We start from the raw sequence: 144,179 nt of genomic DNA on the forward strand, positions 1-144,179 counted from the left end.
CCATTTACGGACCTACCTTGTGGCGTTGAGAGTGGCCAAGCGTCAGTATTGTGCCACTCTTATTGCATCCGCAGATAACCGCCCTGCCAGCCTGTTTGGGGTAACCCGCTCCCTCCTTCAACAAAGGCCACGGGAAGCCCCTTTGCAGGGTAGAGCAGAGGAATTTGGGGACTATCTGCAGGACAAAATCGCTCAGATTCGAAGCGAGTTGGTCCCCACTAGTGCTCTGGAGGGGACGTCGGAGGCGGGTCTTGAGGTTCCATTCTGGGAGGAGTTTGACTCTGTTACTTCCGACAATATGGACAGGTTGCGTAGGCGACTCTGAGCTAACACATGTTTACTGGACCCGTGTCCCTCCTGGCTTGTACTGGCATCCTGGGAGGTCACACGAGGCTGGCTCCAGGAGTTAGTCAACGCTTCTTTGAGTGAGGGGTTCCTGCCGGCCGCCCTGAAAGAGGCGGTGGTGAGGCCCCTGCTCAAGAAGCCTTCCCTGGATGCAGCTTTGTTAGTCAACTACCGTCCCGTCTCCAACCTTTGCTTCCTGGCGAAGCTTGTAGAGAGTGTGGTGGCACAACAGTTTCCACATCAGGTTTCTGGCCCGGCCACAGCACGGATATGGCATTGGTCGCGTTGGTGGATGATCTCTGGAGGGCCAGAGATGCGGGTGTTTCCTCCATCCTGGTCCTATTAGACCTCTCGGCGGCTTTGAATACCATTGACCATGGTATCATATTGCGTCGACTGGAGTGGTTGGGGGTGAGGGGCACCATTTTGCAATGGTTCTCTTCCTACCTCTCTGGTCGAGCGCAATTTGTATTGGCAGGGGGGCAGAGGTCTACCTCGAGGCAGCTCACTTGTGGGGTGCCACAAGGGTCGCTCCTCTCGCCTCTCCTGTTCAATGCATATATGAAGCCGCTGGGCGAGATCATACATGGGTATGGGGTAGATTACCATCTGTACGCGGATGACACCCAGTTGTACATCTCTACCCCAAACCACCCCAATGATGCCGTCGAAGTGATGTCCCGGTGTCTGGAAGCCGTACGGATCTGGATGGGAAGTAACAGACTCAAGCTCAACCCGTCCAAGACTGAGTGGCTGTGGCTACCGGCGCCCCGGTTCAACCAGCTGATTCCATCACTGGCCATTGGGGGCGAACATCTCGCCCCCGTGGATCGGGTACACAATTTGGGCGTCCTTCTATATGCCAGGCTGTCAATGGATGACCATGTGACAGCCGTGGCAAGGGGGGCGTTTCACCAGGTTCACCTGGTGCGCCAGTTGCGTCCCCTATTGGACCGGGACGCCCTTTGCACAGTCACTTATGCGCTTGTGACGTCCCGGCTAGACTACTGCAACGCTCTCTACATGGGGCTCCCCTCGAGATGCGCCCGAAGGCTGCAGTTGGTTCAGAATGCGGCCGCGTGGGCGGTTCTGGGAGTCTCTAGATACTCCCATGTAACACCTCTCCTGCAAAGGCTGCACTGGCTGCCTGTGGCTTTTCGGGTGTGTTTCAAGGTGTTGATTATCATCTTCAAAGCGCTCCATGGCACAGGACCTAGTTATTTGTGAGATCGTATCCTGTCCCTCACATCCCTTCGGCCGACACGCTCACACAGAGAGGTACTTCTCCGGGTGTCATCCACTAGACTGTGTCAGCGGGCTGCGCCCAGGGGAAGGGCCTTCTCTGTGGTGGGCCCGACCCTCTGGAATGACCTTCCCCCTGACATTAGAATGACCACGGACCTCCGCTCCTTCCGCCAGAAACTCAAAACCCACTTGTTTCAACTAGCAGGCCTGGCCTAATTCCAGCTTTCCCACCTCAGTTTGTATTTTTAAATTTTATGATTTGGTTTTAAGGTTAATGTTTTAGGTTAATGTTAATGTACCCCCCGCCGCGGGGAGGCGGAACCAGATTGTCCTAGATGGTTCCGCCCCAGGCGTCTGATGGAACCAGATAGGTTCCAAGCGGAGCTTGGGCCACCTCCTGCAGACCTGTCCCGCTCCCGGGCAGAGAACCTGGTAGCTGCATGGAATAGTGCGGCTGCCGGAGCCTTAGACCGGGTTGCGCCTTTGCGGCCTCTTTGGTGGCAATGATCGACCCGGGTTCCCTGGTTTAACAGGGAACTAAGGGCGATGAAACGCCACAGAAGACGCCTAGAGAGCAAGTGGAGATCCTCCTGCTCCGAATCTGACCGAACACAGGTAAGAGCCTACTTAAGGACCTACCTTGTGGCAATAAGAGTGGCCAAACGTCGATATTGTGCCACCCTTATTGCGTCCGCAGAGAACCACCCTACCACCCAGTTTCGGGTGACCCGCTCCATTCTGTCACAGGGGCAGCGGGATCCCCCTTTGCAGGGCAGGGGAGAGGAATTCGGGGAATACCTGCAGGATAAAATCGATCAGATCCGGAGGGAATGGACCCCCTTCAGTGCTCCAGGGGGGGCGTCCGAGGCGAGTCTTGAGAGACCAATCTGGGAGGAGTTTGACCCTGTGGTCACCGAAGATTTGGACAGGTTGCGCGGGCGACTGCAAGCCACCACATGTTTATTGGACCCATGTCCCTCCTGGCTTGTACTGGCATCCTGGGAGGGCTCACGAGGCTGGCTACTGGGACTGGTGAATGCTTTGTTCAGTGAGGGCCTTCTACCATCCACCTTGAAAGAGGCGGTGGTGAGGCCCCTGCTCAAGAAGCCTTCTCTGGACCCAACGGAGCTAGCAAATTATTGTCCTGTCTCCAACCTTCCTTTCTTAGCGAAGGTTGTTGAGAGTGTGGTGGCTCAGCAGTTCCCGCGTCACCTGGAGGAATCTGATTATCTAGACCCGTGCCAGTCCGGATTCCATCCCGGACACAGCACGGAGACGGCCTTGGTCGCGTATGTGGATGATCTCTGGAGGGCAAAGGATAGGGGTTGCTCCTCTGTCCTTGCCTATTAGACCTCTCAACGGCTTTCGATACCATCGACCATGGTATCCTATTGCGCCATCTGGAGGGGTTGGGGGTAGGAGGCACTGTGCTGCGGTGGTTCCGCTCCTACCTCTCTGGCCAGACGCAATGCATGTTGGCAGGGGAGCAGAGGTCGACCCTGAGGCCCCTCACTTGTGGGGTCCCGCAGGGGTCGGTCCTCTCGCCTCTCCTGTTCAACACATATATGAAGCCGCTGGGCGAGATCATCTGTGGTTTTGGGGTGGGATACCATCTGTACGCTGATGACACGCAGCTGTACATTTCCACCCCAAACCACCCCAACGAGGCCGTCGAAATGATGTCTGGGTGTCTGGAAGCCCTGCGGGTCTGGATGGGGGACAACAGGCTCAAGCTCAACCCCTCCAAGACAGAGTGGCTGTGGCTTCCGGCTTCCCGGTTCAACCAGTATATTCCATCTCTGGCCATCGGGGACGAGCAATTAGCCCCGGTGGAACGGGCGCACAATTTGGGCGTCCTCCTAGATGCCCGGCTGGCTATGGATGACCATGTGGCAGCCGTGGCGAGGGGGGCGTTCCACCAGGTTTGCCTGGTGCGCCAATTGCGACCCCTTTTGGACCGGGATGCCCTGCGCACAGTCACTCACCGCTGGTGACGTCCCGCCTGGACTACTGCAATTCTCTCTACATGGGGCTCCCCTTGAGGTGTGCCCGGAGATTGCAGTTGGTCCAGAATGCAGCCGCATGGGCAATTATGGGGAGAACGAGGTTCTCCCATATAACACCTCTCATGTGCGAGCTGCACTGGCTTCCTGTGGCCTACCGGGTGCGCTTCAAGGTGTTAGTTACCATCTTTAAAGCGCTCCATGGCACAGGGCCTAATTACCTGCGGGATCGCGTTCTGCCCCACACATCCCTGCGACCTATTCGCTCGCACAGAGAGGGACTCCTCCGGATGCCGTCCTCCAGAGAGTGTCAGAGGGCGGCGCCCAGGAGTAGGGCCTTCTCTGTGATGGACCCTACCCTTTGGAATGACCTCCCCCCAGACATTAGGAAAACAACTGACCTCCGCTCCTTCCGCACGAAACTTAAGACCCACCTGTTCCGACTAGCCGGCCTGGCTTAATTTAGAGCTTCTCCACCTCCTGAGCATGTTTATTTGTTAATTTTAATTTTTAAACTTTAACTATCATTGGGGTTTTTAATTGTTTTAAATTATTGTAATTTATTTATTTATTTCCACCTCCTCCATATTGTACTGTTGTGACCGCTGCTAGTGTACGTCGCCCCGAGTCCCTTGGGGGAGAGGGGGCGACTAAGAAGTCAAATTAATAAATAATAAATAAAGAAATAATTTTTTTTATAAATTTGTACATGGGTGTATTTAATTCGATTTTAGTTATTTGTATTATTGACTGTATGGTTTTAATTTGTACCTGTACACCGCCCTGAGTCCCCGTGGGAAAAGGGGGCGGTCTAGAAGTCTAATAAAATAAATAAATAAATAAATAAATAAATAAATAAATAAACTGCAATTTCAACTCTTTTCTGGAAATGAATTCATGATGGCAATGAGACATTAAACAGCAAGAATACAATATTGATTACCTGTAAAATGAACTATAGGTTCACATTAACTATACTGGCTAGGAAGAAAATATACTGCAACTCTGCCAAATCAGAAGTACCAGGTATCATTCTTTTTTATAATTTTTGGGTCATTACCTGCCAGAGTTGCTGATTTAGATGTTTCCTTTTTTCCCTTTCATCCATTGCCTTGTGCCTGGATATTGATGCATAGATTACATGTAAGGCATGAGCCGCAGCATAAACAGCATTGTAGTTACTGTAGCTTTGGCCTGTGATTCTCATGGGAAAGACATGCTCAGGAAGGTTTCCCAGTCTTTCCATCCCTGTGCAGGGATCCCTATTTTTAGGATGGAACCCAGAATCCTGGAATGGACAGTCAAATATCCGAGCCCAGAAATTTCTGATGAAACCATCCCCTTCTGAATTTAAAGGGTTTCTGTTCTGGAGAAATTGCTGGAATCCCTGGATTTCATTAGAATGGGCTGTAAAGGAAAATGAACCATCGAATTCGTGTATTGGCCTCTGAGTGGGTGCAATGATGTTTTTCAGCTCCATCCCAATAATTAGAAGCCAAACATGGCCTTTAGATTTTTCTGTAATTTGCCCAAATTTAAAAGATAGCAACCATCTCAAAAAAATCATGGAACGCAGGTCTCCACTGAAAACCAAAACCTTGGCTTTACTATTCATGACATCATAATAAGATTTTTCTATACATTTCATGCGGTTTTCACCATGACACAAAACGAATGTATATACCTTTGCAGTACAGATACCATTTTTTGCAAATTCTGGAATGATGACATTCATAACAGTCTCTAAATGCATCCCATTGGCAATGAAGAATGTGATCCAATTCCAGTTGAAATGCTGCAATAATTTCCTAACCCCTCTATATTGATGAAGAAGACTTGGAGTCATCTGATAGTAGTAAAGAAGATGGTCCTTTTCTGTCAGCACCATTCCAGAGCCATAGATGAACTGAAAAGATATTCAGATAAGAAATAATGTTTTTTGAATGATCATGAATGTCCACTGTTTCAATAAGGTATAGAAAGTTGTTGGAGGTGGACCAGATCTTGTGGTTATTTGACATATCTCCTGGGGTTCCATGGAATTTGAGTTGCGAGGTTCCAAGGTGTTAGGTACTGGTGCGATTAAGCACTAGCAATGAACCCCAGGTCGAGGTTATAACAGAGCAACCCTGTAAAGTATACGCAGCGTGCGATAGATAAAGCAACCACACTGAATAATGGATAGTAAAGTAACAAAATAAACTTTACTTTTTGAAGAATATAGCAAAATCCATAAACACAGCCAAAAAGTCATACACAGAAAAAACAGTCCAATACTACCAAGATAACTTGGATACAAGTAGCAAATAACTTACACACAGTAAGTAGTAGCAACAGTAGTAACAGTTAGACAGCAGTTATCATACATCAATCAAGAGAGAGAGAGAGAGAGACAAAATCAGCTGCAATTTAAATGCTGTAATCTACTAATTAGCAGATCTCCTCTCTTAAAGATACATAACATGCCTGGTGCAATATATTGTCTACCCAACTTGTTGGTTACACCCTAACACAAGGGACCCAAGTCACACTGTAGGAATGATGAATTCAGAGAGAACACTCTGTTGATCACAAGGAGACCACAAACTCCTTGTTTGATCTGGAGGAAGCTCTCAATTGGCGGGAAGAAAAAAGATGGCCATTGTGTGCCTGACGGAAGCTGCGACAAGCTTGCAATGAAGCAAGCATAAAAACTGAGGAACAGTGTGTTTGATCTTAGTGTGACTTTTCCAAATTCTGTTGAGGAATTTGCGTCCTAAGAACAAACATGGGTGCTATTGGGCCTCAAAGAGAAGGAGGTGGAATTGTTTGTTTTCCACTACTGAAGAATAGTGGTGAGCAATCTTGAGAGGTATCTATAGAAGTTGAAATAGTGAAAAGAGAACCTTTCAGGGAAGAGAAATATATTTGAAGCTTGAAAAATTGGACTGCAGTTTTTAAGTACAATATTGCCTAAGTAGTAAATTTTTTGAAATATGAAATTCTGACTCTTGTGACTTTTAAAAAGCTTTGGATCAGTTAATACAAAGCAAGTTAAAGAGAGAGGAAAAGGAAAGAAACAGAACAAAAGTGACATCTACAGGGGGAGAAAAACACAAAGAAGTAAAAGTGAGTGAAAGAATGACCTTGAATATCTCTTGAAGATTAGCTTTTTTTTGCTACAAATAACATCTACACTGGCAAATTGTTTATATTGGACAGCAGAGACTAAGAGTGAAACATTGTAAGATTTTAAACACTGTAGCTCTTTGAACTTATGTGGAAGCTTAATACACAGAGTAAACAGAAACCGGAAAATAGCAGGGAATTACTATTTTCCTTTTTTTCCCCTGAACTCTCCTTTTGGTTATTTATGAGCTTTTGTTTTTGAACTCTGGGGCTTGGTGGGCATGTTGCAATAGGAAAAAATGAACGTGATGCAAGTAGAATTGAAATCAATGCTCCAACTACTTCAGGAAGCTACAACAAAAAAATTTGAAGATATGAAAGAAATAATGGAATGGAGGGATGATAAATGGAGAATATTCAACAAATAATAACTAAAAATGAGTAACGGATCCTGAAAATAGAAGAGAAATCAGAACAAATGGACAAAAAAATGGAAGACATAGACAATAGACTTAAACAGGAAGATAAAAATATTGAGAGAACAGTAATTACATTGGAGATGGATAAAACTTAATATTTCTTGAGGTTCCAGAACATTGAGGAAGAAAAAGGAAAAGATGAACAAGTTTATTATCTCACCGAGCTAATGGCAGAATTCTTGGCACATATCCTGGAGGTGGATAAATAGATGTTTGCTGCGATAGATGAAATATTTAGAGTATATTCAAGATACATGTCAAGGAACAAACTTCCCAGAAAGGTACATATGAGATTTACTAAAAGGGCAATAAGAGCAGAGATACTTCAAGGAGTAAGAGATGATCCACTGAAATATAAAGGAAGAGAATAGTAGTTCTGAAACAGATCCCTAGAAAAGTAAGAGATACAAGAAGATCATACCAATTTTTCACAAGGCAAGTAATTAAACATTAAGCAAATTTCAGGTGGCTGATACCTGAGAGAAACAAAGCCATAGACTAGATTCTATAGAGAAAGCAGAGCAATTTTGTGACCAGCTCTTTGGGTCATATGAGGAAAAAGAGAGAGACAAAATACTGTAGATGATAAAACACAAGAGCAAGCATCAGGAGAGGGAAATGCACAGCAACAACAAAAGACAAAAAATAACTAAATGAGAGAGAAGAATAAGAAGGTGCAAGGCTAAATGAACCGAGAGAAATAAGAGCAATTCGAACAACACCTATCTACATGTAAAACTATGGAAGAAGAAATAAAATTGCTGTTAATTAACACAAATGGACTGAATTTTCCTATGAAAAGGAAATGGACTTTTAATAAATTAGGAAAATTAAAGTTAGATTTAATTTGTCTTCAAGAGGTCTACATCAGAAAACAACATAATAAATTATTGGCATATCCTAAAATTGGGAAATTATACTTTTCGCTAGCACAACAAGAAAAAGAAGAAGAAGAGCGGATTTATATATTAAAGTAACGATAAATGTTTGTAGATGAAGAGGGGAAAAGTTTGATGGTGGAGCGAACAATGAACTATATGCAGATACTTTTGGTAGCAATATTTGTAGCACAAATCCCATTGAACTTGTGTTGATTGTTGATACCGATAGCTGCCAGTATCCTAGGTATCAACCAAGTATCTTCTTAAAATATAGGATGTTGTAAATATTTTTATTACTATTTGCTAAAACTATTTGTACCCAGACAGCACACTGTTTAATTGAAAATGAAATTTTTATGTTATAAAATAAAATAAAAAACTTGAAGGAAAAAAAGAAAGTAGGATTTATTCACTTATATATTTTTTTCATTGATTTTTTTGCATTTATTACAATCAAAGAACTTTAAAAATATATGAGTCCCTAAATCAAACCTAATGCACTTAAGAGATCTTTACCTTTCCAATAAATTCTTCTCCAATTTCCAGTTTTTTAAACAAAAGTATTATTACATTTTTCTTTAACATATTATAGTATTTTGTAAATAGTGCAGGTTTTTTAAAACATATATCTAAAATATTAAAAGTAATAATATTCTTTTCTTGTACATAATTATATTCTTCCTACTTCTAATTTCTACCTTTATTATCTAACCATTGATAAAACAAATCCCAAATTAAAACTTTTGTGTCTTCCTTGTCCTTTATCTTTAATGTTAACCTGCCCATTTCCTCACAATCTAATATATATTTTATTTATATATTCATCTGTAGGAGTTTCCTCATTTTCCAGTGTTATGCAAATATAATTCTCGCTGTGGTCAAAACATGTAATATTAAATATACCTTCACTTTGTCATATTTTTTTCTGGCAATATACCTAAAAAAATATTTCTGGCTTTAAATCTATGTGCTCCTTTGTCGCTTCAGATTTCTTTTTGCTTTTGAGCATGTCCACCACTTATGGGAATATGAACCTGATATCTGCTTGCATTTGCAACATTTGGTGGACATGGTTTTAAACATCTTTGCTAGCCTTGCTGGAGTCAAATGCCACGTACACAATTTTTATACAGATTGTATATTTATTTTCTTTAATTGTTGCACGTCAGCTGTTAAGTAAATTTCCAAATATTTCACTTTCTTAACTATCTGAAGGTCTATTTTCTTTGCCCCTTCATTTTTCCGTTTACCTGTAAGATTTTTAACTATGTTTTTATTTTATTTTTCTTTCTTTATTTATTTTCTGTCCTGCCACATTTCCATATTCCTCTATTTATTCCATTAGCTTGGAGCCAGTTTCCAATGGTTCTTCTAGAATGAATAGCAGGTAATCTGCAAATCCCTGTAATTTATATTTTGCTCTTTTGATTTTCAAATTCTTTATTTCTGAATCTTGTCTAATATTTCTATTTAACAATCCCAGTTAATATTACTATTCATATCCAATTTCCATATTTTAACAAATTACTTTTTAAATGGAAAAAATGAAATTCATTCCTATTTTGTAAAAAAAAATAGCAGAGATTTTGAGCAAAATATCTTTCTACTAGGATAGAAGTATCCTAGATATAGAAAAGCAAAGCAAAGTAAAACAATTATTTCTGGGATTAGAAATCACTGCAATTTGCCACTTTAAAGGGTTTATGAATCAGGAATGCAATTTCAAATCATTAAAATACATTTCAGTTCGCATATTATTTCACCTCTTCCAAACATTGATGATCATCAATGCAATGTCACATAGTTGTCCTGTAACTGGTAATGAAATTAAATAAAAATCAAGAACTATCTTTTTGAACATTCCTCAAATGATGAGAATTTGGCTTTGATGGGCCATACACAATATACAGTTAGAACTGTAATAGACTTTAAACTCTTAGAGATAACATTGATTGTGCAAGAATACAACCATTTCCCCATCCTCCTCTATGACATCTTCCTCTTCTTTAGTCTTCTGTCAATAGCATCTAGGGGGAATGTGTGTAGGCATATAAAACTTCTCTTACATTTTCTGTCTCCTTCTCTACCTATAAATATCCCACCTGTGGAATCTTGTAGATGCCCAAAATATTGGGTTTCTGATAGGAGCGTTCAGAAGTCAGATCTTCAGTTACTGCCAAGAGAGTATCCTGGATGCCACATTTGTAGTTGGGCACAAGGTTGTTTTTCAAAGAGAGAAATTGTATTGCAGCATGATAGGTCCATTTGGAACTTAAATAGCTGTCATAAATATTGAATCCCAGTGTAATATTTAGTAACATGCTAGGGTTTTCATTGATTTCCTTTACAGCAAAGGCCGAAGCTAAGATTTGCTGGTAATTCTCTGTCACCATTCTGAAAAAAAATCATTAAATGTTTTCAGCATTTGAGAGTTCATTATTGTATTTTCTGTTTTTTTATTAGTATTTTTCATTATAACATTTTCTGGTTCATTAAAAAATTATTGGACATAGATTAAAAAGAAAATTGTTCTTCAATATGCGGTAGATTTGAGAATAACATTTCCAAATGTGTTGGCATTTGAACTTTCTGAGCTTGCTTCCTTTTTTGTAGATATTTCATTACCTGGACTAGATAACATCATCAATGCTAGGGTAATAAAATGTCTGCAAGAAAACAAACAAGTTTAGAGAGCACCAAGCAACCCACATTTCAAATATGAGCTACAAATATTCTCTTTTATTTCCTAATGTTTGACCAACTATCTCTCCTAATAAATGTAGTGGGGTTAGCCCAGGTTTGCTTAAATGTTGTTTTTTTCTTTATTATCACTCTTCAAATTATAAGGGTAAAAAAGATGCAAAGGTATAATCTTGGGAACATAAGTGAGAATCTCACAGACTGCCTTGCTAAACTAAGGTATTTGGGGAGGGATTTTTTCTTTGTGTTGAATAGATCACTTATTAGTGATGGTAGGTAGAAGCTTTCACTCTTTATAATAAGAAAATACTAAAACAGTAAAAACTATTTGAGAGATAGCTATAAAGTAATGGAAATATTAAATGAAAATAATGTAAGCAGTCAATTTCTCACAATATTGTCCAAATGTATTTATAAAATACAGGATGTTCATCTACTCTACACACATTGAGGCATCTCATCTCATTTGAAATTATGTGAAGGGCAGTAGAATCATGAAAATAATATACATCTAAATATTTTTCTTACAAGTCCACAATTTAAAACAATTTCATACAAAGTGAATCATTTAATTTCAAAACAGAAGTTATAAAAATCATTGGCATCAATGGGGAAATCAGGAGGGGGACAGAGTATATATTCACTTCCTTCAGAAGGTAAATAAATAGACGGTAATCTCAATCAGATATATTCATGGAGCCAGTTTGGTGTGGTGTTTGAAACAGGGAGATCATGATTTTAGTCAATCATTGGTATAAATCAAGTAGTTGACTTTGAGTTAGTGATACTCTTTTGGCACTAGCAAGAATACAGTGGGAAGCAACTAGTGGAAATCTTGCTAAGGATTCAGGGATCTTTACCTTTCCATTAAATTGTTCTCCAATTTCCAGTTTTTTTAAAAAATATATATTATTACATTTTTCTTTAACATATAAGTATTTAGTGAACAATGCATTGTCTGGTTTTTTAAAACATATATGTAAAATATGAAAAGTAATAATATTCTTTACTTGTACATAATAATATTCTTCCTACTTCTAATTTCTACCTTTATTATCTAACCATTGATAAAACAAATCCCAAGTTAAAAAAATTGTGTCTTCTTTGTCCTTTATCTTTAATGTTAACCTACCCATTTCCCCACAATCTAATATATATTTTAATTATATGTTCATCTGTAGGAGTTTCCTCATTTTCCAGTGTTATGCAAATACAATTCTCACTGTGGTCAAAACATGTAATATTAAATATACATTCACTTTGTCATATTTTTCTGGAAATATACCTAAAAAATATTTCTGGCTTTAAATCTATGTGTTGCTTTGTCATTTTCCCTAACCATATTTGTATTTTAATTCAGATTTTTTTTTTTTTTTTTGCTTCTGAGCATGTTTACCACTTATGGGAATATGAACCTGATATCTGCCTGCATTTGCAACCGTTGGTGGATATGGTTTTAAACATCTTTGCTAGCCTTGCTGGAGGCAAATGCCACCTATAAAATTTTTATACAGATTTCCCTTGTAGGTGGTTGCCACTGTCAATTTATAATTTCTATCCCAAAGTTTTTGCCATTCATCTAGTTCTATACTATATCCATTTTTTTGCCTATGCTAGCATTGTTTCTTTCACTTGTTCATCTTCCATTTTAAGGCTTAATAAATAGCTATAGATTTTCTTTATTAACTTTTCATCTGTTGCTAGTACTATCTTATCAGGTTTTGTTGGCACTTTAAAGTAACAATACATCTTTACATCTTTCCATATCTTGATTGTATTGTGGCCACCATGCAAAGTCCACCCATTAATTTTGTAATTCCTGTTTGGTTTTAAGTTCCCCTTTCTCATTTAAGTTACAATTTTAAGTTCCCCTTTTTCATTTAAGTTGCAATTTTTTCCAAATTTACAACATTTGGATGTATCAGTACTTCCCTTGTGAAAAGACAGACTGGTATTTTCATATAACTTTTTCTTCAATTTTTTTCCTCATATTAGAAGTAGCACATTCCTTACATAATGTCTTTAAAAGTATCTATGCATTTTTTTTTCCATACCACTAAATGGCATGCCATCCCATTGAAGATCACATCCTTCCAACAGTAGCCATTTTCTATTTCTGAGATTTATCGATTATTCATCCAAGTCAGTGCCTGGTAGTAAAGCTCCCAATCCATTGTTTTGGATTCTTGGAATGCATCATCTAGTTTTACAACAATCGTTTGAAGCAAAAACAATAGCTTTGGCAGGACATTTATTTTTATAGTTTCTATTCTTCTTACCCTTGACAGCTTCAAGTTTTTTTAATTCTCCAAGTCCACTTCCATTTCTCGTATTAACCTTGTATATTTATTTTCTTTAATTGTTGCACCTCAGGCTGTTAAGTTAGTTCCCAAATATTTTACTTTCTTAACTACCTGAAGATTTTAAACTATGTTTTCATTTTTTCTTCATTTATTTATTTTCAGTCCTGCCACTTTTCCATATTCCTCTATTTATTCTATTAGCTTGGAGCCAGTTTCCAATGGTTCTTCTAGAATGAATAGAAGGTAATCTGCAAATCCCTGTAATTTGTATTTTTCTCTTTTGATTTCCAAATTCTTTATTTCTGAATCTTGTCTAATATTTCTATTTAACACTTCCAATGTTAATATTACTATTCCTATCCAATTTCCATATTTTAACAAATTACTTTTTAAATGGAAAAAATGAAATTCATTCCCATTTTGTAAAAAAATAGCAGACAGAGATTTTGAGCAAAATATCTTTCTACTAGGATAGAAGTATCCTATATATAGAAAAGCAAAGCAAAGAAAACAAAGCAAAGGAAAACATCTATTTCTGGGATTAGAAATCACTGCAATTTACCATTTTAAAGTGTTTTGAATAAGGAATGCCATTTCAAATCATTAAAATATATTTCAGTCTGTATATTATTTCACCTCTTCCAAACATTGATGATCATCAATGCAATGTCACAGAGTTCTCCTATAACTGGTAATGAAATTAAATAAAAATCAAAAACTACCTTTTTTAACATTCTTCAAATGCTGAGTATTTGGTTTTGATGGGCCATACACAATATACAGTTAGAACTGTAATAGACTTTAAACTCTTAGAGATCACTTTGATTATGCAAGAATACAACCATTTCCCTATCCTCCTCTGTGACATCTTCTTCTTCTTTAGTCTTCTGCCAATAGCATCTATGGGGAATATCTGTAGGCATGAAAAACCGCTCATGCATTTTCTGTCTCCTTCTCTACATATATAGTTGACTTTGAGTTAGTCATAATCTTTTGGCACTAGCAAGAATACAGTGGGAAGCAACTAGTGAAAATCTTGCTAAGGATTCAGGGAGTTATGTAGGCAGTCAACTAGACTCACAATTCACTTCAGCAAAACAATAAGTCACTGCTTAGATTCACTAACTACTTCTCACAGAAGACAACTATTCCAGACTGTTCGCCTTTGCCTGGCTGAATGGAATTATTGAGTAAGAAGTTTGTTTTACCAAGTATGAAATATAAATAGGGAAGAGAAAATATAAGGAAGGAATACCAACGTCTCAGATAAGGCAGGTTCGAGTGGAAGTTGGTTGAAGTCCAATTTATTGTCACGGATGACAGACATGGAAATGATACCACCATAGATGAAATCTCCTGACTGTGAATATCTGTGAACTCTTGGTGGGGAATCCCATACCTTACATTTAGCAACCTGAGTTTGGCTTACTGAGTGAGGAAACAGAAGCAACAGAAATATTAATGTCAATATTGTGAATTCAAATATATCCTGCAAAGATTGATTCATGTGTTCTACCATTCCTTGAATTATTGTGAGAGTTTCTTACAGCAGTTTTGTTATACTATAGCTAGAAAGGATTTTGCATGCAGATTTATTCTGATCATTTTGGAATTAAAACCTGTATTCCATGTGGAATAACTAAATAGCATGTATCAGTAATAACAGCACCAAAACCTTACATCAATTTCATTTCATCATCCCAACTTCCCTTTTCTACTTTATTTATTTTGATATATAATTAATGGTGAGGAAAAGTACCATATTTGTGTCAGTGTGGTATAGGGATTTCAGTGTCCTATGAGAGAGAACTTTTGAGTGCCCTAGAATTCCCCGGTCCAATGTCCCCAGCACCTTTTCAAATCATTAACCTTCCTGTCTGCTGGGCTGTCAGCTCTGGATCCTCCCTGACCTTCCTTGCTACTTCCTTGCCTCCCTCCCTGCTGCCTGCTTCCTCACAGCCTCCTATAGTAAAACAAAACATATATTTTATGACCTCCCATGTGACTGGTGGATATGACTAGGTGGCCATGTGATTGGGTGAGTATGGCTAGGTGGTCACGATCCTAGCCCCCCTATGAGGATTCTACCATTTGGACCTTTGGCAATCCCCCAAAGAGTCAAAGGAAATCAGATTCCATACAGCTCTGAACCCTTAAGGCAAACCAAATACAGATGGTCCTTGCTTAATGGCCGGTTGCTTGAAATTTACAACTGACCTCCCCAGAGCTACTTGACCTGTTTTTGGAGTTTTGAGAGCCATGCGCGCGCGCACACACACACACACACACACACACACACACACTCAAAGACACATTTTTGATCAGTAACAACATCCCACACAGTCATGTGACTGAGGTTTTCTATTCTTTCTAGTTTCTGGTTAAAAATGCCCATTGGGGAAAATGGACTTCTTTAACAACCACAGTGTTCACTTAATGACTACAAGGTTCACTTAATGACATTGGTGTTTGCTTAACCCAATGGTTTACAACCTTAAACACTGAAAGAACCATTTTTCTATTTTCTTTTAAACAGGGATATCTCTCTCTATGTCTTTATTCTCTCTCTCTCTCATCTCACTTTTTCTCCTTTTCTCTCTCATTTTGTTGTCCCTCTCTCTACCTCTCTCATCTCATCTCTTTTTCTCTCATTTCTCTCTTGTTTCGTTTTCTTTCTTCCTCCCTATTTATCTCTCTCTTTCTCATCTCTCTCGTGTCCTTCTGTTTCATTTTCCCTCTCAGTTTCTATCTCTCATCTTATCCCACTCCTCTCCCTCTCTCTCATCTCTCTCTCATATATCTCTCTTTTTTTCTCTCTCTCTCTCTTTCTTCTCTTTTTATCCCCAGTCTCTGTGTCTCTTCTCTTTTCCTTTCCTTTCCATGCTCTCTCTTTTCTCTCTCTTCCCCCCCCACTCTCTCTCTGTGTCTCTTGTCTCTCTCTCTTTCTCTCCTTCCCTATCTCTCCCTCCCTCCCTCCTTTTATCTCTCTCTCTGTCCATCCTGGGGGATGGAAAGGAACCTTAGAACAGGGGCTGGGTGGTGGGAACCTAATGTCCAGTGGCTTATGAGCCACATACTTAAGACCAGATGAGGGCAATCTCGTAGTTTCCCCAAAAATAACATATCTCTTGTCACTTGCGAGCACCTCTCGCAAGGAGGAGAAGTGTGGTGGGAGGAGACTTGGTGGATGTCAAAGAGATTTGTGGCTCCTAAGGGGGAAACAAGCCTCCCCGCTCACAACATCTTTGCCTGAGGGCATCGCTGGCAGCTCCTTCCTGAGGTTCAGGAGGTCTATGCTCTTGCCGCTGCTGCTTGACCTCCTCGATTCCAGCTGTCTCTAATCTGCAGTTTAATCATGAGCACCATTGGCCTTTCTCCCTTCCTCTCCTGGCCATTGGTGCTCATAAGTGAACTGCAGTTAGGATCTCCTTTGTTCTTCCCTTGATGGCCAGGCTGGCTTGGGGAAATACATGTTAAGGGCCTCAGTGCCACAATCTCCTGTGTGCTTCCCTCACAGGCCAGGCCAGCTTGGGAAAACACATGGGAAGTTGTCCATTGCTGCAATCTCCTGGATACTTCCCACCCTCCCTGTGCACATCAGTCCAACTGCTGTGGGTATCACCCCTTTGCCAGTTTGCCCTCCCCTGTCAATGCCTGGCCTGTTTCCTTCGGACTTACCTTTGTGATCAGCGGTGAGCAGAAGTATGAAGAAGTGCATCTAGATAATTAGTGGTGGAGTGGGCAAGGTGAACAAGTAGCAACTGGGAGTAGGACAGGACCAGCCAGAGGTCACTACCAGTTTGGCAGACCAGGCCAAATGTCCCCTAACGATTTTCCCAAACCAGTGCGAACTAACTGAATACCACTTCTGAAGAGAATGCCTTTGTCTTGAAGAGTCAATCCTGTTTCTTGAAATTAATAGAACAATGATATGGGAATGGTTTTATATTCTTAATCCATTTATATCTCCAGGGCCAGGTAACGGCAATAGCACAGCAGTTAGACTTGAACACCCCTTTACAGTGCTTTACACCACTTTCTAAGCAGTTTACAGAGTCAGCATATTGCCACAACAATTTAGAAGGATAGAAGTCTGAGATAACCTTGAGCCTGGTAAGATTTGAATGGCCAAATTGCAGGCAGCAGGCAGGAAGCAGAAGAAGCCTGAAGTACCGCACTCTAAGTAGGCTTAGTAGTTAAGGTATCAGGTTAAATTATGAATTGCAGTCCTGTCTTATGCATTAAACCAACACAATTATTATATTTGAAGAACCACTTTGGTGTAATTTCTAAGGCATAAGTTTAAAAACTGGGAGATGGTGAGTTCTAGTCCTCCTTTAGGCAGAAAACCTCTGACTGACCTTGGTCATTCACCTTTTCTCAGTTTTTCTATTCAAAAGTGAAAAAAGTAAACAATAAATAAAAAGTGAGTAAACATAAATTCCAATATTGCAAATACTAGATCTTTAGCATAAAGTTTTAGAGGTCAATTCCTGGAACATTATATTATCAGGAATTAAAACATTAATAATATGGGGATTTTTTGCATTATATCAAAAAGATAACCCTATCCCCTTCAATGTAGTGTATAGATTGAATCATTAAAATTGGGAAATATGGAAAAATAAATTAAAATAAAGACATGTACATCCAGATAAATACAATAAAACCATGAAGAACTTTACACACAGTACACGTAGGGCTGGAATTGTACATTGAAGGGGGAGGGAGAGAATGCTCTTTTGTTTGGCAGCAGTTGTTGCAATATAGCAGCATTTCTAGGTTGGATGACATTTTTTAATTGAAAAGTATTTATACAATTTTAGCCACCCATTCTTGCATTCAAGCTGAAGTTATTAGAGCAATCATATAAATTACATAGATAAAGACAAAAACAGCATCTTTAATTAAATTTGGGAGGGCAATGAGAATTGGCATAGTGAAGCAAGTGACACGTTGAAATGATATGACCATAATTCTTTCCAGACAACTTCCTATGATTTTTCAGGATGCTTGTAATAAAAGCCCTACCCTCAAAAATAAACCCCAACTAAGATCATCTGCCAAGAATGATGCATTTCCGTACCGTATTTCCCACAAAGTAAAAACCTAACCAAAAAAATAAGACCTAATGCATCTTTCGGAGCAAAAATTAATATAAGACCAGGTTTTGTTTTTGGGGAAACGTGGTATCAGGTCATATTATGTTCCTTCATCAAAGAGAAAAATTGAGAAGACATTTTTAATTATTCTGAGATGCCTTGGACATCCCATATTGGATTATTGCAAAACACTCTTTATACATTCACCCTGAAGCCCATGTCTGTGAATTCTGGCTCTGCATTTTCCCAGGGATGCTCCACTTTAATGAACATGCTGTATAATGTGTGCTCTATAAACTGTAATGAAACTATGTTACATTTTCAAAGGAATTTGGACTATGGCCACTATATGTGGATTCCAGAAAATGAGCATTGAGTATAAAATATAAAAGGTTCATAACAGGAAGGGAGGGAGGGAGAAGGGGAGGGAGGGAGGAAAAAGCAGAGAGAGATAGAGAAAAGAGAGAACAAGAGAAAGAGAGAGAGAGCTTAGCTGATGAATATACAAATCTATATCACTTAAATGTCACACCAAATCTTTTCTAGTAATATTGATGTAAAACTGACATCTTCAGGTTCGTTGACTCATTAAATGCTCTCTTTTGATAAGTTCAGGTCGCAATAGAATAATGTAGCATTTGGGACCAAAGATACAACCAGCAATCCAGCACTGGAGGTTAAGATGGAGAAGATCTCCACAGTGACCATATATTTTCCTTTGGTGCTCAGATAAGTTGGAACAAAAGTCAGCCACACACTGCAAAACACCAACATGCTGAAAGAGATGAATTTGGCTTCATTAAAAGTGTCTTGGCAACTTGCGAGCAAAGAAAGCGACAGTGAAGATGGCAATGGCCAGTAATCCCAGGTAGCTCAAAACAAGATAGAACATGATGGGTGATGTCTATTTACACTGAAGGACAACATCTTCAGGCATTGAAAGTATATCACGATCTATGAAATGTTGCAAGCCACACAACACAGATGTCTACTTGAGGAAATGTGCAAGAAACAGCAATGACACTCTCCAATCTTTTCCCTGTCCACTTCTTCATCTTGGATCCTGGGTTTGTGGCCATGAAAGCCAAAACTACAATAAGGGTTTTTGACAACACACAAGAAACAGCCTTGATGAAAATGACCCCAAAAGTAGTTTGGCGGAGGGGACATGTTGTTAGTGGTTTGCCAAGGAAGAGCAATGAGCAAAGAAAACAGAGCAGAAGTGAGATGAGAAGAAGGTAAGAAAGGTCACGGTAGTTTGCTTTCACTATGTGAGTATTGTGATGCTTCCAAAATTTCTTCAAAATCTGAACAGTAATAGCAGACAACAAGATTGTACAAGTAACTATGATGATAACCAGAGGTTCTTCATAGGAAAAATAGCTAATGACCTTTGGAATGTATCCATTCTGTTGCTTGTTTGCATGTTGATTTTGTGGGCATCTGAAACAATTGTCCATATCTACAAAAGTTCTCAAAATTAAAAGGGAAAAAAGTAATAACGTATCAATTTTTAATGTTTTGCATTAGATGTATAGTACCAGCAGTGGAATTTTAATGAGATTTTTAAAAATATAGGCAAATTGGAAAGAATGTAACAGATGACCTGTCATTGGATAAATGGCACCTTAGAATGAACAAAGAACATCCCTTTTTATGTGACAATTGGGTTGATCTGATGTAACATAAAAGCCTATAAATTGTGGTATGCAACGAAATGACAAATTTAGGCACTCTTTTATGCATCGTCCAGTAATTTTTTGTGTGTTTACATTATTTTGGATATGCATGGATATGTAACTGTAAATAATGTTTTTCTTAAAAAAAGAAACTATTCTAAAGTACATGGACAACAAAGCAAATCATGTTATTTATGAATAATACTGTGAAAGACATCCATTGACCAAGCAGAATGAAGGAAGGGGTGATACATCCTGGGCAGTATGGTTCCAGTAGACCCAAAATTGGTATACAAGTTGAAAGTCTTCATTGGCTATGTGGCTCTTCATTGGCTAAAGAAAACTGGTCTTCATGGGAGGACTGGTAAAAGGGGAAAGCATATATTCTTTCATAAGGAAAATATAGTTCTAGACTGACTTTTCTGCAACCAGCAACCTTTTGTAAAGGAACGGAGTCAAGAGACTTTCATTCCTAAGGGACGTGACAGGAGAGGTCTGACAGGTTTTATATCTCATTTTCTCAACACACATTTTGGACACTGTATAGACAAATACGTGGTGGTTATTCATATTATAAGAAAGGTAGGAAACAGTTGCAGAAAAACAAGTAACAGCCATTTGTTGTAGTTCTGTTGTTCAATCTTTTGTTTTAGTTACTCACCTGTTTTGTTAGATATCCACCCTTTCGGACAAGGCACACAATCGTAACAACAAAATGGCTCTCCCTCCTTTGTTTCTTTCTGATAGCCAGGCTGACAATTGGCATTACACATAGAGATAGGTTGTGTCTGTTGACAAGATCTGAATAATCAAGAGAGAACTCTTGGTGCTGTATAACATAGCACATTGTTTATGGCCAATACTGACCAAGGAAAAACTTAAGGAAACTTTATTAAATTTGTGAAGGCTCTTCTTGGGTTCCCTCAACAGGCTGCACATTGAAGGAAATCCAGAGAACTCTGATTAGGAATACATGACATTCTCTGGAAGAACTCGTATTGGAACCCTACGAGGAAGGGAATGTATTTCAGACTAAGTTCATTGGTATTAATGGCATGAAGATCAGTGGGGGGGAAATCAAGTAGCTGAAGTCCTTCCACTCATGATAATAAGATATTATTTACCTGGTTAAATCCATGATGTCATACAATCCATTCTTCCTTAATGATAAGTTGTTTGTGTGCAGGTTCCCCTTGGATCCATCCTTCCAACTTTCAGTCCAATAAAAGATTCATTTTGGAATATAATCCGATTAACAATGTCAATTCCTGCAAGGAGAGAGCCCTCCTGATCAAAGGAATTTTTTTTCTCCAGCACTGTTATTAAATGATAATGTTTTTAGCAGATTAGAAAGCTGAAATGGGAAATAAAAAGGCAAAAGTGATTGAGGTTTTGCTGGATCCAGTTCTAGATTCAAAGGCAATGTAAAGGAAGGTCACCTGACATCAAAATGGTCACTTCAGCATCACATAGGATCCCTTTATTTGTTAAACTTTCTTTCATTGCTATTTTTCTGATCAAATTTTAAATTTCTTTATCTTGAGATTCATTAACTTTGTGTTTGAAACCAAAACATCAGAATTTTCAGAAAACATCAAATAAGAGCGAAATACTATGGTGTTTAAATTCATGGTCATCATATAACTTTTATGATTATTATGACTATTGCATTGCACAGATTTGTGTTCTTCATTCTTTCTTAACTGCAATTTCAACAATTTTATGGAAATGAATTCATGATGGCAATGAAGCATTAACCAACAAGAATACAATATTAATTACCTGTAAAACGAACTATAGGTTCTCAATGACTATACTGACTGGGAGGAAAAGGTACCGCAACTCTCCCAAATTAAAAGTACCACATATCATTCTTTTTTTTAGAATTGTTGTGTCATTACCTGCCAGACCTGTTGATTTAGATGTTTCCTTCTCTCCCTTTCACCCATTGCCTTGTGTCTGGGTATTGATGCATAGATGACATGTAAGGTATTCCTATTATTTGGATGGAACCCAGAGTTCTGGAATGGACAGTCAAATTCCGAGCCCAGAAATCTCCGATGAAACCATCCCCTTCTGTATTCAAAGAGTTTCTGTTCTGGATAAATTGCTGGAATCCCTGGATTTCATCAGAATGGACTGTAAAGGAAAATGAACCATGGAATTTGAGTATTGACTTCTCAGCGGGTGCAATGATGCTTTTCAGCTCCATCCCAATGGTCAGAAGCCAAACATGATCTTTAGTTTTTTTTTTCTACAATTTGCCCAAATTTAAAAGATAGCAACCATTTCAACAGCATCATGGAACTCAGGTCCCCACTGAAAATCAACATCTTGGGATTGGGGTGGGGAAGAGAGGGGATAAAATTCCCAAAAATAGACCGCTGGAGGATTTAGAATGTGGAAGTCAAAAAAATTGAAGCATTCCACTGTGCAGCCTGGAGGCAATGCCTGTGCTTATAAACCGGAGGACAAGTGGGGGAGGGAGACAACTACAGGAAGGAAAGAGTGTGAGATAGGAAAAAATGTAGGTGGAAGTGCTGAAATGTGCAAACAGGGCAGGAGGGAGGGAGGAAGGTTCACCGAATTCTGGCTTGGGACAAGTGGGGGAGAGAAGGAACTGGCTGCAACCCCCCAAAACACCTCCAGGTGCAGAAGGGGCCATGGGAAATGAAAGACCGTGGATTACATGCATGTCCTTGTGCTCTGTGGTTGTAATACTGTGGACCAAAGGAACATAGAAAGACAATTCTGGATTGTATCAACAGATCCTGTTCCAACCCAAACAACCCAAAGTAATAAATATTTCTTTATTAGATTTGTATTATGCCTTTCCTCCAGAAGTTCAAGCTAGACTCCACTATGCCCCAGCCAATTCAATCACCACTTCTCCATTTCGGTCAGGTACCTCTTTCTATTGTTCACCTTGACCTGGCTGAGCTCTTGCTGGCTTTTGCTGCTGTTCATTGTCTCTGCTTTTGGCTTGAAATGCTCTCTTTGCTTCTCCTCACCTCGCCTCACCTCTCCACAGTGCGTCTAAATTGAGGGGTCACAAATGGGAAGATGCAGCATGGCGAGGGAGGGGGAAAGCTGTGGGGCTCATACCCTGGCTTCCAACAGCTCTCCTGAGTTGCATGCAGAGGGTTCTGGCACCCCCAGTCCTCCCCAGGTTCCCCCATTTGCATTCTGTTTTTGTGCCGTCAGGTGAAGCAGAGGAGCCATTTGGCTTCATCAAATTCCTGCAGTGGGTAAGTTGAGTATTGGGAGGTGCCCAGCCAAGCAAAGCCCGGGCAGGCTGTGGAGCCCAGAGCCAGGATCATGCACAGGGCTGGCTTCCCTCCACCGGAAGGCATGAAAATGGAACACAAAAGGGGTGTTGTTGTGGTTTCAGCTAGTTCCTCCTCCCACCCTGTTCTGAGCCAGAATTGGTTGAACTTTCCTCCCTCCCTCCTACCCTGCTTGCACAATCCAGTGCCCTCACCTGCATTTTTTCCTATCTCCCACCCTTTCCTTCCCGTTGTTCTCTCTCCCACCCCACTGGCCCACCTGATTTATAAACACAGGCATGGCTTCTGGGCTGCAAAGTTGAATGCTTCAATTCCTTCTAGGAAACATATGGCTTTTTCTAGCTCTGTACTTTACAGTCTGCCTAGGCCCTACTGGCTGGTCAACTCCCATTGCCACCACTCAACTTACCCATTGCAGGAATTTGAAGAAGCTGAGCGGCTCCTTGGCAGGTCCTAGCTCCAAACTAAACCTGGACATTTCCCATTGCCACTGCCGTCTCCTACTGCCACCCTCTCCTGCTGCCACAACTGCCCTCTCCTGGCACTACCACCATCTCCATCATGCTGCCCTTGTCCCCGCTGTGGCTGCAATAGTGGAAGGTTTCAGAGACACTGGCAGGGGGGATAGGCTAGCACAAATGCTTACCTGTGTATAGGCAGGAGGAGACAGTTCTATGGATGCATGTGGCAAAGGTGAGGCAGGGGGAGCAACTACTCGTTTGCCCAAACCAGTTTGAACTGAGAGCAACCCATGTCTGGCTGAGGGTGGAGCTGAAATTGATTGATCTTTTAAGTTGTACTATTTGTACTTTTTAATATTGTAGTTATTTGGCCAGAAATATTAAAGCTCTATATACATATCAACCAAGAAATAAAAAATAAATATTCACTTCCATACCTCTGTGATTTACATTCCCACACAAAAGAATATTAATTTCCAGTTTTGTCTTTGTAAGAAAATATTCCTAACAAACTGAAAAGATTTGATGTTGCAACTAGAAAAAAATAAAACAGAAACCTGTGGTCCAATAAACCAGATTACTTTTGTCAGTTGAGTATATCTCAATTACAGCACAACTAGAAATGTTGACCTAGTAGAAAGCAATAAATAATAAATACTAAAGGATTTCAACATCACACTGTAGTTTCCAATTCATCTTTATTTTTTTTTATTTTCTAGCACTAAACATACATAGTTTGTGCACATTGCATTGACTGGGTCAAATCATTTTAGACAATAGCAACAATAATAATACAAATAGTATGATAAATTCTTATTTTCTAACTTGAACAATATTTATCTCATTTCATATTCCTTTTATATTTCCCCATTAATTTATTTAAACATAAATAAGATATCTTTGTGCCCGATATTTATTATCCCTTCCTAGGTATTGTCCTTCAATATTATGAAAATCGTTCATTATTCCACCATAGTTTCAATGTTCCATATGTGGGGAATTACTAATATCACCAATTATTAACAATATTCAACCCATCATGGGATTACAATATATTTTAACACACCATTAAAATGAATTACAGTTACTTTACCTAATCTTAGATTACCATCTACTAATCTGCATTTATTGGGATTATGATATTCTCCCATTAATTAATATATTTTCTCATTATCCATCATCCTTTAATCTTTCTAGAATTCAATCATTTATTGATTTTTTGTCAACCTTATATATCTCTGTTGAGTTCTTATAGCTCTTTTAATTTTCTTTGTATCTACTAATCTTTCCCTCCTGAGTGCCTTTTATCTCTTTTGTTGCATTATTTAAACACCCATCTCCTTTTGTTGTTTGTTTAGCAAGGTTTGTTATCTTTTATCTTTGTACTGTAATAAACAGGGGGGCTTCTTGCTTCTCATTTCTATTCTCACTGTTTTCAAATGAATTATTTTATAACTCTTAAAAGGGAAAAAGAAAGACCATTAAATGTTCTCAGATTTTCCCAGTCTTCTTCTCAAAATAGAGTCAAGATCAGGCCATTCTCCAGATGTTGCTGCTTCTATTCTGTGTATTAATCTTTGTATATATTAGGTTAACTTCCTTCTAATATTTCTAGGGTAGCGTGGCAATACTTCTGTTTCACCCATAGATGGCACTCTTATTTTCAAACCCAACATTAAACAGTCTGTTTAAGACAGCTGATTGTCTGTAAGTCTAAAATAATTAAAAATTTAAAAATGCAAAGAAGCAAATAACAAATAATTTGTCCTTGAAGTCACTTTCAAAATGCATGAGTTTTCCCACCAATTTTTCTGTATTTTATTGTTTCCTTTGGGATTTTTCGACTTTTTCTCTTCTGGTTCTTTTTTCTTTTTCTCTGGGTGTTTGGTATGAAGCCAATTTAAGCTTAGGACTGTTCTTTTCATATTCGTTTTGTTACTGCAAGCCATTAGGGTAAAAGTTCATAATTATCTCATCCAGTTTCAATGCTCTATCATTACACTGCTTTCTGCACAATCTTGGTTCCCCGTTGTCTCGGCTTTCTGACTGCCACCAATGTTGGATGTGCCTGCTGCCATTCTGGTAACCTTGCTTCAGACCAAATGAGGAATTTGCAGATTTCTCATGGTCAGCAAAGTGTTTCACTTTCCTTTATCTCCCCTGCTGGGAGGCTATGACCATGAAGGGTTTCCTGGTGGCAGTTACCAGCTGAATTTTGTGGGGCTCACTCGAGACTGCCATTTTCAAGCTGTTCTTGCCAAAGCTGTAATTAGAAGCTTTTATATCTTTATTTTTAATTATCATTTATTTTTTGAGTTCTTGTCTTTCATATGTAGCAGGCCAAATGTACATGTACTGTGCCTCTTGTTTTTCCAAGGAATGCTCCAGTATATTGTAATAAAATTATGTTACATTTTGAAAGGGATTTGGTTGACTTAGATGTCATATTATGGCCACGGTATGTGTGTCCCAGAAAATGAGCACTGCATATAAAATACAAAACATATAAAATGGAAGGAAGGAAGGAAGGAAGGAAGGAAGGAAGGAAGGAAGGAAGGAAGAAGGAAGGAAGGAAGGAAGGAAGGAAGGAAGGAAGGAAGGAAGGAAGGATGGATGGAAGAAAGGAAGGAAGGAAGGAATAGGCAGAGAGAAAGACAGATAGAGAAACACAGAGAGAGAGGGATAGGTTGAGAGTGAGAGAGAGAGAGAGAGAGAGAGAGAGAGAGAGAAAGAGAAAGAAAGAAAGAAAGAAAGAAAGAAAGAAAGAAAGAAAGAAAGAAAGAAAGAAAGAAAGGAAGGAAGAAAGATCATGAATATACAAAGCTATGTCACTAAAATGTCATTCAAACCCTCTTCTGGTACGATTGAGGATGCTGCCACTGCAAAATTGATATCTTTAGGTTTTTTTGCTAATAAAATGCTCTCTTTTGTTCAGCTCAGGTCTCAACAGAATAATGTAGCATTTGGGAGCAAAGATGCAGCCCAGCAATCCGGCACTAGAGGTTAAGATGGAGAAGATCTCCACAGTGACCATATATTTTCCTTTGGTGCTCAGGTAAGTTGGAACAAAAGTCAGCCACACACTGCAAAACACCAACATGCTAAAAGTGATGAATTTGGCTTCATTAAAAGTGTCGGGCAACTTCCGGGCAAAGAAAGCGACCGTAAAGCTGGCAATGGCCAATAATCCCAAGTAGCTCAAAACAAGATAGAACATGATGGGTGATGACTCATTACACTGAAGGACAACTTTTTCACCTATTGAAAGCATATCACTATCTGGGAAAGGGGGGAATGTTGCAAGCCACACAACACAGATGCCTACTTGAGGAAAAGTGCAAGAAACAACAATGAAGCTTGCCAGTCTTTTCCCTGTCCACTTCTTCATCTTGGATCCTGGTTTTGTGGCCATGAAAGCCAGAACTACAATAAGTGTTTTACCCAACACACAAGAAATTGCCATGGTGAAAATGACCCCAAAGGTAGTTTGGCGGAGGAGACATGTTATTGTTAGTGGTCTGCCAAGGAAGAGCAATGAGCAAAGAAAACAGAGCAGAAGTGAGATGAGAAGAATGTAGGAAAGATCACGATTGTTTGCTTTCACTATGTAACTATTATGATGCTTCCTAAATGTCTTCAAAATCTGAACAGTAGTGGCAGACAACAAGACTGTACAAGTAGCTATGCTCATAACCAGTGGTTCTTCATAAGACAAATAGCTAATGACCTTTGGAATGCATCCATTCTGTTGCTTGTTCGCATACTGATCTTGTGGTCATTTGAAACAATTGTCCATATCTGCAAAAGTTCACAAAATTAAAAGGGAAAAATTGTGTAAGTTTTTCATTCTTTCTGTTAGTTGTCTAGTAGCAGTGGAATCTTTAATGACATTTTTAAAAATATAGGCAAATTGGAAAAGATGTAATGGTTCATTTGTTACTGAATGAATTACCTTAGAATAACAAAGAATAACAAAGAACTTTTTCTGCGACAAGTTGGCTCTGGTTGCTCTGACTTAATATTAAAGCCTATAAGTTGTGGCATACACTGCTGAGTCACTTTTTCTTTATTTAAAAGAAACTATTCTAAAGTACACGGACAACAAAGCAAATCATAATATTCATGAATAATATTGTGAACGATATCAAGTGGTCAAGCAGAATGAAAAAATGAGTGTTGCATCCTGGGCAGTATGGTTCCAGTAGATGCAAACCTGGGATACAAAGTGAAGGTGGATGAAAGTTTGCTTACCAAAGCTCCCCCATTTTGCTTCAATGTAGGTGGAGAAAACGTCTCTGGAACTAATAGTACCAGTTAATATAAATCAACCTCCAGTATTCATAATTTAGAAATGGGCCAAACATGTTAAACAACTCTTTGGCATTGTCATTTCTGCCATATTTGGCTTCATACCTTGTGGGCATCCTGGGTAGAGGAGTCACTGGGGGGGGGGGGGATGAACAATAAACATATGCAGTGATGACACGGGAAATGTGGAGGGATGATGACAACTTGACGAAGGCCAGGGAAGGATGGAACCACACTTTGTGCCAATACTCAAAAGCCATGCAACCTGAGAATGGAAGGTGGATTGCCCCAAACATCTCACTGATTCTCAAAAAGAGACGCTGTGGCTTTTCATTGGCTGAAGGCAAACTGGTCTTGGTGAGAGGACTGGAATAAGGGGGAAAGCATATAATCTTTCATGTGGAAAACTTAATTCTAGCCTGACTTTTCTGCAATCAGCAACCCTTAGTAAAATAATGGAGTCAAGGATTTTTCTTTCCCAAGTGACCTTACAGGAACAAGTCTGACAGGTTTTACATCTCATTTCCTCAACAAACATGTAGGACTCTTTATAGACAGTGGTTATTCATATGATAAGAAAGGTAGAAAACAACTATAGAATCTTTACCGTCTTTAAAGCGCTCCATGGCACAGGACCTAGTTATCTGCGGGATCGCATCCTACCCCATACTTCCCTGTGACCAATTCATTCTCACAGAGAGGGACTCCTCCGGGTAGCGTCCACTAAGCAGTGCCAGCGGGCGGCGCCCAGGAGTAGGGCCTTCTCTGTGATGGGCCCAGTCCTCTGGAATGACTCCCCCCCCCGACATTAGGACTATCACTGATCTCCGCTCCTTCTGCAAGAAACTCAAGACCCACCTGTTCCAACTAGCTGGCCTGGCTTAACTACAACTCTATTCTCTAATCCTCCTGGCAATTTTTTAATTTTGGGGTAGTTTTTAAGGTTATTTTAATCCTATTATTATTGTATTATTTTATGAAATGTAATATTGTTCTTATGAGTTTTTATACCTCCTTCACGGACATGTAATATATAACTTTGATTGTACGCCGCCCCGAGTCCCTTCGAGGAGAGGGAGCAGCTTATAAATCTAATAAAATGAAATGAAATGAAATGAGAAAAACATGTTACAGCCATTTGTTGTAGTTGTTGTTTGATCTTTTATTTAAGCTACCATCTCACCTGGCTTGTTCGATATCCACCCTTTCGGACAGGGCACACAATTGTAACAACAAAATGGTTCTCCCTCCTTTGTTTCTTTCTGATAGCCAGGCTGACATTTGGCATTACACACAGAGATAGGTAGTGTCTGTTGGCAAGATGAGATGACGAGAATCATCCTCAAAGATTTGGTCTCAGAAATATTAATGCTTGAGTTTAGAATAGTGACATTTTCAAGTTGTTAGTAGAATGAATCTTACTAAACATTATTTCACGTAAAATAACAAAATATCCCTTAACATTTAAAATTGATTTAGTTTTGATTACTACAACTTAGGAAGAAGTGTTAATTTTGTGAGAGAAAGATAATATTCTTTCAGAACACCCAGTACAATATTATTAGCATTTTCAACTTGTCTTAGTATTGTATAATATATCACATTATTTATGGCCAATATTGACCAAGGAAAAACTTAAGGAAACTTGATTAAATTTTCTGAAGCCTCTTCTTGGGTTTCCTCAAGAGGCTACACATTGAGGGAAATCCATGGAACTGTGATCAAGAACACAAGATATTATCTGGAACAACTGATATTGGAACCCTGCAAGGAAGGAAATGCATTTCAAACTAAGTTCATTGATATTAATGGCATAAGGATCAGTGAAAAAAAATCAAATAGGTGAAGTCATTCCATATGTGATAATAAGATGTTATTTACATGGTTAAATCCATGATGCCATACAATATCCTCTTCCTTAATGATAAGTTGTTTGTGTGGAGGTGCCCATGGATCCACCATTCCAACCTTCAGACCAATAAAAGATTCATTTGGGAATGTAATCCAATTAATGATGTCAATTCCTGCAAGGAGAGAGCCCTCCTGATCAAAGGAAATTTTATTTCCTGCACTGTTATTAAATGATAATGTTTTTAGCAGATTAGAAAGCTGAAATGGAAAATAAAAAGGCAAAAGTTAATGAGGTTTTGCTGGATTCAGTTCTAGATTCAGAGGCAATGTAAAGGAAGCTCACCTGACATCAAAATTGTCATTTCAGCATCACATATGATCCCTTTATCTGTTAAACTTTATTTCATTATTATCTTTTTGATCAAATTTTAAATTGCTTTATCTTGAGATTCATTAACTTTGGGTTTGAAACCAAAACATCAGAATTTTCAGAAAACATCAATTTAGAGTAAAATACTATGGTTTTTAAATTCATCATCATCATATAACTTCTAAACTCTAGTAGTCTCTATATATGATTATTGTGTTGCACAGTTTGGGGTTTTTCATTCTTTGTTAACTGCAATTTCAACTCTTTTGTGGAAATAAATTCATGATGGCAATGAAACATTAACCAATTAGACTACAATATTGATTACCTGTAAAATGAACTATAGGTTCTCATTAACTAAACTGTCTGGGAAGAAAATATACAGCAACTCTGCCAAATCAGAAGTACCAGGTATCATTCTTTTTAATAATTTTTGGGTCATTACCTGCCAGAGCTGCTGATTTAGATGTTTCCTTTTTTCCCTTTCATCCATTGCCTTGTGTCTGGATATTGAGGCATAGATGACATGTAAGGCATGAGCTGCAGCATAAACAGCATTGTAGTTGCTATAGCTTTGGCCTGTGATTCTCATGGGAAAGACATGCTCAGGAAGGTTTTCCAGTCTTTCCATCCCTGTGCAGGCATCCCTATTCTTAGGATGGAACCCAGAGTCCTGGAATGGACAGTCAAATGCCCGAGCCCAGAAATTTCTGATAAAACCATCCCCTTCTGAATTCAAAGGGTTTCTGTTCTGGAGAAATTGCTGGAATCCCTGGATTTCATTAGAATCGGCTGTAAAGGAAAATGAACCATCAAATTCGAGTATTGGCCTCTGAGCGGGTGCATTGATGTTTTTCAGCTCCATGCCAATGGTTAAAAGCCAAACATGGCCTTTAGTTTTTTCTATAATTTGCCCAAATTTAAAAGATAGCAACCATCTCAAAAACATCATGGAACGCAGGTCTCCACTGAAAACCAAAACCTTGGCTTTACTATTCATGACATCATAATAAGATTTTTCTATACATTTCATGCGGTTTTCACCATGACACAAAACGAATGTATATACCTTTGCAGTACAAATACCATTTTTTGCAAATTCTGGAATGATGACATTCATAACAGTCTCTAAATGCATCCCGTTGGCAATAAAGAATGTGATCCAATTCCAGTTGAAATGCTGCAGTAATTTCCTCATCCCTCTATATTGATGAAGTGGATTTGGAGTCATCTGATAGTAGTAAAGAAGATGGTCTTTTTCTGTCACCACCATTCCAGAGCCATAGATGAACTGAAAAGATATTCAGATAAGAAATAATGTTTTTTGAATGATCATGAATGTCCACTGTTTCAATAAGGTGTAGAAAGTTGTTGGAGGTGGACCAGATCTTGTGGTGATTTGACATATCTCCTGGGGTTCCATGGAATTTGAGTTGCGGGGTTCCAAGGGACCCAAGTCACACTGTAGGAGTGATGAATTCAGAGAGAACACTCTGTTGATTACAAGGAGACCACAAACTCCTTGTTTGATCTGGAGGAAGCTCTCAATTGGCGGGAAGAAAAAAGATGGACATTGTGTGCCTGACGGAAGCTGCGACAAGCTTGCAATGAAGCAAGCATAAAAACTGAGGAACAGTGTGGTTGATCTTAGTGTGACTTTTCCAAATTCTGTTGAGGAATTTGCTTCCTAAGAACAAACATGGGTGCTATTGGGCCTCAAAGAGAAGGAGGTGGAATTGTTTGTTTTCCACTACTGAAGAATAGTGGTGAGCAATCTTGAGAGGTATCTATAGAAGTTGAAATAGTGAAAAGAGGACCTTTCAGGGAAGAAAAATATATTTAAAGCTTGAAAAATTGGATAGTAGTAAAGAAGATGGTCTTTTTCTGTCACCACCATTCCAGAGCCATAGATGAAAAGACATTCAGATAAGAAATAGTGTTTTTGAAACGGTCATGAAGGTGCACTATTTTAATAAGGCATAGAAAGTAGTTGGAGGGGAACCTGATCTTGTGGTGATAATACACATCTCATGGGGTTTTCATGGAATTGCGTGGAAGTTGATTAGCCATGAGGTTCCAAGGCACCAAAGTCACCCTGGAGGAGTGATGAATTCAGAGAGAACACTCTGTTATACAATACAATAGTAGAGTTGGAAGGGACCTTGGAGGTCTTCTAGTCCAACCCCCTGCCTAGGCAGGAAACCCTATACCATTTCAGGCAAATGGCTATCCAACATCTTCTTAAAGATTCCAGTGTTGGGGCATTCACAACTTCTGGAGGCAAGCTGTTCCACTGATTAATTGTTCTAACTGTCAGGAAATTTCTCCTCAGTTCTAAGTTGCTTCTCTCCTTGATTAGTTTCCACCCATTGCTTCTTGTTCTACCCTCAGGTGCCTTGGAAAATAGTTTGACTCCCTCTTCTTTGTGGCAACCTCTGAGATATTGGAACAATGCTATCATGTCTCCCCTAGTCCTTCTTTCTCTTAAGCTAAACATACCCAGTTCCTGCAACCGTTCCTCATATGTTTTAGTCTCCGGTCCCCTAATCATTTTTGTTGCTCTTCTCTGCACTCTTTCTAGAGTCTCCACATCTTTTTTACATCGTGGCGACCAGAACTGAATGCAGTATTCCAAGTGTGGCCTCACCAAGGCATTATAAAGCGGCATCAACACTTCACGTGATCTTGATTCTATCCCTCTGTTGATGCAGCCTAGGACTGTGTTGGCTTTTTTGGCAGCTGCTGCACACTGCTGGCTCAAATTTAAATGCTTGTCTGTAGGACTCCAAGATCCCTTTCACAGTTACTACTACTGAGCAAGGTAGCACCTATACTGTACCTGTGCATTCCATTTTTGTTGCCTAAATGTAGAACCTTACTCTTTTCACCATTGAATTTCATTTTATTAGATAGTGCCCAATGTTCAAGTTTGTCTAGATCCTTCTGTATCTTAAGCCTATCTTCTGGAGTGTTGGCTATTCCTGCCAGCTTGGTGTCATCTGCAAATTTGATGAGTTCCCCATTTATTCCCTCATCCAAATCATTGATGAAGATGTTGAAGAGTACCGGGCCTAAAACAGAGCCTTGGGGTACTCCACTGCATACTTCCTTCCATGCAGATGCAATTCCATTCAGAACTACACGCTGAGTGCGGTTGGTCAGCCAGTTACGAATCCTTCTGGTGGTGATGCAGTCTAACCCACTTTTTTCTACTTTATCTAGTAGTAGGTTATGGTCTACCTTATCAAAAGCCTTACTGAAGTCCAAGTAAGCTATGTCAACGGCATTCCTCTGGTCCACTAATTTTGTCACATTATCAAAGAATGCAATAAGATTAGTCTGGCATGATCTGTTTTTCACAAATCCATGTTGGCTTTTGGTTATTACTTTGTTTGTTGATCACAAGGAGACCACAAATTCCTTGTTTGATCTGGGGAAGCTCCCAATCTGGTGGGAAGAAAAATGATGGCCATTGTGTGCCTGATGGAAGCTGTGACAGCCAACCAATGAAGCAAGCATAAAAACTGAGGAACAGTGTGGTTGATCTTAGTGAGACTTTTCCAAATTATGTTGAGGAACTTTCCTCCTAAAAACAAACCTGGGTGCTCTTGGGACTCAAAGAGAAGGTTGTGGAATCGTTTGTTTTCCACTACCTAAGAATAGTGGCGAGCAATTTTGAGAGGTATCTATAGAAGTTGAAATAGTGAAAAGAGAACCTTTCAGGGAAGAAAAATATGTTTAAATCTAGAAAGGCAGACTGCAATTTTTAACTACAATATTGTCTAAGTTGTAATTTTTTTTGAAATGTGAAATTCTGACTCTTGGGACTTTTAAAAAGCTTTGGATCATTTAATACAATACAAGTTAATGAGAGAGGTAAAGGAAAGAAACAGAGCAACAGTGACATCTACAGTTGGAGAAAAACACAAAGAAGTAAACGGGAGTGAAAGAATGATCTTGTTTTTTTGCTACAAATAACACCTACATTGGCAAATTGTTTATATGGGACAGCACAGACTAAGAGTGAAACATTGTAAGTTTTTAAACACTGTAGCTCTTTGAACTTATGTGGAAACTTAATAGGCAGAGTAAACAGAAACCAGGAAATAGCAGGGAATTACTATTTTCCTCCCCCCCCCCCATCTCTCCTTTTGGTGATTTATGAGCTTTTTTTTTTTTAAGTCTGGGGCTTGGTGAGCCTATGCGAATTACAAATTTAATAAGAGAAGAGTACTGTGTTAGAAGAAGTTGGGGACTAACAAATAATTTTTGGGGGGATTACAATAAAAAGAAAGTGTGAAATTACGTGGAGACTGAGAATTAGAAGAGAGTGAAAAAGAAAAAGTGATCTGGTGGTGGGTTGACTTGTAAAATTATTTTTTTAAAGTGGGAAGTTGGTTTAGGATTGAGGAAACATTAGTATAATATTTGAGTTATTGTTGATAATCTCTTTTAAATTCCTTAAGGTTTTTAAAATTATCTAAAATGATAATTTTTCAAACTAGGTAAATTAAAGGGGGAAATACATCTGCACTATCATCATCATCATCATCATCATCATCATCATCATCATCATCATCATCATCATTATCATTATCATTAGCAGCATCTAGTCCAGCAACTCAAACATATTTGGATAGCATGTTGCAATAGGAAAAAATGAACACGATGCAAGTAGAATTGAAATCAATGCTCCAACTATTTCAAGAAGTTACAACAAAAATTTTTGAAGACATGAAAGAAATAATGGAAAGGAGGGATGATAAAATGGAGAATATTCAACAAATAATAACTAAAAATGAATAATGGATCCAGAAAATAGAAGAGAAATCAGAACAAATACACAAAAAATTGGAAGACATAGACAATAGACTTAATCAGGAAGATAAAAATATTGAGAGAACAGTAATTACATTGGAGATGGATAAAGGTGAATATTTCTTGAGGTTCCAGAACATTGAGGAAGAAAAAGGAAAAGATGAACAAGTTTATTATTTCACAGAGCTAATTGCAGAATTGTTGGTGTATATCCTGGAGGTGAATAAATAGAAGATGTGCCCTGCGATAAATGAAATGTTTAGAGTATATTCAAGATACATGTCAAGGAACAAACTTCCCAGAAAGGTACATATGAGATTTACTAAAAGGGCAATAAGAGCAGAGATACTTCAAAGAGTAAGAGATGATCCACTGAAATATAAAGGAAGAGAATAGTAATTCTGAAACAGATCCCTAGAAGAGTAAGAGATGCAAGAAATCAATACCAATTTTTGACAAGAGCAAGTAATTAAACATTAAGTACTTTTCAGATGGCTGATAACTGAGAGAAACCTGGATGGAACAAAGCCATAGACTAGATTCTATAGAGAAAGCAGAGCAATTTTATGACCAGCTGTTTGGGTCATATGAGGAAAAAAAGAGAGACAAAATACTGTAGATGATAAAACACAAGAGGAAGCATCAGGAGAGGGAAACACAGAACATAAAGAAGATGAAACAAATGAGAGAGAAGAATAAGAAGGTGCAAGGATAAAAGAACAGAGAGAAATAAGAGCAATTAGAACAACAAGACCTATCTACATGTAAACTATGGAAGAAGAAATAAAATTGCTGTTAATTAACACATATGGACTGAATTTTCCTATGAAAAGAAAAAGGACTTTTAATAAATTAGGAAATTTAAAGTTAGATTTAATTTGTCTTCAAGAGAAAACAACATAATAAATTATTGGAATATCCAAAAATTGGGAAATTATACTCTTCACTAGGACAGCAACAAAAAAAAAGCTGGGGGAGGAATTATATATTACAGAAACAATAAATGATAGTCAAATGTTTGTAGATGAAGAAGGAAGAAGTTTGATAGTGGAGATAACAATGAAGTATAAGCAGATACTTTTGGTAGAAATACATGTATCACAATTACCATTGAACTGGTGTTGATGGTTGATACATATCACTGCCAGCATCTTAGGTATTAACCAAGTATCATCTTAACATATAGGATGTTCTGAGCTGTTGTTGTTGTTACTAATGAAATGAACACTGTTGTAAATACTTTTATTACTATTTTCTAAAACTATTTGTACCATGACAGCACACTGTTTAATTGAAAATGATTTTTTAAAGTTATAAAATAAAATAAAAAACCCGAAGAAAAAGAAAGAAAGTGGAACTTATTCAGTTATATAATTTTTCATTGATTTTTTGGCATTTATTACAATTATAGAACTTTAACAATATATAAAACCCCTTAATTAAACCTAATTAAGATATCTTTACCTTTCCATTAAATTGTTCTCCAATTTCCATTTTTTTTAAAAAAATATTGTTACATTTTTCTTTTACATATTTAAGTATTTAGTAAATAGTGCAGTTTTTAAAAAAAACATATATGTAAAATATCAAAAGTAATAATATTCTTTACTTGTACATAATAATATTCTTCCTACTTCTAATTTCTACCTTTATTATCTAACCATTGATAAAACAAATCCCAAGTTAAAAAAATTGTGTCTTCTTTGTCCTTTATCTTTAAAGTTAACCTACCCATTTCCGCACAATCTAATATATATTTCAATTATATTTTCAACTGTAGGAGTTTCCTCATTTTCCAATTTTATGCTAATATAATTCTCGCTGTGGTCAAAACATGTAATATTAAATATACATTCACTTTGCCATATTTTTCTGGAAATATACCTAAAAAATATTTCTGGCTTTAAATCAATTTGTGCTTTGTCATTTTCCCTAACCATATTTGTATTTTAATTCAGAATTTTTTTGCCTCTGAGCATGTCCATCACTTATGGGAATATGAACCTGATATCTGATTGCATTTCCAACATTTGGTGGACATGGGTTTAAACATCTTTGCAAGCCTTGCTAGAGGCAAATGCCACCTATAAATTTTTTATACAGATTTCCCTTGTAGGTGGTTGCCATTGTCAATTTATAATTTCTATCCCAAAGTTTTTGCCATTTATCTAGTTCTCTACTATATCCATTTTTTGCCTATGCTAGCATTGTTTCTTTCACTTGTTCATCTTCCATTTTAAGGCTTAATAAATAGCTGTAGATTTTCTTTATTAACTTTTCATCTGTTCCTAATAGTATCTGATCACGCTTTGTTGGCACTTTATAGTAACAATATATCTTTACATCTTTCCATATCCCGATTGTATTGTGGCCACCATGCAAGGTGCACCACTTAGTTTCATAATTCCTGTTTGGTTTTAAGTTCCCCTTTCTCATTTAAAATATTTTTATGCGTTACAATTTTTTCCAAATTTAGAACATTTGGATGTATCAGTGCTTCCATTGTGGAAAACCAGACTGGTATTTTCATGTAATTTTTTGCTTTAACTTTTTCTTATATTAGAAGTAGAGCATTCCTTACATAATGTCTTTGAAAGTATCTATGCATTTTATTTTTTCCATACCACAAAAAGACATGCCATCCTTATTGAAGATCATCTCCCTCCAACAGTAGCCATCTTCTATTTCTAAGATTTATCAATTATTCACCCAAGTCAGTGCCGAGCCTTTTAATAAAACTCCCAATCCCTTGTTTTGGATTCTTGGAACATTTTCAGTCTTATTCTTGCTCTTTTTCCTTGCCAGACGTATTTCAAAATTATTGCTTTTAGTTCATCAAAGTATTTTTTCTCTAGTTTTACAGGAATAGTTTGAAGCAAAAACAGTAGCTTTGGTAGGACATTTATTTTTATAGTTGCTTTCTTCTTACCCTTGACAGCTGCAAGTTTTTTTCAGTTCTCCAAGTCCACTTCCATTTCTTGTATTAACCTTGTATATTTGTTTTCTTTAATAGTTGCACATCAGCTGTTAAGTAAATTCCCAAATATTTTACTTTCTTAACTACCTGAAGTCTATTTTCTTTGTCACTTCATTTTTCTATTTATCTGTAAGATTTTTAACTATGTTTTCATTTTTTTCTCTCCTTCCACTTTTTCATATTTCTCTATTTTTTCCATTAGTTTGGAGCCAGTTTCCAATGGTTCTTCTAGAATGAATAGAAGGTCATCTGCAAATCCCTGTAATTTGTTTTTTTCTCTTTTGATTTCCAAATCTTTTATTTCTGAATCTTGTCTAATACTTCTATTTAACACTTCCAATGTTAATATTACTATTCATATCCAATTTCCATATTTTAACAAATTACTTTTTAAAAGGAAAAATTGAAATTCATTCCTATTTTGAAATAAAATAGCAGACAGAGATTTTGAGCAAAATATCATTCTACTTGGGTAGAAGTATCCTAGATATAGGAAAACAAAGCAAAGTGAAACAATTATTTCTGGGATTAGATATCACTGCAATTTGCCACTTTAAAGTGTTTATGAATTACTAATGCAATTTCAAATCATTAAAATATGTTTCAGTCCGTATGTTATTTCACCTCTTCAAAACATTGATGATCATCAATGCAATTTATTTATTTATTTAAACTTTATTTATTTAAACTTATTAGTCACCCCCTCTCCCCACAGGGACTCGGGGCGACGTACACAAGCAACAGTTAGCACAGTGTCAGAGGAGGTAAAAAATAAATAAATAATTACAATAAATAACATTAATAGTTTAAAAACTAAAATTGACAATTAAAAATGACCTAGGGGTGGAAAAGTTGTCGAATTATGCCAGGCCGGCTAGCCGAAACAGGTGGGTCTTCAGTTTACTGCGGAAGGAGCGGAGATCAGTTGTTGTTCTAATGTCTGGTGGGAGGTCGTTCCAAAGGGTAGGGCCCGCCACAGAGAAGGACCTACTCCTGGGCACCACCTTCTGACAATCTCTAGAGGACGGCACCCGGAGGAGACCCTCTCTGTGTGAGCGAATGGGTCGCAGGGATGTATGGGGCAGGACACGATCCCGCAGGTAACTAGGCCCTATGCCATGGAGCGCTTTGAAGATGGTAACTAACACCTTGAAGCGCACCCGATAGGCCACAGGAAGCCAGTGCAGCTCGCGCAGGAGCGGTGTTATATGGGAGAACCTCGATCTCCCCAATGTCACATAGTTGTCCTGTAACTGGTAATGAAATTAAATAAGCATCAAGAACTACTTTTTTGAACATTCCTCAAATTTTCCTCAAATTTTCCCCAAATTTTTGAACATTCCTTAAAATAACAGCTCCCAAAAGGAACCAGCATGGCTGCATAAAGAACTCTCTGACAAATTGAAAGACAAAAAAATATAAGTATAAAAAGTGGAAAGGGAGAGATATAACTAAGGCAGAATACCAGCAAATAGCCCGAGCATGTAAAGATGAAGTGAGGAAAGCTAAGGCTCACAATGAAGAAAGGCTTGCCACAAAAGTAAAAAATAATAAAAAAGCTTATTCCAACATGTTAAAACCAAGAAAAAAGTTAAGGAAACAATTGGTCCATTGCTGGGAGAAAGTGGCAAGAAGGTGACAAGCAACCAGAAGAATGCAGAACTATTTAATTCATGTTTTGCATCAGTCTTTACACAAAGGGATAAAACAGTCCAACCTTTCAAAAACAGCACCACAAAAATCATATTAGGATCACAAGTTGAAATAGGGAAGAAAATGGTAAGTGAGCACCTGTCTACCCTAGACAAGTTCAAATCACTAGGACCGGATGGATTACACCCCAGGGTTCTAAAGGAACTAGCAGATGAGATCTCAGAACCACTGAACTATATCTTTCAGAAATCTTGTAGCACCGGGAACAACCAGAGGACTGGAAAAGAGCTGATGTGGTTCCCATCTTCAAAAATGGGAAAAAAACAGATCCAGGAAACTACAGTCCTATCAGCCTGACCTCAATACCAGGAAAGATTCTGGAAAAGATAATCAAGCAACGAATTAGCAAACACCTAGAAGCAAACAAAGTAATAGCCAAAAGCCAACATGGGTTTGTCAAAAACAGATCATGCCAGACTAATCTTATTGCATTCTTTGACAAAGTGACAAAATTTGTGGACCAGAGGAATGCCGTCAATATAGATTACTTGGACTCCAGTAAGGCATTTGATAAGGTAGACTATAACCTACTAGTAGTTAAAGTAGAAGAATGTGGGTTAGACAGCATCACCACCAGATGGATTTGTAACTGACTGACCAACTGCACTCAACGTGTAGTCCTCAATGGAACTGCATCTACATGGAGGGAGGTATGCAGTGGAGTACCCCAAGGCTCTGTTTTGGGCCCAGTACTCTTCAACAACTTCATCAATGATTTGGATGAGGGAATAAATGGGGAACTCATCAAATTTGCAGATGACACCATGTTGGCAGGAATAGCCAACATTCCAGAAGATAGGATAAAGATACAGAAGGATCTTGACAAACTTGAACATCAGGCACTATCTAATAAAATGAAATTCAATGGTGAAAAGAGTAAGGTTCTACATTTAGGCAACAAAAACGAAATGCAGAGGTACAATATAGGTGGTACCTTGCTCAAAAGTAGTAACTGTGAAAAGAATCTTGGAGTACTAGTGGACAAACATTTAAATATGAGCCAGCAGTGTGCAGCAGCTGCCAAAAAAGCCAATGCAGTTCTAGGCTGCATCAACAGACGGATAGAATCAAGATCACGTGAAGTGTTAATGCCACTTTATAATGCCTTGGTAAGGCCACACTTGGAATACTGCATTCACTTTTGGTCATCACGATGTAGAAAAGATGTGGAGACTCTAGAAAGAATGCAGAGAAGAGCAACAAAGATGATTAGGGGACTGGAGACCAAAACATATGAAGAATAGTTGCAGGAACTGTGTATGTCTAGTTTAATAGAAAAAAGGAGTAAGCGAGACATGATAGCAGTGTTCCATTATCTCAGGAGTTGCCACAAAGAAGAGGGAGTCAAACTATTCTCTAAACCACCTGAGTTTAGAACAAGAAGTAATGGGTGGAAAATAATCAAGGAGGGAAGCAACTTAGAACTGAGGAGAAACCTCCTGACAGTAAGAGCAATTAATCAGTGGAATAGCTTGCCTCCAGAAGTTGTAAATGCCACAATCCTGGAAGTCTTGGAGAAGATGTTGGATAGTCATTTGTCTGTAACAGTACAGGGTTTCCTGCCTAGGCAGGGGGTTGGACTAGAAGACCTCCAAGGTCCCTCCAACTCTGCTATTGTATTGTATTGTATTTCAAATGCTGAGAATTTAGCTTTGATGGGCCATACACAATGTACAGTTAGAACTGTAATAGACTTTAAACTCTTAGAGATAACTTTGGTTGTGCAAGAATACAACTATTTCCCCATCCTCCTCCTCTATGACATCTTCCTCTTCTTTAGTCTTCTGTCAATAGCATTTATGGGGAATATCTGTAGGCATATAAAATTTCTCATGCATTTTCTGTCTCCTTCTCTACATATAAATATCCCACCTGTGGAATCTTGTAGATGCCCAAAATGTTGGGTTTCTGAATGGAGCGTTCAGAAGTCAAATCTTCAGTAACTGCCAAGAGAGTGTCCTGGATGCCACATTTGTAGTTGGGCACAAGGTTGTTTTACAAAGAGAGAAATTGTATTGCAGCATGATAGGTCCATTTGGAACTTAAATAACTGTCATAAATATTGAATCCCAGTGTAATATTTAGTAACATGCTAGGGTTTTCATTGATTTCCTTTACAGCAAAGGCCAAAGCTAAGATTTGCTGGTAATTCTCTGTCACTATTCTGGAAAAAAAATCATTAAATTTTTTCAGCATTTGAGAGTTCATTATTGTATTTTCTGTTTTTTTATTAGTATTTTTCATTGTAACATTTTCTGGTTCATTAAAAATTATTGGACATAGATTAAAAAGAAAATTGTTCTTCAATGTGCAGTAGATTTGAGAATAACATTTCCAAATCTGTTGGCATTTGAACATTCTGCGCTTGCTTTCTTTTTTGTAGATATTTCATTACTTGGACTAGATAACTTCGTCAATGCTAGGGTAATAAAATGTCTGCAAGAAAATAAGCAAATTTAGAGAGCACCAAGCAACCCACATTTCAAATATGAGCTACAAATATTCTCTTTTATTTCCTAATGTTTGACCAACTATCTCTCCTAGTAAATGTAGTGGGGTTAGCCCAGGTTTGCTTAAATGACGTTTTTTTCTTTATTATCACTCTTCAAATTATAAGGGTAAACGATGCAAAGGTATAATCTTGGGAACATAACTGAGATTCTCACAGACTGCCTTGCTAAGCTAAGGTATTTGGGGAGGGATTTGTTCTTTCTGTTGAATAGATCACTTTTTAGTGATGGTAGGCAGATGCTTTCACTCTTTATAATAAGAAAAAACTAAAACAGGAAAAAGTGTTTGAGAGATAGCTATAAAGTAATGGAAATTTTAAATGAAAATAATTTAAGCAGTCAATTTCTCACAATATTATCCAAATGTATTTATAAAATACAGGATGTTCATCTACACACATTGAGGGATCTCATCTCATTGGAAATCATGTGAAGAGCAATAGAATCATGAAAAAATCTACATCTAAATATTTTTGTTACATGTCCACAATTTAAAACAATTTCATACAAAATGAATCATTTAATTTCAAAACAGAAGTTATAAAAATCATTGGCATCAATGGGGAAAACAGGAGGGGGACAGAGTATATATTCACTTCCTTCAGAAGGTAAATAAATAGACAGTAATCTCAAACAGATATATTCATAGAGCCAGTTTGGTGTGGTGTTTGAAACAGGGAGATAATGATTTTAGTCAATCATTGGTATGAATCAAGTAGTTGACTTTGAGTTAGTGATACTCTTTTGGCACTAGCAAGAATACAGTGGGAAGCAACTAGTGAAAATCTAGCTAAGGATTCAGGGAGTTATGTAGGCAGTCAACTAGACTCACAATTCACTTCAGGAAAACAATAAGTCACTGCTTGGATTCACTAACTAATTCTCACAGAAGACAACTATTCCAGACTGTTCCCATTTGCCTGGCTGAATGGAATTATTGAGTAAGAAGTTTGTTTTACCAAATATGAAATATAAGTGGGGAAGAGAAAATATAAGGAAGAAATACCAACGTCTCAGATAAGGAAGGTTCGAGTGGAAGTTGGTTGAAGTCCAGTTTATTGCCACTGACGGTAGACAAGGAAATGATACCTCCATAGATGAAATCTCCTGACTGTGAATATCTGTGAACTCTTGGTGGGGAATGCCATACCTTACATTTAGCAACCTGAGTTTGGCTTACTGAGTGAGGAAACAGAAGCAACAGAAATATTAATGTCAATATTGTGAATTCAAATATATCCTTCAAAGATTGATTCATGTGTTCTACCATTCCTTGAATTATTGTAAGAGTTTCTTACAGCAGTTTTGTTATACTATTCCTAGAAAGGATTTTGCATTCAGATTTATTCTGATCATTTTGGAATTAAAACCTGTATTCCATGTGGAATGACTAAATGGCAGGTATCAATAATAACAGCACCAAAACCTTACATCAATTTCATTTCTTCATAACATCCCAATTTCCCTTTTCGACTTTATTTATTTTGATATATAATTAATGGAGAGAAAAAACACCATAGTTGTGTCAATGTGGTATAGGGATTTCAGTGTCCTATGAGGGAGAACTTTTGAGTGCCCTAGACTTCCAGGGTCCAATGTCCCCAGCATCCTTTAAAATCATTAACCTCCCTCCCTGCTGTGTTGTCAGCTCTGGATCCCCCCTGACCTTTCTTCCTACTTCCTTGCCTCCCTCCCTGCTGCCTGCTTCGTCACTGCCTCCTATAACAAAACAAAACATATACTTTATGACCTCCCATGTGACTGGTGGAGATGACTAGGTGGCCATGTGATTTGGTGGATATGGCTAGGTAGTCACGATCCTAGCCTCCCTATGAGGATTCCACCATCTGGATCTTTGGCAACCCCCCAAGGAGTCAAAAGAAATCAGATTCCATACAGCTCTGAACCCTTAACGCAAACCAAATACAAGTGGTCCTCGCTTAATGGCCGGTTGCTTAGCAAGTGTTCCAATTTACTATTGACCTCCCCAGAGCTACTTGACCTTTTTTTGGAGTTTTGAGAGCCAAGCACACAAACACAGCCACACTCAAAGACACATTTTTGACCAGTAACAACGTCCCACACAGTCATGTGACTGAGGTTTTCTATACATTCTAGTTTCTGGTTTAAAAAGCCCATTGGGGAAAATGGGCTTCTTTAACAACCACAGTGTTCACTTAATGACCACAAGGTTTCCTTAATGACCATGGTGTTTGCCTAACCCAGTGGTCTACAACCTTGAACACTCAAAGAGCCATTTTTCTATTTTCTTTTAATACAATAATACAATAATACAATAGCAGAGTTGGAAGGGACCTTGGAGGTCTTCTAGTCCAAACCCCTGCCTAGGCAGGAAACCCTATACCATTTCAGACAAATGGCTTCTTAAAGACTTCCAGTGTTGGGGCATTCACAACTTCTGGAGGCAAGATGTTCCACTGATTAATTGTTCTAACTGTCAGGAAGTTTCTCCTCAGTTCTAAGTTGCTTCTCTCCTTGATTAGTTTCCATCCATTGCTTCTTGTTCTACCCTCAGGTCCCTTGGAACATAGTTTGACTCCCTCTTCTTTGTGGCAACCCATGAGATATTGGAATACTGCTATCATATCTCCCCTAGTCCTTCTTTCTATTAAACTAGACATACCCAGTTCCTGCAACCGTTCTTCATATGTTTTAGTCTCCGGTCCCCTAATCATCTTTGTTGCTCTTCTCTGCACTCTTTCTAGAGTCTCCACATCTTTTCTACATCGTGGTGACCAAAACTGAATGCAGTATACCATGTGTGGCGTGATCTTGATTCTATCCCTCTGTTGATGCAGCCTAGAACTGTGTTGGCTTTTTTGGCAGCTGCTGCACACTGCTGGCTCATATTTAAATGGTTGTCCACTAGGACTCCAAGATCCCTTTCACAGTTACTACTGTTCACCAAGGTACCACCTATACTGTACCTGTGCATTTCGTTTTTGTTGCCTTACTCTTTTCACCATTGAATTTCATTTTATTAGATAGTGCCCAATGTTCAAGTTTGTCAAGATCCTTCTGTATCTTTAGCCTATCTTCTGGAGTGATGGCTATTCCTGCCAGCTTGGTGTCATCTGCAAATTTGATGAGTTTCCCATTTATTCCCTCATCCAAATCATTGATGAAGATGTTGAACAGTACTGGGCCCAAAACAGAGCCTTGGGGTACTCCACTGCATACCTCCCTCCATGTAGATGCAGTTCCATTGAGGACTACACATTGAGTGCAGTTGGTCAGCCATTCACAAATCCATCTGGTGGTGATGTTGTCCAACCGACATTCTTCTACTTTATCTAGTAGTAGGTTATAGTCTACCTTATCAAATGCCATACTGAAGTCCAAGTAAACTATATCGACGGCATTCCTCTGGTCCACTAATTTTGTCACATTATCAAAGAATGCAATAAGATTAGTCTGGCATGATCTGTTTTTGACAAACCCATGTTGGCTTTTGGCTATTACTTTGTTTGCTTCTAGGTGTTCGTTAATTCGTTGCTTAATTATCTTTTCCAGAATCTTTCCTGGTATTGACGTCAGGCTGATAGGTCTGTAGTTTCCTGGATCTGTTTTTTCCCCTTTTTTTGAAGATGGGAACCACATCAGCTCTTTTCCAGTCCTCTGGTACTTCCCTGGTGTTCCAGGATCTCTGAAAGATATAGTTCAGTGGTTCTGAGATCTTGTCTGCCAGTTCCTTCAGAATCCTGGGGTGTAATCCATCCAGTCCTGGTGATTTGAACTCATCTAGGGTAGACAGGTGCTCACTTACCATTTTCTTTCCTTTTTTAATTTTTTTATTGTTTTAATTAGACAGAAAACACACACACAAAACACTCTTCAATAGATCTTCCAGCAAGCATGTTGATTGGTTACAATTAAATTTCATGCATTACTACCATCATTCTTTATATTTCATTCAAATTGAATTGTACATTTTAAATCAAAAATCTTTATACCGACAATATACCAACATTCTCATTTAACTGTATTTGTTTGAAAGTACTTTTATCTAGAATCATTCATATTTATATTATCGAACAAATAAACATTTTAAAACCAACAACAATCTGTAAGAGCTACCACATTCTACTTATTTATCGCCTAGGATTCTTATTTCTTTCCTCCATCCACCTATAGCATTTATCCCATATCTGATAGAATTCTGATTCTTCTTTTCCCTGGATTTCTTTAGTTAGTTTATCCATTTCAGCACAGTCCATCACCTTTCTTATTATTTCATCTTCACTTGGAGTTATCTTGTTTTTCCATTTCTGGGCATAGGCAATCCTTGCCGCCATTATTATATGCAGTATTAAATACTGGGTTTCTTTTTTGTATTTTGCAGGCAGTAATCCTAATAAGAAGATTTCCGGTTTCCATTCTATTTTAACTCCCGTTATTGCCTCCAGCCAGTTTTTGATCTTTTTCCAAAACTTTTTAGCCTCCTCACAGGTCCACCATAGGTGGTAATACGTTCCGTGTATCAATTCGCATTTCCAACATTTTGGGGAGATATTTGACGCTATTTTAGCTAACCTTGTTGGTGCCAGGTGCCATCTATAAAACATTTTATACTGGTTTTCCTTATATGCGACTTTCTTTCCTATTTCAACTTGTGTTCCTAATCTGATTTTTATGTTCCTAATCTGCATTCCTAACACAAGTTCCTAAATTGTTTTCCTAATCTGATTTTTTTAAACAGGGATATATCTATCTCTTTCTTCCCTCCCTCATCTCATCTCTTTTTCTTTCATTTCTCTCTTCTCTCTTTCTCTTTCTTCCTCCCTATCTCTCTCTTTCTCATCTCTCTCGTCTCTTTCTGTTTCATTTCCCCTCTCTTGGTTTCTATCTCTCGTCTCCTCCCAGTCCTCTCTCCCTCTCTCTCTCTCTCTCCCTCTCTCCCTCCCTCCCTCCCTCCCTCTCTCTCTCTCTCTCTCTCTGTTCTCTCTCTCTTTACCCCCTGTCTCTGTGTCTCTTCTCTTTTTCTTTCCCTTCCCTACTCTGTCTTCTCTTTATCTCCCTTCCCCCCCCACTCTCTCTGTGTGTCTCTTGTTTCTCTCTCTTTCCCTCTCTCTCTCTCTCTCTCTCTTTCCATCCTGGGGAATGGGAAGGAACCTCTGAACTGGTGCTGGGTGGTGGAAATCTAATGTCCAGTGGCTTATGAGCCACGTACTGAAGACCATATGACGGCAATCTCGTAGTTTCCCCAAAATAACATATCTCTTGTCACTTGTGAGCACTTCTCGTGAGGAGGAGGAGAAGTGTGGTGGGAGGTGCCTTGGTGGATATCAGAGAGGTTTGTGGCTCCTAAGGGGGGATTAAGCCTCGCTTCTCACAGCATCTTTGCCTGAGGTTCAGGAGGTCTATGCTCTTGCTGCTGCTGCTTAGCCTCCTTGATGTGCAGTTTTGTTTGCTGCCTAAAAACTCTAGGTGGTGAGCAGTTGAGTAAGCAAGCCAGGAATCTGCCAGCTGTCTCTAATCTGCAGTTTACTCATGAGCACCATTGGCCTTTCTCCCTGCCTCTCCTGGCCATTGGTGCTCATGAGTAAACTGCAGCTAGGATCTCCTGTGTTCTTCCCTTGATGGCCAGGCTGGGTAGGGGAAATACATGGGAAGGGCCTAAGTGCCACAATCTCCTGTGTTCTTCCCTCACAGACCAGGCCGGCTTGGGAAAACACATGGGAAGGTCTCTGTTGCTGCAATCTCCCGTATGCTTCCCACCCTCCCTGTGCACATCAGTCCATCTGCCATAGATATCACTCCTTTGCAGCTTGCCCTACCCTGTCCATGCCTGGCCCGTTACCTTCGGACTTACCTTTGTGATCAGTGGTGAGCAGAAGTATGCAGAAGTGCAGCTAGATAAGTAGTGGTGGAGCGGGCAAGGGGAGCAAGTAGCAACTGGGAGTGGGACAGGGCCAGCCAGAGGTCACTACCAGTTTGGCAGACCAGGCCAAATTTCGGTTGACCCAAACCAGTGAGAACTAACTGAATACCACCTCTGAAGAGAATGCTTGTGTCTTGAGGAGTCAATCCTGTTTCTTGAAATTAATAGAACAATGATATGGGAATAGTTTTATATTCTTAATCCATTTAAATCTCCAGGGCCAGGTAATAGCAATAACACAGCAGTTAGACTTATACAGCACTTTACAGTGCTTTACAGCACTCTATAAACAGTTTACAGAGTCAGCATATTGCCACAACAATTTGGGTCCTCATTTTACTCAGTTCAGAAGGATAGAAGTCTGAGATAACCTTGAGCCTGGTAAGATTTGAATTGCCAAATTGCAGCAGAAGAAGCCTGAAGTACTGCACTCTAACCACTGTGCCACCGTGATGCCCTTTAAGCATTATTTTTGAGAAATGTTGGGAGATGAATAAGAGAAAAAATAACTGAAAGAGAGAATATGTTGTCCCTTTGAAGAGAAATCAAAGAAATGGAAAGGTTTAGCTGATAAAGACAGCTGGAGAGCTATTTAGGCTTAATAGTTAAGGTATCAGGTTAAATTATGAATTGCAATCCTGTCTTATGCATTAAACCAGTGCTTCTCAAATAGTGGGGCGCCCCCCCCAGGGAGGGAGCGAGGCTCTGTAAAGGGGGGCGCGAAGGCTCCCTTTCCATCTGGGTGGAAACGAGGAGCCAGGAGCAACAGGCGGGCCTCGCTCGCGTCTCCTCTGGGCTAACTGGCGGCGAAGGCGGCAACGGCGGTGGTGAAGGCGGCGGACTGGAGTTTCCCGACGAGGTTGCCTGTCAGACCAGCCCCCGCTGGCTCCTGGCTGAGGGAGGAGCTGCCGCTCCACCTTCTCCGAGCGGGATCCACGCCCTGCAACTGGCCGCGGCGTGCGAGGGGAAGCGGGAGCTGAGCCCACCTGGTGGGCGTGGACGTCCCTTCACGCTGACCAGCCTCTTGCTCGGGCTACCCTGCAGCCCACCGGCCGACCAAATGACTGACCTGCAGTCCCAAAGCGAAAGGAAAGCGGTCGGGTGGAGGGGGCGCAAATGATACTATTTACACTCGCGCAGGGGGGCGCAAAATGTTTTCTTCTTCCTAGGGGGGGCATGACAGAAAATAATTGAGAAGCACTGCATTAAACCAACACAATTATTATATTTGAAGAGCCACTTTGCTGTAATTTCTAAGGCATAAGTTTAAAAACTGGGAGATGGTGAGCACTAGTCCTCCTTTAGGCACAAAACCACTCACTGACCTTGGTCATTCAGCTTTTCTTAGTTTTTCTACTCAAAGGTAGAAAAAATAAACAATAAATAAAAAATGAATAAACATACAAGGGTATAAATTACAAAATTGCAAATACTGGATCTTCAGCATAAAGTTTTAGAGGTCAATTCCTGGAAGATTATATTATCAGGAATTACATTAATAATATGGTGATTTTTTGCATTACATCAAAAAGACATTAAAGATAACCCCATCCCCTTCAACTTAGTGTATAGATTGTATCATTAAAATTGGGAAATATGGAAAAATAAATTAAAATAAAGACATGTACATCCAGATAAATACAATAAAGCCATGAAGAACTTTACACACAGTACACATAGGGCTGGAATTGTACATTGAAGGGGGGAGGGAGAGAATGCTCTTTCGTTTGGTATTTCATTGGATAACATTTTTTAATTGAAAAGCATTTATACAATTTTAGCCAACACATTCTTGCATTCAAGTTTATTAGAGCAATCATATAAATTACATAGATAAAGACAAAACAGCATCTTTAATTAAATTTGGGAGGGCAATGAGAATTGGCATAGTGAAGCAAGTGACACGTTGAAATGATATGACCATAATTCTTTCCAGACAACTTCCTATGATTTTTCATGATGCTTGTAATAAAAGCCCTACCCTCAAAAATAAGCCCCAGTTAAGATCGTCTGCCAAGACTGATGCATTTCCGTACCGTATTTCCCACAAAGTAAAACCCAACCAGAAAATAAGACCTAATGCATCTTTCGGAGCAAAAATTAATATATGACCAGGTTTTATTTTTGGGGAAACGTGGTATCAGGTCATATTGTGTTCTTTCATCAAAGAGAGAAGTTGAGAAGACATTTTTAATTATTCTGAGATGCCTTGGACAATCCCATATTGGATTATTGCAAAACACTCTTTATACATTCACCCTGAAGCCCATGTCTGTGAATTCTGGCTCTGCTTTTTCCCAGGGATGCTCCACTTTAATGAACATGCTGTATAATGTGTGCTCTATAAACTGTAATGAAACTATGTTACATTTTCAAAGGAATTTGGACTATGGCCACTATATGTGTATTCCAGAAAATGAGCACTGAGTATAAAATATAAAAGATACATAACAGGAAAGGAGGGAGGGAGAAGGGGACGGAGGGAGGAAAAAGCAGAGAGAGATAGAGAAAAGAGAGAACAAGAGAAAGAGAGAGAGAGCTTAGCTGATGAATATACAAATCTATCACTTAAATGTCACTCCAAAACTCTTCTAGTAATATTGATGTAAAACTGACATCTTCAGGTTCATTGGCTCATTAAGTGCTCTCTTTTGTTAAGTTCAAGTCGCAATAGAATAATGTAGCATTTGGGAGCAAAGATGCACCCCAGCAATCCAGCCACACACTGCAAAACACCAACATGCTGAAAGTGATGAATTTGGCTTCATTAAAAGTGTCTGGCAACTTCTGGGCAAAGAAAGCTACAGTGAAGATGGCAATGGCCTGTAATCCTATGTAGCTCAAAACAAGATAGAACATGATGGGTGATGTCTCACTACACTGAAGGACAACTTCTTCAGTCATCGAAAGCATATCACGATCTGGGAAAGGGGGGAATGTTGCAAGCCACACAACACAGATGTCTACTTGAGGAAATGTGCAAGAAACAACAATGACACTTGCCAATCTTTTCCCTGTCCACTTCTTCATCTTGGATCCTGGGTTTGTGGCAGTGACGTGCGGTGAGCTTTATGGCTGGTGAGGCTGGTGACGTCATCAGGAAGGCGGGGAATGGGACCTCAGCCTCCTGCACACATGGTCCCATTCCCCGCTTTCCTGAGTCAACATGAAGGGGACCGCAGAGCGTGAGACGTGGGACTGCGGAGCGTGAGACGTGGGACCGCGGAGCGCGAGCCGCGGTCCCCTTCATGTTGACTCAGGAAGGCGGGGTCCCCTTCATGTTGACTCAGGAAGGCGGGGAATGGGATCACGTGTACCTTTTCCCTTTTCCCTTTTTTTTCTTTTCATGATGAGAGCGGTGAGGCTCTGCCTCCCCTGCCTCCCCTGACCGTACGTCCCTGGTTTGTGGCCATGAAAGCCAAAATTACAATAAGGGTTTTTGACAACACACAAGAAACAGCCATGATGATAATGACCCCAAAAGTAGTTTCACAGAGGGGACATGTTGTTGTTAGTGGTTTGTCAAGGAAGAGCAATGAGCAAAGAAAACAGAGCAGAAGTGAGATGAGAAGAAAGTAAGAAAGGTCACGATTGTTTGCTTTCACTATGTGAGTATTGTGATGTTTCCAAAATATCTTCAAAATCTGAACAGTAATAGCAGACAACAAGATTGTACAAGTAACTATGATCATAACCAGAGGTTCTTCATAGGAAAAATAGCTAATGACCTTTGGAATGCATCTATTTTGTTGCTTGTTCGCATGCTGATCTTGTAGGCATTTGAAACAATTGTCCATATCTACAAAAGTTCGCAAAATTAAAAGGGGAAAAAGTAATAATGTATCAGTATTTAATTATTTGCTTTAGATGTATAGTACCAGCAATGGAATTTTTAATGACATTTTTAAAAATATACGCAAATTGGAAAGAATGTAACAGATGACCTGTTGTTGGATGAATGACACCTTAGAATGAACAGAGAACATCCCTTTTTATGTGACAATTTGGTTGCTCTGACGTAACATAAAAGCCTATAAATTGTGACATGCAGCAAAATGACAAATTTAGGCACTCTTTTATTCATTGTATAGCAATTTTTTGTGTGTTTACATTATTTTGGATATGCATGGATATGTAACTGTAAAGAATGTTTATCTTAAAAAAAGAAACTATTCTAAAGTACATGGACAACAAAGCAAATCATGATATTTCGAATAATACTGTGAAAGATATCCTTTGACCAAGCAGAATGAAGGAAGGGGTGATACATCCTGGGCACTATGGTTCCAGTAGATGCAAAACTAGTATACAAGCTGAAAGTCTTCATTGGCTATGTGGCTCTTCATTGGCTAACGAAAACTGGTCTTGGTAGGAGGGCTGGTAAGAATGGAAAGAATATAATCTTTCATAAGAAAAATATAGTAGGGGAGTCGACTTCTGGTCCCTGCAGGCGACAGATATTTTGTCTGCCGCTTGTCTTCTCGGTGGTCTCCGTTCAGGAGCACAGGGGGCCTTGGAGGGGTCCCCTGCCACAGGACAGCTTGCTGGAGCCCCCCAGACTCGGCTGCAGCTGGTGGGTTTTTTTCCAGCTTTGCCCCAGGAGCCGGGGATCAGAAAGGTGGCATGCTTGCCTCTTCACCTAATGGATTCCAGAGGAAACAGGTTATTCAAAGGAAATGTGGCTGAAATGTTGGCTGTGGAAGATCCTTCCTAATCTCTTTAATTATTGGTAACAGATAAGCAGCAGGCTATAGATTTTTTTTCAATCTATTTTAAACCAAAGATTGGAGGGGGAAATTTTTCTTTTCTAACCCCCCCCCTCAGACAAAGTGGCATTCAAACTCTCTCTCTCCACTCCGGATTGGAGAGAGAACAAAGGCTGACCTGCCACTTGAACTAACTATGCAAGAGAGACTGAAATCACAGTTGCAAGAGTCCTTGCTGAGCTGTTTTTAAAAATCAAAACTTTTGCTCTTCTCCCTGCGAAAAGGAGGAGTCAAGATGGCTCCCCTCCATTCTTGTTTTTGTACTTATAAATGAAGTCTGCCTTTTGAAACCACTCTGGGGAAAAAATGATAATTTCTGGCATCTTTTAATACCTCCCTTGTGGGTGCTCTCGATCTCTTCTGCTACGTCAACTTTTTGGATTTTGATTATTTGGTTTCTCTCTTTCTGGTGTACTCTGTGTCTTGGAACAGTGAAGGAGAATTAATTTTTTACTTTCAGATTCACCTGCTACCTTGGACCAGCCTGGCTGCGCGCTCCAGTGATGCCATCTCTGAACTTAGACAATGGGACCTAAGAAACCACCAACAGGCAAGTCACTATCAGCTCCCGCCTCAGCAACTTCTAGTCCAAGTACCCAGCAGCCAAAAATTGCTTCATTGCTACAAAAAGAAGTGGCTGGAGAGAGCTCAAAAGAATTATCTGTCAACCAAATGTTTCAGGAAATTATGAGAGGTCAAAACGAACTGAGGAAGGAATTGGCAGATCCCAAAGACCAACTCAGAGGGGTAGAACATAACACAACAGAAAATAGACAAAGAATTGCAGTGCTCGAGGAGGGGGCAGCTGGGATGGGGGAAAAGGTCAAGGACGTCCGAAAGGGAAATTTAGAGCTGGAAAATTTTATGGCCAAAATAGAATTTGAAAGAATGTCTTTTTTTCTCAGGTTCCAGAACCTACCAGAGACAGAAAATGAAGATCTTAAAGATATTATGAGCACAATTTTAGCAGAATTCCTTAAGAGAAACAAAGAGCAGATGTGGTGGGATATGGACCTGGTCTATAGAATTAATTCAGCATATGCCAGAACCCATAATGTTCCAAGAGAGGTACATGTTAAATTCCTCAGGAGGACCACAAGAGATGAGGTGCTAGGGACCCAAAGGGAGGGACCTTTAAAATACCAAGATAAATAAATTACCATTCTAAAGCAAATTCAGAAAAAGATAAGAGAAAAAAGGAGGAAGTATTCTTCCTTATCAAAGAAACTATACAATAGAGGAATTTGGTTTAGATGGTTATTGCCAGAAGGAATGCTGATCTTCTGGGAGGGAAGCCGAATTAGAATTAAGACAATGGATGAGGCCGAAGCCTTTATTAAAAAACATTTTTCTCTCCCAGAGGACGAAGATAGCGGAGGTGGGGAAAAAGGCAGCAATGTACAAGACATGGGCAAGGGGGGGGGGGGTATGGCTCCACTTGGGGACAGGGAAGATGGAGCAATATAGAAAAGGCTCAGGTCACAAAAATAAATATATCCGAAATATTACTGTAATTGTTGATATACTAGAAAGTGACAAAGAAAGAGATGATTGAACACATGGTTGAAATAAAGTAAGAATTCTGTTTATGCTTATCTTTTATATGTTATTTTTAAAATTGTAGAAGCGTAAGATTTGGAGGGATTTCTACTTCTAACATGGGAGCTACCAAAATTTTCTATGCACCCTATTACCTTTTCCCCATAAATGCTTTAAAACCAATAAAAAATTTTACAAAAAAAGAAAAAGAAAAATATAGTTCTAGACTGATTTTTCTGCAACCAGCAACCTTTAGTAAAGGAACTGAGTCAAGAGACTTTCATTCTTAAGGGACGTGACAGGAGAGGTCTGACAAGTTTTATATCTCATTTTCTCAACACACATTTTGGACACTGTATAGACAAATAGGTGATGGTTATTCATATTATAAGAAAGGTAGGAAACAGTTGCAGAAAAACAAGAAACAGCCATTTGTTGTAGTTGTGTTGTTTAATCTTTTGTTTTAGTTACTCACCTGTTTTGTTAGATATCTACTGTTTCAGACAAGGCACACAATCGTAACAACAAAATGGCTCTCCCTCCTTTGTTTCTTTCTGATAACCAGGCTGACAATTGGCATTACACATAGAGATAGGTTGTGTCTGTTGACAAGACAAGATGAAGAGGATCAGCCTTAAAGATTTTGTCTCAGAAATATTAATGCTTGAGTACAGAATGCCATGCACTGACATTTTCAAGATTCTGTATACAAGGACTCTTACTGAAACTTTATTTCAGATAAAATAACAAAATATTCCTTAATAACTTAATAATTGCTTAGTTGTAATTGCTACAGTTTCAGAAAAAGTGTCAATCCCATGAGAGGGAGATAATCTTGTTTCAGAATGCTGAATAAATTATTATCAGCATTGCAAAATTGTGTTTTCACAAAATAGAGAATTGAATAATCTGAATAGAGATCTGAATAATCAAGAGAGCACTCTTAGTGTTGTATAACATAGCACATTGTTTATGGCCAATACTGACCAACGAAAAACTTAAAGAAACTTGATTAAATTTGTGAAGGCTCTTCTTGGGTTCCCTCAACAGGCTGCACATTGAAGGAAATCCAGAGAACTCTGATCAGGAATACATGACATTCTCTGGAAGAACTCGTATTGGAACCCTACGAGGAAGGTAATGTATTTTAGACTCAGTTCATTGGTATTAATGGCATGAAGATCTGTGGGGGGAAAATCAAGTACCCAAAGTTCTTAAATCCATGATGTCATACAATCCCCTCTTCCTTAATGATAAGTTGTTTGTGTGAAGTTTCCCATGGATCCATCCTTCCAACTTTCAGTCCAATGAAAGATTCACTTGGGAATGTAATCCAATTAATGATGTCAATTCCTAACAGGAGAGAGCACTCCTGTTCAAAGGATTTTTTTTCTCCAGCACTGTTATTAAATGATAATGTTTTTAGCAGATTAGAAAACTGAAATGGGAAATAAAAAGGCAAAAGTGATTGAAGTTTTACTGGATCCAATTCCAGTTTCAGAGGCAATGTAAAGGAAGGACACCTGACATCAAAATGGTCATTTCAGCATAACATAGGATCCCTTTATCTGTTAAACTTTCTTTCATTATTATTTTTCTGATCAAATTTTAAATTTCTTTATCTTGAGATTCATTAACTTTGTGTTTGAAACCAAAACAACAGGATTTTCAGAAAACATCAAATAAGAGCGAAATACTATGGTGTTTAAATTCATGGTCATCATATAACTTTTAAACTCCAGTAGTCTTTATATCTTATCTGATTATTGCGTTGGACAGATTTGTGTTCTTCATTCTTTCTTAAGTGCAATTTCAACTTTTGTGGAAATGAATTCATGATGGCAATGAGCCATTAACCAACAAGAATACAATATTAATTACCTGTAAAACGAACTATAGGTTCTTATTGACTATACTGGCTGGGAGGAAAAGATACTGCAACTCTGCCAAATTAAAAGTACCACATATCATTCTTTTTATAATGTTGGGTCATTACCTGCCAGACCTGTTGATTTAGATGTTTCCTTCTCTCCCTTTCACCCATTGCCTTGTGTCTGGATATTGATGCATAGATGACATGTAAGGCCTATTCTTAGGATGGAACCCAGAGTTCTGGAATGGACAGTCAAATGTCCGAGACCAGAATGATGAAACCATCCCCTTCTGAATTCAAAGGGTTTCTGTTCTGGAGAAATTGCTGTAATCCCTGGGTTTCATCAGAATGGACTGTAAAGGAAAATGAACCATGGAATTCGTGTAATGGCTTCTGAATGGGTGAAATGATGTTTTTCAGCTCCATCCCAATAATTAGAAGCCAAACATGGCCTTTAGATTTTTCTGTAATTTGTCCCAATTTAAAAGATAACAACCATCTCAACACCATCATGGAACTCAGGTCTCCACTGAAAATCAACACCTTGGTTTTGCTCTTCATGAATTAATAGTAACATTTTTCAATACATTTCATAGGGTTTTCACCATGACACAAAATGAATGTATATATCTTTGCAGTACAGATACCATTTTCTGCAAATTCTGCAATGATGACATTCATAACAGTCTCTAAATGCATCCCATTGGCAATAAAGAATGTGATCCAATTCCATTTGAAATGCTCCAACGAAGGGATTGGGGTGGGGAAGAGAAGGGGGAAACTCCCAAAAATAGACCGCCGGAGAATTTAGGATGTGAAAGTCAAAAGAATTGAAGCATTCAACTTTGCAGCCTGGAGGCCATGCCTGTGCTTATAAATCGGAAGGCAAGTGGGGGAGGGAGACAGCTACAGGAAGGAAAGAGTGTGAGATAGGAAAAATGTAGGTGGAGGTGCTGAAATGTGCAAACAGGGCAGGAGGGAGGGAGTAAAGTTCAGCCAATTCTGGCTTGGGACAAGTGGGGGAGAGGAAGAACTGGCTGCAACCCCCCAAAACACCTCCAGTTGCAGAAGAGGCCATGGGAAATGACAGACCATGGATTACATATGTGTGCTTGTGCTCTGTGGTTGTAATACTGTGGACCATAAGAACATAGAAATACAATTCTGGATTGTATCAAAAGATCCTGTACCAACCCAAACAACCCAAAGTACTAAATATTTCTTTATTAGATTTGTATTATGCCTTCCCTCCAGAAGTTCAAGCTAGACTCTGTCAGGGTGGAATGTCAGCCCTGTTCCCCTCTTGGGTAATTGTATTTAATGAGGGATGAAATTTGAAAAACAGGAGAGTCCCTCTTATCTGTCTCAAGCATAGATAAGGCCATTTTTGCCTGGGATAGCTCACATTCAAAAATTTGTATTTGATCATGATAGTCTTTTATATCTTGCTTAGAGCTTTGAGGAGAATGATAAGTTTCTCTCTCTATGTGGGAGTAAAAATGCTCTTCCGGTTTTGAAAACTTTGGCCTTGCACCAAGTGTTTTAAATTCTAAAGGTTCTTGAAGAACTGTTTGGGAGCATGCATAATTAGAAGTGGGCGTCACTGATCTCAGTCGTAGCACATTGCCTTCAAGGGCAGCTTTTCTGTATTCTTCTTCTTCTTGAAACCTGTGTAAGAACATTTCCTCCTGTTCTTCTCCCACAGCAGTTTCTCCATCCAGTCTTGTTGCTGAAGCAAGAGGCATTTGAAGGATTTACAACCTGTACAAAATACTTTTTGCTTCTTCATCAGAGAGATCAGAGACATTTATATCTTTTGAAGAATGTTTTCTTAGTTTTTTCTTCTTTTTCGGCATTTTAGAAGTGATTAAAATTAGCGTTCCACAGTCGCGAAAATAATCATCTGCCTAATTAGCCTAGATGCTTATCATCACAGTAACAAGCAAGGAAAAACCATAAATCAATCCAAAATAGCTATAATTCCAACCATCCTCTGCTACCTTGTTTCAGGGTGGAATTTCAGCCCTGTTCCCCTCCTGGGGTAATTGTATTTAATAAGGGATGAACCGTGGTTTTTCCTTGAACTATACTTCAAAATTAAGAAAAATAAACCCGAGATATATTCTAAGAAACACGTTTTATTGTCATTTTATTTTATTCGTCTACCATATGTCTTAGAGTTTAAGCACAGCTGGCAAACAAAAAACACAGTGACAGACACTACTATGCCACAGCGAATTCCACCACCACTTCTCCATTTTAGTCAGGTACTTCTTTCCATTGTTCACCTTGACCAGCTGAGCTCTTGCTGGCTTTTGCTGCTGTTCATTGTCTCTGCTTTTGGCTTGAAAAGCCCTCTTTGCTTCTCCTCACCTCGCCTCATCTCTCCATGGTGCGTCAAGGCTGAGGGGTCACAAATGGGCAGGTGCAGCATAGCGAGGGAGGAGGAAAGCTGTGGGGCTCATACCCTGGCTTCCATCAGCTCCCCTGAGTTACATGCAGAGGGTACTGACACCCCCAGTCCAGGCCGGGTTCCCCCTTTTGCATTCTGTTTTTGTGCCTTCAGGTGAAGCAGAGGAGCCACTTGGCTTCATCAAATTCCTGCAATGGGTAAGTTGAGTATTGGGAGGTGCCCAGCCAAGCAGAGCCCAGGCAGACTGTGGAGCCCAGAGCCAGGATGACGCAAAGGGCTGGCTTCCCACCACCCAAAGGCATGAAAATGGAATACAAAAGGGGTGTTGTTGTGGTGGCAGCTACTTCCTCCTCTCCCCCCCTGTCCCGAGCCAGAATTGGGTGAACTTTCCTCCCTCCCTCCCACCCTGCTTGCACAGTCCAGTGCCCTCACCTGCATTTTTTCCTATCTCCCACCCTTTCCTTCCCGTTGTTCTCTCTCCCACCCCACTGGCCCAACTGATTTATAAACACAGGAATGGCTTCTGGGCTGCAAAGTTGAATGCTTCAATTCCTTCTAGGAAACATATGGCTTTTTCTAGCTCTGCACTCCACAGCCTTTCTGAAAAGATTCGATGTTGCAACAAGAAAAAATAAAACAGAAATCTGTGGCCCAATAAACCAGATTACTTTTTTCAGTTGAGTATATCTCAATTACAGCACAACTAGAATGCTGACCTACTAGAAAGCAATAAATACTAAATACTAAATGATTTCAACATCACACTGTAGTTTCCAATTCATCTTTATTTTTTTTTTTATTTTTTTTATTTTCTTGCAATAAAAGTACATAGTTTGTGGACATTACATTGACTTGGTCAAATCTTTTTTAGACAACATCAACAATAATAATACAAATAGTATGTAAAATTCTTATCTTCGAACTTGAACAATATTTATCTCATTTCATATTCCTTTTATATTTCCGCATTAATTCATGTAAACATAAATAACATATCTTTGTGCCCGATATTTATTATCCCTTCCTAGGTATTGTCCTTCAATATTATGAAAATCACTCATTATTCCACCATAGTTTCAATGTTCCAAATGTGTGGAATTACTAACATCACCAATTATTAACAATATTCAATCCATCAGGTGATTACAATATATTTTAACACACTATTAAAATTAATTACAGTTACTTTACCTAATCTTAGATTACCATCTACTAATCTGCATTTATTGGGATTATATTTTCCCATTTGATTAATATATTTTCTCATTATACATCACCCCTTAATCTTTCTAGAATTCAATCATTTATTGTTTTTTTTTGTCAACCATATATATATATATATATATATATATATATATATATATATATATATATATATATATATATATATATATATATATATATATATATATATATATATATATATATATATATATATATATGTTGAGTTCTTATAGCTCTTTTTAATTTTCTTTGTATCTATTAATCTTTCCCTCCAGAGTGCCTTTTATCTCTTTTTGTTGCATTATTTATGCAACAAAAACACCCATCTCCTTTTGTTGTTGTTTTTTCGCAAGGTTTTTATCTTTTGTCTCGGTACAGTAATAAACTGGGGGGCTTCTTGCTTCTCATTTCTATTTTCACTATTTTCAAATTAATTATTGTATAACTCTTAAAAGGGTAAAAGAAAGACCATTAAATGTTCTCAGATTTTCCTAGTCATCTTCTCACAATAGAGTCAAGGTCATTCTCCAGATTTTGCTGCTTCTATTCTTTGTATATATTAGCTAAATTTCCTTTGAATATTTCTACGATAGTGTGCTTCTCTTTCACACATAGATGGTTCTTATTCTCAAACCCAATATTAAACAGTCTGTTTAAGACAGCTGATTGTCTGTAAGTCTAAAAAAAAATTTAAAAATGCAAATAAGCAAATAACAAATAATTTCTCCTTAAAGTCATTTTCAAAATATATTGCTCATTATTCCATCATAGTTTCAATGTTCCAATTGTGTGGAATTACTAATATCATCAATTATTAACAATATTCAATCCATCATGGGATTACAATATATTTTAACACACTATTAAAATTAATTACAGTTACTTTACCTAATCTTAGATTACCATCTACTACTCTGCATTTAGTGGGATTATGGTATTTTTCCATTTTATTAGTATATTTTGTCATTATCCATCCCTCAATTATCCATCCCTTAATCTTTCTAAAATTCAATCATTTATTGATTTTTTGGTCAACCTTATATATCTCTCTATGAATTCTTATATCTCTTTTTAATTTTCTTTGTGTCTACTAATCTTTCCCTCCTGAGTGCCTTTTATCTCTTTTTGTTGTATTATTTAAACACCCATCTCCTTTTGTTGTTTGTTTAGCAAGGTTTTTATCTTTTCTCTCAGTACGGAATTAAACTGGGGGGGGGCTTCTTGCTTCTCATTTCTATTTTAGCTGTTTTCAAATTAATTATTTTATAACTCTTAAAAGGGAAAAAGAAAGACCATTAAATGTTCTCAGGTTTTCCTCATCTTCTTCTCACAATAGAGTCAAGATCAAGCCATTCTCCAGATGTGGCTATTTCTATTCTGTGTATTAATCTTTGCATATATTAGGTTAACTTCCTTTGAATATTTCTGGGGTAGTGTGGCAATACTTCTCTTTCACCCATAGATGGTCCTCTTATTTTCAAACCCAATATTAAACATTCTGTTTAAGGCAGCTGGTTGTCTGTAAGTCTAAAAAAATTAGAAATTTAAAAATGCAAATTAGCAAATAACAAATAATTTCTCCTTGAAGTCAGTTTCAAATATATGAGTTTTCCACCCATTTTTTCTGTATTTTATCGTTTCCTTTGGGATTTTTCCACTTTTTCTCTTCTGGTTCTTTTTTCTTTTTCTCTGGGTGTTTGGTATGAAGCTAATTTAAGTTTAGGAGTGTTCTTTTCATATGTTTTTTGTTACTGCAAGCCATTAGGGTAAAAGTTGGTAATTATCTCACCCAGTTTCAATGCTCTGTCCTTACACTGCTTCTGCACAATCTTGGTTCCCCGTTGTCTCGGCTTTCTGATTGCCAGCAATGACGGTTGTTCCTGCTGCCATTCTGGTAACCTTGCTTCAGACCAAATGAGGAATTTGCAGATTTCTCATGGTCAGCAAAGTGTTTCACTTTCCTTTACCTCCCTTGCTGGGAGGCTATGACCATGAAGGATTTCCTGGTGGCAGTTACCAGCTGAATTTTGTGGGGCTCACTCGAGACTGCCATTTTCAAGCTGTTCTCGCAGAGGCTGTAACTGGAAATCTTTATATCTTTATTTTTAATTATTATTTATTTTTTGAGCTCATGTCTTTCAAATGAAGCAGGCCAAATGTATATGGACTATGCCTAAGCTTTTTCCCAGGTATGCTCCACTTTGTTGGACATCCAGTATATTGTAACAAAATTATGTTACATATTGAAAGGGATTTGGTTGACTTAGATGTCATATTATGGCCACTATATGTGTGTTCCAGAAAATGAGCACTGTGTATAAAATACAAAACATATAAAATGGAAAGAATGAAGGAATGAAGGAAGGAATAGGCAGACAGAGAGAAAGACAAATGAACACACACAGAGAGAGGGAGAGAGATAGGAGGAGAGAGAGAGAGAGAAAGGAAGAAAGAAAGAAAGAAAGAAAGAAAGAAAGAAAGAAAGAAAGAAAGAAAGAAAGAAAGAAAAAAGAATTTAACTCATGAATATACAAAGCTTTGAAACTAAAATATCATTCCAACCCATTTCTGATTCTATTGAGTATGCTGCCACTCCAAAATTGACAACTTCATATATATTTTTTGCTAATTAAATGCTCTCTTTTGTTCAGCTCAGGTCTCAACAGAATAATGTAGCATTTGGGAGCAAAGATGCACCCCAGCAATCCAGCACTAGAGGTTAAGATGGAGAAGATCTCCACAGTGACCATATATTTTCCTTTGGTGCTCAGGTAAGTTGGCACAAAAGTCAGCCACACACTGCAAAACACCAACATGCTAAAAGTGATGAATTTGGCTTCATTAAAAGTGTCGGGCAACTTCCGAGCAAAAAAAGCTACAGTGAAGCTGGCAATGGCCAGTAATCCCAGGTAGCTCAAAACAAGATAGAACATGATGGGTGATGACTCATTACACTGAAGGACAACTTCTTCACTTATCGAAAGCATATCAATATCTGGGAAAGGGGGGAATGTTGCAAGCCACACAACAGAGACGCTTACTTGAGGAAAAGTGCAAGAAACAACAATGAAGCTCGCCAGTTTTTTCCCTGTCCACTTCTTCATCTTGGATCCTGGCTTTGTGGCCATGAAAGCCAAAACTACAATAAGGGTTTTTGCCAAGACACAAGAAATTGCCATGGTGAAAATGACCCCAAAGGTAGTTTGGCGGAGGAGACATGTTATTATTTGTGGTCTGCCAAGGAAGAGCAATGAGCAAAGAAAACAGAGCAGAAGTGAGATGAGAAGAACGTAGGAAAGATCACGATTGTTTGCTTTCACTATGTAAGTATTATGATGCTTCCAAAATGTCTTCAACATTTGAATAGTAATGGCAGACAACAACACTGTACAAGTAGCTATGCTCATAACCAGTGGTTCTTCATAAGACAAATAGCTAATGACCTTTGGAATGCATCCATTCTGTTGCTTGTTCGCATACTGATCTTGTGGGCATTTGAAACAATTGTCCATATCTGCAAAAATTCACAATGTTAAAAGGGAAAAATTGTGTGAGTTTTAAATTCTTTCTCTTAGTTGTCTAGTATAGTTGTCCAGTTAATATAAATCATCCTCCAGTAATCGTAATTTAGAAATAGCACAAACATGTTAAACAACTCTTTGGCATTGGCATTTCTGCCATATTTGGATTCACACCTTGTGGGCATCCTGTGTGGAGGGAGCACTGTGGTGGGGCAAATGGACAATAAACATATGCAGTGATGTGTGGAAGGGTGATGACAACTTGACGAAGGCCACCGAAGGATGGAACCACACTTTGCACCAATATTCAAAGGCCATGCAATCTGAGAATGGAAGGTGGATTGCCCCAAACATCTCACTGATTCTCAAAAAGAGCCTGTGTGGCTCTTCATTGGCTGAAGACAATCTGGTCTTGATGAGAGGACAGGAATAAGGGGGAAATCATATAATCTTTCATGTGGAAAAAATAATTCTAGCCTGACTTTTCTGCAATCAGCAACCATTAGTAAAATAATGGAGTAGATGTTATTTCTTTCCAAAGTGACCTTACAGGAACAAGCTGACAGGTTTTACATCTCATTTCCTCAACAAACATGTAGGACTCTTTATAGACAGTGGTTATTCATATGATAAGAAAGGTAGGAAACAGCTATAGAAAAACATGTTACAGCCATTTGTTGAAGTTATTGTTTGATCTTTGATTTTAGCTAAAATCTCACCTGTTTTGTTAGATATCCACCCGTTCGGACAAGGTACACAATTGTAACAACAAAATGGTTCTCCCTCCTTTGTTTCTTTCTGATAGCCAGGCTGACATTTGGCATTACAAAGAGAGATAGGTTGTTTCTGTTGGCAAGATAAGATGAAGAGAATCATCCTCAAAGATTTGGTCTCAGAAATGTTAATGCTTGAGTGATGAATCTTACTAAAACATTTTTTCAGATAAAATAACAAAATATTCCTTAATATTTAATAATTGATTTAGCTGTGATTACTACAACTTAGGAAAAAGTGTCAATCTTGTGATAGAAAGTTTGTTTTCAGAACACCTAGTCCAATATTATTAGCATTTCCAACTTGTGTTAGTATTGTATAATATATAATATTATTTACGGCCAATATTGACCAAGGAAAAACATAAGGAAACTTGATTAAATTTTCTGAAGCCTTTTCTAGGGTTTTCTCAACAGGCAGCACATTGAGGGAAATCCAGAGAACTCTGATAAAGAACACTGATATTGAAACTCTGAAAAGAAGAGAATGTATTTCAAACTACATTCATTGATTTTAATGACATGAGGATCAGTGAAAAAAATAATTAAGTAGCTGAAGTCATTCCATGCGTGATAATAAGATGTTATTTACATGGTTAAATCCAGGATGCCATACAATATCCTCTTCTTTAATGATAAGTTGTTTGTGTGAAGGTGCCCATGGATCCACCCTTCCAACCTTCAGACCAATAAAAGATTCATTTGGGAATGTAATCCAATTAATGATGTCAATTCCTGCAAGGAGAGAGCCCTCCCGATCAAAAGAAATTTTATCTCCAGCACTGTTATTAAACGATAATGTTTTTAGCAGATTAGAAAGCTGAAATGGGAAATGAAAAGGCAAAAGTTAATGAGGTTTTGCTGGATCCAGTTCTAGATTCAGAGGCAATGTAAAGGAAGGTCATCTGACATCAAAATGGTCAGATCAGCAAGAAAAAGGATCCCTATATTTGTTAAACTTTCTTTCATTATTATCTTTTTGATCAAATTTTAAATTGCTTTATCTTGAGATTCATTAACTTTGGGTTTGAAACCGAAACATTTAGAAAACTTCAAATAAGAGAGAAATACTGTGTTTTTTGAACTCATGGTCATCATATAACTTTTAAACTCTAGTAGTCTTTACATCTTATATGACTATTGCATTGCACAGATTGGTGTTCTTCATTCTTTGTTAACTGCAATTTCAACTCTTTTCTGGAAATGAATTCATGATGGCAATGAGACATTAAACAACGAGAATACAATATTGATTACCTGAAAAATGAACTATAGGTTCTCATTAGCTATACTGGCTAGGAAGAAAATATACTGCAACTCTGCCAAATCAGAAGTACCAGGTATCATTCTTTTTTATAATTTTTGGGTCATTACCTGCCAGAGCTGCTGATTTAGATGTTTCCTTTTTTCCCTTTCATCCATTGCCCTGTGTCTGGATATTGATGCATAGATGACATGTAAGGCATGAGCTGCAGCATAAACAGCATTGTAGTTGCTATAGCTTTGGCCTGTGATTCTCATGGGAAAGACATGCTCAGGAAGGTTGTCCAGTCTTTCCTTCCCTGTGCAGGTATCCCTATTCTTAGGATGGAACCCAGAGTCCTGGAATGGACAGTCAAATATCCGAGCCCAGAAATTTCTGATAAAACCATCCCCTTCTGAATTCAAAGGGTTTCTGTTCTGGAGAAATTGCTGGAATCCCTGGATTTCATTAGAATGGGCTGTAAAGGAAAATGAACCATGGAATTCGTGTAATGGCTTCTGAATGGGTGAAATGATGTTTTTCAGCTCCATCCCAATAATTAGAAGCCAAACATGGCCTTTAGATTTTTCTGTAATTTGCCCAAATTTAAAGGATAGCAACCATCTCAAAAAAATCATGGAACGCAGGTCTCCACTGAAAACCAAAACCTTGGCTTTACTATTCATGACATCATAATAAGATTTTTCTATACATTTCATGCTGTTTTCACCATGACACAAAACGAATGTATATACCTTTGCAGTACAGATACCATTTTTTGCAAATTCTGGAATGATGACATTCATAACAGTCTCTAAATGCAACCCATTGGCAATAAAGAATGTGATCCAATTCCAGTTGAAATGCTGCAGTAATTTCCTCATCCCTCTATATTGATGAAGCAGACTTGGAGTCATCTGATAGTAGTAAAGAAGATCGTCCTTTTCTGTCAGCACCATTACAGAGCCATAGATGAACTGAAAAGATATTCAGATAAGAAATACTGTTTTTAATGATCATGAATGTCCCCTACTTCAATAAGGTATAGAAAGTAGTTGGAGGTGGACCAGATCTTGTGGTGACACCTACACTGGCAAATTGTTTATGTGGGAAAGCAGAGACTAAGAGTGAAACATTGTAGGATTTTAAACACTGTAGCTCTTTGAACTTATGTGAAAGCTTAATAGACAGAGTAAACAGAAACCAGAAAATAGCAGGGAATTACTATTTTCCTTTGTTTTCCCCTGAACTCTCCTTTTGGTTATTTATGAGCATTTGTTTTTGAACTCTGGGGCTTGATGGGCATGTTGCAAGAGGAAAAAATGAACACGATGCAAGTAGAATTAAAATCAATGGTCCGACTACTTCAGGAAGCTACAACAAAAAAATTTGAAGACACAAAAGAAATAATGGAATGGATGGATGATAAAATGGATAATATTCAACAAATAATAACTAAGAATGAGTAACGGATCCAGAAAATAGAAGAGAAATCAGAACAAACAGACAAGAAAGTGGAAGACATAGACAATAGACTTAAATAGGAAGATAAAATATTGAGAGAACAGTAATTACATTGGAGATGGATAAAACTGAATATTTCTTGAGGTTCCAGAACATTGAGGAAGAAAAAGGAAAAGATGAACAAGTTTATTATCTCACCGAGCTAATGGCAGAATTGTTTGCGGATATCCTGCAGATGGATAACCAGGAGATGTGTGCTGCGATAGATGAAATATTTAGAGCATATTCAAGGTACGTGTCAAGGAACAAATTTCCCAGAAAGGTACATATGAGATTTACTAAAAAGGCAATAAGAGCAGAGATACCTCAAAGAGTAAGAGATGATCCACTGAAATATAAAGGAAGAGAATAGCAGTTCTGAAACAGATCCCTAGAAAAGTAAGAGATACAAGAAGACAATACCAATTTTTGACAAGGTAAGTAATTAAACAATAAGTAAATTTCAGATGGCTGATACCTGAGAGAAACCTGGATGGAACAAAGCCATAGACTAGATTCTATAGAGAAAGCAGAGCAATTTTATGACCAGTTGTTTGGGTCATATGAGGAAAAAAAGAGAGAGAAAATACTGTAGATGATAGAACACAAGAGGAAGCATCAGGAGAGAGAAATGCACAACAAAAAGAAGAAGAAACAGAACCAAATGAGAGAGAAGAATAAGAAGGTGCAAGGATAAAAGAACAGAGAGAAATAAGAGCAATTAGAACAACAAGACCTGTCTACATGTAAAACTATGGAAGAAGAAATTAAATTGCTCTTAATTAACACAAATGGACTGAATTTTTCTATGAAAAGGAAATGGACTTTTAATAAATTTGGAAAATTAAAGTTAGATTTAATTTGTCTTCATGAGGTCTACATCAGAAACATAATAAATTATTGGCATATCCTAAAATTGGGAAATTATACTCTTCACTAGCACAGGAAAAAAAAGAAGGGCGGACTTATATATTAACAAAATGATAAATGCTAGATAAATGTTTGTAGATGAAAAGGGGAAAAGTTTGATGGTGGAGCGAACAATGAACTATATGCAGATACTTTTGGTAGCAATACATGTATCACAAATACCATTGAACTTGTGTTGATTGTTGATACAGATTGCTGCCAGCATCCTAGGTATCAACCAAGTATCTTCTTAAAATATAGGATGTTGTGAGCTGTTGTTGTTGTTACTAATGCAATGAACACTGTTGTAAATATTTTTATTACTATTTTCTAAAACTATTTTTACCCAGACAGCACACTGTTTAATTGAAAATGATTTTTTTAAGTTATAAATTAAAATAAAAAACTTGAAGGAAAAAAAGAAAGTGGGACTTATTCCGTTATATAATTTTCATTGATTTTTTTGCATTTATTACAATCATAGAACTTTAACAATATATGAGTTCCTAAATCAAACCTAATGCACTTAAGAGATCTTTACCTTTCCATTAAAATCTTCTCCAATTTCAAGTTTTTTTAAAAAAAATATTATTATATTTTTCTTTAACATACTTAAGTATTTAGTAAACAGTGCAAGTTTTTAAAACATATATGTAAAATATTAAAAGTGATAATATTCTTTACTTTTTTTTTTTTTTTGCTTCTGAGCATGTCCACCACTTATGGGAATATGAACCTGATATCTACTTGCATTTCCACCATTTGGTGGACATGGTTTTAAACATCTTTGCAAGCCTTGCTGGAGGCAAATGCCACCTATAAAATTTTTATACAGATTTCCCTTGTAGGTGGTTGCCATTGTCAATTTATAATTTCTATCGCAAAGTTTTTGCCATTTATCTAGTTCTATACTATATCCCAAAAAATTTGCCCATACTAGCATTGTTTCTTTCACTTGTTCATCTTCCATTTTAAGGCTTAATAAATAGCTATATATTTTCTTTATTAACTTTTCATCTGTTCCTAATAGAATCTGATCAAGTTTTGTTGGCACTTTATAGTAACAATATATCTTTACATCTTTCCATATCTCGATTGTATTGTGGCCATCATGCAAGGTCCAACCCTTAGTTTTGTAATTCCTGTTTGGTTTTAAGTTCCCCTTTCTCATTTAAAATATTTTAATGCGTTAATATTTTTTTCCAAATTTACAACATTTGGATGTATCAGTGCTTCTCTTGTGGAAAGCCAGACTGGAATGTGTTGCTTTGTCATTTTCCCTAACCATATTTGTATTTTAATTCAGAATTTTTTTGCCTCTGAGCATGTCCACCACTTATGGGAATATGAACCCGATACCTGCTTGCATTTCCAACATTTGGTGGATATGGTTTTAAACATCTTTGCTAGCCTTGCAGGAGGCAAATGCCACCTATAAAATGTTTATACAGATTTCCCTTGCAGGTGCTTGCCACTGTCAATTTATAATTTCTATCCCAAAGTTTTTGCCATTTATCTAGTTCTATACTATATCCATTTTTTTTTTGCCTATGCTAGCATTGTGGCCACCATGCAAAGTCCACCCATAAGTTTTGTAATTCCTGTTTCATTTAAGTTCCCCTTTCTCATTTAAGTTACATTTTTTTCCAAATTTGCAATATATCAATGCTTCCCTTCTGAAAAGCCAGACTGGTATTTTCATACAACTTTTTGCTTTAATTTTTTCTCATATTAGAAGTAGAGCATTCCTTACATAATGTCTTTGAAAGTATCTATGCATTTTATTTTTTCCATACCACAAAAAGGCATGCCATCCCTATTGAAGATCATGTCCTTCCAACAGTAGCCATCTTCTATTTCTAAGATTTATTGATTATTCACCCAAGTCACGGCCGAGGCCTTTTAATAAAACTCTCAATTCATTGTTTTGGATTCTTGAAACCTTTTCAGTCTTATTATTGCTCTTTTTCCTTGCCAGACATATTTCAAAATTATTGCATTTCATTCATCACAGTATTTTTTCTCCAGTTTTATAAGAATTGTTTGAAGAAAAAAACAATAGCTTTGGCAGGACATTTATTTTTATAGTTGCTATTCTTCTTACCCTTTACAGCTACAAGTTTTTTTTCTATTCTCCAAGTCCACTTCTATTTCTCGTATTAACCTTGTATATTTATTTTCTTTAATTGTTGCACATCAGCTGTTAAGTAAATTTCCAAATATTTTACATTCTTAACTACCTGAAGGTCTATTTTCTTTGCCCCTTCATTTTTCTGTTTACCTGTAAGATTTTTAACTATGTTTTCATTTTTTTTCTTTCTTTATTTTCTGTCCTGCCACTTTTCCATATTCCTCTATTTATTCCATTAGTTTGGAGCCAGTTTCCAATGGTTCTTCTAGAATGAATAGCAGGTAATCTGCAAATCTCTGTAATTTGTATTTTTCTCTTTTGATTTTCAAATCTTTTATTTCTGAATCTTGTCTAATATTTCTATTAAACACTTCCAGTTAATATTACTATTCATATACAATTTCCATATTTTAACAAATTACATTTTAAATAGAAAAAATGAAATTCATTCCTATTTTGAAATAAAATAGCAGACAGAGATTTTGAGCAAAATATCTTTCTACTAGGATAGAAGTATCCTAGATATAGAAAAGCAAAGCAAAGTAAAACAATTATTTCTGGGATTAGAAATAATAATAATAATAATAATAATAATAATAATAATAATAATAATAATAATAATAATAATAATTTTATTTGATTAGCCGCAACCCTCTCCTGAAGGACTCGGGGCGGCGTACAATCAAAGCAAATAAAATACAGAAAAATACAGAAAAAGGCAACATACATACATAAGAAACGAAGAGATATACATGTGCATGGAGGAGGTAGACTAATAAGTGAAGACAATTAAAAAACACAATTAAAATCCCATTAAATAAAATTACCGAATTAAAAAACCCGTCAGGAGCGTTATGAAGTTATGGTTGAGCCAGGCCAGCTATTTGGAATAGGTGGGTCTTGAGCTTTATACGGAAGGAGCGGAGGTCAGTGGTGGTCCTAATATCCGGAGGGAGGTCATTCCACAGGGCTGGGCCCGCCACAGAGAAGGCTCTGCTCCTAGGCGCCGCCCCTCGGCACTGTCTGGTGGACGGCACCTGGAGAAGTCCCTCTCTGTGCGAGCGGATGGGTCGTAGGGATGTATGGGGCAGAATACGATCCCGCAGGTAACTAGGTCCTGAGCCATGGAGCGCTTTAAAGATCCTAATCAAGACCTTGAAACGCACCCGATAGACCACAGGAAGCCAGTGCTGCTCGCGCAGGAGAGGTGTCACATGGGAGTACCTAGTACTCCCCATAATCACCCGCGCGGCCGCATTCTGGACCAACTGCAGTCTCCGAGTGCATTTCAAGGGAAGCCCCATGTAGAGAGCATTGCAGTAGTCCAGGCGAGACGTCACCAGCGCATGGGTGACTGTGCGTAGGGCGTCCCGGTCCAATAGGCGGCGCAATTGGCGCACCAGGCAAACCTGGTGGAACGCCCCCTGGCCACGGCTGTCACATGGTCATCCATGGACAGCCTGGCATCCAGGAGGATGCCCAAATTGCGCGCCCGCTCCACGGGGGCGAGTTGAATGCCCCCAATGGCCAGAGATGGAATTAGCTGGTTGAACCGGGGGGCCGGAACCCACAGCCACTCCGTCTTGGAAGGGTTGATCTTGAGTCGGTTGTCATCCATCCAGACCCGTACGGCTTCCACACACCGGGACATCATTTTGATGGCCTCGTTGGGGTGGTTCGTGGTGGAAATATACAGCTGAGTATCATCAGCATACAGATGATATCCCACCCCGAAACCACGGATGATCTCGCCCAGCGGCTTCATGTATGTGTTGAACAGGAATGGCGAGAGGACCGACCCCTATGGCACCCCACAAGTAAGGGGGCTTAGGGTCGACCTCTCCTCCCCTGCCAACACACGTTGCATCCGGCCAGAAAGGTAGGAGCCGAAAACGCAAAACGGTGCCCCGGACCCCCAACCCCTCCAGTCGGTGCAACAGGATACCATGGTCGATGGTATCAAAAGCCGCCGAGAGGTCTAATAGGACCAGGATAGAGGAACAACCTGTATCTCTGGCCCTCCAGAGATCATCAACCAACGCGACCAAGGCCGTCTCTGTGCTGTGCCCGGGGCGAAAGCCGGACTCGCGCGGGTCTAGATAATCATTCTCCTCCAGATGTCGTGGGAACTGAGAAGCCACCACACTCTCTACAACCTTCGCCAGAAAGGGAAGGTTGGAGACAGGACAATAATTGGCCAGCTCCGTAGGGTCCAGGGAAGGCTTCTTGAGCAAGGGTCTCACCACCGCCTCTTTCAAGGCGGCCGGAAGAGACCCCTCACCCAATGAAGCGTTCACTAGGCCCAGGAGCCAGTCGCGTGTGACCTCCCAGGATGCCAGTACAAACCAGGAGGGACACGGGTCCAGTAAACATGTGGTAGGTCGCAGTTATCCACGCAATCTGTCCAAATCCTCGATGACAACCAAGTCAAACTCCTCCCAGAAGAGTTTCTCAAGACTCGCCACGGACGTCTCGACTGGGCCACTGAAGGGGACCCAATCCTTCCGGATTTGAGCTACTTTATCCTGCAGATATTTGCCAAATTCCTCTGCCCTACCCTGTAAAGGGGCCTCCCGCGGCCTCTGAAACAAGAGGGAGTGGGACACCCGAAACAGGGCGGCAGGGCGGTTCTCTGCGGATGCAATGAGAGCGGCGCAATATTGGCGTTTGGCCGTTCTTAATGCCACTAGGTACGTCCTTAAATGGGCTCGTACTTGTGCTCGGTGAAATTCGGATCGGGAGGATCTCCAACGACTCTCTAGGCATCTCTTGCGGTGCTTCATCACCCTTAGCTCCTCGGTGAACCAAGGAGTCAGGGTGGATCGTTGCCGCCAGAGAGGCCGCAAAGGCGCCACCCCGTTCAAGGCCCCGGTAGTCGCATTGTTCCATGCGGCCATCAGGTCCTCTACCCGAGGGCGGGTCAGGGCTGCAGGAGGTGGCCCAAGCTCCGTTTGGAACCTATCTGGTTCCATCAGGCGCCTGGGGCGGAACCATCTAATGCTTTCCGGTTCTGCCTCCCCGCAGCAATCACTGCAACTTGCCACTTTAAAGGATTTATGAATCAGGAATGCAATTTCAAATCATTAAAATACATTTCAGTTCGCATATTATTTCACCTCATCCAAACATTGATGATCATCAATGCAATGTCACTTAGTTGTCCTGTAACTGGTAATGAAATTAAATAAAAATCAAGAACTATCTTTTTGAACATTCCTCAAATGATGAGAATTTGGCTTTGATGGGCCATACACAATATACAGTGATAACTGTAATAGACTTTAAACTCTTAGAGATAACATTGATTGTGCAAGAATACAACCATTTCCCCATCCTCCTCTATGACATCTTCCTTTTCTTTAGTCTTCTGTCAATAGCATCTAGGGGGAATGTCTGTAGGCATATAAAACTTCTCATACATTTTCTGTCTCCTTTTCTACATATAAATATCCCACCTGTGGAATCTTGTAGATGCCCAAAATATTGGGTTTCTGATAGGAGCGTTCAGAAGTCAGATCTTCAGTTACTGCCAAGAGAGTATCCTGGATGCCACATTTGTAGTTGGGCACAAGGTTGTTTTTCAAAGAGAGAAATTGTATTGCAGCATGATAGGTCCATTTGGAACTTAAATAGCTGTCATAAATATTGAATCCCAGTGTAATATTTAGTAACATGCTAGGGTTTTCATTGATTTCCTTTACAGCAAAGGCCGAAGCTAAGATTTGCTGGTAATTCTCTGTCACCATTCTGAAAAAAAATCATTAAATGTTTTCAGCATTTGAGAGTTCATTATTGTATTTTCTGTTTTCTTATTAGTATTTTTCATTATAGCATTTTCTGGTTCATTAAAAAAATATTGGACATAGATTAAAAAGAAAATTGTTCTTCAATATGCAGTAGATTTGAGAATAACATTTCCAAATCTGTTGGCATTTGAACTTTCTGCGCTTGCTTCCTTTTTTGTAGATATTTCATTACTCGGACTAGGTAACATCATCAATGCTAGGGTAATAAAATGTCTGCAAGAAAATAAGCAAGTTTAGAGAGCCCCAAGCAACCCACATTTCAAATCTGAGCTACAAACATTCTCTTTTATTTCCTAATGTTTGATCAACTATCTCTCCTAATAAATGTACTGGGGTTAGCCCAGGTTTGCTTAAATGTTTTTTTCTTTATTATCACTCTTCAAATTATAAGGGTAAAAAAGATGCAAATGTATAATCTTGGGAACATAAGTGAGAATCTCACAGATGGTCTTACTATGCTAAGGTATTTGGGGAGGGATTTTTTCTTTGAGTTGAATAGATCACTCTTTAGTGATGGTAGGCAGATGCTTTCACTCTTTATAATAAGAAAAAAACTAAAACTGGAAAAACTATTTGAGAGATAGCTATAAAGTAATGGAAATATTAAATGAAAATAATGTAAGCAGTCAATTTCTCACAATATTATCCAAATGTATTTATAAAATACAGGATGTTCATCTACGCACATTGAGGAATCTCATCTCATTGGAAATTATGTGAAGGGCAGTAGAATCATGAAAAAAATATACATCTAAATATTTTTGTTACAAGTCCACAATTTAAAACAATTTCATACAAAGTGAATCATTTAATTTCAAAACAGATGTTATAAAAATCATTGGCATCAATGGGGAAATCAGGAGGGGGACAGAGTATATATTCACTTCCTTCAGAAGGTAAATAAATAGACGGTAATCTCAATCAGATATATTCATGGAGCCAGTTTGGTGTGGTGTTTGAAACAGGGAGATAATGATTTTAGTCAATCATTGGTATAAATCAAGTAGTTGACTTTGAGTTAGTCATACTCTTTTGGCACTAGCAAGAATACAGTGGGAAGCAACTAGTGGAAATCTTGCTAAGGATTCAGGGATCTTTAACTTTCCATTAAATTGTTCTCCAATTTCCAGGGTTTTTTTAAAAAAAATATTATTAGATTTTTTTTAACATGTTTAAGTATTTAGTGAACAGTGCATTATCTGGTTTTTAAAAACATATATGTAAAATATTAAAAGTAATAATATTCTTTACTTGTACATAATAATATTCTTCCTACTTCTAATTTCTACCTTTATTATCTAACCATTGATAAAACAAATCCCAAGTTAAAATTTTCGTGTCTTCTTTATCCTTTTTCTTTAATGTTAACCTACCCATTTCCACACAATCTAATATATATTTTAATTATATTTTCATCTGTGGGAGTTTCCTCATTTTGCAGTATTATGCAAATACAATTCTTGCTGTGGTCAAAACATGTAATATTAAAGATATGTTCACTTTGTCATATTTTTCTGGCAATATACCCCCAAAAAATATTTCTGGCTTTAAATCTATGTGTTGCTTTGTCATTTTCCCTAACCATATTTGTATTTTAATTCAGATTTTTTTTGCCTCTGAGCATGTCCACCACTTATGGGAATATGAACCCGATACCTGCTTGCATTTCCAACATTTGGTGGATATGGTTTTAAACATCTTTGCTAGCCTTGCTGGAGGCAAATGCCACCTATAAAATGTTTATACAGATTTCCCTTGCAGGTGCTTGCCACTGTCAATTTATAATTTCTATCCCAAAGTTTTTGCCATTTATCTAGTTCTATACTATATCCATTTTTTTTTTGCCTATGCTAGCATTGTGGCCACCATGCAAAGTCCACCCATAAGTTTTGTAATTCCTGTTTCATTTAAGTTCCCTTTTCTCATTTAAGTTAAAATTTTAAGTTCCCCTTTCTCATTTAAGTTACAATTTTTTCCAAATTTACAACATTTGGATGTATCAATGCTTCCCTTCTGAAAAGCCAGACTGGTATTTTCATATAACTTTTTGCTTTAATTTTTTCTCATATTAGAAGTAGAGCATTCCTTACATAATGTCTTTGAAAGTATCTATGCATTTTATTTTTTCCATACCACAAAAAGGCATGCCATCCCTATTGAAGATCATGTCCTTCCAACAGTAGCCATCTTCTATTTCTGAGATTTATTGATTATTCACCCAAGTCACTGCTGAGGCCTGGTAGTAAAGTTCCCAATCCATTGTTTTGGATTCTTGGAATGCAACATCTAGTTTTACAACAATTGTTTGAAGCAAAAACAATAGCTTTGGCAGGACATTTATTTTTATAGTTTCTATTCTTTTTACCCTTGACACCTTCAAGTTTTTTTAATTCTCCAAGTCCACTTCCATTTCTCGTATTAACCTTGTATATTTATTTTCTTTAATTGTTGCACCTCAGGCTGTTAAGTTAGTTCCCAAATATTTTACTTTCTTAACTACCTGAAGATTTTAAACTATGTTTTCATTTTTTCTTCATTTATTTATTTTCACTCCTGCCACTTTTCCATATTCCTCTATTTTTTCTATTAGCTTGGAGCCAGTTTCCAATGGTTCTTGTAGAATGAATAGAAGGTCATCTGCAAATCCCTGTAATTTGTATTTTTCTCTTTTGATTTCCAAACCTTTTATTTCTGAATCTTGTCTAATACTTCTATTTAACGCTTCCAATGTTAATATTACTATTCATGTCCAATTTCCAAATTTTAACAAATCACTTTATAAATGGAAAAAATGAAATTCATTCCTATTTTGAAATAAAATAGCAGACAGTGATTTTGAGCAAAATATCTTTCTACTAGGGTAAAAGTATTTTAGATATAGGTAAACAAAGCAAAGTAAAACAAAGCAAAGTAAAACATCTATTTCTGGGATTAGAAATCACTGCAATTTACCATTTTAAAGTGTTTATGAATAAGGAATGCAGTTTAAAATCATTAAAATATATTTCAGTCTGTATATTATTTCACCTCTTCCAAACATTGATGATCATCAATGCAATGTCACAGAGTTCTCCTATAACTGGTAATGAAATTAAATAAAAATCAAGAACTACCTTTTTGAACATTCCTCAAATGCTGAGATTGTGCAAGAATACAACCATTTCCCTAGCCTCCTCTGTGACATCTTCTTCTTCTTTAGTCTTCTGTCAAGAGCATCTATGTGGAATATCTGTAGGCATGAAAAACCGCTCATGCATTTTCTGTCTCCTTCTCTACATATATAGTTGACTTTGATCTGGTCATACTCTTTTGGCACTAGCAAGAATACAGTGGGAAGCAACTAGTGAAAATCTTGCTAAGGATTCAGGAGTTATGTAGGCAATCAACTAGACTCACAATTCACTTCAGGAAAACAATAAGTCACTGCTTGGATTCAATAACTACTTCTCACTGAAGTCAACTATTCCAGACTGTTTCCCTTTGCCTGGCTGAATGGAATTATTGAGTAAGAAGTTTGTTTTACCAAGTATGAAATATAAATAGGGAAGAGAAAATATAAGGAAGGAATACCAACGTCTCAGATAAGGCAGGTTCGAGTGGACGTTGGTTGAAGTCCAGTTTATTGCCACGGATGACAGACAAGGAAATGATACCTCCATAGATGAAATCTCCTGACTGTGAATATTTGTGAACTCTTGGTGGGGAATCCCATACCTTACATTTAGCAACCTGAGTTTTGCTTGCTGTGTGAGGAAAAAGAAGCAACAGAAATATTAATGTCAATATTGTGAATTCATATATATCCCTCAAAGATTGATTCATGTGTTCTACCATTTCTTGAATTATTGTGAGAGTTTCTTACAGCAGTTTTGTTATATTATACCTAGAAAGGATTTTGCATGTAGATTTATTCTGATCATTTTGGAATTAAAACCTGTATTCCATGTGGAATGACTAAATAGCAGGTATCAGTAATAACAGCACCAAAACCTTACATCAATTTTATTTGTTCATAACAATCCAATTTCCCTTTTCTAGTTTATTTATTTTGATATATAATTTGTGGAGAGAAAAAGCACTATATTTGTGTCAATGTAGTATAGGGATTTCAGTGTCCTATGAGGGAGCATCTTTGTGTGCCCTAGAATTCCAGGGTCCAATGTCCCCAGCATCTTTTTAAATCATTAACCTCCCTCCCTGCTGTGTTGTCAGCTCTGGATCCCCCCTGACCTTCCTTGCTACTTCCTTGCCTCCCTCCCTGCTGCCTGCTTCCTCACAGCCTCCTATAGTAAAACAAAACATATATTTTATGACCTCCCATGTGACTGGTGGATATGACTAGGTGGCCATGTGATTGGGTGAGTATGGCTAGGTGGTCATGATCCTAGTCCCCCTATGAGGATTCCACCATTTGGACCTTTGGCAATCCCCCAAAGAGTCAAAGGAAATCAGATTCCATACAGCTCTGAACCCTTAAGGCAAACCAAATACAGATGGTCCTTGCTTAATGGCCGGTTGCTTCAAATTTACGACTGACCTCCCCAGAGCTACTTGACCTGTTTTTGGAGTTTTGACAGCCATGCGCATGCACACGCGCACACACGTACACACAGACACACACACACACTGAAAGACACATTTTTGATCAGTAACAATATCCCACACAGTCATGTGACTGAGGTTTTCTATTCTTTCTAGTTTCTGGTTAAAAATGCCCATTGGGGAAAATGGACTTCTTTAACAACCACAGTGTTCACTTAATGACCACAAGGTTCACTTAATGACTATGGTGTTTGCTTAACCCAGTGGTTTACAGCCTTAAACACTGAAAGAGCCATTTTTCTATTTTCTTTAAAACAGGGATATCTCTCTGTCTCTCTCTTTATTCTCTGTCTCTCTGTCTCTCTGTCTCTCTGTCTCTCTGTCTCTCTGTCTCTCTCTCTCTCTGTCTCTCTCTCTCTCTCTCATCTCTCTCTTTCTCCTTCTCTCTCTCATTTCTTTGTCCCTCTCTCTACCTCTCTCATCTCATCTCTTTTTCTCTCATTTCCCTCTTGTCTCATTTTCTTTCTTCCTCCCTAACTCTCTCTTTCTCACCTCTCTCATCTCTTTCTGTTTCATTTTCCTTCTCTCGGTTTCTATCTCTCATCTTCTCCCACTCCTCTCTCTCTCATGTCTATCTTATATCTCTCTCTTTCTTTCTATTTCTCTCTCCTCCCTCTCTTTTTATCCCCTTTCTCTGTGTCTCTTCTCTTTTTCTTTCCTTTCCACACTCTCTCTTTTCTCTCTCTTTCCCTCCCCCACTCTCTCTGTGTGTCTCTTGTCTCTCTCTCTTTCCCTCCCTCCCTTTCTCTCCCTCCCTCCCTTTCTCTCTCTCTCTGTCCATCCTGGGTGATGGGAAGGAACCTTAGAACAGGTGCTGGGTGGTGGGAACCTAATGTCCAGTGGCTTATGAGCCACATACTGAAGACCAGATGAGGGCAATCTCTCAGTTTCCCCCAAAATAACATATCTCTTGTCACTTGTGAGCACTTCTCATGAGGAGGAGAAGTGTGGTGGGAGGAGACTTGGTGGATGTCAAAGAGGTTTGTGGCTCCTAAGGGGGAAACAAGCCTTCCCGCTCACAACATCTTTGCCTGAGGGCATCACTGGCAGCTGCTTCCTATGGTTCAGGAGGTCTATGCTCTTGTTCTGACCCCCCACCAATACACACACACACACACTGAGCCACAGATAATGTACCAGATTTATTTACAGACAGACAGGTCCTTGGCAGAAATCCAACACAAATAAGCCTTCATAACAACTCGGCACTGATAGCACTGGCAGCAATCCAGTCTCACAAGACTGTTCTCCCACCTTAATTCATGCGTTGACTTCTGCAAAAGCAAGTGTGCACAAGCAGTCCTTTTATAGTCTGGAAGGGAGTCTAATTATCATCAGCTGGGAGCAATTACCTCCTGTAACTGTGCAATTGCTCCTGACGCCTGTTAGCGCACCGGTAACCAGCATCTAACAACTCACTGCTGATGTCTGACTCACTGCCCCTTGTCTCCTCCCCACTGCTCCAAGGCATGACATCAGGAGCAGCCTCCCTTTGGCTTTCACCACTGCTCCAAGCCTCAGGCGCCTCCAGGTGGCCAACCAGCCTCTCTGATCCCTGCTCGGAATCAGAACCCCGTCCAGGGTCCTCTACATCCTCCAGAGCCGACTCATAGGGACCCTCACTGTCGGAGCTCCTGTTGGGCCACAGCAGCTCTTGTGCCAAGGCAGGAGGTGGCAGTTTTATTTGCTGCCTAAAAGCTCTAGGCGGTGAGCAGTTGAGCAAGCAAGCCAGCAATCTGCCAGCTGTCTCTAATCTGCAGTTTACTCATGAGCACCATTGGCCTTTCTCCCTGCCTCTCCTGGCCATTGGTGCTCATGAGTAAACTGCAGCTAGGATCTCCTGTGTTCTTCCCTTGATGGCCAGGCTGGCTTGGGGAAATACACGGGAAGGGCCTCAGTGCCACAATCTTCTGTGTGCTTCCCTCACAGGCCAGGCTGACTTGAGAAAACACATGGGAAGTTCTCCATTGCTGCAATCTCCCGTATGCTTCACACCCTCCCTGGGCGCATCAGTCCATCTGCTGTGGGTATCACCCCTTGTCCAGCTTGCCCTCCCCTTTCCATGCCTGTCACATTACCTTCGGACTTACCTTTGTGATCAGAGGTGAGTAGAAGTATGCAGAAGTGCAGCTAGATAAGTAGTGGTGGAGCGGGCAAGGTGAACAAGTAGCAACTGGGAGTAGGACAGGACCAGCCAGAGGTAATAATAATAATAATAATAAATTTAATTTGTTAGCCGCTCCCTCTCCACAAGGGACTCGGGGCGGCGTAAAATAAAAGCACATATATATATATATACATATACACATACACATACACGCATACACATACCCGGAGGAGGTAGCAGTCATTAAATACATACAATAATAGTAATAAAATTAGCAATTAAAATACCCCAATTTAAGAAATTACGAATTTAAAAAGACTGTCAGGAGGAATAGAATGGAACTACGGCTGAGCCAGGCCAGATAATTGAAAAAGGTGGGTCTTGAGCTTTACACGGAAGGAGCGGAGATCAGAGGTAATCCTAATGTCGAGGGGGAGGTCATTCCAAAGGGCCGGGCCCATCACAGAGAAGGCCCTACTCCTGGGTGTCGCCCCCCGACACTGTTTAGTGGACGGCACCTGGAGGAGTCCCTCTCTGTGCGAGCGGATTGGTCCTAGGGATGTATGGGGCAGGATGCGATCCTGCAGGTAGCTAGGTCCTGTGCCATGGAGCGCTTTGAAGATCGTAATCAAAACCTTGAAACGCACCCGATAGACCACAGGAAGCCAGTGCAGCTCGTGCAGGAGAGGTGTTACATGGGAGTATCTAGAACTCCCCATAATCACCCGCGCGGCCGCATTCTGGACCAACTGTAGTCTCCGAGTGCATCTCAAGGGAAGCCCCATGTAGAGGTCACTACCAGTTTGGCAGACCAGGCCAAATGTTGCCTAACAATTTTCCCAAACCAGTGCAAACTAACTGAATACCACTTCTGAAGAGAATGCTTTTGTCTTGAAGAGTCAATCCTGTTTCTTGAAATTAATAGAACAATGATATGGGAATGGTTTTATATTCTTAATCCATTTAAATCTCCAGGGCCAGGTAATGGCAATTGCACAGCAGTTAGACTTGAACACCATTTTACAGTGCTTTACAGCACTTTCTAAGCAGTTTACAGTGTCAGCATATTGCCACAACAATTTGGATCCTCTTTTTTCTCAGTTCGGAAGGAGAGAAGTCTGAGATAACCTTGAGTAGTGACGTGCAGTCAGGTGAGGCAAGTGAGGCACAGCCTCACCACTCTCATCATGAAAAGAAAAAAAATGTAAAAGGAAAAAGGCGAGAGCTGAGGTCAGGCTGAGCTAGTTACTGCCTCACCGTGGATGACTCTGCTTAACTGTTAAAAAAAGCCTCTTAAAAAGCACCCTCTACTATGAGGCAGGAGAACTGCATGCGTACTACAGCATGGCTCTTTGCCTGGCTTCCTGCCTCCTCCTGTGGTCTCCTCAGTGCTCGCTTATGCTCTCCCTCCCCAAGTGTAGTTTGATTGCAGCCAGAGCCACGTTGCGGGGCAGATGTGTGTGCTACAGCATGGCTCTTTGCCTGGCTTCCTGCCTCCTCCTGTGGTCTCCTCACTGGTGCTCTCCCTCCCCAAGTGTAGTGACTTCCTCTCCAGGCCCCCATTCATTTCTCTCTCACACATACACAGCTGGATAAAACTATATAAAAATCTAGCCCAGCTTCACTGATTACAAGTTTGAAAAGGCAATGTGGCTCCGCCTGCAATCAAACTACACTTGGGGAGGGAGAGCACAAGCGAGCACAGGAGGAGGCAGGAAACCAGGCAAAGAGCCATGCTGTAGTACACACACTTCCCCCCAGCCTCTTTCTTTTGGAAGGCTCGGATCGGCTCCCCTCTGGCTTCTCTGCCTCTCCTCTCACCCCAGCCTGCCAGCAGGAGGTGAGTGGGTGGGCTTTATTGTGTTCCAGGCATTTCCCACCCAGACAGCAGACTGCATTTGCAATGGTGGAGGTGTTTGGGGAAGGCAGCAGGGGAATGGGGGGGATGGCAGAGGAACTGCTTTCAAGCCACTGGAAAAGATATCCAATCCAACTTTTGGGTGTGTGTGGGTTTGTTTGAGAGTGAGTGAGAGAGGGAAGGGGATAGGAGAGATAGTTCAATCCAACTTCTGGGTGTGTGTGTGCGTGTGTTTGAGAGAGGGGGAGGAAGGGAGAGAGGGAGGAAGGAGGGGAAGGGAGAAGAAAAAAGAAAAAGAAAGAAGGAGCAAAGGAGAAAAACAAATGCTGTCGCTTTAAATCGGAACTGAGCATGCCTGGTTGTGGAATTCTGGGAGTTGAAGTCCACAGGTCTAAAAATATTTGAAACCCAGCACTGTCAGTGCCTCACCAGTCATAAACCTCACTGCACGTCACTGACCTTGAGCCTGGTAAGATTTGAATGGCCAAATTGCAGGCAGCTGGCAGGAAGCAGAAGAAGCCTGAAGTACCGCACTCTAACTAGGCTTAGTAGTTAAGGTATCAGGTTAAATTATGAATTGCAGTCCTTTCTTATGCATTAAACCAACACAATAATTATATTTGAAGAGCCACTTTGGTGTAATTTCTAAGGCATAAGTTTAAAAACTGGGAGATGGTGAGTTCTAGTCCTCCTTTAGGCACAAAACCTCTGACTCACCTTGGTCATTCACCTTTTCTCAGTTTTTCTACTCAAAGGTAGAAAAAATAAACAATAAATGAAAAGTGAGGAAACATACAAGGGTATAAATTACAATATTGCAAATACTGGATCTTCAGCATAAAGTTTTAGAGGTCAAATCCTGGAACATTATATTATCAGGAATTGCATCATTAATAATATGGGGATTTTTTGCATTATATCAAAAAGACATTAAAGATAACCCCATCCCCTTCAACTTAGTGTATAGATGTGAATCATTAAAATTGGGAAATATGGAGAAATAAATTAAAATAAAGACATGTACATCCAGATAAATACAATAAAGCCATGAAGAACTTTACAGACAGTACACGTAGGGCTGGAATTGTACATTGAAGGGCGGAGGGAGAGAATGCTCTTTCGTTTGGCAGCAGTTGTTGCAACATAGCAGCATTTCTAGGTTGGATGACATTTTTTAATTGAAAAGTAGGTTTTGTTTTTGGGGAAACATGGTATCAGGTCATATTATGTTCTTTCATCAAAGAGAAAAATTGAGAAGACATTTTTAATTATTCTGAGATGCCTTGGACACCCCATATTGGATTATTGCAAAACCCTCTTTATACATTCACCCTGAAGCCCATGTCTGTGAATTCTGGCTCTGCTTTTTCCCAGGGATGCTCCACTTTAATGAACATGCTGTATAATGTGTGCTCTATAAACTGTAATGAAACTATGTTACATTTTAAAAGGAATTTGGACTAAGGCCACTATATGTGGATTCCAGAAAATGAGCATTGAGTATAAAATATAAAAGATACATAACAGAATGGTTATCTCCTTATCTTTGTATGTCAAGGCTTGCCCCCTTTGTGCATTCAGGATTTCATCTGTTGTGCTTTTCCTAAGAAATTTAATGTGTACCTCACTGGGGACATTGTGTGTTCTAGCATATGCTGAGTTCACTCTATAGGCCAGGTCTATTTCCCACCCCATCTGTTGTTTTTCCTTCTGAATATACTCAGCCAAAATGGTTGTCATGATGTCCCTTATGTTTTCATCATCTGTCTCCATCACGTTCTGGAATCTAAGATAAAAAGACATTTTCTCAAACTCTATTTTCATTTGTTGGGTGTCAAGTTCTTTGTTTCCCCTCTGTATGCCCTCTATCCCCCCCTTCATCTCAGCCGCCCCATCTTCCAAAAGATCCAGTCTCTGTGAGTTCTTATTAATTTTATCCTGGTTCTCTTTAATTTCTTCTTTCATCTCTTTCAATTGTCTCTTTATTTCCTCTTGTCCCTGTAGAAGTTGTTGAAGCATTTGATGAAGCTCCAGGTCCGTAGATTTAGTTTGCTTGAAGGCTGTTAACGTTGATTGTGTGCTAGGACTGGAGGTTGCAGATGTTGGGGCAGAGGCAGCAAAGCCTGACTTTCCAGGAGGTGGTCTTTTAAATGCCATTGTTTATAAAGTAAAGAGTCCAGTCAGTATAAAGAAGGATCAGTCAGAGAGATAGAACAGCCAAGAGAGTCCAGGAGACAGAGAGTCCAGGCACAGGGGAGTTTTCTAATCACCCTGGCAAAAGAGCAGTCGTTTTTCACTCCAGGGGGTTCAGAAGCAAACAATCCACAAGAGAATTATCCAGGTAGCACTGAGACAAAGACCAGAAGCCTGAAGTTAAAAGGTGGAGTCAAGTCTCACATCTCATGAAGACAACGGAAGTGTGCCATCTTGCCCTGCCAGCTTCGGGTATTGAGGCAACAAATAAAGTTTTCAAAGTTCAAAGTTCCCAGGGCTTCCAGATCTCATTGTCTAAAACCTTAAAAGTTTAAATCTGAAAATCCATTTACTAGGGGTGTGACATCTTTAGTTTGGCTCTCCCCCTCCTCCTTCCCTTGGGGCTGAGAGCTCACTTGTTTCCAGCCGCTTGTCCAAGGGGGGGGGAATCCCCCTCCCCTCCAGCCGCACCTCTCCAAATCAAGCCAAAAGTTCAAGTTTGCACAGCTGACAGATTTTATAGTTGGTAATAGGAATGAAGGGAGTCTACACCTCACCGCTCCGCCGCCACATCCTTCAGATTTCTTTTTTCACTCCGAACAGCCTGTCAGCGAAGATGCGCCCACGCGCCCTCCGATCTGCTCCCTGGTGCCTTGAGTGCGTAGGGGACCTCCCGCCAGCCAGCGCCAATGCAGGGATCCCCCACGATGCCGCTCCACCGGCAGGACGCCTCTACGGGGCGTCCTGTGCCCCCCAAGAAGTGGGGAAGCCCACCGGGGAGCTGGAGCGAGCAACGAGTTGCCTGTCGCCGTCAGCCGCCGGAACCGGAAGTCTCATAAAACTGATACATAACAGGAAGGGAGGGAGGGAGAAGGGGAGAGAGGGAGGAAAAAGCAGAGAGAGATAGAGAAAAGAGAGAACAAGAGAAAGAGAGAGAGAGCTTAGCTGATGAATATACAAATCTATATCACTTAAATGTCACACCAAACCTTTTCTAGTAATATTGATGTAAAACTGACATCTTCAGGTTCGTTGACTCATTAAATGCTCTCTTTTGATAAGTTCAGGTCGCAATAGAATAATGTAGCATTTGGGACCAAAGATGCAGCCCAGCAATCCGGCACTGGAGGTTAAGATGGAGAAGATCTCCACAGTGAACATATATTTTCCTTTGGTGCTCAGATAAGTTGGAACAAAAGTCAGCCACACACTGCAAAACACCAACATGCTGAAAGAGATGAATTTGGCTTCATTAAAAGTGTCTTGGCAACTTCCGGGCAAAGAAAGCGACAGTGAAGATGGCAATGGCCAGTAATCCCAAGTAGCTCAAAACAAGATAGAACATGATGGGTGATGTCTATTTACACTGAAGGACAACTTCTTCAGTCATTGAAAGTATATCACGATCTATGAAATGTTGCAAGCCACACAACACAGATGTCTACTTGAGGAAATGTGCAAGAAACAACAAAGACACTCGCCAATCTTTTCCCTGTCCACTTCTTCATCTTGGATCCTGGGTTTGTGGCCATGAAAGCCAAAACTATAATAAGGGTTTTTGACAACACACAAGAAACAGCCATGATGAAAATGACCCCAAAAGTAGTTTGGCGGAGGGGACATGTTGTTAGTGGTTTGCCAAGGAAGAGCAATGAGCAAAGAAAACAGAGCAGAAGTGAGATGAGAAGAAGGTAAGAAAGGTCACGGTAGTTTGCTTTCACTATGTGAGTATTGTGATGGTTCCAAAATTTCTTCAAAGTCTGAACAGTAATAGCAGACAACAAGATTGTACAAGTAACTATGATCATAACCAGTGGTTCTTCATAGGAAAAATAGCTAATGACCTTTGGAATGCATCCATTTTGTTGCTTGTTCGCATGCTGATCTTGTAGGCATTTGAAACAATTGTCCATATCTACAAAAGTTCGCAAAATTAAAAGGGGAAAAAGTAATAATGTATCAGTATTTAAATATTTGCTTTAGATGTATAGTACCAGCAATGGAATTTTTAATGACATTTTTAAAAATATATGCAAATTGGAAAGAATATAACAGATGACCTGTTGTTGGATGAATGACACCTTAGAATGAACAAAGAACATCCCTTTTTATGTGACAATTAGGTTGATCTGACGTAACATAAAAGCCTATAAATTGTGGTATGCAGCAAAATGACAAATTTAGGCACTCTTTTATGCATCGTCCAGTAATTTTTTGTGTGTTTACATTATTTTGGATATGCATGGATATGTAACTGTAAAGAATGTTTTTCTTAAAAAAAGAAACTATTCTAAAGTGCATGGACAACAAAGCAAATCATGTTATTTATGAATAATACTGTGAAAGACATCCATTGACCAAGCAGAATGAAGGAAGGGGTGATACATCCTGGGCAGTATGGTTCCAATAGATGCAAAATTCATATACAAGCTGAAAGTCTTCATTGGCTATGTGGCTCTTCATTGGCTAAAGAAAACTGGTCTTCATGGGAGGACTGGTAAAAGGGGAAAGCATATAATCTTTCATAAGGAAAATATAGTTCTAGACTGACTTTTCTGCAACCAACAACCTTTTGTAAAGGAACGGAGTCAAGAGACTTTCATTCCTAAGGGACGTGACAGGAGAGGTCTGACAGGTTTTATATCTCATTTTCTCAACAAACATTTTGGACACTGTATAGACAAATAGGTGGTGGTTATTCATATTATAAGAAAGGTAGGAAACAGTTGCAGAAAAACAAGTAACAGCCATTTGTTGTAGTTCTGTTGTTCAATCTTTTGTTTTAGTTACTCACCTGTTTTGTTAGATATCCACCCTTTCGGACAAGGCACACAATTGAATTAATAAAATGGCTCTCCATCCTTTGTTTCTTTCCGATAGCCAGGCTGACAATTGGCATTACACATAGAGATAGGTTGTGTCTGTTGACAAGACAAGATGAAGAGGATCAGCCTTAAAGATTTTGTCTCAGAAATATTAATGCTTGAGTTCATAATGGCATGTACTGACATTTTCAAGATTCTATGTACAAGGACTCTTACTGAAACTTTATTTCCGATAAAATAACAAAATATTCCTTAATAATTTAATAATTGCTTAGTTGTGATTACTACAGTTTCAGAAAAAGTGTCAATCTCATGAGAGGGAGATAATCTTGTTTCAGAATGCCGACAACATTATTATCAGCATTTCAAAATTGTGTTTTCACAAAATAGAGAATTGAATAATCAGAATAGAGATCTGAACAACCAAGAGAGAACTCTTGGTGCTGTATAACATAGCACGTTGTTTATGGCCAATACTGACCAAGGAAAAACGTAAGGAAACTTTATTAAATTTGTGAAGGCTCTTCTTGGGTTCCCTCAACAGGCTGCACATTGAAGGAAATCCAGAGAACTCTGATTAGGAATACATTACATTCTCTGGAAGAACTCGTATTGGAACCCTACGAGGAAGGGAATGTATTTCAGACTAAGTTCATTGGTATTAATGGCATGAAGATCAGTGGGGGGGGGGGAAATCAAGTAGCTGAAGTCCTTCCACTCATGATAATAAGATATTATTTACCTGGTTAAATCCATGATGTCATACAATCCATTCTTCCTTAATGATAAGTTGTTTGTGTGCAGGTTCCCCTTGGATCCATCCTTCCAACTTTCAGTCCAATAAAAGATTCATTTTGGAATATAATCCGATTAACGATGTCAATTCCTGCAAGGAGAGAGCCCTCCTGATCAAAAGAATTTTTTTTCTCCAGCACTGTTATTAAATGATAATGTTTTTAGCAGATTAGAAAGCTGAAATGGGAAATCAAAAGGCAAAACTGATTGAGGTTTTGCTGGATCCAGTTCTAGATTCAGAGGCAATGTAAAGGAAGGTCACCTGACATCAAAATGGTCACTTCAGCATCACATAGGATCCCTTTATTTGTTAAACTTTGTTTCATTGCTATTTTTCTGATCAAATTTTAAATTTCTTTATCTTGAGATTCATTAACTTTGTGTTTGAAACCAAAATATCAGAATTTTCAGAAAACATCAAATAAGAGCGAAATACTATGGTGTTTAAATTCATGGTCATCATATAACTTTTATAATTATTATGACTATTGCATTGCACAGATTTGTGTTCTTCATTCTTTCTTAACTGCAATTTCAACAATTTTATGGAAATGAATTCATGATGGCAATGAAGCATTAACCAACAAGAATACAATATTAATTACCTGTAAAACGAACTATAGGTTCTCAATGACTATACTGGCTGGGAAGAAAAGATACCGCTACTCTGCCAAATTAAAAGTACCACATATCATTCTTTTTTTTAGAATTGTTGTGTCATTACCTGCCAGACCTGTTGATTTAGATGTTTCCTTCTCTCCCTTTCACCCATTGCCTTGTGTCTGGGTATTGATGCATAGATGACATGTAAGGTATCCCTATTCTTCGGATGGAACCCAGAGTTCTGGAATACACAGTCAAATTCCGAGCCCAGAAATCTCGGATGAAACCATCCCCTTCTGAATTCAAAGGGTTTCTATTCTCGAGAAATTGCTGGAAATCCTGGATTTCATCAGAATGGACTGTAAAGGAAAATGAACCATGAAATTTGAGTATTGACCTCTCAGCGGGTGCAATGATGTTTTTGAGCTCCATCCCAATGGTTAGAAGCCAAACATGGCCTTTAGTTTTTTTTCTACAATTTGCCCCGATTTAAAACATAGCAACCATCTCAACAGCATCATGGAACTCAGGTCTCCACTGAAAATCAACACCTTGGCTTTGCTCTACATGAGTTCATAGTAACATTTTTCTATACATTTCATGGGGTTTTCACCATGACACAAAACAAAGTTATATACCTTTGCAGTACAGATACCATTTTTGGCAAATTCTGGAATGAAGACATTAATAAAAGTCTCTAAATGCATCCCATTGGCAATAAAGAATGTGATCCAATTCCATTTGAAATGTTCCAATGAAGGGATTGGGCTGGGGACGTGAGGGGATAAAACTCCCAAAAATAGACCGCTGGAGGATTTAGAATGTGGAAGTCAAAGAAATTGAAGCATTCCACTTTGCAGCCTGGAGGCAATGCCTGTACTTATAAATCGGAGGACAAGTGTGGGAGGGAGACAACTACAGGAAGGAAAAAGTGTGAGATAGGAAAAAATGTAGGTGGAGGTGCTGAAATGTGTAAACAGGGCAGGAGAAAGGGAGGAAGGCTTGGGACAAGTGGGGGAGAGAAGGAACTGGCTGCAACCCTCAAAAACACCTCCAGGTTCAGAAGGGGCCATGGGAAATGACAGACAGTGGATTACATGTATGTGCTTGTGCTCTGTGGTTGTAATACTGTGGACCAAAGGAACATAGAAAGACAATTCTGGATTGTATCAACAGATCCTGTACCAACCCAAACAACCCAAAGTAATAAATATTTCTTTATTAGATTTGTATTATGCCTTTCCTCCATTAGTTCAAGGTAGACTCCACTATGCCCCAGCCAATTCAACCACCACTTCTCCATTTCGGTCAGGTACCTCTTTCTATTGTTCGCCTTGACCTGGCTGAGCTCTTGCTGGCTTTTGCTGCTGTTCATTGTCTCTGCTTTTGGCTTGAAATGCTCTCTTTGCTTCTCCTCACCTCGCCTCACCTCTCCACAGTGTGTCTAAGTTGAGGGGTCACAAATGGGCAGATGCAGCATGGCGAGGGAGGGGGAAAGCTGTGGGGCTCCTACCCTGGCTTCCAACAGCTCCCCTGAGTTGCATGCAGAGGGTTCTGGCACCCCCAGTCCTCCCCAGGTTCCCCCATTTGCATTCTGTTTTTGTGCCGTCAGGTGAAGCAGAGGAGCCATTTGGCTTCATCAAATTCCTGCAATGGGTAAGTTGAGTCCCAATGGAGGTGCCCAGCCAAGCAGAGCCCGGGCAGGCTGTGGAGCCCAGAGCCAGGATCATGCACAGGGGTAGCTTCCCTCCACCGGATGGCATGAAAATGGAACACAAATGGGGTGTTGTTGTGATTTCAGCTAGTTCCTCCTCTCCCGCCCTGTTCCAAGCCAGAATTGGTTGAAATTTCCTCCCTCCCTCCTACCCTGCTTGCACAGTCCAGTGCCCTCACCTGCATTTTTTCCTATCTCCCACCCTTTCCTTCCCGTTGTTCTCTCTCCCACCCCACTGGCCCACCTGATTTATAAACACAGGCATGGCTTCTGGGCTGCAAAGTTGAATGCTTCAATTCCTTCTAGGAAACATTTGGCTTTTTCTAGCTCTGTACTTTACAGCCTGCCTAGGCCCTACTGGCTGGTCACCTCCCATTGCCACCACTCAGCTTACCCATTGCAGGAATTTGATGAAGCTGAGCGGCTCCTTGGTAGGTCCTAGCTCCAAACTAAACATGGACATTTCCCATTGCCACTGCCGTCTCCTACTGCCACCCTCTCCTGCTGCCACAACTGCCCTCTCCTGGCGCTACCACCATCTCCGTCATGCTGCCCTTGTCCTGTGGCTGCAATGGCGGAAGGTTTCAGAGACACTGGCAGAGGGGATAGGCTAGCACAAATGCTTACCTGTGTGTAGGCAGGAGGAGACAGTTCTATGGATGCATGTGGCAAAGGCGAGGCAGGGCGAGCAACTACCGGTTTGCTCAAATCAGTTCGAACCGAGAGCAACCCATGTCTGGCTGAGGGTGGAGCTGAAATTGATTGATCTTTTAAGTTGTACTATTTGTACTTTTTAATATTGTAGTTATTTGGCCAGAAATATTAAAGCTCTATATACATATCAACCATATTCACTTCCATACCTCTGTGATTTACATCACCACACAAAATAATATTAATTTCTAGTTTTGTCTTTTTAAGAAAATATTCCTAACAAACTGAAAAGATTCGATGTTGGAACAAGAAAAAAATAAAACACAAACCTGTGCCCCAATAAACCAGATTACTTTTTTCAGTTGAGTATATCTCAATTACAGCACAACTAGAAATGCTGACCTAGTAGAAAGCAATAAATAATAAATACTAAAGGATTTCAACACCACACTGTAGTTTACAATTCATCTTTATTTTTTTTATTTTCTAGCACTAAACATACATAGTTTGTGCACATTGCATTGAATGAGTCAAATCATTTTAGACAATAGCAACAATAATAATACAAATAGTATGAGAAATTCTTATCTTTTAGCTTGAACAATATTTATCTCATTTCATATTCCTTTTATATTTCCCCATTAATTCATTTATCCATAAATAAGATATCTTTGTGCCCGATATTTATCATCCCTTCCTAGGTATGGTCCTTCAATATTATGAAAATCGCTCATTATTCCACCACAGTTTCAATGTTCCAAATGTGGGGAATTACTAATATCACCAATTATTAACAATATTCAATCCATCATGGGATTATAATATATTTTAACACACCATTAAAATTAATTACAGTTACTTTACCTAATCTTTGATTACCATCTACTAATCTGCATTTATTGGGATTATGATATTTTCGCATTAATTAATATATTTTCTCATTATCCATCATCCTTTAATCTTTCTAGAATTCAATCATTTATTGATTTTTTTTTCAACCTTATATATCTCTGTTGAGTTCTTATAGCTCTTTTTAATTTTCTTTGTATCTACTAATCTTTCCCTCCTGAGTGCCTTTTATCTCTTTTGTTGCATTATTTAAACACCCATCTCCTTTTGTTGTTTGCTTAGCAAGGTTTGTTATCTTTTATCTTTGTACTGTAATAAACAGGGGGGCTTCTTGCTTCTCATTTCTATTCTCACTGTTTTCAAATGAATTATTTTATAACTCTTAAAAGGGAAAAAGAAAGACCATTAAATGTTCTCAGATTTTCCCAGTGTTCTTCTCAAAATAGAGTAAAGATCAGGCCATTCTCCAGATGTTGCTGCTTCTATTCTGTGTATTAATCTTTGTATATATTAGGTTAACTTCCTTCTAATATTTCTAGGGTAGCGTGGCAATATTTCTGTTTCACCCATAGATGGCACTCTTATTTTCAAACCCAATATTAAACAGTCTGTTTAAGACAGCTGATTGTCTGTAAGTCTAAAAAAATTAAAAATTTAAAAATTTAAAAATGCAAAAAAGCAAATAACAAATAATTTCTCCTTGAAGTCACTTTCAAAATGTATGAGTTTTCCACCCAATTTTTCTGTATTTTATTGTTTCCTTTGGGATTTTTCCACTTTTTCTCTTCTGGTTATTTTTTCTTTTTCTCTGGGTGTTTGGTATGAAGCTAATTTAAGCTTAGAAGTGTTCTTTTCATATTCTTTTTGTTACTGCAAGCCATTAGGGTAAAAGTTGGTAATTATATCACCCAGTTTCAATGCTCTGTCATTACACTGCTTTCTGCACAATCTTGGTTCCCCGTTGTCTTTGCTTTCTGACTGCCAGCAATGGCGGTTGTGCCTGCTGCCATTCTGGTAACCTTGCTTCAGACCAAATGAGGAATTTGCAGATTTCTCATGGTCAGCAAAGTGTTTCACTTTCCTTTACCTCCCTTGCTGGGAGGCTATGACCATGAAGGGTTTCCTGGTGGCAGTTACCAGCTGAATTTTGTGGGGCTCACTCGAGACTGCCATTTTCAAGCTGTTCTTGCTGAAGCTGTAATTAGAAGCTTTTATATCTTTATTTTTAATTATTATTTGTTTTTTGAGCTCTTGTCCTTCATATGTAGCGGGCCAAATGTACATGTACTGTGCCTCTTCTTTTTCCCAGGAATGCTCCAGTTTGTTTGACATCCAGTATATTGTAATAAAACTATGTTACATTTTGAAAGGGATTTGGTTGACTTAGATGTCATATTATGGCCACTATATGTGTGTTCCAGAAAATGAGCGCTGTGTATAAAATACAAAACATATAAAATGGAAAAGAGGAAGGAAGGAAGGAAGGAAGGAAGGAAGGAAGGAAGGAAGGAAGAAAGGAATAGGTAGAGAGAAAGACAGATAGAGAAACACAGAGAGAGAGAGGGGTAGGTTGAGAGAGAGAGAAAGAGAGAGAGAGAGAGAAAGAAAGAAAGAAAGAGAAAGAAAGAAAGAAAGAAAGAAAGAAAGAAAGAAAGAAAGAAAGAAAGAAAGAACTTAACTCATGAATATACCAAGCTATGTCACTAAAATGTCATTCAAACCCTCTTCTGGTACTATTGAGGATGCTGCCACTGCAAAATTGACATCTTTAGGCTTTTTTGCTGATTAAATGTTCTCTTTTGTTCAGCTCAGGTCTCAACAGAATAATGTAGCATTTGGGAGCAAAGATGCAGCCCAGCAATCCGGCACTAGAGGTTAAGATGGAGAAGATCTCCACAGTGACCATATATTTTCCTTTGGTGCTCAGGTAAGTTGGCACAAAAGTCAGCCACACACTGCAAAACACTAACATGCTAAAAGTGATGAATTTGGCTTCATTAAAAGTGTCAGGCAACTTCCGGGCAAAGAAAGCGACAGTGAAGCTGGCAATGGCCAGTAATCCCAGGTAGCTCAAAACAAGATAGAACATGATGGGTGATGACTCATTACACTGAAGGACAACTTCTTCATTTATCGAAAGCATATCACTATCTGGGAAAGGGGGGAATGTTGCAAGCCACACAACACAGATGCCTACTTGAGGAAAAGTGCAAGAAACAACAATGAAGCTTGCCAGTCTTTTCCCTGTCCACTTCTTCATCTGGGATCCTGGCTTTGTGGCTATGAAAGCCAGAACTACAATAAGGGTTTTTGCCAACACACAAGAAATTGCCATGGTGAAAATGACCCCAAATGTAGTTTGGCGGAGGAGACATGTTGTTGTTAGTGGTCTGCCAAGGAAGAGCAATGAGCAAAGAAAACAGAGCAGAAGTGAGATGAGAAGAACGTAGGAAAGATCACGATTGTTTGCTTTCACTATGTAAGTATTGTGATGCTTCCTAAATGTCTTCAAGATCTGAATAGTAATGGCAGACAACAAGACTGTACAAGTAGCTATGCTCATAACCAGTGGTTCTTCATAGGACAAATAGCTAATGACCTTTGGAATGCATCCATTCTGTTGCTGGTTCGCATACTGATCTTGTGGGCATTTGAAACAATTGTCCATATCTGCAAATGTTCACAAAATTAAAAGGGAAAAATTGTGTGAGTTTTTAATTCTTTCTGTTAGTTGTCTAGTAGCAGTGGAATCTTTAATGACATTCTTAAAAATATAGGCAAATTGGAAAAGATGTAATGGTTCATTTGTTGCTGAATGAATTACCTTGGAATAAAAAAGAATAACAAAGAACTTTTTTATGTGACAAGTTGTCTCTGGTTGCTCTGACTTAACATTAAAGCCTATAAGTTGTGGCATACACTGCTGAGTCACGTTTTTGCCAACTTGAAACTATTCTAAAGTACACGGACAACAAAGCAAATCATAATATTCATGAATAATATTGTGAACGATATCAAGTGGCCAAGCAGAATGAAAAGAATGAGTGTTGCATCCTGGGCAGTATGGTTCCAGTAGATGCAAACCTGGGATACATAGTGAAGGTGGATGAAAGTTTGCTGACCAAGCTCCCCCATTTTGCTTCAATGTAGGTGGAGAAAACGTCTCTGGAACTAATAGTACTAGTTAATATAAATCAACCTCCAGTATTCATAATTTAGAAATGGGCGAAACATGTTAAACAACTCTTTGGCATTGTAATTTCTGCCATATTTGGCTTCACACCTTGTGAGCATTCTGGGTGGAGGGAGGGATGTAGGGGGGTGGTGGCAAATAAACATATGCAGTGATGACATGGGAAATGTGGAGGGGTGATTACAGCTTGATGAAGGCCAGGGAAGGATGAAACCACACTTTGTGCCAATACACAAAGGCCATGCAATCTGAAAATGGAAGGTGGATTGCCCCAGATTTCTCACTAATTCTCAAAAAGATCATGTGTGTCTCTTTATTGGCTGAAGACAAACTGGTCCTGCTGAGAAGACTGGAATAAGGGGGAAATCAAATAATCTTTCATGTGGAAAAAATAATTCTAGCCTGACTTTTCTGCAATCAGCAACCCTTAGTAAAATTATGGACTCAAGCGTCATTCTTTCCTAAGTGACCTTACAGGAACAAGTCTAACAGGTTTATTTATTTATTTATTTATTTATTTATTTATTTATTTATTTATTTATTTATTTATTTATTTATTTATTTATTTATTTATTTATTTATTTATTTATTTATTTATTTATTTATTTATTTATTTATTATTTATTTATTTATTTATTTATTTATTTATTTATTTATTTATTTATTTATTTATTTATTTATTTATATTTGGTGCTTCTAGACCGCCCCCTCTCCCAGAAGGGACTCGGGGTGGTGTACAGTCCATAGAGAATATCACAAAATACAATAAAAAAGTTAAATAGTTAAATATGTACAGTTTGGAGGAGGTTAAAATGCAATTAAAAGAACTGTACAAAGCTAATATAAATATAAGTTTTAAATCCCTAAAACAAACACAACAAATTAAAAAACCCCTATGATAACCAGATAATAATACATTTGCCAGGAGGGACAGTTGTAATTATGCCAGGCCTGCTAATCGGAACAGGTGAGTCTTCAATTTTTGCCGGAAGGAGCGGAGGTCAGAAGTGGTTCTAATGTCGGGGGGGAGGTCATTCCAGAGGGTTGGGCCCATCACAGAGAAGGCCCTACTCCTTGGTGTCGGCCGTTGGCATTGCCTAGTGGACGGCACCAGGAGAAGTCCCTCCCTGTGTGAGCGAATTGGCCGCAGGGATGTATGTGGGAGGATGCGATCCCGCAAGTAACTAGGTCCCGTGCCATGGAGCGCTTTAAAGATGGTAATCAGCACCTTGAAACGCACCCGAAAAACCACAGGTAGCCAGTGCAGCTCGCGCAGGAGAAGTGTTACGTGGGAGTACCTCGTACTCCCCATCACAGCCCGCGCGGCTACGTTCTGAACTAACTGCAGTCTCCGGGCGCGTCCCAAGGGCAGCCCCATGTAGAGAGTGTTGCAGTAATCCAGGCGGGACGTCACCAGCGCATGAGTGACCGTGCGTAGGGCATCCCGGTCCAGTAGGGGGTGCAATTGGCGCACCAGGCGAACCTGGTGGAACGCCCCCCTCGCCACGGCTGCCACATGGTCATCCATTGACAGCCGGGCATCAAGGAGGACACCCAAATTGCGCGCCCGTTCCACAGGGGGCAATTGTTCGCCCCCTATGGCCAGCGATGGAATCAGCTGGCTGAACCGAGGTGCCGGTAGCCACAGCCACTCGGTTTTGGAGGGGTTGAGTTTAAGTCTGTTGTCCCCCATCCAGACCCCGACGGCTTCCAAGTACCGGGACATCACTTCAACAGCCTCGTTGGGGTGGTTTGGGGTTGAAATATATAGCTGAGTATCATCAGCGTAGAGGTGATATTCAACCCCAAAACCATGGATGATCTCACCCAGCGGCTTCACATATGTGTTGAACAGGAGAGGCGAGAGGACCGACCCCTGTGGCACTCCACAAGTGAGTGGCCTCGGGGTCGACCTCTGTCCCCCTGTCAACACACATTGCCTCCGGTCGGAGAGGTAGGAGCCGAACCACCGCAAAACGGTACCTCCGACTCCTATCCCCTCCAACCAGCGCAATAGGATACCATGGTCGATGGTATCAAAAGCCGCCGAGAGGTCTAATAGGACCAGGATAGAGGAACAACCTCTATCTCTGGCCCTCCAGAGATCATCAACCAACGCGACCAAGGCTGTCTCTGTGCTGTTCCCGGGTCGGAAGCCGGACTGGCGTGAGTCTAGATACTCGGATTCGTCAAGGTGTCGTGGAAACTGCTGCGCCACCACATTCTCAACAACCTTCGCTAGAAACGGAAGGTTGGAGACTGGATGATAGTTAGCTAGCTCCATTGGGTCGAGTGAAGGCCTCTTAAGTAAGGGCCTCACCACCGCCTCCTTCAAGGCGGTTGGCAAGGATCCCTCACCCAATGAGGCATTCACCAGGCCCAGAAGCCAGCCTCGGGTCACCTCCCAAGATGCCAGTACCATCCAGGAGGGACACGGGTCCATTAAACATGTGGTGGGTCGCAGCCATCCACGCAACCTATCCAAATCCTCGGGGGCAACAGAATCAAACTCCTCCCAGGATGGTCTCACAAGACTCGCTGTTGGCGGCCCGTCCGGTCCACTGAGGGGGGCCCATCCGCTCGGGATCTGAGCGACTTTATCCTGCAGATATTCCCCAAACTCCTCTGCTCTGCCCTGCAAGGGTGCCCCCTGCGACCTCTGTGACAAGACGGAGGGGGTCACCCTAAACAGGGCGGCAGGGCGGTTATCCACGGACGCAATAAGAGCAGCGCAATATCTACGTTTGGCCGCTCTTAATGCCACAAGGTAGGTCCGTAAGTAGGCTCTTACCTGTGTTCGATCAGATTCGGAGCGTGAGGACCTCCACCTGCTCTCTAGACGTCTCCTATGGCGCTTCATCACCCTCAGCTCCTCAGTATACCAAGGAGCCCGGGTGGGTCGCTGCCGCAGGAGAGGTCGCAAAGGCGCAACCCGGTCCAAGGCCCCAGCCGCCGCCCTATTCCAGGCGGCCGCTAGGTCCTCTGACCGAGCGCGGGTCAGGGCTACATCTCATTTCCTCAACACATATGTAGAACTCTATATAGACAGTGGTTATTCATATGTTAAGAAAGGTAGTAAACAGCTATAGAAAAACATGTTACAGCCATTTGTTGAAGTTCTTGTTTGATCTTTGATTTTAGCTACCATCTCACCTGTTTTGTTAGATATCCACCCTTTTGGACAAGGCACACAATTGTAACAACAAAATGGTTCTCCCTCCTTTGTTTCTTTCTGATAGCCAGGCTGACATTTGGCATTACACACAGAGATAGGTATTGTCTGTTGGCAAGATAAGATGAAGAGAATCATTCTCAAAGATTTGGTTTCAGAAATATTAATGCTTGAGTGTTGAATCTTACTAAAACATTATTTCAGTTAAAATAACAAATTATCCCTTAATATATAATAATTGATTTAGCTGTGATTACTACAACTTAGGAAAAAGTGTCAATCTTATGAGAGAAAGTTTTTTTTTTCAGAACACTCAGTACAATATTATTAGCATTTCCAACTTGTGTTAGTATTGTATAATATATAATATTATTTACGGCCAATATTGACCAAGGAAAAACTTAAGGAAACTTGATTAAATTTTAGAAGCCTTTTCTTGGGTTTCCTCAACAGGCTGCACCTTGAGGGAAATCCAGAGAACTCTGATAAAGAACACTGATATTGAAACCCAGAAAGGAAGAGAATGCATTTCAAAGTAAGTTCACTGATATTAATGGCATGAGGATCAGTGAAAAAAAATCAAATAGCTGAAGTCATTCCATATGTGATAATAAGACACTATTTACATGGTTAAATCCAGGATGCCATATAATCTCCTCTTCCTTAATGATAAGTTGTTTGTGTGAAGGTGCCCATGGATCCACCCTTCCAACTTTCACTCCAATAAAAGATTCATTTGGGAATGTAATCCAATTAATGATGTCAATTCCTGCAAGGAGAGAGCCCTCCCGATCAAAGGAAATTTTATCTCCAGCACTGTTATTAAATGATAATGTTTTTAGCAGATTAGAAAGCTGAAATGGGAAATAAAAAGGCAAAAGTGATTGAGGTTTTGCTGGATCCAGTTCTAGATTCAGAGGCAATGTAAAGGAAGGTCACCTGACATCAAAATGGTCATTTTAGCAACAAATAGGATCCCTTTATTTGTTAAAATTTCTTTCATTATTATATCTTTGATCAAATTTTAAATTGCTTTATCTTGAGATTCATTAACTTTGTGTTTGAAACCAAAACATCAGAATTTTCAGAAAAGATCAAATAAGAGAGAAATACTGTAGTTTTTAAATTCATGGTCATCATATAACTTTTTAACTCCAGTAGTCTTTACATCTTATATGACTATTGCGTTGCACATATTGGTGTTCTTCATTCTTTGTTAACTGTTGGTCATGGGGGACTTCAACTTGCCATCGGTAGGGAAGACATCCGAGGTAGCTCGGGAGTTCATGGCTTCCATGACAGCCATGGACCTGACCCAAGTAATTCAGGGCCCCACCCATGAGGGAGGACACACACTGGATCTCATTTTTGTCTCTGGCCAGTGGAGGAGTGATCTGGGAGTAGGGGATTTAGTCATCACACCCCTGTCATGGTCAGATCACTCACTTCTTTGGCTCGACTTTCCAGCCACTACTCCCCACCGCGGGGAGGTGGAACCGGAACATCCAAGATGGTTCCGCCCCAAGCGCCTGATGGAACCTGATAGGTTCCAGATGGAGCTTGGGCCATTTCCTGTAGCCCTGACCCGCACCCGGATGGAGGACCTAGTGGCTGCATGGAATAGTGCAGCCGCTGGGGCTTTGGACCGGGTTGTGCCTATTTGGCCTCTCTTGCGGCAGTGAACCACTCAGGCTCCTTGATTTACCGAGGAGCTGAGGGTGATGAAACGCCACAAGAGATGCCTAGAGAGCAGGTGGAGATCATCTCGCTCTGAATCTGACCGAACACAGGTGAGAGCCCATTTACGGACCTACCTCGTGGCGTTGAGAGTGGCCAAGCATCAGTATTGTGCCACTCTTATTGCATCCACAGATAACCGCCCTGCCACCCTGTTTGGGGTAACCCGCTCCCTCCTTCAACAGAGGCCACGGGAAGCCCCTTTGCAGGGTAGAGCAGAGGAATTTGGGGACTATCTGCAGGACAAAATCGCTCAGATCCGAAGCGAGTTGGTCCCCAATAGTGCTCTGGAGGGAACGTCGGAGGCGGGTCTTGAGGTTCCATTCTGGGAGGAGTTTGACTCTGTTACTTCCGACGATATGGACAGGTTGCGTAGGCGACTCCGAGCTACCACATGTTAACTGGACCCGTGTCCCTCCTGGCTTGTACTGGCATCCTGGGAGGTCACACGAGGCTGGCTCCAGGAGTTAGTCAACGCTTCTTTGAGTGAGGAGTTCCTGCCGGCTGCCCTGAAAGAGGCGGTGGTGAGGCTCCTGCTCAAGAAGCCTTCCCTGGACCCAGCTTTGTTAGTCAACTACCGTCCCGTCTCCAACCTTTGATTCCTGGCGAAGCTTGTAGAGAGTGTGGTGGAACAACAGTTTCCACACCACTTGGAGGAAACTGATTATCTGGACCCACGCCAGTCCGGTTTCCAGCCGGCCACAGCACAGAGATGGCATTGGTCGCGTTGGTGGATGATCTCTGGAGGGCCAGAGATGGGGGTTGTTCCTCCATCCTGGTCCTTTTAGACCTCTCAGCGGCTTTCGATACCATCGACCATGGTATCATATTGCGTTGACTGGAGGGGTTGGGGGTGAGGGGCACTGTTTTGCGATGGTTCTCCTCCTACCTCTTTGGTCGAATGCAATTTGTATTGGCAGGGGGGCAGAGGTCGACCTCGAGGCCGCTCACTTGTGGGGTGCCACAAGGGTCGCTCCTCTCGCCTCTCCTGTTCTATGCATATATGAAGCCGCTGGGCGAGATCATACGTGGGTATGGGGTAGATTACCATCTGTACGCGGATGACACCCAGTTGTACATCTCTACCCCAAACCACCCCAACGATGCCATCGAAGTGATGTCCCAGTGTCTGGAAGCCGTACGGATCTGGATGGGAAGTAACAGACTCAAGCTCAACCCGTCCAAGACTGAGTGGCTATGGCTACCAGCGCCCCGGTTCAACCAGCTGATTCCATCACTGGCCATTGGGGGCAAACATCTGGCCCCCGTGGATCGGGTACTCAATTTGGGCGTCCTTCTAGATGCCAGGCTGTCAATGGATGACCATGTGACAGCCGTGGCAAGGGGGGCGTTTCACCAGGTTCGCCTGGTGCGCCAGTTGCGTCCCCTATTGGACCGGGACACCCTTCGCACAGTCACTCATGCGCTTGTGACGTCCCGGCTAGACTACTGCAACGCTCTCTACATGGGGCTCCCCTCAAGATGCGCCCGAAGGCTGCAGTTGGTTCAGAATGCGGCTGCGCGGGCAGTTCTGGGAGTCTCTAGATACTCCCACGTAATACCTCTCCTGCAAAGGCTGCACTGGCTGCCTGTGGCTTTTCGGGTGCGTTTCAAGGTGTTGATTATCATCTTCAAAGCGTTCCATGGCACAGGACGTAGTTACTTGCGAGATCATATCCTGCCCCTCACATCCCTTCGGCTGACTCGCTCACACAGAGAGGGACTTCTCCGGGTGCCATCCACTAGACTGTGTCAGCGGGCTGCTCCCAGGGGAAGGGCCTTCTCTTTGGTGGGCCCGACCCTCTGGAATGACCTTCCCCCTGACATTAGAACGACCACGGACCTCCGCTCCTTCCGCCAGAAACTCAAAACCCACTTGTTTCATCTAGCAGGCCTGGCCTAATTCCAGCTTTCCCACCTCAGTTTGTATTTTTAAATTTTATGATTTGGTTTTAAGGTTAATGTTTTTTAATTTTTATAAATTTGTACAGGGGTGTATTTAATTCGATTTTAGTTATCTGTATTATTGACTGTATGGTTTTAATTTGTACCTGTACACCGCCCCGAGTCCCCTTGGGGAGAGGGGGTGGTTTAGAAGTCTAATAAAATAAATAAATAAATGAATAAACTGCAATTTCAATTCTTTTCTGGAAATGAATTCATGTTGGCAGTGAGACATTAAACAGCAAGAATACAATATTGATTACCTGTAAAATGAACTGTAGGTTCACATTAACTATAGTGGCTAGGAAGAAAATATATTGCAACTCTGCCAAATCAGAAGTACCACATATCATTCTTTTTTATAATTTTTGGGTCATTACCTGCCAGAGCTGCTGATTTAGATGTTTCATTTTTTCCCTTTCATCCATTGCCTTGTGCCTGGATATTGATGCATAGATGACATGTAAGGCATGAGCCGCAGAATAAACAGCATTGTAGTTACTATAGCTTTGGCCTGTGATTCTCATGGGAAAGACATGCTCAGGAAGGTTCTCCAGTCTTTCCATCCCTGTGCAGGTATCCCTATTCTTAGGATGGAACCCAGAGTCCTGGAATAGGCAGTCAAATATCCGAGCCCAGAAATTTCTGATGAAACCATCCCCTTCTGAATTCAAAGGGTTTCTGTTCTGGAGAAATTGCTGGAATCCCTGGATTTCATTAGAATGGGCTGTAAAGGAAAATGAACCATCAAATTCATGTATTGGCCTCTGAGTGGGTGCAATGACGTTTTTCAGCTCCATCCCAATAATTAGAAGCCAAACATGGCCTTTAGATTTCTCTATAATTTGCCCAAATTTAAAAGATAGCAGCCATCTCAAAAACATCATGGAACGCAGGTCTCCACTGAAAACCAGAACCTTGGCTTTACTATTCATGACATCATAATAAGATTTTTCTATACATTTCATGCGGTTTTCACCATGACACAAAACGAATGTATATACCTTTGCAGTACAGATACCATTTTTTGCAAATTCTGGAATGATGACATTCATAACAGTCTCTAAATGCATCCCATTGGCAATGAAGAATGTGATCCAATTCCAGTTGAAATGCTGCAGTAATTTCCTAACCCCTCTATATTGATGAAGTGGATTTGGAGTCATCTGATAGTAGTAAAGAAGATGGTCCTTTTCTGTCAGCACCATTCCAGAGCCATAGATGAACTGAAAAGATATTCAGATAAGAAATAATGTTTTTTGAATGATCATGAATGTCCACTGTTTCAATAAGGTATAGCAAGTTGTTGGAGGTGGACCAGATCTTGTGGTGATTTGACATATCTCCTGGGGTTCCATGGAATTTGAGTTGCGATGTTCCAAGGGACCCAAGTCACACTGTAGGAGTGATGAAGACAGAGAGAACACTCTGTTGATCACAAGGAGACCACAAACTCCTTGTTTGATCTGGAGGAAGCTCTCAATTGGCGGGAAGAAAAAAGATGGCCATTGTGTGCCTCACGGAAGCTGCGACAAGCTTGCAATGAAGCAAGCATAAAAACTGAGGAACAGTGTGGTTGATCTTAGTGTGACTTTTCCAAATTCTGTTGAGGAACTTGCGTCCTAAGAACAAACATGGGTGCTATTGGGCCTCAAAGAGAAGGAGGTGGAATTGTTTGTTTTCCACTACCCAAGAATAGTGGTGAGCAATCTTGAGAGGTATCTATAGAAGTTGAAATAGTGAAAAGAGAACCTTTCAGGGAAGAAAAATATATTTAAAGCTTGAAAAATTGGACTGCAGTTTTTAAGCTTGAAAAATTGGACTGCAGTTTGCCTAAGTAGTAAATTTTTTGAAATATGAAATTCTGACTCTTGTGACTTTTAAAAAGCTTTGGATCAGTTAATACAAAACAGGTTAAAGAGAGAGGAAAGGAAAGAAACAGAGCAACAGTGACATCTTCAGGTGGAGAAAAACACAAAGAAGTAAAAGTGAGTGAAAAAATGACCTTGAATATCAGCTTTTTTGCTACAAATAACACCTACACTGGCAAATTGTTTATATTGGACAGCAGAGACTAAGAGTGAAACATTGTAAGATTTTAAACACTGTAGCTCTTTGAACTTATGTGGAAACTTAATAGACAGAGTAAATAGAAACCAGAAAATAGTAGGGAATTACTATTTTACTTTGTTTTCCCCTGAACTCTCCTTTTGGCGATTTATGAGCTTTTGGTTTTGAACTCTGGGGCTTGGTGGGCATGTTGCAATAGGAAAAAATGAACGTGATTCAAATAGAATTGAAATCAACGCTCTAACTACTTTAGGAAGCTACAACAAAAATTTTTGAAGACATGAAAGAAATAATGGAATGGATGGATGATAAATGGAGAATATTCAACAAATAATAACTAAAAATGAGTAATGGATCCAGAAAATAGAAGAGAAATGAGAACAAACAGACTAAAAAGTGGAAGACATAGACAATAGACTTAAACAGGAAGATTAAAATATTGAGAGAACAGTAATCATATTGGAGATGGATAAAACTGAATATTTCTTGAGGTTCCAGAACATTGAGGAAGAAAAAGGAACAAGTTTATTATACAATACAATACAATACAATACAATAGTAGAGTTGGAAGGGACCTTGGAGGTCTTCTAGTCCAACCCCCTGCCTAGGCAGGAAACCCTATACCATTTCAGACAAATAGCTATCCAACATCTTCTTAAAGACTTCCAGTGTTGGGGCATTCACAACTTCTGGAGGCAAGCTGTTCCACTGATTAATTGTTCTCACTGTCAGGAAATTTCTCCTCAGTTCTAAGTTGCTTCTCTCCTTGATTAGTCTCACAGAGCTAATGGCAGAATTGTCGGCAAATATTCTGGAGGTGGATAAATAGATGTTTGCTGCGATAGATGAAATATTTAGAGTATATTCAAGATACATGTCAAGGAACAAACTTCCCAGAAAGGTACATATGAGATTTACTAAAAGGGCAATAAGAGCAGAGATACTTCAAGGAGTAAGAGATGATCCACTGAAATATAAAGGAAGAGAATAGTAGTTCTGAAACAGATCCCTAGAAAAGTAAGAGATACAAGAAGATCATACCAATTTTTGACAAGGCAAGTAATTAAACATTAAGCAAATTTCAGGTGGCTGATACCTGAGAGAAACAAAGTCATAGACTAGATTCTATAGAGAAAGCAGAGCAATTTTGTGACCAGCTCTTTGGGTCATATGAGGAAAAAGAGAGAGACAAAATACTGTAGATGATAAAACACAAGAGCAAGCATCACGAGAGGGAAATGCACAACAACAACAAAAGACAAAAAATAACTAAATGAGAGAGAAGAATAAGAAGGTGCAAGGCTAAAAGAACCGAGAGAAATAAGACCAATTCGAACAACACCTATCTACATGTAAAACTATGGAAGAAGAAATAAAATTGCTGTTAATTAACACAAATGGACTGAATTTTCCTATGAAAAGGAAATGGACTTTTAATAAATTAGGAAAATTAAAGTTAGATTTAATTTGTCTTCAAGAGGTCTACATCAGAAAACAACATAATAAATTATTGGCATATCCTAAAATTGGGAAATTATACTTTTCGCAAGCAGAGCAAGAAAAAGAAGAAGAAGGGCGGATTTATATATTAAAGTAACGATAAATGTTTGTAGATGAAGAGGGGAAAAGTTTGATGGTGGAGCGAACAATGAACTATATGCAGATACTTTTGGTAGCAATATTTGTAGCACAAATCCCATTGAACTCGTGTTGATTGTTGATACGGATTGCTGCCAGTATCCTAGGTATCAACCAAGTATCTTCTTAAAATATAGGATGTTCTGAGCTATTGATGTTGTTATTAATGCAATGAATACTGTTGTAAATATTTTTATTACTATTTGCTAAAACTATTTGTACCCAGACAGCACACTGTTTAATTGAAAATGAAATTTTTATATTATAAAATAAAATAAAAAACTTGAAGGAAAAAAAAGAAAGTGGGATTTATTCACTTATATATTTTTTTCATTGATTTTTTGCATTTATTACAATCATAGAACTGTAACAATATATGAGCCCCTAAGTCAAACCTAATGCACTTAAGAGATCTTTATCTTTCCATTAAATTCTTCTCCAATTTCCAGTTTTTTAAACAAAAATATTATTACATTTTTCTTTAACATATTATAGTATTTTGTAAATAGTGCAGGTTTTTAAAAACATATATGTAAAATATTAAAAGTAATAATATTCTTTTTTTGTACATAATTATATTCTTCCTACTTCTAATTTCTACCTTTATTATCTAACCATTGATAAAACAAATCCCAAATTAAAACTTTTGTGTCTTCCTTGTCCTTTATCTTTAAAGTTAACCTGCCCATTTCCGCACAATCTAATATGTATTTGATTTATACGTTCATCTGTAGGAGTTTCCTCATTTTCCAGTGTTATGCAAATATAATTCTGGCTGTGGTCAAAACATGTAATATTAAATATATATTCCCTTTGTCATATTTTTTTCTGGCAATATACCTAAAAAAATATTTCTGGCTTTAAATCTATGTGCTCCTTTGTCGCCTCAGATTTCTTTTTGCTTTTGAGCATGTCCACCACTTATGGGAATATGAACCTGATATCGGCTTGCATTTCCAACATTTGGTGGACATGGTTTTAAAATTCTTTGCTAGCCTTGCTGGAGTCAAATGCCATGTATACAATTTTTATACAGATTGTATATTTATTTTCTTTAATTGTTGCACATCACCTTTTAAGTAAATTTCCAAATATTTCACTTTCTTAACTATCTGAAGGTCTATTTTCTTTGCCCATTCATTTTTCCGTTTACCTGTAAGATTTTTAACTATGTTTTTATTTATTTTTCTTTATTTATTTATTTTCTGTCCTGCCACTTTTCCATATTCCTCTATTTATTCCATTAGCTTGGAGCCAGTTTCCAATGGTTCTTCTAGAATAAATAGCAGGTAATCTGCAAATCCCTGTAATTTGTATTTTTCTCTTTTGATTTTCAAATTCTTTATTTCTGAATCTTGTCTAATATTTCTATTTAACACTCCCAGTTAATATTACTATTCATATCCAATTTCCATATTTTAACAAATTACTTTTTAAATGGAAAAAATGAAATTCATTCCAATTTTGTAAAAAAATAGCAGACAGTGATTTTGAGCAAAATATCTTTCTACTAGGATAGAAGTATCCTAGATATAGAAAAGCAAAGGAAAACAATTATTTCTGGGATTAGAAATCACTGCAATTTGCCACTTTAAAGGGTTTATGAATCACGAATGCAATTTCAAATCATTAAAATACATTTCAGTTCATATATCATTTCATCTCTTCCAAACATTGATGATCATCATTGCAATGTCACATAGTTGTCCTGTAACTGGTAATGAAATTAAATAAAAATCAAGAACTACCTTTTTGAACATTCCTCAAATGATGAGAATTTGGCTTTGATGGGCCATACACAATCTACAGTGAGTACTGTAGTAGACTTTAAACTCTTAGAGATAACGTTGATTGTGCAAGAATACAACCATTTCCCCATCTTCCTCTATGACATCTTCCTCTTCTTTAGTCTTCTGTCAATAGCATCTAGGGGGAACGTCTGTAGACATATAAAACCTCTCATGCATTTTCTGTCTCCTTCTCTACATATAAATATCCCACCTGTGGAATCTTGTAGATGCCCAAAATATTGGGTTTCTGATAGGAGCGTTCAGAAGTCAAATCTTCAGTTACTGCCAAGAGAGTATCCTGGATACCACATTTGTAGTTGGGCACAAGGTTGTTTTTCAAAGAGAGAAATTGTATTGCAGCATGATAGGTCCATTTGGAACTTAAATAGCTGTCATAAATATTGAATCCCAGTGTAATATTTAGTAACATGCTAGGGTTTTCATTGATTTCCTTTACAGCAAAGGCCAATGCTAAGATTTGCTGGTAATTCTCTGTCACTATTCTGAAAAAAAATCATTAAATGTTTTCAGCATTTGAGAGTTCATTATTGTATTTTCTGTTTTTTTATTAGTATTTTTCATTATTACATTTTCTGGTTCATTAAAAAATTATTGGACATAGATTAAAAAGAAAATTGTTCTTCAATATGCAGTAGATTTGAGAATAACATTTCCAAATGTGTTGGCTTTTGAACTTTCTGAGCTTGCTTCCTTTTTTTTAAAATTGGATTTATTAACTGCTCCCTCTCCCCTAGGGGACTCGGGGCGGTGTACAGACAGAATAAAAACATTATAAAAAACATTATATACAGCAAATTACAAAACCCCATAAAAACAAATTAAACATAAGTCTGTACAATAATGCCTAGATTAATTAATGATTAAAACCAAATTAAAATACCCCAATTTAAAATAACCAGTCAGGAAAATCAAGGGATTAGATCATGATTGCGTTTGGGTCAGGCCAGCTAATTGGAACAGATGGGTCTTGAGTTCCTTATGGAAGGAGCAGAGGACAGTAATGGTTCTAATGTCAGGGGAGAGGTCGTTCCAGAGGGTCGGGCCCATCACAGAGAAGGCCCTACTCCTGGGCGTCGCCCGCTGACATTGTTTGGCGGACGGCACCCGGAGGAGTCCCTCCCTGTGAGAGCGAATTGGTCGCAGGGATGTATGGGGTAGGATGCGATCCCGCAAATAACTAGGTCCTGAGCCATGGAGCGCTTTAAATGTGAGAATCAACACCTTGAAACACACCCGAAAAGCCACAGGTAGCCAGTGCAGCTCGTGCAGGAGAGGTGTTACATGGGAGTACCTAGTACTTCCCATAATTGGCCGCGCGGCCGCATTCTGGACCAGCTGCAGCCTTCGAGTGCATCTCAAGTCATTACTCGGACTAGATAACATCATCAATGCTAGGGTAATAAAATGTCTGCAAGAAAACAAGCAAGTTTAGAGAGCACCAAGCAACCCACATTTCAAATCTGAGCTACAAATATTCTCTTTTATTTCCTAATGCTTCACCAACTATCTCTCCTAGTAAATGTAGTGGGGTTAGCCCAGGTTTGCTTAAATGTTGTTTTTTTCTTTATTATCACTCTTCAAATTATAAGGGTAAAAAAGATGCAAAGGTATAATCTTGGGAACATAAGTGAGAATCTCACAGATTGTTTTACTAAGCTAAGGTATTTAGGGAGGGATTTTTTCTTTGTGTTGAATAGATCACTTTTTAGTGATGGTAGGTAGAAGCTTTCACTCTTTATAATAAGAAAATACTAAAACAGGAAAAACTATTTGAGAGATAGCTATAAAGTAATGGAAATATTAAATGAAAATAATGTAAGCAGTCAATTTCTCACAATATTGTCCAAATGTATTTATAAAATACAGGATGTTCATCTACACACATTGAGGCATCTCATCTCATTGGAAATTATGTGAAGGGTAGTAGAATCATGAAAAAATATACATCTAAATATTATTGTTACAAGTCCACAATTTAAAACAATTTCATACAAATTGAATCATTTAATTTCAAAACAGAAGTTATAAAAATCATTGGCATCAATGGGGAAATCAGGAGGGGGACAGAGTATATATTCACTTCCTTCAGAAGGTAAATAAATAGACGGTAATCTCAATCAGATATATTCATGGAGCCAGTTTGGTGTGGTGTTTGAAACAGGGAGATCATGATTTTAGTCAATGATTGGTATGAATCAAGTAGTTGACTTTGAGTTAGTGATACTCTTTTGGCACTAGCAAGAATACAGTGGGAAGCAACTAGTGGAAATCTTGCTAAGGATTCAGGGATCTTTAACTTTCCATTAAATTGTTCTCCAATTTCCAGGGTTTTTTTTTTTTTAAATATTATTACATTTTTCTTTAACATGTTTTAGTATTTAGTGAACAGTGCATTATCTGGTTTTTAAAAACATATATATAAAATATTAAAAGTAATAATATTCTTTACTTATACATAATAATATTCTTCCTACTTCCAATTTCTACCTTTATTATCTAACGATTGATAAAACAAATCCCAAGTTAAAATTTTTGTGTCTTCTTTGTCCTTTATCTTTAATGTTAACCTACCCATTTCCGCACAATCTAATATATATTTTAATTATATTTTCATCTGTAGGAGTTTCCTCATTTTCCAGTGTTATGCAAATACAATTCTTGATGTGGTCAAAACATGTAATATTAAAGATATGGTCACTTTGTCATATTTTTCTGGCAATATACCCCCCAAAAATATTTCTGGCTTTAAATCTATGTGTTGCTTTGTCATTTTCCCTAACCATATTTGTATTTTAATTCATAATTTTTTTGCCTCTGAGCATGTCCACCATTTATGGGAATATGAACCCGATACCTGCCTGCATTTCCAACATTTGGTGGATATAGTTTTAAACATCTTTGCTAGCCTTGCTGGAGGCAAATGCCACCTATAAAATTTTTATACAGATTTCCCTTGTAGGTGGTTGCCATTGTCAATTTATAATTTCTATCCCAAAGTTTTTGCCATTTATCTAGTTCTCTACTATATCCATTTTTTTGCCTATGCTAGCATTGTTTCTTTCACTTGTTCATCTTCCATTTTAAGGCTTAATAAATAGCTATAGATTTTCTTTATTAACTTTTCATCTGTTGCTAGTAGTATCTTATCAACCGACGCGGTTGAGATCCCCAGGCTTGTGGTTATGGGGGATTTCAACCTGCCGTCGACGGGAGCAGCGTCTGAGGTGGCTCGGGAGTTCATGGCTTCCATGACAGGTACCGCCCCAAGCACCTGATGGAGCCGGATAGGTTCCAGACGGAGCTTGGGCCATTACCTGTAGCCCTGACCCGCGCTCGGTCAGAGGACCTAGCGGCCGCCTGGAACAGGGCGGCGGCTGGGGCCTTGGACCGGGTTGCGCCTTTGCGACCTCTCCTGCGGCAGCGACCCACCCGGGCTCCTTGGTATACCGAGGAGCTGAGGGTGATGAAGCGCCATAGGAGACGTCTAGAGAGCAGGTGGAGGTCCTCACGCTCTGAATCTGATCGAACACAGGTAAGAGCCTACATACGGACCTACCTTGTGGCATTAAGGGCGGCCAAACGTAGATATTGCGCTGCTCTTATTGCATCCGCGGATAACCGCCTTGCCGCCCAGTTTAGGGTGACCCGCTCCCTCTTGTCACAGAGGACGCGGGGGGCACCCTTGCAGGGCAGAGCAGAGGAGTTTGGGGAATATCTGCAGGATAAAGTCGCTCAGATCCGGAGCGGATGGGCCCCCCTCAGTGGACCGGATGGGCCGCCAACAGCGAGTCTTGTGAGACCATCCTGGGAGGAGTTTGATTCTGTTGCCCCCGAGGATTTCGATAGGTTGCGTGGACGGCTGCGACCCACCACATGTTTAATGGACCCGTGTCCCTCCTGGTTGGTACTGGCATCTTGGGAGGTGACCCGAGGCTGGCTTCTGGGCCTGGTGAATGCCTCATTGGGTGAGGGATCCTTACCAACCGCCTTGAAGGAGGCGGTGGTGAGGCCCTTACTTAAGAGGCCTTCACTCGACCCAATGGAGCTAGCTAACTATCGTCCAGTCTCCAACCTTCCGTTTCTAGCGAAGGTTGTTGAGAATGTGGTGGCGCAGCAGTTTCCACGACACCTTGACGAATCCGAGTATCTAGACTCACTCCAGTCCGGCTTCCGACCCGGGCACAGCACAGAGACAGCCTTGGTCGCGTTGGTTGATGATCTCTGGAGGGCCAGAGATAGAGGTTGTTCCTCTATCCTGGTCCTATTAGACCTCTCGGCGGCTTTTGATACCATCGACCATAGTATCCTATTGCGCCGGTTGGAGGGGATAGGAGTCGGAGGTACCGTTTTGCGGTGGTTCGGCTCCTACCTCTCCGACCGGAGGCAATGTGTGTTGACAGGGGGACAGAGGTCGATCCCGAGGCCACTCACTTGTGGAGTGCCACAGGGGTCGGTCCTCTCACCTCTCCTGTTCAACACATATGTGAAGCCGCTGGGTGAGATCATCCGTGGTTTTGGGGTTGAGTATCACCTCTACGCTGATGATACTCAGCTGTATATTTCAACCCCAAACCACCCCAACGAGACTGTCGAAGTGATGTCCCGGTGCTTGGAAGCCGTCGGGGTCTGGATAGGGGACAACAGACTTAAACTCAACCCCTCCAAGACCGAGTGGCTGTGGCTACCGGCACCTTGGTTCAGCCAGCTGATTCCATCGCTGGCCATAGGGGGCGAACAATTGCCCCCTGTGGAACGGGTGCACAATTTTGGCGTCCTCCTTGATGCCCGGCTGTCAATGGATGACCATGTGGCAGCCGTGGCGAGGGGGGCGTTCCACCTGGTTCGACTGGTGCGCCAATTGCGCCCCCTACTGGACCGGGATGCCCTACGCACGGTCACTCATGCGCTGGTGACGTCCCGCCTGGATTACTGCAACACTCTCTACATGGGGCTGCCCTTGGGACGCGCCCAGAGACTGCAGTTAGTTCAGAACGCAGCCGCGCGGGCTGTGATGGGGAGTACGAGGTACTCCCACGTAACACCTCTCCTGCGAGAGCTGCACTGGCTACCTGTGGTTTTTCAGGTGCGTTTCAAGGTGCTGATTACCATCTTTAAAGCGCTCCATGGCACGGGACCTAGTTACTTGCGGGATCGCATCCTCCCACATACATCCCTGCGGCCAATTCGCTCACGCAGGGAGGGACTTCTCCTGGTGCCGTCCACTAGGCAATGCCAACGGGTGACACCAAGGAGTAGGGCCTTCTCTGTGATGGGCCCAACCCTCTGGAATGACCTCCCCCCGACATTAGAACCACTTCTGACCTCCTCTCCTTTCGGCAAAAATTGAAGACTCACCTGTTCCGATAAGCAGGCCTGGCATAATTACAACTGTCCCTCCTGGCAAATGTATTATTATCTGGTTATCTTAGTGGTTTTTTAATTTGTTGTGTCTGTTTTAGGGATTTAAAACTTATATTTATATTAGCTTTGTACAGTTCTTTTAATTGCATTTTAACCTCCTCCAAACTGTACATATTTAACTTTTTTATTGTATTTTGTGATATTCTGTATGGACTGTACACCGCCCCGAGTCTCTTCTGGGAGAGGTGGCGGTCTAGAAACACCAAATATAAATAAATATAAATAAATAAAAATCAGGTTTTGTTGGCACTTTAAAGTAACAATACATCTTTACATCTTTCCATATCTTGATTGTATTGTGGCCACCATGCAAAGTCCACCCATTAATTTTGTAATTCCTGTTTGGTTTTAAGTTCCCCTTTCTCATTTAAGTTACAATTTTAAGTTCCCCTTTCTCATTTAAGTTACAATTTTTTTCCAAATTTACAACATTTAGATGCATCAGTACTTCCCTTGTGAAAAGACAGACTGATATTTTCATATAACTTTTTGCTTTAATTTTTTCCTCATATTAGAAGTCGAGCATTCCTTACATAATGTCTTTGAAAGTATCTATGCATTTTATTTTTTCCATACCACAAAAAGGCATGCCATCCCTATTGAAGATCATGTCCTTCCAACAATAGCCATTTTCTATTTCTGAGGTTTATCGATTATTCATCCAAGTCAGTCCCGAGGCCTGGTAGTAAAGTTCCCAATTCATTGTTTTGGATTCTTGGAGTGCATCATCTAGTTTTACAACAATTGTTTGAAGCAAAAACAATAGCTTTGGCAGGACATTTATTTTTATAGTTTCTATTCTTCTTACCCTTGACAGCTGCAAGTTTTTTTAATTCTCCAAGTCCACTTCCATTTCTCGTATTAACCTTGTATATTTATTTTCTTTAATTGTTGCACCTCAGGCTGTTAAGTAAATTCCCAAATATTTTACTTTCTTAACTACCTGGAGATTTTTAACTATGTTTTCATTTTTTCTTTCTTTCTTTATTTTCACTCCTGCCACTTTTCCATATTCCTCTATTTATTCTATTAGCTTGGAGCCAGTTTCCAATGGTTCTTCTAGAATGAATAGAAGGTCATCTGAAAATCCCTGTAATTTGTATTTTTCTCTTTTGATTTCCAAACCTTTTATTTCTGAATCTTGTCTAATACTTCTATTTAACACTTCCAATGTTAATATTACTATTCATATCCAATTTCCAAATTTTAACAAATGACTTTTTAAATGGAAAAAATGAAATTCATTCCTATTTTGAAATAAAATAGCAGACTGATTTTGAGCAAAATATCTTTCTACTAGGGTAGAAGTATTCTAGATATAGGTAAACAAAGCAAAGTAAAACAAAGCAAAGTAAAACATCTATTTCTGGGATTAGAAATCACTGCAATTTACCATTTTAAGGTGTTTTGAATAAGGAATGCATTTCAAATCATTAAAATATATTTCAGTCTGTATATTATTTCATCTCTTCCAAACATTGATGATCATCAATGCAATGTCACAGAGTTTTCCTGTAACTTGTAATGAAATTAAATAAAAATCAAGAACTACCTTTTTGAACATTCTTCATATGCTGGGTATTTTGTTTTGATGGGCCATAAACAATATACAGTTAGAACTGTAATAGACTTTAAACTCTTAGAGATCACTTTGATTATGCAAGAATACAACCATTTCCCTATCCTCCTCTGTGACATCTTCTTCTTCTTTAGTCTTCTGCCAATAGCATCTATGGGGAATATCTGTAGGCATGAAAAACCGCTCATGCATTTTCTGTCTCCTTCTCTACATATATAGTTGACTTTGAGTTAGTCATAATCTTTTGGCACTAGCAAGAATACAGTGGGAAGCAACTAGTCAAAATATTGCTAAGGATTCAGGCAGTTATGTAGGCAGTCAACTAGACTCACAATTCACTTCAGGAAAACAATAAGTCACTGCTGAATTCACTAACTACTTCTCACAGAAGACAACTATTCCAGACTGTTCCCCTTTGCCTGGCTGAATGGAATTATTGAGTAAGAAGTTTGTTTTACCAAGTATGAAATATAAATAGGGAAAAGAAAATATAAGGAAGAAATACCAACGTCTCAGATAAGGAAGGTTCGAGTGGAAGTTGGTTGAAGTCCAGTTTATTGCCACTGACGATAGACAAGGAAATGATACCTCCATAGATGAAATCTCCTGACTGTGAATATCTGTGAACTCTTGGTGGGGAATGCCATACCTTACATTTAGCAACCTGAGTTTGGCTTACTGAGTGAGGAAACAGAAGCAAGAGAAATATTAATGTCAATATTGTGAATTCATATATATCCCTCAAAGACTGATTCATGTGTCCTACCATTCCTTGAATTATTGTGAGGGTTTCTTACAGCAGTGTTGTTATATTATACCTAGAAAGGATTTTGCATGCAGATTTATTCTGATCATTTTGGAATTAAAACCTGTATTCCATGTGGAATGACTAAATAGCAGGTATCAATAATAACAGCACCAAAACCTTACATCAATTTTATTTGTTCATAACATCCCAACTTCCCTTTTCTACTTTATTTATTTTGATATATAATTAATGGTGAGGAAAAGTACCATAGTTGTGTCAATGTGGTATAGGGATTTCAGTGTCCTATGAGGGAGAACTTTTGAGTGCCCTAGAATTCCAGGGTCCAATGTCCCCAGCATCTTTTCAAATCATTAACCTTCCTGTCTGCTGGGCTGTCAGCTCTGGATCCTCCCTGACCTTCCTTGCTACTTCCTTGCCTCCCTCCCTGCTGCCTGCTTCCTCACAGCCTCCTATAGTAAAACAAAACATATATTTTATGACCTCCCATGTGACTGGTGGATATGACTAGGTGGCCATGAGATTGGGTGAGTATGGCTAGGTGGTCACGATCCTAGCCCCCCTATGAGGATTCCACCATTTGGACCTTTGGCAATCCCCCAAAGAGTCAAAGGAAATCAGATTCCATACAGCTCTGAACCCTTAAGGCAAACCAAATACAGATGGTCCTTGCTTAATGGCCGGTTGCTTCAAATTTACGACTGACCTCCCCAGAGCTACTTGACCTGTTTTTGGAGTTTTGAGAGCCATGCGCACGCGCGCGCACACACACACACACACACAAAGACACATTTTTGATCAGTAACAATATCCCACACAGTCATGTGACTGAGGTTTTCTATTCTTTCTAGTTTCTGGTTAAAAATGCCCATTAGGGAAAATGGACTTCTTTAACAACCACAGTGTTCACTTAATGACTACAAGGTTCACTTAATGACTTTGGTGTTTGCTTAACCCAATGGTTTATAACCTTAAACACTGAAAGAACCATTTTTCTATTTTCTTTCAAACAGGGATATCTCTCTCTCTCTCTTTATTCTCTCTCTCTCTCTCATCTCACTTTTTCTCCCTTTCTCTCTCATTTTGTTATCCCTCTCTCTACCTCTCTCTTCTCATCTCTTTTTCTCTCATTTCTCTCTTGTGTCATTTTCTTTCTTCCTCCCTATTTATCTCTCTCTTTCTCATCTCTCTCGTCTCCTTCTGTTTCATTTTCCCTCTCTCGGTTTCTATCTCCCACTCCTCTCCCTCTCTCTCATCTCTCTCTTATATATATATATATATATATATATATCTTTTTTTTCTCTCTCTTTCTTCTCTTTTTATCCCCGGTCTCTGTGTCTCTTCTCTTTTTCTTTCCCTTCCACACTGTCTCTTTTCTCTTAAGAAACCTTATATGTTTCTTCCTTGAGTTCTTATATCTCTTTTAATTTTCTTTGTGTCTACTAATCTTCCCCTCCTGAGTGCCTTTTATCTCTTTTTGTTGCATTATTTAAACACCCATCTCCTTTTGTTGTTTGTTTAGCAAGGTTTTTATTTTTTCTCTCTGTACTGTAGTAAACTGGGGGGGGGGTTCTTGCTTCTCATTCTTATTTTCACTGTTTTCAAATTAATTATTATATAACTCTTAAAAAGGAAAAAGAAAGACCATTAATTGTTCTCAGATTTTCCCAGTGTTCTTCTCAAAATAGAGTCAAGATCAGGCCATTCTCCAGATGTTGCTGCTTCTATTCTGTGTATTAATCTTTGTACATATTCGGTTAACTTCCTTCTAATATTTCTAGGGTATCGTGGCAATACTTCTCTTTCACCCATAGATGGCACTCTTATTTTCAAACCCAACATTAAACAGTCTGTTTTAGACAGCTGATTGTCTGTAAGTCTAAAAAAATTAAAAATTTAAAAATGCAAAAAAGCAAATAACAAATAATTTCTCCTTGAAGTCACTTTCAAAATATATGAGTTTTCCACCCAATTTTTCTGTATTTTATTGTTTCCTTTGGGATTTTTCCACTTTTTCTCTTCTGGTTCTTTTTTCTTTTTCTCTGGGTGTTTGGTATGAAGCTAATTTAAGCTTAGGAGTGTTCTTTTCATATTTGTTTTGTTACTGCAAGCCATTAGCGTAAAAGTAATTATATCACCCAGTTTCAATGCTCTGTCATTACACTGCTTTCTGCACAATCTTGGTTCCCCGTTGTCTCGGCTTTCTGACTGCCAGCAATGGCGGTTGTGCCTACTGCCATTCTGGTAACCTTGCTTCAGACCAAATGAGGAATTTGCATATTTCTCATGGTCAGCAAAGTGTTTCACTTTCCTTTACCTCCCCTGCTGGGAGTCTATGACCATGAAGGGTTTCCTGGTGGCAGTTACCAGCTGAATTTTGTGGGGCTCACTCGAGACTGCCATTTTCAAGCTGTTCTTGCCAAAGCTGTAATTAGAAGTTTTTATATCTTTATTTTTAATTATCATTTATTTTTTGAGCTCTTGTCTTTTATATGTAGCAGGCCAAATGTATATGTACTGTGCCTCTTCTTTTTCCAGGGATGCTCCACTTTGTTAGACATCCAGTATATTTTAATAAAATTATGTTACATTTTGAAAGGGATTTGGTTGAGCTCTTGTCTTTCATATGTAGCAGGCCAAATGTATATGTAATAAGGCCCCCCTCATTAATGATTTGATTTCGGAGGGGGTTCCGGACCTTGCAGGGATAACGGAGACCTGGTTGGGCCACGAGGGGGGTCTACCCCTCATGGAAATGTGCCCAACAGGATACCGAGCATTCCATCAGCCGCGGGCCCTGGGTAGGGGTGGCGGGGTAGCAGTGATTATAAGGGAGGGTCTGGAGCCGAGAGAGTTCACTGTGCCAGAGATATCTGGGTGTGAGTCTCTATGCATGAAGTGGGGCCCAGGGAGACAGTTGGGCTTGCTGATTGTATACTTGGCTCCTCGCTATGCATCAGCGGCCCTGCCTGAGCTCCTTGAGATGATCGCAGAGATGGCGGTTGAGACCCCCAAGCTACTGGTTATGGGGGATTTCAACCCGCCATCGATAGGCGAGTCATCCGAGGTGGCTCGGGAGTTCATGGCTTCCATGACAGCCATGGACCTGACCCAAATAATTCAGGGCCCCACACACAAGGGAGGCCACACGCTGGACCTTATTTTTGTCTCTGGCCAGTGGAAGAGTGATCTGGGAATAGGGGATTTAATTATTACACCCCTGTCATGGTCAGATCACTCACTTCTCCGGCTCGACTTCCCAGGGGCTACCCCCCATCGCAGGGAGGCGGAACCAGAATGTCCTAGATGGTTCCGCCCTAGGCGCCTGATGGAACCTGATAGGTTCCAGACGGAGCTTGGGCCACTTCCTGTAGCCCTGACCCACTCCTGGATGGAGGACCTGGTGGCCGCATGGAACAGTGCGACTGCCGGGGCCTTGGACCAGGTTGCGCCCTTGCGGCCTCTCCGGTGGCAGCGAACCACCCTGGCCCCTTGGTTTACTGAGGAGCTGAGGGTGATGAAACACCACAAGAGATGCCTAGAGAGCAGATGGAGATCCTCTCGCGCCGAATCTGACCGAACACAGGTAAGAGCCTATTTACGGACCTACCTTGTGGCATTAGGAGTGGCCAAGCATCAATATTGTGTCGCTCTTATTGCGTCCGCAGATAACCGCCCTGCCGCCCTGTTTCGGGTGACCCTTTCGCAGAGGCCGCGGGAAGCCCCCTTTCAGGGTAGAGCAGAGGAATTTGTGGAATATCTGCCGGACAAAATCGCTCAAATCCGTAGCGAGTGGATCCCCCCCAGTAGTCCAGGGGGGGATGTCAGAGGTGAGTCTTGAGTGACCATTCTGGGAGGAGTTTGTCTCTGTTGCTGCCAATGATATGGACAGGTTGCGTGGGCGACTGCGAGCAAATACATGTTTACTGGACCTGTGTCCCTCCTGGCTTATACTGGCATCCTGGGAGGTTACACGAGGCTGGCTCCAGGAGTTAGTCAATGCTTCCTTGAGAGAGGGGTCCTTGCCAGCCACCTTGAAAGAGGTGGTGGTGAGGCCCCTACTGAAGAAGCCTTCCCTGGATCCAGCTATGTTAACCAACTATCGTCCTGTCTCCAACCTTTGCTTTTTGGCAAAGGTTGTAGAGAGTGTGGTGGCACAACAGTTCCCATGCCACTTGGAGGAAATGGATTATCTAGACCTGCGCCAGTCTGGTTTCCGGCCCGGAAGCACGGAGATGGCCTTGGTCCCGTTGGTGGATGATCTCTGAAGGGCCAGAGATGGGGGTTGCTCCTCCATCCTGGTCCTATTAGATCTCTCAGCTGCTTTCAATACCATCGACCATGGTATCCCACTGCGTCGTCTGGAGGGGCTGGGGGTGAGGGGCACCGTTTTGCGGTTGGTTCTCCTCCTACCTGTCTGGCCGGACGCAATGCGTGCTGGCAGGGGAGCAGAGGTCGACCCTGAGGCCACTCACTTGTGGGGTGCTTAGGGGTCGGTCCTCTCGCCTCTCCTGTTCAACACGTATATGAAGCCGCTGGGTGAGATCATTCGTGGTTTTGGGGTTGAGTGCCATCTGTACACTGATGATACTCAGCTGTACATTTCCACCCCGAACCACCCCAACGAGGCCACCAAAGTGATGTCCCGGTGCCTGGAGGCCATACGGGTCTGGATGGGAAGCAACAGACTCAAGCTCAACCCCTCCAAGATGGAGTGGCTGTGGTTACTGGCCCCCCAGTTCAACCAGTGGGTTCCATCACTGGCCATCGGGGGTGAACAACTGGATCCCGTGGAACGGGTGCGCAATTTGGGCGTCCTCCTGGATGCCCGGCTTTCGATGGATGACCATGTGAGAGCCGTGGCAAGGGGGGCGTTCCACCAGGTTCGCCTGGTGCACCAATTGTGTCCCCTATTGGACCGGGATGCCCTTCACACAGTCACCCATGCGCTTGTGACATCCCGCCTGGACTATTGCAATGCTCTCTACATGGGGCTCCCCTTGAGATGCACACGAAGGCTGCAGTTGGTCCAGAATGCGGCCGCACGGGCAATTATGGAAAGTACTAGGTACTCCCATATAACACCTCTCCTGCGTGGGCTGCACTGGCTACCTGTGGCTTTTCGGGTGCATTTCAAGGTGTTGACTATCATCTTTAAAACGCTCAATGGCACAGGACCTAGCTATCTGCGGGATCGCATCCTACCCCACACATCCCTACGACCAATTCACTCTCACAGAGAGGGACTTCTCCGGGTGCCGTCCACTAGGCAATGCCAGCGGGCGGCATCCAGGAGTAGGGCCTTCTCTGTGATGGGCCCGACCCTCTGGAATGACCTCCCCCCCCCGACATTAGAACAACCACCGATCTCCGCTCCTTCCGCAAGAAACTTAAGACCCACCTGTTTCAATTAGCTGGCCTGGCCCAACCGTAGCCTTAATCTTCAATCCCTCTGGCCGGTATCTTAAATTTTGGGGGGTAGACTTTTAAACTGTTTTTTTAATTTTTATTATTACTGTACAGGCTTTATATTTAATCTGTCTTTAAGGGGTATTTAATATTTTTCACTGTGTAGATGTTTTTTTAGCTGTTGTCTGTACACTGCCCCGAGTCATAAATAAAATAAATAAATAAATGTACTGTGCCTCTTCTTTTTCCCAGGAATGCTCCAGTTTGTTTGACATCCAGTATATTGTAATAAAATTATGTTACATTTGAAAGGGATTTGGTTGACTTATATCTCATATTATGGCCACTTTATGTGTGTCTCAGAAAATGAGCACTGCATATAAAATACAAAACATATAAAATGGAAAAAAGGAAGGAAGGAAGGAAGGAAGGAAGGAAGGAAGAAAGAAAGAAAGAAAGAAAGAAAGAAAGAAAGAAAGAAAGAAAGAAAGAAAGGAATAGGCAGAGAGAAAGACAGATAGAGAAACAGAGAGAGAGAGGGATAGGTTGAGAGAGAGAGAGAGAAAGAAAGAAAGAAAGAAAGAAAGAAAGAAAGAAAGAAAGAAAGAAAGAAAGAAAGAAAGAAAGCTCATGAATATACAAAGCTATGTCACTAAAATGTCATTCAATCCCTCTTCTGGTACTATTGAGGATGCTGCCACTGCAAAATTGACATCTTTAGGCTTTTTTGCTGATTAAATGCTCTCTTTTGTTCAGCTCAGGTCTCAACAGAATAATGTAGCATTTGGGAGCAAAGATGCACCCCAGCAATCCGGCACTGGAAGTTAAGATAGCGAAGATCTCCACAGTGACCATATATTTTCCTTTGGTACTCAGGTAAGTTGGAACAAAAGTCAGCCACACACTGCAAAACACCAACATGCTAAAAGTGATGAATTTGGCTTCATTAAAAGTGTCTGGCAACTTCCGGGCAAAGAAAGTGACAGTGAAGCTGGCAATGGCCAGTAATCCCAGGTAGCTCAAAACAAGATAGAACATGATGGGTAATGACTCATTACACTGAAGGACAACTTCTTCACTTATCGAAATCATATCACTATCTGGGAAAGGGGGGAAATGTTGCAAGCCACACAACACAGATGCTTACTTGAGGAAAAGTGCAAAAAACAACAATGAAGCTCACCAGTCTTTTCCCTGTCAACTTCTTCATCTGGGATCCTGGCTTTGTGGCCATGAAAGCCAGAACTACAATAAGGGTTTTTGCCAACACACAAGAAATTGCCATGGTGAAAATGACCCCAAAGGTAGTTTGGCGGAGGAGACATGTTATTGTTAGTGGTCTGCCAAGGAAGAGCAATGAGCAAAGAAAACAGAGCAGAAGTGAGATGAGAAGAATGTAGGAAAGATCACGATCGTTTGCTTTCACTTTGTAAGTATCTTGATGCTTCCTAAATGTCTTCAAGATCTGAATAGTAGTGGCAGACAACAAGACTGTACAAGTAGCTTTGCTCATAACACAAATAGCTAATGACCTTTGGAATGCATCCATTCTGTTGCTTGTTCGTATACTGATCTTGTGAGCATTTGAAACAATTGTCCATATCTGCAAAAGTTCACAAAAGTAAAAGGGAAAAATTGTGTAAGTTTTTAATTCTTTTTGTTAGTTGTCTAGTAGCAGTGGAATCTTTAATGACATTTTTAAAAATATAGGCAAATTGGAAAAGATGTAATGGTTCATTTGTTACTGAATGAATTACCTTAGAATAACAAAGAATAACAAAGAACTTTTTCTGCGACAAGTTGGCGCTGGTTGCTTTGACTTAACATTAAAGCGTATAAGTTGTGGCATACACTGTTGAGTCACTTTTTCTTTTTTGAAAAGAAACTATTCTAAAGTACATGGACCACACAGCAAATCATAATATTCATGAATAATATTGTGAACGATATCAAGTGGCCAAGCAGAATGAAAAGAATGAGTGTTGCATCCTGGGCAGTATGGTTCCAGTAGATGAAAACCTGGGATACAAAGTGAAGGTGGATGAAAGTTTGCTCACCAAAGTTTCCCCATTTTGCTTCAATGTAGGTGGAGAAAACATCTCTGGAACTAATATTACCAATTAATATAAATCCTCCTCCAGTATTCGTAATTTAGAAATGGCAAACTAAGTTCATTGATATTAATGGCATAAGGATCAGTGAAAAAAATCAAATAGGTGAAGTCATTCCATATGTGATAATAAGATGTTATTTACATGGTTAAATCCAGGATGCCATACAATATCCTCTTCCTTAATGATAAACTGTTTTTGTGAAGGTGCCCATGGATCCACCCTTCCAACCTTCAGACCAATAAAAGATTCATTTGGGAATGTAATCCAATTAATGATGTCAATTCCTGCAAGGAGAGAGCCCTCCTGATCAAAGGAAATTTTATTTCCTGCACTGTTATTAAATGATAATGTTTTTAGCAGATTAGAAAGCTGAAATGGAAAATAAAAAGGCAAAAGTTAATTTTGTCACTAATTTTGAATGCAATAAGATTAGTCTGGCATGATCTGTTTTTGACAAACCCATGTTGGCTTTTGGCTATTACTTTGTTTGCTTCTAGGTTTTTGCTAATTCGTTGCTTTATTATCTTTTCCAGAATCTTTCCTGGTATTGAGGTCAGGCTGATAGGTCTGTAGTTTCCTGGATCTGTTTTTTTCCCGTTTTTGAAGATGGGAACCACATCAGCTCTTTTCCAGTCCTCTGGTAGTTCCCCGGTGTTCCAGGATCTCTGAAAGATATAGTTCAGTGGTTCTGAGATCTCGTCTGCCAGTTCCTTCACAACCCTGGGGTGTAATCCATCTGGTCCTAGTGATTTGAACTTGTCTAGGGTAGACAGGTGCTCACTTACCATTTTCTTCCCTTTTTCAACTTGTGTTCCTAATATGATTTTTGTGGTGCTGTTTTTGAAAGGTTGGACTGTTTTATCCCTTTGTGTAAAGACTGATGCAAAACATGAATTAAATAGTTCTGCATTCTTCTGGTTGCTTGTCACCTTCTTGCCACTTTCTCCCAGCAATGGACCAATTGTTTCCTTAACTTTTTTCTTGTTTTTAACATGTTGGAAGAAGCTTTTTTATTATTTTTTACTTTTGTGGCAAGCCTTTCTTCATTGTGAGCCTTAGCTTTCCTCACTTCATCTTTACAGGCTCGGGCTATTTGCTGGTATTCTGCCTTAGTTATATCTCTCCCTTTCCACTTTTTATACTTATCTTTTTTGTCTTTCAATTTGTCAGAGAGTTCTTTATGCAGCCATGCTGGTTCCTTTTGGGAGCTGTTATTTTAAGGAATGTTCAAAAATTTGGGGAAAATTTGAGGAATGTTCAAAAAAGTAGTTCTTGATGCTTATTTAATTTCATTACCAGTTACAGGACAACTATGTGACATTACATTGATGATCATCAATGTTTGGAAGAGGTGAAATAACATGCGGACTGAAACATATTTTAATGATTTGAAATTGCATTCCTAATTCATAAACACTTTAAAGTGGCAAATTGCAGTGATTTCTAATCCCAGAAATAATTGTTTTACTTTGCTTTGTTTTCCTATATCTAGGATACTTCTACCCTAGTAGAATGATATTTTGCTCAAAATCTCTGTCTGCTATTTTATTTCAAAATAGGAATGAATTTCAATTTTTCCATTTAAAAAGTAATTTGTTAAAATATGGAAATTGGATATGAATAGTAATATTAACATTGGAAGTGTTAAATAGAAGTAATAATAATAATAATAATAATAATAATAATAATAATAATAATAATAATAATAATAATAATAATAATAATAATAATAATAATAATAATAAATTTGGATTTATTAGCCGCTCCCTATTAGACAAGATTCAGAAATAAAAGATTTGGAAATCAAAAGAGAAAAAAACAAATTACAGGGATTTGCAGATTACCTGCTATTCATTCTAGAAGAACCATTGGAAACTGGCTCCAAACTAATGGAAAAAATAGAGGAATATGAAAAAGTGGAAGGACAGAAAAAAACAAAAAAACATTAAAACATAGTTAAAAATCTTACAGATAAACAGAAAAATGAAGTGACAAAGAAAATAGACTTCAGGTAGTTAAGAAAGTAAAATATTTGGGAATTTACTTAACAGCTGATGTGCAACTATTAAAGAAAACAAATATACAAGGTTAATACGAGAAATGGAAGTGGACTTGGAGAATTGAAAAAACTTGCAGCTGTCAAGGGTAAGAAGAAAGCAACTATAAAAATAAATGTCCTACCAAAGCTACTGTTTTTGCTTCAAACTATTCCTGTAAAACTAGAGAAAAAATACTTTGATGAACTAAATGCAATAATTTTGAAATACGTCTGGCAAGGAAAAAGAGCAAGAATGAGACTGAAAATGTTCCAAGAATCCAAAACATGGGATTGGGAGTTTTATTAAAAGGCTCGGCACTGACTTGGGTGAATAATCAATAAATCTTAGAAATAGAAGATGGCTACTTTTTGAGGGACATGATCTTCAATAAGGATGGCATGTCTTTTTGTGGTATGGAAAAAATAAAATGCATAGATACTTTCAAAGACATTATGTAAGGAATGCTCTTCTTCTAATATAAGAAAAACTTAAAGCAAAAAATTACATAAAAATACCAGTCTGGTTTTCCACAATGGAAGCACTGATACATCCAAATGTTGTAAATTTGGAAAAAAATTGTAACGCAAAAAAATATTTTAAATGAGAAAGGGGAACTTAAAACCAAACAGGAATTACGAAACTAAGTGGTGCACCTTGCATGGTGGCCACAATACAATCGAGATATGGAAAGATGTAAAGATATATTGTTACTATAAAGTGCCAACAAAACTTGATCAGATACTATTAGGAACAGATGAAAAGTTAATAAAGAAAATCTACAGCTATTTATTAAGCCTTAAAATGGAAGATGAACAAGTGAAAGAAACAATGCTAGCATAGGCAAAAAAATGGATATAGTAGAGAACTAGATAAATGGCAAAAACTTTGGGATAGAAATTATAAATTGACAATGGCAACCACCTACAAGGGAAATTTGTATAAAAATTTTATAGGTGGCATTTGCCTCTAGCAAGGCTTGCAAAGATGTTTAAACCCATGTCCACCAAATGTTGGAAATGCAAGCAGATATCAGGTTCATATTCCCATAAGTGGTGCACATGCTCAGAGGCAAAAAAAATCTGAATTAAAATACAAATATGGTTAGGGAAAATGACAAAGCAACACATAGATTTAAAGCCAGAAATATTTTTTTAGGTATATTTCCAGAAAAATATGACAAAGTGAATGTATATTTAATATTACATGTTTGACCACAGCGAGAATTATATTTGCATAACATTGGAAAATGAGGAAACTCCTACAGTTGAAAATATAATTGAAATATATATTATATTGTGCGGAAATGGGTAGGTTAACTTTAAAGATAATGGACAAAGAAGACACTTTTTTTTAACTTGGGATTTGTTTTATCAATGGTTAGATAATAAAGATAGAAATTAGAAGTAGGAACAATATTATTATGTAGAAGTAAAGAATATTATTACTTTTGACATTTTACATATATGTTTTTTAAAAAAAACTGCACTATTTACTAAATACTTAAATATGTAAAAGAAAAATGTAACAATTTTTTTTTAAAAAAATGGAAATTGGAGAACAATTTAATGGATAGGTAAAGATATCTTCATTAGGTTTAATTAAGGGGTTTTATATATTGTTAAAGTTCTATAATTGTAATAAATGCCAAAAAATCAATGAAAAATTATATAACTGAATAAGTTCCACTTTCTTTTTTTTCTTCAGGTTTTTTATTTTATTTTATAACTTAAAAAATTCATTTTCAATTAAACAGTGTGCTGTCATGGTACAAATAGTTTTAGGAAATAGTAATAAAAGTATTTACAACAGTGTTCATTTCATTAGTAACAACAACAACAGCTCAGAACATCCTATATGTTAAGATGATATTTGGTTAATACCTAGGATGCTGGCAGTGATACGTATCAACCATCAACACCAGTTCAATGGTAATTGTGATACATGTATTGCTACCAAAAGTATCTGCTTATACTTCATTGATACCTCCACTATCAAACTTCTTCCTTCTTCATCTACAAACATTTGACTATCATTTATTGTTTCTTTAATATATAAGTCCTCCCCCACCTTTTTTTTTGTTGCTGTCCTAGTGAAGAGTATAATTTCCCAATTTTTGGATATTCCAATAATTTATTATGTTGTTTTCTCTTGAAGACAAATTAAATCTAACTTTAAATTTCCTAATTTATTAAAAGTCCTTTTTCTTTTCATAGGAAAATTCAGTCCATATGTGTTAATTAACAGCAATTTTATTTCTTCTTCCATAGTTTTTCATGTAGATAGGTCTTGTTGTTCTAATTGCTCTTATTTCTCTCTGTTCTTTTATCCTTGCACCTTCTTATTCTTCTCTCTCATTTGTTTCATCTCCTTTATGTTCTGCGTTTCCCTCTCCTGATGCTTCCTCTTGTGTTTTATCATCTACAGTATTTTCTCTCTCTTTTTTTCCTCATATGACCCAAACAGCTGGTCATAAAATTGCTCTGCTTTCTCTATAGAATCTAGTCTATGGCTTTGTTCCATCCAGGTTTCTCTCAGTTATCAGCCATCTGAAATGTACTTAATGTTTAATTACTTGCTCTTGTCAAAAATTGGTATTGATTTCTTGCATCTCTTACTCTTCTAGGGATCTGTTTCAGAATTACTATTCTCTTCCTTTATATTTCAGTGGATCATCTCTTACTCTTTGAAGTATCTCTGCTCTTATTGCCCTTTTAGTAAATCTCATATGTACCTTTCTGGGAAGTTTGTTCCTTGACATGTATCTTGAATATACTCTAAACATTTCATCTATCGCAGGACACATCTTCTATTTATTCACCTCCAGGATATACACCAAAAATTCTGCCATTAGCTCTGTGAGATTATAAACTTGTTCATCTTTTCCTTTTTCTTCCTCAATGTTCAGGAACCTCAAGAAATATTCAGCTTTATCCATCTCCAATGTAATTACTGTTCTCTCAATATTTTTATCTTCCTGTTTAAGCCTATTGTCTATGTCTTCCCTTTTTTGTGCATTTGTTCTGATTTCTCTTCTATTTTCTGGATCTGTTATTCATTTTTAGTTATTATTTGTTGAATATTCTCCATTTTATCATCCCTCCTTTCCATTATTTCTTTCATGTCTTCAAAAAGTTTTGTTGTAAATTCTTGAAATAGTTGGAGCATTGATTTCAATTCTACTTGCATCGTGTTCATTTTTTCCTATTGCAACATGCTATCCAAATATGTTTGAGTTGCTGGACTAGATGCTGCTAATGATAATGATGATGATGATAGTGCAGATGCATTTCCCCCTTTAATTTACCTAGTTTTAAAAATTATCATTTTAGATAATTTTAAAAACCTTAAGGAATTTAAAAGAGATTATCAACAATAACTCAAATATTATACTAATGTTTCCTCAATCCTAAACCAACTTCCCATTTAAAAAAAAATAATTTTACAAGTCAAGCCACCACCAGATCACTTTTCCTTTTTCACTCTCTTCTAATTCTCAGTCTCCACGTAATTTCACACTTTCTTTTTATTGTAATCCCCCCCAAAATTATTTGTTAGTCCCCAACTTCTTCTAACACAGTTCTCTTCTCTTATTAAATTTGTAATCCACATAGGCTCACCAAACCCCAGACTTCAAAACAAAAGCTCATAAATCACCAAAAGGAGAGATCGGGGGTGGGGGGAATAGTAATTCCCTGCTATTTCCTGGTTTCTGTTTACTCTGTCTATTAAGTTTCCACATAAGTTCAAAGAGCTACAGTGTTTAAAAACTTACAATGTTTCACTCTTAGTCTCTGCTCTCCCATATAAACAATTTGCCAATGTAGGTGTTATTTGTAGCAAAAAAACAAGATCATTCTTTCACTCCCATTTACTTCTTTGTGTTTTTCTCCATCTGTAGATGTCACTGTTGCTCTGTTTCTTTCCTTTACCTCTCTCATTAACTTTTATTGTATTAAATGATCCAAAGCTTTTTAAAAGTCCCAAGAGTCAGAATTTCATATTTCAGAAAAATTTACAACTTAGACAATATTGTAGTTAAAAATCGCAGTCTGCCTTTCTAGATTTAAACATATTTTTCTTCCCTGAAAGGTTCACTTTTCACTATTTCAACTTCTATAGATACCTCTCAAAATTGCTCACCACTATTCTTGGGTAGTGGAAAACATACAATTCCACAACCTTCTCTTTGAGTCCCAAGAGCACCCAGGTTTGTTTTTAGGAGGAAAGTTCCTCCACAGAATTTGGAAAAGTCTCACTAAGATCAACCACACTGTTCCTCAGTTTTTAAGCTTGCTTCATTGGTTGGCTGTCACAGCTTCCATCAGGCACACAATGGCCATCTTTTTTCTTCCCACCAGATTGGGAGCTTCCCCCAGATCAAACAAGGAATTTGTGGTCTCCTTGTGATCAACAAACAAAATAATAATAATAATAATAATAATAATAATAATAATAATAATAATAATAATAATAATAATAATAATACATTTATTTCTTAGCCGCACCCTCTTGGGGCGGCGTACAATAAAACACATAAAAAACAATATGGACAATACACACACAGAGTAAACGAACACGTGTACATGGAGGAGGTATGAAGATAAGAAAAGACAGTTAAAACATAGTTTAAAATCCCCTAATAAAAGTCTAAAAGTCACAAAAATTAAAAAACCCGTCAGGAGCAGTGTGAACGAACTATGGTTGAGCCAGGCCAGCTACTTGAAATAGGTGCGTCTTGAGCTTTATCCGGAAGGCACGGAAGTCAGAGGTAGTCCTAATATCCGGGGGAAGGTCATTCCACAGGGCTGGGCCCACAACAGAGAAGGCTCTACTCCTAGACGCCGCCCCCCGACATTGTCTGGTGGACGGCACCTGGAGGAGTCCCTCTCTGTGCGAGCGAATTGGTCGCAGGGATGAATGGGGCAGGATACGATCCCGCAAGTAGCTAGGTCCTGAGCCATGGAGCGCTTTAAAGATCGTTATCAAGACCTTGAAACGCACCCGGTAGACCACAGGGAGCCAGTGCAGCTCGCGCAGGAAAGGTGTCACATGGGAGTACCTTGTACTCCCCATAATTACCCGCGCGGCCGCGTTCTGGACCAACTGTAGTCTACGAGTGCATTTCAAGGGAAGCCCCATGTAGAGAGCGTTACAGTAGTCCAGGCATAATAGCCAAAAGCCAACATGGATTTGTCAAAAACAGATCATGCCAGACTAATCTTATTGCATTCTTTGATAATGTGACAAAATTAGTGGACCAGAGGAATGCCGTCGATATAGTTTACTTGGACTTCAGTAAGGCATTTGATAAGGTAGACCATAACCTACTACTAGATAAAGTAGAAGAATGTGGGTTAGACAGCATCACCACCAGATGGATTTGTAACTGGCTGACCAACTGCACTCAACGTGTAGTCCTCAATGGAACTGCATCTACATGGAGGGAGGTATGCTGTGGAGTACCCCAAGGCTCTGTTTTGGGCCCAGTACTCTTCAACAACTTCATCAATGATTTGGATGAGGGAATAAATGGGGAACATCAAATTTGCGGATGACACCAAGCTGGCAGGAATAGCCAACACTCCAGAAGATAGGCTTAAGATACAGAAGGATCTTGACAAACTTGAACACTGGGCACTTTCTAACAAAATGAAATTCAATGGTGAAAAGAGTAAGGTTCTACATTTAGGCAACAAAAACGAAATGCACAGGTACAGTATAGGTGGTACCTTGCTGAACAGTAGTAACTGTGAAAGGGACCTTGGAGTACTAGTGGACAAACATTTAAATATGAGCCAGCAATGTGCAGCAGCTGCCAAAAAATCCAGCACAGTCTTAGGCTGCATCAACAGAGGGATAGAATCAAGATCACCTGAAGTGTTAATACCTCTTTATAATGCCTTGGTAAGGCCACACTTGGAATACTGCATTCACTTTTTGTCACCACGATGTAGAAAAGATGTGGAGACTCTAGAAAGAGTGCGGAGAAGAGCAACAATGATGATTAGGGGACTGGAGACCAAAACATATGAAGAATAGCTACAGGAACTTTGTATGTCCAGTTTAATAGAAAAAAGGAGTAAGGGAGACATGATAGCAGTGTTCCAATTTCTCAGGAGTTGACACAAAGAAGAGGGAGTCAAACTATTCTCTAAACCACCTGAGTTTAGAACAAGAAGTAATGGGTGGAAAATAATCAAGGAGGGAAGCAACTTAGAACTGAGGAGAAACCTCCTGACAGTAAGAACAATTAATCAGTGGAATAGCTTGCTTCTAGAAGTTGTAAATGCCACAATCCTGGAAGTCTTGAAGAAGATGTTGGATAGTCATTTGTCTGAAACAGTACAGGGTTTCCTGCCTAGGCAGGGGGTTGGACTAGAAGACCTCCAAGGTCCTTCCAACTCTGCTATTGTATTGTATTTCAAATGCTGAGAATTTAGCTTTGATGGGCCATACACAATGTACAGTTAGAACTGTAATAGACTTTAAACTCTTAGAGATAACTTTGGTTGTGCAAGAATACAACTATTTCCCCATCCTCCTCTATGACATCTTCCTCTTCTTTAGTCTTCTGTCAATAGCATTTATGAGGAATATCTGTAGGCATATAAAACTTCTCATGCATTTTCTGTCTCCTTCGCTACATATAAATATCCCACCTGTGGAATCTTGTAGATGCCCAAAATGTTGGGTTTCTGATAGGAGCGTTCAGAAGTCAGATCTTCAGTTACTGCCAAGAGAGCATCCTGGATGCCACATTTGTAGTTGGGCACAAGGTTGTTTTTCAAAGAGAGAAATTGTATTGCAGCATGATAGGTCCATTTGGAACTTAAATAGCTGTCATAAATATTGAATCCCAGTGTAATATTTAGTAACATGCTAGGGTTTTCATTGATTTCCTTTACAGCAAAGGCCAAAGCTAAGATTTGCTGGGAATTCTCTGTCACTATTCTGAAAAAAAATAATTAAATGTTTTCAGCATTTGAGAGTTCATTATTGTATTTTCTGTTTTTTGTTAGTATTTTTCATTGTAACATTTTCTGGTTCATTAAAAATTATTGGACAAAGATTAAAAAGAAAAATGTTCTTCAATGTGCAGTAGATTTGAGAATAAAATTTCCAAATCTGTTGGCATTTGAACATTCTGCGCTTGCTTTCTTTTTTGTAGATATTTCATTACTTGGACTAGATAACATCATCAATGCTAGGGTAATAAAATGTCTGCAAGAAAATAAGCAAATTTTGAGAGCACCAAGCAACCCACATTTCAAATCTGAGCTACAAATATTCTCTTTTATTTCCTAATGTTTGACCAACTATCTCTCCTAGTAAATGTAGAGGGGTTAGCCCAGGTTTGCTTAAATGACGTTTTTTTCTTTATTATCACTCTTCAAATTATAAGGGTAAACGATGCAAAGGTATAATCTTCGGAACATAACTGAGATTCTCACAGACTGCCTTGCTAAGCTAAGGTATTTGGGGAGGGATTTGTTCTTTCTGTTGAATAGATCACTTTTTAATGATGGTAGGCAGATGCTTTCACTCTTTATAATAAGAAAAAACTAAAAGAGGAAAAAGTATTTGAGAGATAGCTATAAAGTAATGGAAATTTTAAATGGAAATAATTTAAGCAGTCAATTTCTCACAATATTATCCAAATGTATTTATAAAATACAGGATGTTCATCTACACACATTGAGGGATCTCATCTCATTGGAAATCATGTGAAGAGCAGTAGAATCATGAAAAAATCTACATCTAAATATTTTTGTTACATGTCCACAATTTAAAACAATTTCATACAAAATGAATCATTTAATTTCAAAACAGAAGTTATAAAAATCATTGGCATCAATGGGGAAAACAGGAGGGGGACAGAGTATATATTCACTTCCTTCAGAAGGTAAATAAATAGACGGTAATCTCAAACAGATATATTCATAGAGCCAGTTTGGTGTGGTGTTTGAAACAAGGAGATAATGATTTTAGTCAATCATTGGTATGAATCAAGTAGTTGACTTTGAGTTAGTCATAATCTTTTGGCACTAGCAAGAATACAGTGGGAAGCAACTAGTCAAAATATTGCTAAGGATTCAGGGATTTATGTAGTCAGTCAACTAGACTTCAGGAAAAAATAAGTCACTGCTTGGATTCACTAACTACCTCTCACAGAAGACAACTATTCCAGACTGTTCCCCTTTGCCCTGGTGAATGGAATTATTTAATAAGAAGTTTGCTTTACCAAGTATGAAATATAAATAGGGAAAAGAAAATATAAGGAAGAAATACCAACGTCTCAGATAAGGAAGGTTCGAGTGGAAGTTGGTTGAAGTCCAGTTGATTGCCACTGACCATAGACAAGGAAATGATACCTCCATAGATGAAATCTCCTGACTCTGAATATCTGTGAACTCTTGGTGGGGAATCCCATACCTTACATTTAGCAATCTGAGTTTTGCTTACTGTGTGAGGAAAAAGAAGCAACAGAAATATTAATGTCAATATTGTGAATTCAAATATATCCTTCAAAGATTGATTCATGTGTTCTACCATTTCTTGAATTATTGTAAGAGTTTCTTACAACAGTTTTTGTTTACTATACCTAGAAAGGATTTTGCATTCAGATTTATTCTGATCTTTTTAGAATTAAAACCTGTATTCCATGTGGAATGACTAAATAGCAGGTATCAATAATAACAGCACCAAAACCTTATATCAATTTTATCTGTTCATAACATCCCAACTTCCCTTTTCTACTTTATTTATTTTGATATATAATTAATGGTGAGGAAAAGTACCATAGTTGTGTCAATGTAGTATAGGGATTTCAGTGTCCTATGAGGGAGAACTTTTGAGTGCCCTAGAATTCCAGGGTCCAATGTCCCCAGCATCTTTTCAAATCATTAACCTCCCTCCCTGCTGTGCTGTCAGCTCTGGATCCTCCCTGACCTTCCTTGCTACTTCCTTGCCTCCCTCCCTGCTGCCTGCTTCCTCACTGCCTCCTATAATAAAACTAAACATATATTTTATGACCTCCCATGTGACTGATGGATATGATTAGGTGGCCATGTGATTTGGTGGGTATGGCTAGGTGGCCACAATCCTAGCCCCCCTATGAGGATTCCACCATTTGGACCTTTGGCAACCCTCCAAAGGGTCAAAGGAAATCAGATTCCATACAGCTCTGAACCCTCAAGGCAAACGAAACACAGGCGGTTCTTGCTTAATGGCCAGTTGCTTAGCAAGTGTTCTAATTTATGACTGACCTCCCCAGAGCTACTGGACCTGTTTTTGGAGTTTTGATAGCCATGCACACACACACACATACACACACACACACACACACACACACACACACTATCAAGAAACATTTTTGACCAGTAACACTATCCTACACAGTCATGTGACTGAGGTTTTCTACTCTTTCTAGTTTCTGTTTAAAAAATCCCTTTGGGGAAAATGGACTTCTTCAACAACCACAGTGTTCACTTAATGACCACAAGGTCCACTTAATGACCATTTTGTTTGCCTAACCCAGGGGTGTCCAAACTTTTTTCAAAGACGGCCAGATTGGATGAAGTGAACATGCTGGAGGGCCGAACATTTTTCCGAACATTCTTTGAACAATTACAATTAAATGCAAATGAATTATTTTATGCCAAGTTAATTGCAAATGGCATACTTTTCATTTCATAATATTAAGATCAACTGACAGCTGAGTTTTTACAATGTATTTTAAATTAAAAAATTGGCCAGAAGGGGGAGGGTGAAGGGTGCAGTGACAGAGTAAAAATCTGGCCCTTGTGGAAATATGTTTATGAGATTATAATATGGCAGGAATCACATTTTGGAGAGCTGCTCCTTGTTCATATTTAGCAAGCATGATTCTGCATGATTCTGCTTTTGTTTGACCTTGGCAGGTGGAAGCTGTGTTATTTGCTTTGACAAGGTCAGACTCTCTGGTAACACACACTTCCACCACTTCACAAATTCTGCTAGGCCAGGGCCCTTCCCTTCAGGCTCGGAAACAGCGGGGGTCGGGAGAACGGGAAGGAGGAGGAACGTGCTCACCTCTTGCTCTGCGTGAAAATATCATTTGGCTGGTGAAACAAGGCTCCCACCCCACGGCGACAGCAGCAGGGATATAAATTTGCCAAAGTTGCTGCCCCAAAAAGAGTCCCCAGCGCGGATTTAGGAGGCGTTGGCTTTCGAAACTCATATTCCTGCCAGTCCTTCAGAAATACCCCCCACTCCCCTTTTCCTCCAGCGAGCTCGCAGCAAAGCCAGGCTCAGGGCCCCCCCAACAGGCGCATCCCCGGGGCTGAGAAAGGGAGCTTGGAAGGTCTGTTCCTCCGGCAGCCACGTGGATGGATCACTTCATCTGGGAGGGATTGGCTTGGCACCTTTTGTTTGACGGAGGTGAAGTGTGAGCGCGCGCGAGAAAAAGAGGTGGTGGGAGAGAAATTTGAAAGGGAGGTGGGGCCGGGAGGTACTGGAGTTTGGCATCCCGACAACTTAAGCCTTAAGCCGATGCGGCCCTCTCACCACCCTCCCTCCTGTGGCAGACAGTCTTCTGCTTGCGGGCCGCATTTACACAGAGCAGGGAGGGCTGTTAAAGGGCCGTATTAAACCGCTCCCCGGGCCCCAAATGGCCCGCGGAAGGGACTTTGGACATGCCTGGCCTAACCCAATGGTCTACAACCTTAAACACTCATAGAGCTGTTTTTCTATTTTCTTTTAAACAGGGATATCACTCTCTATTTATTCCCTCTATTTTTTCTCATTTCTCTTATCTCCTTCTCTATCTTCCTCATTATATCTCTCTTTCTAATCTCTCTCATCTCTTTCTGTTTCATTTCCCTTCTCTTGGTTTCTATCGCTCATCTCCTCTCAGTCCTCCCTCTCTCTCTCTCTCTCTCTCTGTTCTCTCTCTCTTTATGCCCTGTCTCTGTGTCTCTTCTCTTTTTCTTTCCCTTCCCCACTATCTCTTCTCTCTCTCTCTCCCTTTCCCTCCTCCCCTCTCTCTCTGTGTTTCTTGTTTCTTTCTCTTTCCCTCCCTCCCTTTCTCTCTCTCTCTCTCTGTCCATCCTGGGGAATGGGAAGGAACCTTTAAACTGGTGCTGGGTGGTGGGAATATAATGTCCATTGGCTTATGAGCCAAATACTGAAGACTAGATGAGGGCAATCTCATAGTTTCCCCTAAATAACATATATCTTGGCACTTGTGAGCACTTCTTGTGAGGAGGAGGAGGAGAAGTGTGGTGGGAGGTGCCTTGGGGAATGTCAGAGGGTTTGTGGCTCCTAAGGGGGGATTAAACCTCCATTCTCACAGCATCTTTGCCTGCCTGAGGGCATCACTAGTAGCTGCTTCCTGAGGTTCAGGAGGTCTATGCTCTTGCCGCTGCTGCTTAGCCTCCTTGATGTGCTGTTTTGTTTGCTGACTAAAAGCTCTAGGCGGTGAGCAGTTGAGTAAGCAAGCCAGCCATCTGCCAGCTGTCCCTAATCTGCAGTTTACTCATGAGCAACATTGGCCTTTCTCCCTGCCTCTCCTGGCCATTGTTGCTCATGAGTAAACTGCAGCTAGGATCTCCTGTGTGCTTCCCTTGATGGCCAGACTGGCTAGGGGAAATACATGGGAAAGGCCTCAGTGCCACAATCTCCTGTGTGCTTTCCTCACAGGCCAGGGCGGCTTGGGAAAACACATGGGAAGGTCTCCATTGCTGCAATCTCCCGTATGCTTCCCACCCTCCTTGTGCACATCAGTCCATCTGCTGTGGGTATCACCCCTTTGCCAGCTTGCCCTTCCCTGTCAATGCCTGGCCCATAACCTTCAAACTTACCTTTGTGATCAGCGGTGAGCAGAAGTATGCAGAAGTGCAGCTAGATAAATACTGGTGGAGCGGGCAAGGTGAGCAAGTAGAAACTAAGGGTGGGACAGGGCCAGCCAGAGGTCACTACCAGTTTGGCAGACCAGGCCAAATTTCCCCTAATGGTTGACCCAAACCAGTGAGAACTAACTGAATACCACCTCTGAAGAGAATGCTTGTGTCTTGAAGAGTCAATCCTGTTTCTTGAAATTAATAGAACAATGATATGGGAATAGTTTTATATTCTTAATCCATTTAAATCTCCAGGGCCAGGTAATAGCAATAGGACAGCAGTTAGACTTATGCATCACTTTAGAGTGCTTTACAGCACTCTATAAACAGTTTACAGAGTCAGCATATTGCCACAACAATTTGGGTCCTCATTTTACTCAGTTCAGAAGGATAGAAGTCTGAGATAACCTTGAGCCTGGTAAGATTTGAATTGCCAAATTGCAGCAGAAGAAGCCTGAAGTACTGCACTCTAACCACTGTGCCACCGTGATGCCCTTTAAGCATTATTTTTGACAAATGTTGGGAGATGAATAAGAGAAAAAATAACTGAAGGAGAGAATATGTTGCCCCTTTGAAGAGAAATCAAAGAAATAGAAAGGTTTAGCCTTGAAAAAGACAGCTGGAGAGGTATTTCGGCTTAGTAGTTAAGGTATCAGGTTAAACTCTGAATTACAGTCCTGTCTTATGCATTAAGCCAACACAATTGTTATATTTGAAGAGCCACTTTGGTGTAATTTCTAAGGCATAAATTTAAAAACTGGGAGATGGTGAGTTCTAGTCCTCCTTTAGGCAGAAAACCACTCACTGACCTTGGTCATTTACCTTTTCTCAGTTTTTCTACTCAAAGGTAGAAAAAATGAACAATAAATAAAAAGTGAATAAACATACAAGGGTATAAATTACAGTATTGCAAATACTAGATCTTCAGCATAAAGTTTTAGAGGTCAATTCCTGGAAGATTATATTATCAGGAATTACAACATTAATAATATGGTGATTTTTTTCCATTTAGGGGCGGCTTGCTGGGACCCCTTGGAACGGCGATGGCCACCGGGGGGGTGTCTCCAGCTTTGCCCCAGAAGCTGTGGAGCGCAGGGAGCGGAATACCAACATGCGCTTTGCTGAGCGCAGACAGGAAGGAAATGACTAATTTGAATGCAGCAGCTGAATCGCGGTGGGGTGGGGGCTTTCCCCGGGTCTTATACAGCTTAAAACCTTATTGACTGTTTTGCAGTTTTTTTCTGGACTTTGTTTCAACCAGTGAAGGAGTTGAAAGTGGAGGGGGGAGGGAACATCCACCCCCCTCGGAAAAGCGGCACTTGGAAAATGTGTCCCTTATGAGGGAGAGAGAGAAAGTTCAAAAAAGTTCAAAATACTTTCACTTCCCTTAATTTATGGAGGAAAAGGAAAAGAAAACACCTTTTTTTCTTTTTGTTCTCTTTTGACTACAACTGTGAGAGAAAGGATGGTTGAACTGATTCTTCTCTAAGCTATCTATGGGAATTCTGATTTTGCTGTTTCCTGACCATGGGTGCTGGCTGAGCCAAGATGGCTCACTTCCTCTTTCTTCTTTGTCTGTGAGCATGAGACTCCTCCCTTGAAAGACCTTGTTTGCCTTGATTTAATTTCCACCTCAGAGATCTCCAGGAGCCTCTTCAAACAAACCTTTCCCCCGGATTTGGAAAGTTTTGATCCACCCATATAGTTTGGTCTTGAATTAAACAACTTATTCTCCTTTGGACCTGCCTGTTTGGTGGCCTCTACCGGCTGTGCTTTCCTATGGATACCACTCCCTGTATAGAACAATAACTATCTCTGAGCTTCATGATGGGTCCAAATAAATTACCACCTGGAAAGGCCTCATCGGCCCCAACATCTTCTATGTCCAGCCCCTTTGCCCACCAGTCACAGTTGGGGTCTTTTCTACAACCTAAAGGCCCTGAATTTAATTTAATGCTTTAATTTAAAGTTCAAAGGATTTCTCTACTCAGCAGATGCTTCAGGCCCTCTTAAAGGGACAGGATGAAATGAAAAAACAGTTGCAGGACTTAAATGATCAGCTCAGAGAGACGCAACAAAAAACTACACAGAATGAGCAGTGGATAGGTGTGCTGGAGGAGGGTGTGGTCGGGATGAGGAGTGGCCTGGAGGCAATCCAAAGGGGGAATATAGAATTTGAGAATTACATGATAAAAATGGAATTTGAAAGGATGTCTTTTTTTTCTTAGGTTTCAAAATTTACCAGAAGTTGAGAATGAAGATCTTAAAGAGATTATGACCACAATGTTAGCAGAATATATTAACAGAGATAAACAACAGCTTGGGTGGGATATTGATTTGATTTATAGGATTAACTCAGCCTATGCAAGAACACATAATGTTCCAAGGGAAGTTCATGTTAAATTTCTTAGAAAAACTACAAGAGATGAGGTTCTAGGAGCTCAAAGAGGAGGACCATGAAAATATTAGCATAAAGAAATAGCCATTCTTAAGCAGATCCCAAAGAAAGTAAGAGAAAAGAGAAGGAAATATACCTTCTTAACAAAAAAATTATATAATAATGGGATCTGGTTCAGGTGGCTGTTACCAGAAGGCATGTTGATTTTTTGGGAGGGCAGTAGAATTAGAATTAATACAGTTGCAGAAGCAGAGGCTTTCATGAAAAAACATACCGCTCCATTAGGTGATGTGGGGGATCCTACACAAGATACAAAGCAGGGAGGGGCTGAGGCTCTGCCAGTAGATGGTGGGGAAGAGGAGACAACAAGAAGACTCAGATCACAAAAGTGAATTGAAACACTATTCCAAATGTTGTTACAATGTATTTTTAAGGAAGTGACAAAAGTAAAATGATTGAAACATACTGATGATTTGGTGTTAAATTTAAAACTGCTAATATTTATGTAAATGTTCTTAGTTTTCTATTTTTCTTTTTTGCAAAGGTTGCGAGACCCGGGGGGTTTCTCACCCCCCCCCCCCCCCGCACGATGTAGCTGTCAAAATGTTCCATAACCTTTTACCCTTTTTCCTTTGTGAAATTTTTTTAAAACCAATAAAAATTTTAAGAACAAAAAAAGAGACATTAAAGATAACCCCATCCCCTTCAACTTAGTGTATAGATGTGAATCATTAAAATTGGGAAATATGGAAAAATAAATTAAAATAAAGACATTAACATCCAGATAAATACAATAAAGCCATGAAGAGCTTTACACACAGTACACATAGGGCTGGAATTGCTCTTTTGTTTGGCAGCAGTTGTTGCAACGTAGCAGCATTTCTAGGTTGGATGACATTTTTTAATTGAAAAGTATTTATACAATTTTAGCCACCCATTCTTGCATTCAAGCTGAAGTTATTAGAGCAATCTTATAAATTACATAGATAAAGACAAAAACAGCATCTTGAATTAAATTTGGGAGGGCAATGAGAATTGGCATAGTGAAGCAATTGACATGTGGGAATGACGTGACCATAATTCTTTCCAGACAACTTCCTATGATTTTTCAGGATGCTTGTAATAAAAGCCTTACCCTCAAAAATAAGCCCCAGTTAAGATCGTCTGCCAAGACTGATGCATTTCCATACTGTATTTCCCACAAAGTAAAACCTAACCAGAAAATAAGACCTAATGCATCTTTCGGAGCAAAAATTAATATAAGACCAGGTTTTATTTTTGGGGAAACATGGTCATATTGTGTTCTTTCGTCAAATTGAAAAGTTGAGACATTTTTAATTATTCTGAGATGCCTTGGACATCCCATATTTGACTATTGCAAAACACTCTTTATAGATTCACCCTGAAGCCCATGTCTGTGAATTCTGGCTCTGCTTTTTCCCATGGATGCTCACTTTATTGAACTTGCTTTATATTGTGTGCTCTATAAACTGTAGGGAGAGGAGCTATGCGTCACAGCGTTACCACGGCTTTTTCCAGTCACTCCGGATTAGGTGCAGAATCCAGATTGTTTTGACGGTCCAATGGGGCCCAAGCGGTCCCGAAGAGACTGTGGGAGGTAGGGGAAAACCCGGAGGATCCAGAGACCCAGGGAGAAACCCCTTTTGCCGGCGATCAGGAGCCAGCCTTTCGGCTGCCGAAGCTGCTGACAGCTCCGCAAAGCAAGAACAGGAGAGAAAGAAGCATGCTGTTTTTGGTGAGACTACTTTAAAAAGTTTTTTTTTTCCTTTATTATAAAGAGGACACCCTAAAACTGGAGATTCAAGGAAAATAGATATAACCAGAGAACTAGCGGCGGGTTTGAACAGGGTTAATTGAAACCGTCCGGGGTTTCTTTCCTTTTTTACTACCGGAAGCCAGACTGGACTCTTGTTACAATTTAATGTGGATTTGTTGTTGAAGTTTCTTCTTTACTTCCAACTCTTTTTTTTTCTTTTTTAGAAGTGATTTGATTGGAACTATTCTCTTTTTCTATTTAATGCCTTAAAGATTCCTTACTTTTTTCATTTTTTTGAATACTTCTTACTAAAGGCAGTGCTTTAAGGAGCTAGGGACTGGATACATTTTAACACTGCCATCTAGTGGACTTTGAAACAATGTTATTAAACCCTACTTCTGGAATTATTTAGAGAAAAACTCTTCTATTCAAGGTTAAGACCTGATAAGAGGCAAGAATTACAGTTCTCTGCTGAAGGCTGTTTCTTGTGGATCTTTAGTGTCTGGAAGCCTATCTTGGAAGATGAATGAAAATATGTAAGGGAAAATTGGAGTGACCTTGTAAACTACATCAAATAACGGGAAAAAAAATTTGAACTCTCTCCTTCATGTTTTTGGCTGACAGTGTTTATATTACTTTGCCTGGGATGTGATGATACTTTTTCTTTTTTTGTGTGTTGTTTGCTATACTTCATCCTTCTCTTTTTTTTAAAGCCCTGAAGATCTGAAGCACTGAATAATTTTTTTCTGTGTTCACCTTTTTTTACTTTTTTGAAATATTGGAGATATAACTTTTTTCCCTCCCTCTTCCTTTATTCAGCCTTATTTTTATAGATTGTCTTTTTGCCCTTTATGTCCCTTCTTCCCTTATTTTTTATTATACCTTCTATATTTTCTCTATCTTAACCTTGACCTCTCTGCTTACTTTTTCTATCCAACCACTACACACTTTCCCTCTCTCCCCCCTTTTTCCTTCCCTTCTTTCTCCCTTCTTTCCTTTATAGTTTATTACAATTGGATTGAGCTAAAAAAATTAAAGAGAAGAAGAGAGAATAAATTAGCAAGATGAGTAGAAAGCCAACACCAGTGGGCTCCACAACAATGATCCCTGCCTCTTCACCGGCAGGAGGACAAAGGTCAACACAAGCTATGATTCAGCAGGAAAAAGAGAAGACTATATCATTAGATGCAATTATGCAAGCAATACAGAAACTTCAAACAAGCTCTGATGAAAAATTTGATACACTTGTAAAGAAGTTGGACAATGTGGAAACGAAGATGGAGACAATGGATCAGCGAATTGGTAACATAGAAAAAAACAGATAAAGCAGAGGGAAAGATAGAAGACATACAACAATAGGTTAAAAAACAAGAAGATAATATGCAAAAAATTGTTGAAAGAGAGGAACAAAGAGAGAAGAGGGATGAAGAATTTGACTCCAGACTGAGTGAAGTGGAAACAGACAGCAGTGCAATAATCGGATGAGAGATGGAGCATTCTGAATACTTCTTAAGATTTCAAAATATAATAGAAGAAAAGGGAGAAAATTTGCCCCAAATAATATCTGAAATTTTGATAGAAATATTAGAGATACCTCTAGAGAAGACGTTGGATGGCATCGATGAGATATTCTGAGTAAATACAAGATATGCAACGAGAAATTCTCTTCCAAGGGAAGTCCATGTAAGATTTACTAAAAACACTAAAACTACAAATATTGCAAAAAACAAGAGATAGAAATGTGGAATATAAAGGCAAGGAGATTATAATCTTAAAGTAGATACCAAGAAGAGTGAGAGAGAAGAGAAGAAAAATTTTGACCACAGTTTTACTTAAAATAGGAGTTAACTACAGATGGCTGATACTGGAATGTTTAATATTTCTATGGAAAGGACAGAGGTACAGAATTGATACAATTGAAAAAGCAGAAGCTTTCTATACCGAACATCTGAGAGGAAAGGCCAGGAAGTCTGGAAAAGAAGAACTACTAATGCAACTGTTAGACACACCTATAATGGAAACTGAGAAAATGGAGGGTGCTGTTGGTGGGACCGGTATTGAAGAAGGTGCTGTAGGGGGTGTAGAGATTAGAGAACAACGGGAACCAAGATCAACCAGAGCTATAAATTCTATATATAAAACATAATGATGGAAGGAATAAAATTGCTTTCAAATAATATAAATGGACTCAATTCGGCAATTAAAAGAAGGAAAATATTTCATAAACTAGAAAAGTTAAAATTAGACATAATTTGTTTACAAGAAGTACCCATCCAGCAAAGACATGGTCATTTATTAATACAACCAAAACTTGAATTTTTTTTTACTTCTTTAGCGGATTGTAAGAAAAGAGGAGTGACCTTTTATATCAAAGATAAAATTCCTGTGAAACAAATCTACACAGATGAAGATGGAAGAATCTTAATGGTGGAAATTATGGATAATGTAAGGAAAATACTTTTAATTGCAATCTATGCACCTAATGAAAAACAGGATGAATTTTATTAAAAAAAACTCCATAAGAAAATTTCTGAGTATGCTGATATTTGTATGATGGGAGACTTTAATGGTATTATAAACCAGAATATGGACCATAAAACCCATAAAACAACAAAATTAAATAGAAAAACACTCCCAAAGTCCTTCTTCAGGATGATGGATGAAATGAATCTAAAAGACGTCTGGAGAGAAAGAAATCCTACTAAAAAACAATACACCTTCTATTTAAATAGACATTTATCATTCTCTAGAATTGATATGATTTGGGCCTCAACGGATTTATTTGGCAGTGCACAAGAAGTGGAAATTGAAGCAAATATTTGGGCAGACCACAATCCAAGGACAATAAGATGGAGAGCGTAAAGAATAAGATCTAGATGGACCCTAAACAACATGATATTGAAAGAGAAAGACTTTGTAAAGAAAATGGAAAAAAGAATTTCTTCTTCAAAGAAAATAAAAAAAGGATACATCCTTGCAGAATCTTTGGGACACAATGAAGGCCTTCTCTAGAGGTTTAATAACAGACTATGCAAGAAAGAGAAATTCAAAGAAAAGACAAATTTCCAAGGACCTAGAAAAACACCATAGTATACTGGAAAAAGAACTACAAAAATCTCCACAAAAGAAAGACATTAACATGGATACAATAAAACACAAAGTGGACTTACTGGAAAAGGAGGAACTGGCACAAAAAATTAGAGGCGCTAAACAGAACTACTTTGAAAATGCAAATAAACCAGGGAGATGGTTGGCATATAAACTGATATGATACAACGAATGGAACAAA

The sequence above is a fragment of the Natrix helvetica genome, assembly GCF_964273705.1.
Source record: "Natrix helvetica genome assembly, chromosome: Z".
NCBI lineage: Eukaryota > Metazoa > Chordata > Lepidosauria > Squamata > Natricidae > Natrix > Natrix helvetica.